The 144,179-nt window shown below is 41.5% G+C and overlaps 1 protein-coding gene across 1 annotated transcript; it reads left to right on the top strand.

The window, feature by feature from the left end:
- The first annotated feature begins 80,957 nt into the window (after positions 1 to 80,957).
- NEURL1B (neuralized E3 ubiquitin protein ligase 1B) lies at positions 80,958 to 143,151 on the top strand. The gene is made up of 5 exons (XM_063447361.1): positions 80,958 to 81,201; positions 130,649 to 131,209; positions 137,985 to 138,689; positions 141,044 to 141,163; positions 141,939 to 143,151. The coding sequence occupies exons 1-5, from the start codon at positions 81,171 to 81,173 to the stop codon at positions 142,181 to 142,183; spliced, it is 1,662 nt and encodes a 553-aa protein (XP_063303431.1). The 5' UTR covers positions 80,958 to 81,170; the 3' UTR covers positions 142,184 to 143,151.
- The last annotated feature ends 1,028 nt before the right edge of the window (positions 143,152 to 144,179 follow it).

The raw sequence follows: 144,179 nt of genomic DNA, 5'->3' as shown, positions 1-144,179 counted from the left end.
CTGCTAGCGCAATAGATTGTTCTTGTCACTACTATTTTATTAGAAGAGGGTGGATGGCTCATGCAGGTGACAGACCACAGATCCTCTCTGAAATCTCCTGTGCTTGTCATCCTCTGTTTCATGCGGAAAGCATGTCCTAGATAGCTTGTGAAGGGCTGCCAACATTATGATTTCTAGGAGACTAGTTTACCCAAGAACAGGAGGGAGAGAATGGGTGAAAATGTGCTTTGAAAGTTAGGTGTGGACAGTAAGGGAATAAACATGTCTAGGGCACCTTTTCTGTACAGTGTCTTTAGTGACCTTTTCATTGAACCTCTACTTCGAAATGCCATTGTGTAGAGCATTTTGAGGGCATGATCATATGTTAAAATATTTGCTGTAAGAGGCAGTTTTCAAAATTGATTTTTATTTAGACATATTTATATAGTATGGTGATTCTAAACCCCATGGGTCAGAGCCCAAACTCGGTACCAATGTCATTTTATTAGATCCAAAATGGTTAGAAAAAGTACAGGCAAAAGGCAGCTACCTGCAATAAATCTTTAAAGGGATATTCTAAGCACCACAACAAGTTTCATAAAGTTGTTTTGGTGTATAGATCATGTCCTTCTAGTCTCGCTGTTCAATTATATTCTAAATTACTTAGTTGGCACACTTGCTCTAGCTGTATCTCACTCACACAGCCTCCATAACAAAAGGTTTCTACAGCACAGTGTGTTTACTTTAGAAGTTATCTTCTGCTGTGTTAATTGAACTTTTATTACACACAGGAGGCTGGTGTATGCTCTGGAAGCCAATTAACAAGAGCAGGAGATACGAAATTCTAAATTAAACACACTGTGCAATAAATGAAGTTAAATGAGCACTCCATTGCCCAAATACAAAACGATACTGCCCCAGCAATGAAAATATTCATGCATTTAATTGTGCATTTTTTCAGTGGGGGCATATTTAGTAGCACCTGTCATGTCTGCAGCCTTTACAAGCCTCCCCTTCTAACCCAGCCCAGAATTTCTGTGTATGTCCAATCACAGACTTCCCAAATACAGCTCAACGAGAAGTTTTTACAAGGCAGGTGCAATTGTTTGAGGCTCCGTTTAGCTAAACAGCCAGGAAGTAACAGAACCGGTTCTCTGGTTTACAGCCAGGGAAATGTAACAAGGTTAATTTTTGAAAAGTGGCAATTTTCACACATAAAGGACATGCTTTTCACACATAAAGCACTTTAGCTAGCTGAAGTGATGGAGTATCACTTGAACAAAACCGAGCTCTTTTCAGAAATTGTGCAGGGAGGTTCTATGATTCAGAACCAGGTGAGGTGTGGTTAGGGCTGCATAAAAAAAGTGATTTAACTCCTAAATGGCAGAGCACCGAGCAGTGTGGCTGCATGGGCATGATGATCTCTACACCCAAATCACTTAATTTAGTTAAAGGTGTTTTGGTACATCTAGAGTCACTTTAAGATGGCAGCGTCACCGTCTGGGGTCTGGCAAAATTTGGAAAGTACCCCAATGGTAAAATCGACTGTAGCGATGGGGGAGGAGGAGGCAGCAGAGGTATACTTACCTGAACCTATCCCTCGCAGGCGCCGCCATCATAATCTTTCCACTCCTCCTCAGTCAGTAATATACTCTTGCACATGCACAAGTGTACAACATTGAGCTCTATGAAGAATCCCGCGTCATAAAGATAGCTTGCTTCCCTACAGCCATTACTAATGGCAGCTTGGGACTTGACAACCTTGGCCAAGTGTAGGAATAACACTGACACAAAGTAGACTCTACTTTGTCTCCATATATATTTTGACTGGGTTAAAATTTCAGTTAATTCCAACACAGTCAATGTGAGTATTTTATAAAAAAAAACCTTATCTTTATGAAATACCCATTTTGGATATTGGGTGACAAAGCCACTTTACATATAGCAACAATACCTTCCCGAGGACAATGCAGACATCCCATGGACACTGTAAAGGGCCCTTTGAAGCTGCTTTTTAGAAGTAATGTTACTGCATAGCATATTACAGTAGTAAATATGGTCACTGATCCAATTGTATAATTGAAGAATGGGTCACAAATCCAATCCTATGTACATTATAGGAGCTCCTATAAAAAAGGTTAAGAACCATTAGGAGATACATGTTGTTGCTGCTCACTTGCATATGGAATTGTAAAGTTTGGTTTAGAGCAGCATGCAGTGGGTTCAGTGTCTTATTTACAGGCCAAAGCACCTGACCTCATAAATCTCCAAAATCCTGGGGACCCCTGACCTATTGCAGCTGGCTAAAAATGCCCACCCCAGTTCAAATCCTGCAGGCCTAGACTTCCTATACAAGTAAAGCCAGTCATTATTCATTAAGTACAGACTTGAAACCGACCTCTGACATTGAGCTGAGCCAGCTCTTCGCACGGTGGTTTACAGTCACATATTCTGCGATACCCCTTTCATAAACAACGCAACAAAGTCCTCTGACAGCAGTATGCTGCCTGCCATTAGTCATATCGTTATAAACTGAATACATAGAATAAAGATATAAATAAAGAAATATAATAAATAATAAAATGAGCTGAAGTCCAAACCAAATGACCGATACATGGCTACAATCATCGGCTGAGAGCATTCGGCTTAAGCTTTCATCAAATGATTTCTGTCCACTAAATGGTCCTTTGGCTTCTCCTGCCTGAGATAACCAGTACAGCAGGCTTTATTGGTTATGGTGCTTGGAGTGTCCCTTTATTGTTGTGTAGATAAACTACAGATAGTAACTCAATACTAAATACAACACATAGTATGGAACAAAGGTAAACTATATCTAAATATCCAGCAAATAATTGAACTATGCTACCCTAAAACAAATCATGCTGTGCAGAAGAAGCTAATATTGTTTATAGAATTACAGAAAAAATCCCATGGGCTGAAGTTTCCTAATTCTCACAAGCAAAATGTTATTTTCTGCTCTCAAAACCATCATCTGAGTATAACTTTAATTATTAAAGTTTCAGAAGACATTTCATGGCAATTGCAAACATGTTCAGTTCTAAGGTGACATTTTCAATTGGAAATGTGAATTATATTTGCATGTATTACACTTTAATGGCATGCAATATGTACTTATTGTGAATCTATCATGTTGGAATTTACTTTCCGTGCCATTCAGCCCAAGATGTCTTCTGATATTCCTGATAAAATAATGAGGTTATTACCTAATGTGCTAGATATCTAGACGAGAATGGGAGCTATGTGTAATACTGAGAAAAGTGCCACAATTATGACTCTATTGTCTGTTTATGTATTAAAAGACTCCTGCCAGGAATACATACATGTGCGTGTGCTTTGGTAACATAAAACAGTGATCCAGCTATTATTTCATTACTTAGTTGCTGATTATGTATAAAAATAGGCGCAACCATGTTCCTTTGTTAGAACATTTTACTGAAATACAGTTGTCCGCTGCTCTGTATTTTCCGTTATCTACTCTAAGGAAATTCCCAAATCTGAGAATAAACAGTCACAAATCTTTGAATAGAATGATTTGAATGTGCCCTATTTGTTCTCAAACACATTCAGGAATGGTTAAACCCCTTTACGTAAGAGAGTGTCCGGGGGCCTCCTGGCACAATAACAACATAATGTAAATGAAGTTGTTATGGAGACCAGAGTGTTCCTTTAAATTCAAAGTTATATATAAAGAAAACTAGGGATTACTTTTCTTTATGTAAAACTAGCAGGTTGACAAAAATGTAAGATGACTTTAGTCAAACTCCATTGCCTTTGTCAACTTTGTCACGTGACCCTGATTCGAGTACTCTCCTCTTTCCAGCTCTGTGTCATGTCCTGATATCGTGTTCGGTGAACTGGGCATGCACAAGATTTGATGCACATTCCAAGCTATGGACAATGAATGAAATATCTGGGCACCACCCTCTTAGAAAATTAAAGATGGTGGCGCCAAGGAAGAAGCCCAGGAGGGACTGGAGATGTAGAGAGTGGAGATGCTTAGCATAGGTGCTGCACACAGTGCACCTCTGAGATAGGAAGCACCTGAAGTGGTCGTCTGAGTGAGTGCCACTAGAGGTGTTACTAGGCATTAAGTTAAACACTGCCTTTTTTTACATTAAGCTGTTGTGGTTCTGATGACTATGGTGTCCCTTTAAGATCTCATGGAAAATTGCAGGTTGTGTTAGTCAATGCCAGGGGAGGTGTGGCTAGGGTTGCATGAACAGAAACAAAAGTGCTTAACCCCTTAAGGACACATGACATATGTGACATGTCATGATTCTCTTTTATTCCAGAAGTTTGGTCCTTAAGGGGTTAATTAAGCTAAAGTTGTTTTGATGCCCGTTGTTTTGATGCCCTTTAAACTTGTATATATAAAAAGACGTAATCTTGCTAAAATCAGAGGGAATCTTTCTAAAATCAAACCAGTACATTTTCTAAATCCTCCTCAACACTTAAAATTATAAAGCATGTGTTACCCTGGCGACTGTTAGAAGTAATTAATCAACTCTACATGATTATTATTTAACCAGGATCCAATTACCTAACTTACTAGGCAGTTCAGTTTGTTCCTGCATGGTTCTGTACCTTAAGGCTCTATAGAGTACTGCAGCCAAAATCTATTTTTCTTAAAATTCCCTCCTTCGTGCCATCTGCCTTGTCACCTCTAATGTAATCATGTAGGGAATCTTTGTTTAATACATGAATTGTAAAAAATAATAGTTCTTAGTATTTAGATTATCAATACTTTCACCGAGACACAAGGTCATTTTATAATTCTGGACATTTACATTATTCCTAATTGAAGAGTCTGTGATTTAAATTGTGATAAACATTGATCCGCATGCTTTTTGGTTTCTGAGTAGAGCATCTTACAGAAATACTGCCACGTCACTTGTTCCACAGCTACTTCTGACTAATCAATGCATTCACACAGTTTACCTCTTCAGTGGAGACTTGTCCGTAGGGGCACTTGGGGAAGCACACCACCAATTTTTATGATGGAAAAAAAAAAATTTTCAATAGTTTAGAAACACTAAGATTCTTTTTCCGGAGGGAAGCGTGGTAAGACAATAAAAAATAGGAAAAAAAAATAGTCTCTTTAATTCTGTAATAGGTTTAATGTTGTGCAGAACCCCTTCCCCGTCATTGCTAGTTGCTTGTAGATGCTTTCTTTTTTTTTTTAAATTCTTTATTTTTATTGCGCAGGTGTGTACAGTATCATTGACAAACGCCACAACAGCGTACATTTGCATACAAAATAGGTTTTACAGTGGCATTGATGAGAGCGCTTTTTTTAAATTATAAATGAATACAGGCTTAATTAAAGAGTGGGGTTACAACGTTTAGAGGTACAGGTAAATAAGCTATGTGCCTCAGGATTGAAGTAAGTAGCAATGCTATAGTTATGCCTATATTTCAACATACCAGTAATAATAAGGTACATGCTGGAGTGAGGTATGTTGCTTCTATAAGAACAATAAAGCAGTGTGAGGCTTTCGCTTATATGCATATTATGCATCATAATAGTGGAAGGAAAACGTGTGATTATCACCCTGGTGGATCGGGGCACCCCGAACTGCCTCCGTGGGAGAGGGTCGGTATCTCAGTGAGTCCAAGACTATTCATAGAGGTGCAGTCCTGTTTTACCCTGATACCTGCTCTGTGGTGTCTGTGTAGTGGGAAGCAAGCGTCTTGTAGAGCAGGGGTAGTCAGAGTGTAAGTCTGATCCTGTCAAAGGCTGAGTAGTAAGCGGGTACAGGGTTGGTCCACTTCCAGAGGTGTCTTGCTGGGTGGATGGTCGACGCTGGATAACCGGTCTCCTCGGTGTCGCTGCTGTCACCCGCACCTTCCATGCGCCAGTTGCTTGTGTTGGTGGTTTGTGTGGTAGCGGGGATTAGCCCGGGCATTGCTGCTTCTCCTTGTGGCGGTATATGCTAACAAGAGCTGTGTCGTGGGTAGTGGACGCCAGGAGGGAGGTTTGCCCTGCATGCATTCGGCGCACGTGGCGCCCGCCATCTTGGAGGCGGCGATCAGGATCCTCGGCCCCAGATGTGGAATCTCGCTTGTGGCCACCGGGTGTGGACCGGGATCACCCCCCCGGTCCATAGGGGGGGGAACAGAGCCAGGTCCGCGCCGATCAGAGCTTTTGGCCGGGCTCTGTGGTGCAGGATAGCGAGGCAGCGGCCGTCTGCCTCGCTCACCGCTGGAGAAGGCCCGGGTTAGGGCACCGCGTCCCTCTCCCCTGGGGGACTGTAGCTCAGCGAGCCAGCCTCTCCCCAGGTCCAGTTGTGCCTCGGCACTGGGCATCTGAGCTGTCGGTTCGTATTTGATGCAAAAATACCGGTTTTGAGCGTGTTTGCAATGATATGTTGCCGGAGCCGCTCTGACTTGCGACCGACCAGCACGGCGGCCCGGCCCCGCCCCCCCGTAGATGCTTTCTTGAGTGCAATTAGGTATGTCAAAAAATAGGTCAGGTTAAAAAAATGCCCTGTTTCAGCAGGTTTTACACATGCTCAGTCTCTTTTAAGAAAGAATGAGTGCCATTCGGGCAGCAGAGCCAAGTGCCTATGAGTGGAGGCACGCTATTGGCCTCTCTGTTCAGGGGCTGTCATTGGTTCATGGCACCAGGGGGTGGGGTTACAGTTCCCACAGGTGAGAGAAGCAAGAAGCCATCTTAAAAGAAACACAGGGAGAATATAGCAGCAGCAGCAGATCCCGGCCCCTGCCAATTTTAAGTATATAATATTGTATTTTTCTCTCCCTATGTAACCAATCACAGGGATCCTGGCTGTGTGTGATTGTTCTGGGTATCTCCTTATTGTGCCCAGCTCTGTTGTATATCTGTATTTTACTCAGCTCAACCTGTTGCATGAATATCTCTGTAGTCTACCCAGCCCTGTCTACTGTATAGGCATATTTGTATTGTGTCTAGCTCTGTGTATTATATCTCTATTTTTGCTCTGTTTGTGGTATGGCTATTTCTGTATTGTACTCAGCTCAAGTTGTGTCCAGCTTGTTTTATTGTATGAGCATTTCTGTAATATACTCACCTTTCTGTATAGTAAGAGTATCTCTGTACTATATAGGAAGGAGTAAAATTCTTGGGGAGGAGTCTGGCGACACACCATCCTAAAACTTAACCAGCCATCACTGTATCTTTTATTACAGTGATTAACAGCATGCTTAACCCTATAGCACATGGTACATGACCAGCTAGAGTGGCAATGTTAAAGAAAGGGGCCATAGAACATATATACCAGGGCTTGAGAAATTTGCTTGAAATCTAGGAGCCACTAAAAAATGTTAGGAACCAGGTATTTTTAACTAACAAAGCTTAATTTTCAGCGACAAAAATAAAATTCTTAAAGGGAAAATATAGTCACCAGAACCTATAATGTAGTGGTTCTAGTGTCTATAGCCTGTCATTGCAAGCTTTTTTTTTTTTGAATTCTTTATTTTTGGGTGCATGAAAGTACAAGACAGCTTACCCTGCCACAATAGCGTACGTAAGCATAAACATAACATAACAGTAATAATACAATGATGGCATTTTGAGCAGTGCACATTTTTGTATATCAAAAAGAAAAAACAATAAAAGCTGCGCCTAACAACAGTCAAAAAATTATAGTCCAAATAAAATAGATGGATAAAAGGGAGAAAGTCTTATCTAAGAGTGTCCCGTGCAGTCGTCTAGTACGGCAGTATTCAGTCTGCAATAGATGTCCTTGTTTGATTCTTCCTTGTAGATCCACTCAAATATAGGAGACAAAAGGGTATATACAGGAAGCCGGATAGTGTAGTAAGTTAAAATATAAGTGAATAGACTTCCGGTGTAGATGGCGGCGTTCTGCTAGAGCTCCGCACAACCTGGTCCTACAAAAGCGAATATTAGCAGCAATTGCAGCCAAAGCCACCCAAAAAAACTCACCCCTAAACCTGCCATCGACGGTGTACCCGGCAATATGGGCGGCGGACGTAAATCCAAGCAGGGGTCGGCAGTGGCCCCGATATTCAAAACCCGCAGGCCGGAGGAGGAACAAAAGGCCGGAGACCCAAAGGAGTATGACTCCGACTCGACGGCAAGCGATATTAGCCACCACCAAAACACTAACCCTATCACAAGAGAAGACCTCCGTGGATTACTGCACGATATCAAGGCTAATATGGCCGCAGAATTCTCTAAGCACCTGGCGCCCATAAGAGCAGGCCTCACCGACCTCACCAGCTCACTAGAAGATAAAATGGCCGCCACCACCACCAGGGCAGATACGCAAGATCAGGCCATAAAAGAACTAAGGGAACAAATGAAGCAACTCGAGGATGCCCAGGAAGACCTCAATAACAGGTCACGCCGAAATAATATAAGAATTAGAGGCATACCCGAAACGATCGACATGGAATCCCTCGCATCTACCATCAGGGAGACATTTTGCAGCCTGCTCCCAGAGGCACCTCCGGCCGAGCTCCTTCTGGATCGTGCCCACAGAGCCCTGCGAGCCCCTACACCAGGCATGGCCCGACCGCGGGATGTGATAGTCAGGCTCCACTACTTTCACATAAAAGAGGCCATAATGAGAGCAGCCAGAGACAACCCCCTCCAAATAGAAGGCCACCCGGTGATGTTTTTCCAGGATCTGGCCCCCAGTACTTTGAGGAAACGAAGAGAATTAAAACCACTCACCCTGGAACTAACGCGACGACGAATCCGGTACGCCTGGGGGCACCCCTTTAAACTCACGGTACGCCGGAATAACCACACGTACACCCTGCACGACATCGCAGATGCGGCCAACTTCGCGGAACGACTGGGCCTACCTCACCCTGAGACCAACCATGGAGAGGGATCCGACCTAGCCCAGACACCATCCACCCGAAGGGAAAGAGATTCTCACCACCAACGCCGGCTACCTCCTGATAACCTGAACCCCAGCGCTCAGAACTGAACACCGCAAACTGACATGAAGACCCCGATCAACACATTGCCACAGACTGTTTGCTCCCACACCCAGAGACTCCAACGCTTGACATACTGAAGTTCACCCAGAGACGATATACCGACAGCCTCAGACGCCACCGCCACCAGCAAGATAACCGGACGATGATCCCTCATTACGGACACTTAAGTATTCCTTGCTTATGCATGACATGATAATAACCAAATGTATACCCATAGCTGAGACATATACACGCTTCCACCCACTTGCACACTCATAACACCCCCAACCATATGGGCTTATCCCACCCAGCTTCCAATCTTAAGGAATAGCCATAACTATAACATACGTGGGTTCAAAGGGGACACGAAACACCTAAGCAATATGGTGCACATACCCTGACCCAGGTATCACCGCACCTGAGAGACCAACATCTCAACATTAACTCTATAAGAACAGATTGTGCTTATATACTCCATGGTATAATTGAATATATCCCCCAGGCTAAATTAGCTGCAGGCGACCCTATGAGGACAGGGTCTAGAATTACTATCCGCCTTATCACTGCTAAAATGTACATACGGTACCAATCTATACGCTCATATGCCAATTCATAAGGTATGTGGTAATTGAGGTCGCCATGGGAGGCATATTCTACACAATGCGCCAACCGCTACCACCTTTTTTGTCTTACTTAGCATGAAAGAGACACGCTGCCTATGGGAGGCTATCCAGAGCGGACAGCATAGATATAGTGATATGACAAACGAAACCTGCAGCATGACTCCCAGCCACTTACTAATAATCCCTGATATGCACATCCTCACACACAAAAAAAAAAAAAAAATTAATAAAAAAAAAAGGGACAAACAAACACCACAGTCCTTTAATAAAGTGAGTAATCTAGGGGGGAAAAATTTAGATCAAATGACCATGATATCAGGCTACACACTACCTCTAGAATGAACAAAGTGCAATGGACGCACCACAACACCCACATAACAGCACCTGAGTAAAGCTACCATACATAGATTCCGCTATGGAAAAGACGATACTCAGGGACACCAGAGAACCGAACTACTCACAACAGAAACATAGATACTTAGCCACACCGAAGCAGCCAGGACAGACCAAATGGCCTAATACCATGCACGAAAGAAATACCATAGATTGTATAGTATTTGGACAACTAGCAGTCTATAACATAAAGGCAGCTCAGTCCCTGCTCCTCCGCAACATGTAAACCACTAAATCTACTTCACCTAAGGGGAGAGCATGTAGAGGTAACACAACTAAAACAAGATGGGAATGAGGTGAAATTACAATACTGATAGGAATGGGTATGTTATAAGAATGCGAAGAGAATGTACTAGCACTTATATAACCATAACTGTATTAATATAAAGCGATGATGTTCAAATGTTTATTACTTTATCTTGCTCAGGAACGCTAATGTATAACCAGTGGCCCCCTACCATGGCACCCTACACACCAGTGATGACTGCAACAATAGAAGACGACCACACTGAGACGCATCGCCCTATGGGAAAGACCCACATCCCTCAAATGACGACTGACTCTGGGTACAGTACACAAACCTACCACTCGCCCCTTGGCGACACACACACGCGGCCTTTCCCCACCCCCCCCGGCTGCCCCGCCCTATGGGGGGGCGGCTGGGGGGGGGGGTGATGCCGCGGACACCGACTTGTGGCACACACAACTACGTGCTAATAAGATAATTGCAATGACTTGACCAAAGGACCAGACCGCGACTCTGGCTACCCGCCACCGTAGACCACTACTCTATCCACTACCACCTTTGACCCTTAAGGAGCCGTCAGGCGACCCACCCCACCACCTATTGGCAACGTATAAGACCAATAGACAGGCCCCCTAGGGCCCTTATAGGGAGAACCCCACCTTTAGTCTACTTTTATCCCCACCCCACCCACCCCTCGCCTCTATTCCTCAACCTCCCTCCTCGCCCTATACCCAAGGCACGGGACCCCGGCCCACCTCTGGGCGCGACCACCGCCCCGGCCACTGACCACAGATACTCTACACGCCCAGGCGAATAGTAGAACCATATTGGACATTTAACCGCCATAATGCCCCTCCTACTGAAATGTGTCTCCATCAATGCCAGGGGTCTTAACGCACCCACCAAAAGACATAGCCTCCTACGATGGGCCCACAGACAAAACATAGATATACTACTCCTACAGGAAACGCACTTCACAACCAAAAGGTCATTCCCCCTTACCAATCGATACTATAATCGGAGTTACATGGCCCACTCCCCGACCACAAAAACAAAAGGCGTAGCGATACTACTAAAAACCACTTGCCCCCTGACAGACGTCAGGTGCACCGCAGACCCACAAGGCCGATATGTCACGATAGAAGGCAAACTAGGCGCAACCCCCTACGTCGCAAGCTCGGTTTATGCCCCTTCTGGGCCAGATAGCACGTTCTGGAACCACTACGCATCCCACATACAAGCCTACACAGGCAAGAGAATAATAATAGGTGGAGACTGCAACGCCACGCATATCCCAGCCATAGACAGGTCGACCCGCGGGGTGCCTACATCTCAACCATCAAGAAATGACGCATACTTTGCACAATTCCTAGCCACACAAACACTAGTAGATATATGGAGAGCACAACATCCATCCGACCGCGACTATACCTTCTACTCGAATCCACACAATACATACTCACGCATAGACCACTTCCTTATCTCTCCGAACCTGACAACCCAGATAACCCACACATCCATAGGTAATATCTCGTGGTCAGACCACGCAGATATAACTATCACCATCCGCATACCAGACCTGAAAAGGCCATGGACTTGGAGGTTAAACCCGATACTCCTCCATGACACCCAAATAAGACTATCACTCGCTCAATCCATAAAAGAATACTTCGACACCAACGCAACCTCGGTAACCTCTCCAATAACATTATGGGCTGCACACAAGCCAGTGATCAGGGGAACCCTAATTAGCATTGCCTCTGCGCATAAAAAGAGAAAAATGCAACAGATAACGGACACGCTAACTGAATTACGAAGATTAGAAATGAACCACAAACACAACCCACACCCACAAACTTTGCGCGATCTAACCGCCACTAGAGACCTCCTTAAACAACTCACCCTTACAGACACAACTAAAGCAATGATGTGGCTTAAACAAAAATACTACGAAAAGGGCAACAAAGCCGACACCATGCTAGCCCGACGACTCAAAAAACGCATAGAAGCCAAGAAAATATCCTCTATACGCACAAAAACGGGCACACTTACCGATCTGCCTGACCAGATAGGCGACACATTCCAACAATACTTCAAATCACTATATAACCACTCCCCACACCTTAACCAAGAGACAGCAACATACCAAGAAATAATAGATAAATACCTACAGCGCTTAAAACTACCCACCCTGCCCCAAAATGCTAAACATGCCATAGGGGCTGAAGCGACGGTGGAAGAGATGGCAGCGGCATTGGGGGCCTGCAAACCTAACAAAAGCCCTGGCCCTGATGGATATACCGCCCTCTACTATAAAGAATTTAGCCCATTGCTCCTCAAACACCTCTGCGCAGTATTTAACGCTACCCTGAAGGGAGACCATCTCCCACCGGACATGACGACAGCGAACATATGCTTGCTCCCCAAACCTAACAAAGACCTCACAGAGCCGGATCACTATAGACCTATCTCTCTACTTAACGTAGATCTCAAAATCATGAGCAAGATGATGGCCACAAGACTTAATCCATACCTAGACAAGCTAATACACCCAGATCAGGTGGGCTTTATACCCAACAGGCAAGCGTTAGATAACACACGAAGAAACATTGATCTCATCTGGCTAGCCAAACACCGCAAAATCCCCACCGCAGTGATCTCCTTGGATGCCGAAAAGGCATTTGACCGCCTACTATGGCCCTTCCTCTATCGCACATTAGAACACATGAATTTCCCGAACCCCTTTCTAGCATTCCTACGGGCAACATACCACTCCCCACAGGGAGCCCTTCTGCTCCCCAACATTTCCCCACCTAGATTCCCGATCCTAAACGGCACGAGACAAGGCTGTCCTCTCTCACCCCTCATGTTCGCATTGTCACTAGAACCTCTCCTCCACGCTATCCGCACCAATCCTAGCATAGAGGGAATAACCATCAGGGGCGAAACGTACACGGTATCCGCCTACGCAGATGATATACTCCTCACACTCACTAACCCAGATCACTCCATAGACTCCTTATTGGACACCATAAACGAATACGCTGAAGTGGCAGGGTACAAACTAAACATCGCAAAATCGGAAATACTACCAATACAAATCTCGGAAACACAACTGACTGACCTCAAACACAAACACCCATTCCGAATAAGCCCGGCAGTCATAACATACCTAGGAATTCAGCTCCCCGCTGACCTACACACCCTATACGAAAACAACTATACACCACTATTACGCCAAGCACATGCCGATCTCCAAAAATGGGAGACCTTGGGAATATCATGGCTTGGTCGAGTTACTTCCGTAAAAATGAACCTACTTCCCAGGCTACTATATCTTTTCCAAACACTACCCATACCCCTCAACACAACAGACTTCAAAACGCTACAAAAGGCGGTCGACAAATTCATCTGGAACGGCCGCAAACCCCGGGTCCGCAGAACCACCCTCTATATCCCAAAAAAGCAAGGAGGCCTAGGACTACCTAACTTCTCACACTATCATGCAGCTGCTCAACTGGCCCAAATCCAACATTGGCACGCACCCCCGCAAACCAAAAGATGGGTAGATATCGAACATACCATATTTGGAAGAGACCTTCCATCCTTCTACATGTGGGTCCCAAGACCCCACCGACCCCTGCCCCCCCCAACTGCCCCAGCCATTACCCACTCTCTAGACCTATGGGATAAATTACAGAATAAATTCGATCTATCCTCATTCCTTTCTCCAATGACCCCGATATGGAGAAACAAGCTATTCCCACCAGGGCTCACTCCAACTCAATTTGCCAGTTTCGATCAAAGGGACATAGACAGACTCCAACACCTATATCTAAATAACAAGGTGATTCAATACACGGAAATCAAAGACGCCGACACACTGACGACGTTCGATCACTTTAGGTACATCCAGTTACGAAGCTTCGCCTCAAACCCGACAATCCAGCAAGCAGGCACAGCAACTCTCTCCCGATTCGAAAAGGAGTGCATGAAATGCCCGACCAGACAAGGACAAATATCCGACCTATACACGACTTTAGCAACCCATCCCACCCAGGTCACCCTCCCATACATCGCGGCGTGGGAGAGGGACCTGGGACCTCCAGGAGACAACACAGACTGGGCAGATATCTGGGACGCTACGGCGACCATTTCCATCTGTGTAACACATACAGAACAAGCATATAAGATGCTATTCCGATGGTACCTCACACCCAAACGGCTAGCAATCATACACAAAACACCCGACACATGCTGGAAACAATGCGGCGAACAAGGGACATTCCTCCACTGTTGGTGGACTTGCCCCAAGATCAAACCTCTATGGACAAAGGTCACAAACCTACTAACTAAAATACTGCACAAACCATACCCACTAGACCCATGGGCGTTACTATTATCAAAACCACTGGAAGAACTCACAAGAGCAGAAAACAAACTTAGCGCCCGCATAGCTCTTGCAGCTAGAAGAGCAATAGCGGAACTGTGGTCGACCCCCCGAATCCCATACCCGACAACTATCACAAAAAAAATATTAGATCACATACAAATGGACAAACTCACATCCTTGCTCCACGACACACCTAAACGCTACCACAAAATTTGGGACCCTTGGATCGAGGGAGACACATCCCTACCTTGGTAACTATAATATAGGAAACAAAAGACTCGAAACAATAGGAACCCCCCACTGCGCAAGAACAGGGAGTAACCCTAAAACCAAAAGAACACCCAGAGCATATCTGACCCCTCCGGACCGGGGCCCCGTGCCTTACCGTACCCCATATAACAGCAGAAAGAGACCCCCATGAGAATGAACTACCTTGAGACCAACCCTCCACTCATGACCCCATCGACTTACCTTTGTACGATAAACGTATTCCCCGACAAATCCGCATCACATGATACGCAAACTCGGACACACCTTGACATAAGCTTGCTCACCGACTCGGCCACAGACAAATATGCCGACCATGAATACATAAGAACACATATCTATACGGGGAAACAAACCGAACGGTAAAACAGGTCAGATAGGGGACCCGACACCCCCCTTCAACCCTATACAACCCCTCACCTGTTCTACCACCTATACCTCTCAAGGTACACAACCCGACACACATATCAAATTACGGAAAATATTGAACTAGAACGTAAACGAACTAGATAGGGCACCCGTACCCCCTCCCTCTATTACTTTTGTACCCTCTCCCCCCCCCTCTTAGATTCAGAACAATCTTAAAGGTTACACACAAAGTATTGGTACCCGGATACACAGCAATTAATGTAACCAAAGACGAATTGTACCTAACATGCTTATACAGTATGACTGTTAATGCCAACAATGTTACGCTTGGCACTGTTTGAACCACCTCCCTGTTGCCTCATCCTCCCCTGTACCCTCTACCAACGACAATGAAAATAACCTTTCTTAAACACAACGATGTTTAAAAACTAAAAATAAGCAAACAGGGTACCCGTACCCCCTCCCCCTTTTATTTTTGTACCCCTCCCTAACCCTTAGAATCAGCGCAGCAACAAATGTTGCATGGATAGCACAAAAGTACCAACATACGTGTGATATTGCAACCAATGAAAGACCTTACCTTGCAAGTATATTATGTATGATTGTCATCACAATGGTAAATAAGCTTTCTGACCTCTGTAACAATAATTTTATTCCCTTGTTCTTTTCTGTACCCCCACCCCAATGACACTGAAAATATTATAAAATATGACAAAAATAAAGAATTTAAAAAAAAAATATAAGTGAATAAAATATATAAAACTTGTGAATGTAAACTCACATTTGAGAGAGCTAAAACCAGCTCAGGTGGAAAGGGCGTTCAGCGGTATAATCCCCGCTTATGGGATATACAGTGGGTATCCTCCGTCTGTGGGAAATTTCCTCCGTTCTTGATACAATAGGCACTCGGGTAGAAAGAAACAACCAATAGTGCACACTGGATAAAAAGCTGATTGTAAAATAAAGAAATAAAATGGGTACTCACAAGGGGGGAGCAGAACAGCTGCTCTCTTTTGATAGCGCTGGTGGTATTATCCCCACCTAGGATTACTTGGAGTCCAGAGTGATGATTAAAATGCCAGGTAAAAAGTGGATAAATATGTATTAAAAAAATACAATTAAAAGTAACAAATTATACTTTAATATTTAAAATACATAATATTATAACCATAAACGCGTTTCGCCAATACGGCGTTATCAATATGGGAAAAAAGAACCTGATACCTAGCAGAAAGAGCATTAAATAACAAGTACAATACTTTAAAATTGGCGCCAAAAATTAGGCAACCAATCACAGAGAGAGTAAGAACTAATGTCAAAAATCATAATAAAAACAGTTAGAATCAGTTATGAGGTGGTTACAATTTATAATTGCAGCAACAGTGTGCCAATACATGTATAAAACGAACTCTTTAACAAAAGAAAATCTAAACCATGTATGAAATATAGCTCGGTCACATGACCGGCATAAACAACCAGGGGGGTATTGGGAAATGTAGTCGGACACCGGCAAGCACTGCGCAGCTGCCGGCGTCCTAATAGGGAATCGGCTGGGAAGGGGGCGCGGTCTGAATCACGTCAGCACGCACTCTTACATGCGGCTGACGTGAAGGGGAAGGACGACGGCTCGCACAAGGCTGCGGCCGTCGACATGGGAGGGAGAAAATTGTAACCACCTCATAACTGATTCTAACTGTTTTTATTATGATTTTTGACATTAGTTCTTACTCTCTCTGTGATTGGTTGCCTAATTTTTGGCGCCAATTTTAAAGTATTGTACTTGTTATTTAATGCTCTTTCTGCTAGGTATCAGGTTCTTTTTTCCCATATTGATAACGCCGTATTGGCGAAACGCGTTTATGGTTATAATATTATGTATTTTAAATATTAAAGTATAATTTGTTACTTTTAATTGTATTTTTTTAATACATATTTATCCACTTTTTACCTGGCATTTTAATCATCACTCTGGACTCCAAGTAATCCTAGGTGGGGATAATACCACCAGCGCTATCAAAAGAGAGCAGCTGTTCTGCTCCCCCCTTGTGAGTACCCATTTTATTTCTTTATTTTACAATCAGCTTTTTATCCAGTGTGCACTATTGGTTGTTTCTTTCTACCCGAGTGCCTATTGTATCAAGAACGGAGGAAATTTCCCACAGACGGAGGATACCCACTGTATATCCCATAAGCGGGGATTATACCGCTGAACGCCCTTTCCACCTGAGCTGGTTTTAGCTCTCTCAAATGTGAGTTTACATTCACAAGTTTTATATATTTTATTCACTTATATTTTAACTTACTACACTATCCGGCTTCCTGTATATACCCTGTTGTCTCCTATATTTGAGTGGATCTACAAGGAAGAATCAAACAAGGACATCTATTGCAGACTGAATACTGCCGTACTAGACGACTGCACGGGACACTCTTAGATAAGACTTTCTCCCTTTTATCCATCTATTTTATTTGGACTATAATTTTTTGACTGTTGTTAGGCGCAGCTTTTATTGTTTTTTCTTTTTGTTATATCTCCCTTAAGGGTTTTAGAGGGATTCCCTTATCAAGTTGCTGCCTACTGTGTTATCCAGCGCTCACTCATTGTTTTGTCTTTTACATTTTTGTATATGGTTATAGAAACGAAACTTGAGTCAACATTGCTTGCTCGTTACAGTTAAAGTTCCTAGCGAGAACTGCTGAGAATTTAGCTTGGCTAAATAATAAGATCTGTTAACATAGTGTGAGGAAAAAGGAAAGATGAAGGGAACAGTCATCAGTGTTCATCAGTGCTAGGCTAGATAAATTAGTGACGTTAAAACAATTGTAATGTGGTATTGCGCTGCGCTGTGTGGTCATAGGTGGCCTGTGTGCGTGGATTATACAGGGGTTGGTACTCTTGTGTGGGCTATTTGAGAACTACGCATTTTACTGTGGTTGAGACCCGTTATACACAATTTTGATGCCGGTGACACCTGCAGATTGTTCAGCATGTGTAAGCTAGTACTAACTCAGTAGTACCAGGCCACATTTAAGCTTTGATCCGTATAGGTATAGCATTTAGTGCTGGGTGAAGTTGTATTACTACGACTATTATCTAATCCTTGGGGTAGTAAGTGAATCAAGGAGTGTAGGTGGCGCTTGCATGAGATACTATCCATGCTTAACTGTTAAGAGAGGTGGAGGACATGACAGACATGTAGCAGCAGTCTCACGGCTGCACGTTATATTATTAAAGCAAGTGATAGCAGGTTCAAAGATTGTGAGGCAGCGGTGTCTACAGTTAGACAAGCTAAGTAGGTAGCGAGTTACACACGTGGTAGGGATAGTAATAACACTGTCTATACATTCTTAAGCTAGGTACCCTATGAATACTCGTATAGCCGGCATATGTACCTTTCACGTTCCCTTCAGGATAAGTGCTGTACCGTACGTATGTGAAATATGTCAGTAGGTAGGTAAGGGTATTGTGGTGCGTACAGGGGTCAAGTCCTGGGGAAAAAAGTGTGGGAACTCACCCAAGATTCCCGCCCCCTTAAAAGATAAAAAAAATAAAAATTACACTCCTATGCATATAGTGCAGTGCATGTATAATGAATGTAGTGTGTTTGTAGTGAATGCAGAGTATGAATAATGAATGTAGTGTATCTGTAGTGAGTGCAGTGTGTATAATAAATGTAGTGTGTTTGTAGTGAGTGCAGAGTGTGTATAATGAATGAAGTGTGTTTGAAGTGAGTACAGTGTGTATAATAAATGTAGTGTGTTTGTAGTGAGTGCAGAATGTGTATAATGAATGTAGTGAGTGCAGTGTGTATAATGAATGTAGTGTGTTTGTAGTGAGTACAAAGTGTGTATAGTGAATGTAGTGTGTCTGTAGTAAGTGTAGAGTGTGTATAGCGAATGTAATGTGTTTGTAGTGAGTGCAGAGTGTGTATAATGAATGTCGTGTGTTTGTAGTGAGTGCAGAGGGTGTATAATGAATGTCATGTGTTTGTAGTGAATGCAGTGTGTATAATTAATGTAGTGTGTTTGTAGTGAGTGCAAAGTGTGTATAATGAATGTAGTGTGTTTGTAGTGAGTGCAGAGTGTGTATAATGAATGTAGTGTGTTTGTAGTGAGTGCAGAGTGTGTATAATGAATGTAGTGTGTTTGTAGTGAGTGCAGAGTGTGTATAATGAATGTTGTGTGTTTGTAGTGAGTGCAGTGTGTATAATGAATGTAGTGTTTGTAGTGAGTACAGTGTGTCTAGTGAATGTAGTGTGTTTGTAGTGAGTGCAGAGAGTGTACGAGTGCAGAGTGTGTATAATGAATGCAGGGTGTGTATAGTGAATGCAGGGTGTGTATAGCGAATGCAGGGTGTGTATAGTGAATGTAGCGTGTGTAGTGAGTACAGTGTGTATAGTGAATGTAGTGTGTAGTGAGTGCAATGTGTATAATGGATGCAGTGTGTGTAGTGAATGTAGTGTGTTTGTGGTGAGTGCAGAGTGTGTATAATGAATGCAGAGTGTGTATAGTGAATGTAGCGTGTGTAGTGAGTACAGTGTGTATAGTGAATGTAGTGTGTAGTGAGTTCAATGTGTGTATAATGGATGCAGTGTGTGTAGTGAATGTAGTGTGTTTGTAGTGAGTGCAGAGTGTGTATAATGAATGCAGAGTGTGTATGTAATGAGTGCAGAGTGTGTATAATGAGTGCAGAGTGTGTATAATGAATGTAGTGTGTGTAGTGAGTACAGTGTGTATCGTGAATGTAGTATGTTTGTAGTGAGTGCAATGTGTGTATAATGGATGCAGTGTGTGTAGTGAATGTAGTGTGTTTGTAATGAGTGCAGAGTGTGTATAGTGAATGCAGAGTGTGTATAGTGAATCTAGTGTGTGTAGTGAGTACAATGTGTATAGTGAATGTAGTGTGTTTGTAGTGAGTGCAATGTGTGTATAATGGATGCAGTGTGTGTAGTGAATGTAGTGTGTTTGTAGTGAGTACAGTGTGTATAATGAATGCAGAGTGTGTTTGTAATGAGTGCAGAGTGTGTATAATGAATGTAGTGTGTTTGTAGTAAGTGCAGATTGTGTATAATGAATGCAGTGTGTGTGTGTGTGTGTTTGTGTTGGATGGTGTGTGTGTGTTGGATGGTGTGTGTGTGTTGGATTGTGTGTGTGTGTGTGTGTGTTGGATTGTGTGTGTTTGATGATGTGTCTCAACTCTGCCAACCTTTGCAAAGCAGAATGAAAGCAATGCCAAAACACGCATGGGAATGTGTGGCATTTCTCTGCAGATGCCCAAGCAAGCATAAATGTTCATGGGGCAATCAACACAAAAGTGCTGCAGAGGTGTGTACATACTCTATTCTGTACACCCCACTGTAAAGTACTACAGTAACATTTAAAAGAGCAAGAAGATATAAAAAGTACTTTCCTTTAATGAACATGTAAGCCACCACTGCAATGGAAAGCAGTATTGCGATGTTATTAACAAACAATCCACAGTAAAAAGTAATCAACCATTTAATAGATATACCCCAACACACTCATTGAATTTTTTTTTCGGGGTGGAGGGGCGCGGGGGGGGGGGGGGGGGGTTAGATTCCATTTTACAGCTACTGTATGCTCTACACTTTTTATCCGACACAGACATTCCCATCTGTGCTGGACATTGTCCATATAGAGGATTCTGATTTAAAAATCCTTTGGAAAACCATGCATTCACACCTGACCAATCATACATTTCCGAATAAACTGTATTACAAGTGTATGAATGGAAGCACCAAGATCATCTCAGACCACCACGTCCGATATAAACTATAGTCTAAAGGGAGTGGGGCAGTAAACCTCGGTCAGCTGTCTGACTGACATCTGGGATGGTGTAAAAAAATGTGTTTTATAAAAGTGAAGATTTCCCTTTACCTCAACTCTTAAAAAAAAAAAAAAAATAGTAATAATAATTTTTAAATCCTCCAAATACAAGGGAAGCAAGCGAGTTGTAGTGCTTTAAGAGCTTGGAGTGTTGGCTCATTTTAGGAGGTTTCTGTAAATCATCAAATCTGTTCTACCTGTTTATATCTAAATTGCATACTTTGTTCTAATAAGCTATATTTTTACCATGCATTATATGATTGTTAATCAAAATATTTATATAAATTACTTAGCCTACACTGCATACACACATAAACTAGCAGACATACACACACATACATACACTAACAGACATACACACACACACATACACATACACTAACAGAAATAAACACATACATACATATATACAAATTATTAAAATGAACATTTCCCACCCACCCAGCCTCCCTACCTTTTAGGAAAGCTGGCATGGATGGGTCCCTGGGGTCCAGTGGGGCTGCAGTGAAGCGGGCTGCTCTCTTCCTGTCACACGCGGCGAGGGAGCTGTGTCCTCTCTGCTCCCTCTCGCCGCGTGGGTTGTCTACTGATGCAGGGAGCCGGAATATGACGTCATATTCCGTCTCCCTGCATCAGAAAACGTCGTGCGTCGAGAGGGAGCAGAGAGGACACAGCTCCCTCGCCGCGTGTGACAGGGAGAGAGCCGCCCGCCGGGGGGGGGGGGAATCAGGTGGGCCCCCCCATGACAGGGGGAACACAGGGAATTTGGGGGCGGCATTTTTTGCCGCCCCCTGAGTGCCTGCAGGGGGAACGGCGTTCCTCCTGTGAAAAAAGTGCAGGAACACCGTTCCCACGCATTCCTGCAGGACTCGAGCCCTGGGTGCGTAAAGCAAAGTGGTACCCCCGTTAAGATACAAGGAAGAAGAAAAAATGCATACTCCAATCTGAACCTACGTGTATGTGTCACCTATTAGTGAAGTGCTCGCAGAAAAGTTAGGCAGTGCCTTATTCGAAAGGCATGCATTGTGGAGCTAGAAAAAAGGGGGGAAATTAAACAGAAAAAACAATACGAAACCAGCATGAACAATGTGTTGTGTTTAAGCCGCTTGCTCTGGAGCCTACATCATATCGGACAATCAGGGGAGGCCCTTAATCCTTCGGAAGGTTGGGGGTTTCTTATAACCGGGTGGGCCCATCTAGTGGACGGTCAACCCACGTCCAGTCTAGGTTAGAGTCCAGGAGGGCCGTGTAGGCCGAGTTCTTTTTGTTCTCAGGTGAGAGTGAAGGTGTTGGGGCCTGTCGTTCCTGAGGCCCGTGCATCTGATATCTCAATTGGGTAGGATCATGCACTGGGTAGGGTCGGAAGGTAAGTCCGTAGGGTAGAGTTGCCTGGAGAAGCAATTTTTCATGTTGAGGGGCAGAAGTTGTCTGTTTCTCGGTGGGTTCTAGGTCTTCATAGAGAACATGTGTAGCGTAGCGGTCTGGTGCGGGTAGGCTCTGGCATCTCTGCGGCTGGAAAGCATGTCCCATGTCTCTGGTTAGGTGGTGACAGAGGCATAAGTGATCGGTGTGATGTTCCTCGGTATAAACGGGCAATGCTCGCTGGGTCCCAGCCTCGGGCCGGGGAAGTGAGAGTTTGGGGTCCCGATTGGGGGAGTGAGTCCTGAGGCACGCCTAAGGTGTGTAGAAGATCCGCAGCGTCCTGCATGCCCCGGAGTTGGTGTGTTTTGCCTTCGTGTTGCACAAGTAGCGTGAGGGAGGGCCCCCAGCGGTATGGTATATTGTGTTGCCGGAGAGTGGAGGTGAGTGGTCGGAGTGATCTGCGCCACGCTAGAGTTCCGCTGGACAGGTCTGCAAAGAAGGTTAATTCTGTGTTTTCAAACCGTATGGGTGTTTTACCCCAGAGGGCAGTGAGGATTGTCTCTTTGTCTGACCCATTTCTGAAGGTAAGTACCGTGTCCCTTGTGGCCGTGGCTGGGGCCGTAGCGGGTTTCGGGATCCGGAAGATGCCTGTAGGTGTGATGGCCTTGTTTTGGCCTGGGGGCTGTACAGTGGTTAGCATACGCTTAATCGTTTGTGGCAGCTCTATCTGGTAGCCCCTCTGGGATCCCCCTAACCTTAAATTGAGTCTCCGTCTCGTGTCCTCCTGGACCACGAACCGCCGTTCAAACAGCAGGTTTTGTTGGCGCAGTTCCTGTATTTCCCGCTGCAGCGAAGCTGTATGCTGCTGTTGGTCTTGATAGATATCCTCCAGCTTTGTTATGTGGCCCGACAGGCCTTTTAGTTCTCCCCTGAGTGCTGTGACATCTGAGAGGATGTTTGTCTGGAGTTCTGCTAGCAGTTTCTTTAACACTCCGGTAGTTACCAGATCGGCGTCGGGGTGCACATCTCTGCACCATTCATTGTTGGCAGGAGGCATGAAGGTAGATCCTATCACAGTCGTTTCAGACCAGAAGGTCATCCTCATGTCTTGGAGCAAGCTGATAATTACTGCGGCTGAACACAACCGTACAGCCATGGTGATTGAAATAGATTTAAAGGCTATATGCAGCATTAAATTTGAGCGCTGCATACAGCTACCAGTCACTCTGGGTCCACTAAATATGGCCCCCATCTGACAGAGGGGAGCTGCAGGTATCGATTAAAAACGGGGTCTCCATGGTGGGAGCAAGCATTTACCCCTGCTCACACTACAGGGCAAGAATGTTACATGCTGTTGTTATGGAGTTAAGCCACAATTATTTTGTGCAGCCGCGGCATGAATAGGATCTGTATTTCATTCATTCGAAAGAAATTTCCGCCGGAAAAAAAAGGTACCGAATTGCGTCCCAACACAAATAGACATACTGGAGAGGACTGATCTCCTCCTCTGGGTCAAAGCTGGTCAAGCGTAGAAAAAATACATGAGAAAAAATAGTCCATACTTTGTTTTAAAGGAAACTAGATTAGATAGGAAAAAAGGAAGAATATATCCTGAGAGAGGAAGAGAAGAGGATGTGATTGGGGAAAGGTAAGTTCTGCAGCTTTAATTCTCTATTTTTAATGTTTGGTGAAGAAATTCCCAGATTTTACTAGTAACATGACGTAAAGTCATGATTTTATTAAAGACACGGAGGCGAGTATTATGCATAACTCTTTCTTTATTTCCTCAGCAGCAAAGATAGAGGAATATAAATATTGTCAAAATGAAAGAAAAAAACAGTGTAGGCATAACAGGCAGCCGATCACATGGTAGAGGAAGTAGCTATATAAGTCCTGTGTCTCCCACAATCCCCCTCTTTCTTGCGAAAACCGAAGACCAGGTAAGAAGAACGATGTCCCACTTGATCAACACAGGAAACAGGAACAATGCGATAACTTCAAGCTAAAAAAGACAGAGAAATATGGTAATTTCCAAACTCAAAACTGTAGACTTACCAAACATCACTGTGAGGAGTCACAAACAACAAACTGGATTCTGAAATATAAAATATAAATAATTAGTAACCATAATAAGACGTACAAAACCACCCAATCATATAAATAAATACATACCTAATTGAACAACAAACCCGTAGAGTCTCAAGCATCTCGTATCCCAAATCCACACCGGGAGGTTGGGAGGGAATAATACTCGCCTCCGTGTCTTTAATAAAATCATGACTTTACGTCATGTTACTAGAAAAATCTGGGAATTTTATTAAAGACACGGAGGCTCATATTATGCAAGTTCAAAGCTGTGCTACCACTCGAGATGCGATGTGTTCAATAGGTCTGAAATAGAAGTCTCTAAAGGTCGATTCTCGGGACCAATCTGCCGCCCGCATAATATCTTCCAGACGACATCCGACTGAGGAGGCTTTTGAAGCCATCGTGCCTCGTACAGAATGAGGCGTAAATATAGAGGTGTCTATACCCGCAGAGGATAACAGCCCACGCACCCAACGTGCCAGGGTAGGTGTCGAAACCGGCCGATGAGGCGACTTAAAAGATATGAACAAATCGTGTAGATCGACAGAGCGAAGGGAACGCGTAACATCCAGGTAAACTCTGATGCAATCCACTGGACAGAGCGCCGGACAACCAGAAAACCTGGGATATGAAAATGACTTGGATGCAGATTTAGTCCTCCTGGATATGTCAAAAGTAACACCCTCCGGGGTGAATGCAATGGCGTCCCAATACAGGGCCCTGACGTCAGAGACCCTCTTGCAAGAGATCAAACAGAGTAACATTACCAACTTGGATGACAATCGTTTCAAAGTCAGCTCTTGGTTAGGGTACCATGAGGAGAGGAACTGCAACATCACGTTAACGTCCCAAAAGGCAGAGAAGCGAGGCCGAGGAGGACGAGCAAGGCGAATACCCTTGAGAAGACGACATACAAAAGGATGCCTGCCGACAGGGGAACCATCCAAACCCCTGTGTCCGGCCGAAATAGCCGAGCGGGAGAGGTTAATTGTGCGGTATGCCTTGCCTGAGTCAAACAGGAACGTGAGGAATTCCAGGATCAAAGGTAGAGGGGCAGATACGGGATCCACTGCCCGTTCCATGCACCAACCAGACCACGATCTCCATTAAGTTCGATAGGCAGTACGTGTGCCTGGGGCCCAGGCGTTATCGAGGAGCAGGAGAGTTGTCTGCGGAACGTCTGGGACAATCCAAGGTCCCCTGAAAGGAACCACGCTATCAGGGGCAGCTGGTGTTGCAACACTAGCCCGTGTGAGTTCCCATCCGGGTCCAGAAGGAGGTCCTGGAAGACTGGTATCAACCGAGGATAATCGATCGACAACTCCATCAAGCGAGGGAACCATGGTCGAGATCTCCAAAGCGGGGTGATCAGCGCTATACGACAGTCGTGGCGAACCAGTTTCGAGATCGTGCGCGCTATCATGTTGAATGGGGGGAAAGCGTATAGGAGACCCTGTGGCCATTCTTGAAGGAAGGCATCTGTCGCCACCGCTGCCGGATCCGGCCTCCAACTGAAGAACTTCGGCAGTTGAGTGTTCAGTCGCGATGCAAACAGATCCATCTGGAATCTTCCCCACAACATATCCAGGCTCTGGAACACCGAAGCGTGTAGACGCCAATCTCCAGAGTCTCTTAAGTGTCTGGAATTCCAATCCGCTCCCGAATTGTCCAGGCCCGGAATGTGTTCCGCTGTTACCGAGACGTTGTTGAAGAGGCAGAACTGCCAGAAGTCCTTCGCTAGAATTGCCAACATCTTGGACTTCGTACCCCCCAGGTGATTTATGTAACGGACCGCTGACACGTTGTCCATCTTGAGGAGAACGCAGCAATTCGCCCGTCCTGGGGTAAGGCTGCGGATCGCGAAAGCCCCAGCCAGGAGTTCTAAGCAGTTGATGTGCAACGACTTCTCCACGTCGGACCATCTGCCTCCTGTGGAAACGTCGCCACAACGAGCACCCCAGCCGTGCAAGCTGGCATCGGATTCGATCACTACGTCCGGGATGGAGCCGAAGATGGCTCTTCCGTTCCACGCCTCCATGTGTGCCAACCACCACACCAACTCGTCTCTGGACTCTGCGTCCAAACGTATCCGAGACTCGTAGGAGTGACCTGACCGAAGGTGTGACCCTTTGAGTCGTTGTAGGGCCCGGTAGTGTAGCGGGCCCGGGAAGATCGCCTGAATAGAGGCCGCGTGAAGGCCAATTATTCTCGCCAGCTGTCTGATGGACAAGTGTGAATGGCTCTCACCTTGGAACTCGGTAGAAACAAAAACTGCTGGACGGAGTCCACTCTGAATCCCAGGAACTCTATGGACTGGGCGGGATCTAGGACCGATTTGTCCCAGTTGATCAGAAAGCCCAACTTCTGTAGCAGGGTGGTAGTCCATTCTAGGTGTAGGAGGAGATTCTCCTTCGATTGGGACAAAATCAGAATGTCGTCCAGGTAAATAATGAGGCGAACCCCTCGGGTTCGGAGGAACGCCACCACAGGCTTCATAAGCTTGGTGAAGCACCAGGGAGCCGAAGAGAGACCGAAAGGCAGGCAGGTGAAGCGCCAACGTCGCCCGTGCCATGTGAAATGGAGATAATCTCTGAATTCCAAAGCAATGGGGACCGTGAAATAAGCGTCCTTCAGGTCTAGTTTGGCTAGCCAGTCCGACTGGCGTAGAAGGTCTCTGAGGCAGTGTATGCCTTCCATCTGGAAGTGTTGGTAACGTAGGAAGGCGTTGAGGGGACGAAGATTTATTACAGGGCGAACTCCGCCTCCTTTCTTGGGCACCAGGAACAGATTGCTCGTAAAGCCCTTGGCGGCGAATGGCAGTTCCTCTATAGCGCCCTTGGAGAACATCTCCACAACCTCCGCGGAGATCATCTCGTCCTGAACCTGTGGAAGGGACAGTTCTCTGGGGGAATAAAACTGGACAGGTACTGAAACAAAATCTAGGCGATACCCCTGTACACACTGCAGAACCCAAGCATCCGAGGTGATATTTGTCCACTCTCGGTAAAATAAAGCCAGCCTCCCCGCTACTTGAACGGGAGGGAAAGAAAGGGTACTCACCGTAAGGACGTCTGCTGGGGGTACCACCGCGGGGGTATCTGGAGCCCCAAGCCCGACCTCTGGCTGGGAAGAAGGGAGGGGTTCTCTGGTCCTGAAATCCCCGGGAGGGAAAAAAGGAACCTGTTACGCCCGGCCCCTCCGAAAACCTTAGGCGCGAACACGCGTTTCATGCTCGCCTGCGCCTTGTCAATTGCCGTGAAGGTCTTGACATACGACCCCATGTCTTTAACAAAGGAGGTGCCAAACAGTAAACCCTCCTCTGTCGGGTCAGGCTCCGCCACAGTCATAGTGGCCAGTTTAGGGTCGATTTTCAATAATATTGCCTTACGCCTTTCCGCAGACATTGCCGTATTGGCGTTCCCCAGTAAGCATATGGCTCGTTGGACCCAACCTATGGCCACGTCCACGTCTAAAACTGAATCCCAAGTTTTAGCAGCATCTAGAAGCTCATAGAGTTTCGAGAGGGGTCCCAGTGTATCCAGGATCTTGTCCTGGCATCCCTTCAGGGAATGGTCAAGAGGGACAAAACTTTTTTTAGATACATAAATGAGAAAAGAAAAGTAAAACAAGGATTAGTTAGATTAAAAACAAAAGAAGGAAGGTATGTAGATGAGGATAAAGGTCTAGCTGACTGCCTCAATGAATATTTTTGTTCTGTATTTACAGCTGAAAATGAAGGAAAGGGACCTCTGTTAAAAAAAAGGATAAATGAGTCATTTATTACACGTGAGTTTACAGAGGAAGAGGTTCTATTTCAACTGTCAAAAGTAAAGACAAATAAGTCAATGGGACCTGATGGAATACACCCAAAGCTATTAAAAGAGCTTAGTGGTGTACTAGCAAAACCATTAACAGATTTATTTAACCAATCCTTGTTAACAGGAGTAGTCCCAGAAGATTGGAAGTTAGCGAATGTTGTGCCCATTCACAAGAAAGGTAATAGGGAGGAGTCGGGCAACTATAGGCCAGTAAGCCTTACTTCAGTAGTGGGGAAAGTGATGGAAACCATGTTAAAGGATAGGATTGTTGAACATCTAAAAACACATGGATTTCAAGATCAGAGACAACATGGGTTTACTTCAAGGAGATCATGCCAAACTAATCTTATTGATTTTTTTGATTGGGTACCTAAAATTATAGATCAGGGTGGTGCAGTAGACATTGCTTACCTAGATTTCAGTAAGGCTTTTGACACTGTTGCACATAGAAGGCTTATCAATAAACTGCAATCTTTGAGTTTGGATTCCAATATTGTTGAATGGGTAAGGCAGTGGCTGAGTGACAGGCAACAGAGGGTTGTAGTCAATGGAGTATATTCGAAGCTTGGGCTTGTCACCAGCAGGGCCGGCGCTACCTGTAAGGCGGACTAGGCAGCCGCCTAGGGCGCCCCTTGGGAAGGGGCGCCGCCAGGAGCGCCGGCCCCCCTAATGCTGCAGCCGCCCGAGCGCTCTGTAGAGAGCCTCAGGCGGCTGCAGCTTTGCCCGGGCTGGTGCGTCCATGAGGGCGCACCGCCCGGGCACAGCATGAGGAGAGGGAGGGAGCTGACAGGAGGGAAGCGCTCAGCGCTCCCCCCTGTCACTCCCTCTCTGTAGCGTGACCGAGCGCAGTATAGTCCGCCAGTACAGGGAGCATCTGTCTCCTGTACTCGGACGGACTAACAGGAAGTGAACACTGGTGTTCACTTCCTGTTAGTCCGCCGGGTACAGGAAACAAAAGCTCCCTGTACCCGCGGACCATGATACAGAGCTCGGCCACGCTACTATAGAGGTAGGGGAGGGTGGGGGGAATAAATAGAGAGGGGGGGGGGGGGAGATAAATACATGGAGAGGGAGGGGAGGAGGAGAAATCAATGAAGAGGGAGGGGGGGGAGAAATAAATGGAGAGGGGGGGGAGGAGAAATAAATGGAGAGGGAGGGGAGGAGGAGAAATCAATGAAGGGGGGGAGAAATAAATGGACAGGGAGGGGAGGAGGAGAAATCAATGAAGAGGGAGGGGGGGGAGAAATAAATGGACAGGGAGGGGGGAGAAATAAATGGACAGGGAGGGGGGGGATAAATGGACAGGGAGGGGGGGAAATAAATGGACAGGGGGGGATAAATGGACAGGGAGGGGGGAGGACAGGGAGGGGGGAATAAATGGACAGGCAGGGTGGGGGGAATAAATGGACAGACAGGGAGGGGGGAATAAATGGACAGACAGGGAAGGGGGAATAAATGGACAGGGGGGGGATAAATGGACAGGGGGGGGAAATAAATGGACAGGGAGGGGGGGAAATAAATGGACAGGGAGGGGGTAAATAAATGGACAGGGAGGGGGAGGGAATAAATGGACAGGAGGGGGAGGGAATAAATGGACAGGGAGGGGGGGGATAAATGGACGGGGGGGGATAAATGGACAGGGAGGGGGGGGAAATGGACAGGCAGGGTGGGGGAATAAATGGACAGGCAGGGTGGGGGGAATAAATTGAAAGGGGGGGGATAAATTGACAGGGAGGGGAATTGACGGGATTAGGAGGGGAATGAGAGTGGGGAGGGGAGAAGAGAGTGACAACGGGGGAGACGAGAGTGACAAGGGAGGGGGAGAAGAGAGGGACACGCAGGGGAGAAGAGAGTGACAAGAGGGGGGAGAAGAGAGGGACATGGGGGGGAGAAGAGAGGGACAAGGGGGGTTGAGAAGAGAGTGACGAGGGAGGGAGAGGGGGAGAAGAGAGTGACAAGGGAGGGGGGAGAGATTGACATCCATCACACACACACAATGCACCCCTTGCACACAGAAAAACACACAATGCATTACACACAGACACACACACACAAGCAATTCAACCCTTACACACAATGCATCCCTTACACACACAGAAACACACAATGCATTCCTTACACACACTCAATGCACCCCTTACAGACGCACACACTGCATCCCGTACATACACAGAAACACTCATTGCAGCCCTTACACATACAAACACAGATTCACACAATGCATTCCTTACACACATATCAGGACATCCCCTACTCCTGTGAACAAACTAATTGGTGGAACATGAAGGTGGACCCTGGGGCCCAGACCTTGAGCTGTGCAAAGGGCCTTAAAAAAAATGGAGCCTTCTTCCTGTTCTCCCAGAACACAAACAGCCTCCAGAGAGCCTGTTCTACACCAGACCAGTGGAGCCAGACTGCAGGTAGAGCCCATCACCATCCTCATCTGATTGTAAGTAGGCAATCTAGTATATTATTCGTGGCACTTATCTCTAATTTACCTCACATTAAAGGGACACTTTAGTCCCCAGAACCACTGCAGCTTAATGTAGTGGTTCTGGTGTCTATAGCCTGTCCCTGCAGGCCTTTTAATGTAAACACGGTGGCACTGCAGCACTTGCGTTAGTTAACATGGGGCATTGTGATGTCATATCGGGGGGGGGATGGGGGGCGGCAAACTTTACTTTTGCCTAGGGCGGCAAAAATCCTTGCACCGGCCCTGGTCACCAGTGGGGTACCTCAGGGATCTGTACTTGGACTCATTCTCTTTAATATTTTTATTAGTGATATTGCAGAAGGTCTTGATGGTAAGGTGTGTCTTTTTGCGGATGATACTAAGATATGTGACAGGGTTGATGTTCCAGGAAGGATAAGCCAAATGGCAAATGATTTAGGTAAACTAGAAAAATGGTCAGAGTTGTGGCAACTGACATTTAATGTGGATAAGTGCAAGATAATGCATCTTGGACGTAAAAACCCAAGGGCAGAGTACAGAATATTTGATAGAGTCCTAACCTCAACATCTGAGGAAAGGGATTTAGGGGTGATTATTTCTGAGGACTTAAAGGTAGGCAGACAATGTAATAGAGCAGCAGGAAATGCTAGCAGAATGCTTGGTTGTATAGGGAGAGGTATTAGCAGTAGAAAGAGGGAAGTGCTCATGCCATTGTACAGAACACTGGTGAGACCTCACTTGGAGTACTGTACACAGTACTGGAGACCATATCTTCAGAAGGATATTGATACCTTAGAGAGAGTTCAAAGAAGGGCTACTAAACTGGTTCATGGATTGCAGGATAAAACTTACCAGGAAAGGTTAAAGGATCTTAACATGTATAGCTTGGTGGAAATAAATAGCTAAATGACACTAAAATGAATAAAGGAGAGCAAAGGGTTGATTAACCCACAGAAAGCGATACACACAGACCGTCTAGCGTTCCCAGGGGACCCGGCAAACTAAGGTGACCGCACGGCAGCACAGGGAATGGATCGAGGTCCGCCCAAGATGGCCGCCGCACGTGAGGGAAGGCGCACGCGACCAGGCACCTGGCGGGGGAAGGGGCTCGTGCACCCGACCCGCCGAGCCCGCCCGCGAGCGGGGAGAAAATGCGTGCGCAGCCGCGGCCGAAAGATAGAGCGGTCCCGGCAAAAATACAGAGTCGGGACCCGTGCGGAAAGCACGAGGAGGAGGGGAGGGCAGGGAATAGGAATCCCCGGGCAGGGAGTAGAGCCCTAAGGAGTTCCAGGGGGAACGCTAGCGGTAACAGGTTAAAACAGCACAAGCTATAAGCCAGTATACAACGAAAAATCAATACAAGTAAATGAATATCAAAATTGAGTAAGAGAGAAGCAAAACACTTATCTGTCTGAGGAAGCAGCAAAGAAAGAGGCGGATTGTGGGAGACACAGGACTTATATAGCTACTTCCTCTACCATGTGATCGGCTGCCTGTTATGCCTATACAGTTTTTTTCTTTCATTTTGACAATATTTATATTCCTCTATCTTTGCTGCTGAGGAAATAAAGAAAGAGTTATGCATAATATGAGCCTCCGTGTCTTTAATAAAATCCCTTGATTTTGCAATTGTAATGAAGCCATACACTGTAAAGCAAGAAATTAAACTTATAAATTCGAGAATAACAAGGCTTTTTGGATGTCTCTTTGAAATGTCTCAATATGATCCTTTAATCATTTCCTCAACCTGATTATGTTAATGTGTTTGTACTTGTAATTATTTTGATTTCTTATGGTTCTATTTGTCACTGGCAGAGCATCTCGTACATGTTTTCTAAGTTATTTCTATTTCAATACATTCTAAAAAAAAATGCTTCATGTGCTTTCAAAATGTTAGTAATTCTCTTATTTGGCATAATTCTATTAACGAGACCCCATGCCAAAATCCTACAATTAAGTATTTAGAATGGAGGAGTTTGATAATTCCTGTATAAAACATAACTAGTATTTAGGCCAGTGCTGTTCAATGTTTTTTTCAAGCATGAGCTGTAGATCTGATGGTTGGTTGGATCCTTTGTTTACAATAATGAAACACAGTGATTGTGTTGGGATCTCAGACAAACTGTGGGATTTAGAAAATAGCTTATAGTACTCCAGGTACTAATACATAGCCCAAATCCTGGAGGGCACTGCTGGATTTTGAGACAAAGTCCACATGAATACAAAGAAACATATCCATACACGTTTAGGTATAAAACTCCTGCTATGACATTGATTCCCATGCCCCTAATCCTGTGTGACAAATCAATTATAGGGTTGCTATAATCCATTTTTGGCAGGGGGACCTTTCCTGTGTAAACGGCCCTATTGGGCACTTTGGAGAGGGTCCCGTCACTGACTTTAACGCCCACTCTGGACATCACAGGGGCCTCACGTGACAAGGGGTCCTACCCATGGGCATCCACAGGAGGGTGCCCCCTGGATTTTACAGCTTGTGCCAGTATTTTTCTTTTGAGATGAGAATACACTGCAATACCGGCACTAGCGAGTGTGTGTGGAGAGAGGAAGGGATAGGAAGCTGCATCTTATCCCTGCTTCTCTCTCCTGACTGAACCCGCAGGGGAGCAGCTATAGACAGCCAGCAACTCCCAGACTGCAGAGACTGCCTACAGATCAGGTAGGTGAGGGATGGGGGGGGGGGGGGGGAGGTGGAGGACAGCCTACAGGTCAGGTAATTTGTTTTGAGCAGAGCTCGTCTTTCCCAGTGGAAAGACGGGCTCTGCTCAAAACAAAAATCTCAATCCAATAACACATTGACTTAACTATCTGAAAATCGTCACCTTCAGGTTTATAGAAAATATTAATTCAGGACTTCATGTATGAAGTCATAGTAGGAGGATGTAGTCCCTAAAAGTAAAAAAAAAAAACCCCAAAAAATAAGTTCCATCTCTGCTGATGTCCCATGTAGAAAGATTCACTATTACCACATATGTGGACTATGATACATTAGAGAAAATGGAAATGGCAACAGTCATGAAAGAGTTAACCAGGTGCATTACTTCTCCCCATAGTGTGTTTGGGGCAACACAAAGCACACAAAATACACTGGGAAATGGCAGTATACCCTTTCCTAATGTCTAAAATGTCAGAAACCTGTTGTCTTGCTCCTAGACTGCAGTCGTGAGAAGCCTGTAGTCTTTCTAGAAGGTCCAATCTAACTTCTCTCTTATGGGATCCATATCCAGCCTTTGAGAAATGTCATATTACATCTTTTGCGGGGACTGGATACTTGGTGTTGCCAAGGAATGAGGGAGAGCTGCTTGCTGTGTGTGTTTGTGTATTCAGAAGTGTGTGTGTACGTATTCATCAGTCTCTGCGTGTATTCAGCAGTCTGTGTGTGTATTCAACTTTGAGTGTGTGCATTCAGATTCGGGTTTGTGCAGATAAAGGCACATTGAGGAAGAGTTCTGCCAGATCCATGCATCGGATCAAGAGAGCAGCTCCTAAAATACATAGCAGCAAACAGATATTTTAAGCTGCTGGTGCCTCTGGAGTCCCACGGACATCAAAGTGTAGAGTCCTCCAGAGTCTTGCAACTGTGCATAAACCTTCTATTCGGCCACCACTAACCAATGCTCACAAGCAGAAACGGCTGCATTGGGCAGAAAAATACATGGACTAATTTTCAAGCAGTCCAGTTCACTGATGAGGGCCGTGCAACCCTGTATGGTCCAGATGGATGAAGTAGTGGATGGCTGGTGGACGGCCACCCTGTTCCAACAAGGCTGCGACGTCAGCAAGGCGGTGGTGGAGTCATGTTTTGGGCCAGAATCATGGGAAGAGAGCTGGTCGGCCCCTTTAGGGTCCCCGAAGGTGTAAAGATGACCTCTGCAAAGTATGTGGAGTTTCTGACTGGTACAGAAGGAAGAATTATGCTTTCCGTAATAAAATCATCTTCATGCATGACAATGTACCATCTCATGCTGGAAAGAATACCTCTGCATCAATGGCTGCTATGGGGATAAAAGGAGAGAAAGTCATGGTGTGGCCTCCATCCTCCCCTGACCTCAATCCTATTGAGAACCTTTGGAACATCCTCAAGCAAAAGATCTATAAGGGTGGGAGCAGTGGTGTATCCTGGTTTTGTGCTGCCCTAGGCATGCCAAAACTCTGGCGCCCCCCCTCCCCCCGCGCCACCCCCAATTCCCCGCCTTCTAAATACACGCACACACATTCACTGACAGACACGCATACACTAGCTAACAGACATACACTCTCACTAACAGACACACACAAACTAACAGACACACACATAGTAACACACTCCCTAACAGACACACTCCCTGACATACACTCAGACTAACAGACACACACACACACTCACTAACAGACATACACACACTCACTAACAGACACACACACACACTCACTAACAGACACACACACTAACAGACACACTCACTAACAGACACACACTAACAGACTCACACTCACTCCCACATTAACACATTCGCTTTTTCTTTTAAAAATTCGACCCCCTTTCCCTGGGGCTGCTGGTTGGTCGGCCAGGCGGTGCTGGCGAGGGAGCACTTTCCCCTGAGCGCTCTGCTCAGCTCCCTCGCGCGCCGCAGGGTGATACCAGGAGCCGGAATATGACGAGGAGCTGAGCAGAGCACTCAGGGTCAAGTGCTCCCTCGCCAGCACCGCCTGGCCGACCGACCGGCAGCCCCAGGGAAAGGGGGTTGAATTTTTAAAAGAAAAAGTGAGTGTGTTAATGTGTGAGTGAGTGTGAGTCTGTTAGTGTGTGTGTGTCTGTTAGTGAGTGTGTCTGTTAGTGTGTGTGTGTGTCTGTTAGTGAGTGTGTGTGTGTGTGTCAGTGAGTGTGTGTGTGTCTGTTAGTCTGAGTGTATGTCAGGGAGTGTGTCTGTTAGGGAGTGTGTTACTATGTGTGTGTCTGTTAGTTTGTGTGTGTCTGTTAGTGAGAGTGTATGTGTGTCTGCTAGTGACTGTATGTGTCTCCCTCGCCAGCGCCACCCGACCGCCCGCCTGGCGTGTCAGTTAGCCGCAAGGCTAACAAGACATTTGCCCTGGGCATTTGGGGGCGGCTTTTTTTGCCGTCCCCTGGAAAATGCCGCCCAAGGCAAATGTCTTGTTTGCCTCGCGGCTAATAAGTTATTGGGTGGGAGTTTACATCCAAACAGCAGCTCTGGGAGGCTATTCTGACATCTTGCAAACAAATTCAAGCAGAAACTGTCCAAAAAGTCACAATGTCAATGGATGCAAGACTTGTGAAGCTGCTATCAAATAAGGAGTCCTATGTTAAAATGTAAAGTGACCTGTTAAAATGTTTAAAAAGTTAAAATGTTGTTATAAGTTTGATTGAAATAGCTTCTGATTTCAGTAAATATGCTGCAAACACAACAAATTACAATTTTCAGTTCTTTACAACCTATAAAGTGTTTTGAAACTTACCATGCGTAATAATTTGGAACAGTGCATTGTAAGTTTTTTATGTTTAAAAAAAAATACTGTTATCATTAGGAGGGTTGTTCAATAAAATTTGAATTGTAATAGTTGATAACATGAGAATTATGCTGACTACATCAATTATTTAGGTAAATGAGAAAAATATAATTTGCATAATAATTTGGAACAGGGTGTAGTGATTCGGTTTTCATTTTAATACAAAGCTTTAGCTGGTCCTGCTTCTCCAGTGATAAGGAAAGCTATTGCTGAAATGCCTTAGGAGCTTGTGTAAACATTGCACATGTGTCATATAGCTGTTAGGTCCGCTGCTTGCATGCTCAATGAATGCATGGTCACTCTGTATACATAATATACCTTCTCAGTGTGCATTCATATATCCCATTATGACCCAAATTACAGTCCCATTGTTAGATTGTTCTACTCGGGGTTTATAACTAGCTGGAAGGCATGGGACATGATCATGTGTAAAAAATGTATGTAACTGAATATACAGATCAGCAAATATATGAAGGTTAATGGGCAATGTATTAACTGGTTAATATTTGGATATAATTATGGACACATTAATAAATCTTGTATTTAATATGACATATATGTTTAATGGTTAATTTAATTTTGTACCGTATTTGTTTTTTGTTTATTTGTTTTTTTACTGTTGTGTTTGTTATTCTGACTAGAATAGGCAGCAGAGGAACAGACATTACATGTTTTGGGAATATTATATTCCCTTAGAGATCTCAGAAAATTGCTCTGCGGATTCCATTTATTTATCGAGAGTCCCAGCTTAATATGCTATTTATGCTATTTCTGTTCATAATATACACTGAATATATTGTCTTTTCATACACTGACTGCAACGGTAAGACGGAAATCTAGCTAGGAATTTAAGACGACTGTCCCTTCTTAGTATTTCATAAACATATACCGTAATCTTTTTGAGATACTAATGCTGACTGCTTTGGAATTTCAATGAAACTTCTACGAAATCTAAAGATTTTAGAAGACAAAGTAGGGACTACTTTGTCTTATGGATAAGCCTGAGGTTTACAAGAGTTTACAAATGGCAGGGATCTGCTTTCAATTTTTGTCCAATCCTAGTGACACTGGTGACGGCTGTGGGATTTAGGCATCAGCTCGTTCATTACAAGACATGATTTAGGGAGGCTTCCACAGTCTAACAGTGTTGTACTCTTGCGCATGCACGAAAGTGCAGCACTTATGCAGTTGTTGGCATCTCAAACTCCAGGAGCTGAAGAGGGTCCCCAGGATGAAGATGGTGATGGCCACAAGGAAAAGCTTCAGGTAAGTAAAGCCTACTTTTGACTACACCTCATGGCCACGAGACCCTAACTGGAGATGACAAAATATGAAAGTTCAGCTTTAAAAACACGTTAGCCACCTCAGACTATGCCAAGGCTGATTATCTTATATGTAGCATTGTTCTGTGACTAACCTGTGTCCGCCATATCTGAACACTGTTTCTTTATAAATTAGTGAAGTATCAAATGGATTCTGTCACCAAAAAGACATGTAGAGCTATCAGTAGAGAGCTAATCCTGTTTCATGTTAGGCAACATACACTGAACACAATTATAAATGCAACACTTTTGTTTTTGCCCTCATTTTTTATGAGCTGAACTCAAAGATCTAAGACTTTTTCTATGTACACAAAAGGTCTATTTCTCTCAAATATTGTTCACAAATCTGTCTAAATCTGTGTTAATGAGCTCTTCTTCTTTGCCGAGATAGTCCATCCACCTCACAGGTGTGGCATATCAAGATGCTGCATGCTTATTGCACAGGTGTTCCTTAGGCTGGCCACAATAAAAGGTCCCTCTAAAATGTGCAGTTTTATCACACAGCACAATGCCACAGATGTCGCAAGTTTTGAGGGAATGTGTAATTGGCATGCTGACTGTAGGAATGCCCACCTGTAGCGGTACTTACCTTTTCCAGGGGCCGGCCGGGGTCCTCTGTTCAAGCCGCGCGCGGTCCTGCTGCTGCATGAGCCGCGCGGCTCATCCGACGGCTGCAACAGGAAGGTGGGCAGTGACCGCGAGAGGCGGTCACGTGTCCCGCCTGACTCCAAGTCTCGGGCGCGCTCTTAAAGGGACAGTGGGAGCCTAAATTGGCAAAGGCCTCCCATTGGTCCCTGTCATGCCACACTCCCCATACACTTACCTTTTGGGGGCGTGGATGTGACAGGGGCCAATCAAAATAGATGTTAAGGTATTTATACTCACCTTTTTCCCTTAGTTCCTTGCCCTATCGTGGTTTCTGTTACAGTTCCCTTTAGCGCTTGTTGTGTTCAGTTGTGTTCCTTCGTACTTGACCTTGGCTTTGTTTCTGACTACGTTTTCTCTTTATCCTTATCTGTTATGTTTGCCGGCTTGCTGTTTACTGTGTACCACACCCCGGCTAGTCCTAGTTTACGCTGTCTCTTTGTACCCTTGACCTCGGATCGCTCCTGACTCTGTACTCCTCTCATATATGTCGAGTCCGGCCATTCTAAGGTCCAGTAGACGTATCTCCCCTCTGTTGTCTTCTGTTGAGTTGAATCCTGCGTGTTGGGGTATATTTTCATTACATTACGATAGGGCCATGGTTCCCGCAGATTTAGCTCAGCAGATGGCTTCTCATGAGGCTAGATTTGTAGAGCAGGATCACCGTATGGATCAGATAGCCCAGGCTCTAAAGACGCTCTTATCTACAACTATTCCAGCAACCACAGCTAACCCTCCTACACCTCTTCTTCCTCAAGTATCTACTTTGCCTAATACTTCGACCCATTTAACACCTCCTCCTAGGTATGGAGGGGACTCTAAGACATGCAGAGGTTTCATTAATTAAATAGAATTCCACTTTGAGATGTATCCACGTTCCTTTCCCACAGATAGGTCTAAAGTGGGGTTCCTTATGCACCAACTTACCGATAAAGCACTCGAGTGGGCAAATCCTATTTGGGAGGCTAATGGACCTATGGTGCATAATTTCAATAGTTTCCTTACAGCTTTTCGTAGAACTTTTGACACAACTAAAAGGTCAAAGAATGCCGCCAGAACAATGAGAATTAAACAGGGTTCTAGGTCTGTTGCAGACTATGCCATTCAGTTTCGTACTCTTGCTTCACAGGTAGATTGGACCAATAATGGGTTAACTACTGCATTCATGGAAGGTTTATCTGACACTATAGTGGATGAGGTAGCAGCTAAGGAGCTTCCTATTGCATTAGAGGACCTTATTGACTACCTTATTGATATAGATAATAGGATTCGTGACAGGCTCTATACTAAAAACAGGAATAGACGTTTTGTTACACCTATTAACCCCAGAGTTGATAAACCTGAGAGTGTTAAAGTATCTGAGGAGGAACCCATGCAATTAGGGGTTGCCAAACTCTCTGATAGTGAAAAATTACATAGGAGAAGGGACGGACTCTGCCTATACTGTGGTAGGAGAGACCATATGGTAAAAGAATGTCCCTTGCTTCCGGAAAACTCTTGCACCTTAGACCTTATAGGGGACTGGCCTTGGGTGTGATATCTAGGTCTCCTAAATTGCCTCCTAACCGTTTGCTTCTCCCTGTTTCTTTGCATGTGGGAGAGAGTTGCATAGCTGAGCACATACAAGCCCTGGTTGACTCTGGGGCAGCTGAAAATTTCATAGACTCTGGTTTTGTTAAGAAAAACAACATTGCCATCAGAGAGAAGGAGATACAATTGGCTGTTGAGGCCATAGATGGTAGACCATTAAGTTCTCCAGTTGTTACTCATGAAACTGTACCGTTACACATGTATACAGGGGTTTTACACTTTGAAACCATTCGGTTCCAGGTCATCACCTCTCCCTCTTCTCACGTCGTGTTAGGGTACCCATGGTTACGTACTCACAATCCCATTTTCGACTGGGAGTCAGGACAAATAAAATCATGGAGCGAAGCCTGCCATGAGTCTTGTACTATTGAAGTCACCCCTTTAAATTCGATTAATGTTCCTACTACTCCTCCTTTGTCTACTGTTATACCCCCTCAGTACTTATTTCTCAAGACTGTCTTCGATAAAAGGGAGGCTGAAAAATTACCGCCTCACAGACCCTACGATTGTGCTATCGATTTATTGCCTGGCACTATACCTCCAAAGGGCAGGGTGTACCCTTTATCTGTTCAAGTAAACCGTGTCATGGAGGAGTATATTAAGGAATCACTAGAAAAGGGGTTTATTAGGAGATCCTCTTCTCCGGCTGGAGCGGGGTTCTTCTTTGTATCGAAAAAAGAAGGTGATTTAAGACTGTGTATCGATTATAGAGGTCTAAATAAAATCACCATCAAAAATGCATACCCTATACCTTTAATCACGGAATTATTTGACAGGCTCAAACATGCTACTGTATTCACTAAATTGGATCTTAGAGGTGCATACAATTTAATATGTATTAAGAAAGACCACGAATGGAAGACGGCATTCAACACTAGATCTGGCCATTACGAGTATACTGTTATGCCATTTGGTCTATGTAATGCCCCAGCAGTATTTCAAGAATTTATTAATTACATCTTAAGAGACTTTATTCACACATTTGTAATTGTGTACTTGGACGACATATTAATATACTCTACAGATTTACACACTCATCACAGACATGTTACAACAGTTCTGAAGACCTTTCTTGCTAATGGTCTTTATTGTAAACTGGAAAAATGTCTATTTCACCAATCCGAAGTCCAGTTTTTGGGGTATTTGATTTCCGCTAAAGGTTTTCGTATGGATCCCCAGAAGCTTTCTGCTGTCATAGAATGGCCTCTACCACAAGGTTTGAAAGCCATTCAGCGTTTTCTTGGTTTCTCTATCTATTATAGACGCTTTATTAAAAGGTTTTTCCTCTATTGTAGCGCCTATCACCCGTATGACAAAAAAGGATGGCAGTACTCGTGTCTGGTCCCGAGGCACTTCAGGCTTTTGAATTTCTGCACCTATTTTACAGCATCCTGTCCCCTCACTGCCCTATATTCTTGAAGTTGATGCTTCCGATATCGGGGTAGGTGCTGTCTTATCACAAAGAGAGTCGCCTGAAAAGCCATTGCATCCTTGTGGCTTATTTTCCAAACAAATGTCCAAAGCAGAAAATAATTATGATGTGGGTAATTGCGAACTCCTTGCTATTATTTTAGCACTTAACCCCTTAAGGACCAAGCTTCTGGAATAAAAGGGAATCATGACGTGTCTCACACGTCATGTGTCCTTAAGGGGTTAAAGAATTGAGACATTTGTTAGAAGGAACTAAGGATCCCATCCTCATATTTACGGATCACAAGAACCTATCCTACCTTAGTGAGGCTAAAAGATTGTCTTCTAGGCAGGCTAGGTGGTCACTGTTTTTGTCTCATTTCAATTATATTATCACCTATAGGCCAGGTGATCGCTAAAGCAGACGCTCTGTCCAGACAGTTCGAAACTGCTGACAAACAGGAGATTGATGTTACTCCTGTCATTCCCCCAGACAGGATAATAGCTACTACTATTTTATCTATTTCCTCGTCCCTCTTGCAGGCCATACAAGCGAAACAAAGCATGGCACCTAGCGAGAGGCCAACTGATAAACTATTCGTTGATGTTCCCGAGAGACGGGATATTCTGTCGTTGTATCATGACACTAAAACTGCTGGACATCCTGGTATTTCCAAAACGGTGTCAGCTGTATCTCGGTATTTTTGGTGTGATTCCTTGTGGGCTTCTGCATCCGTCACCCGTTCCCGAGAGACCTTGGTCTAACCTATCCATGGATTTTATTGTTAAATTACCCCCTTCGAATGGTAACGCAGTTATCCTAATGATAGTAGATCGGTTTTCCAAGATGGCTCACTTTGTGTCTCTTCGCAAGCTGCACACGTCTAGGGAACTGGCACTTATCTTCGCTAGAGAGGTGTTTTGGTTGCATGGCATTCCAGTATCTATTGTGTCCGATAGGGGTAGCCAATTTATTTCCAGGTTCTGGAAAGCCTTTTGTTCGGAAATGGGTATACCTCTCTCATTTTCTTCTGCTTACCACCCCCAGTCTAATGGAGCTGCTGAACGTGCCAATCAATCTCTGGAGCAGTACCTTTGTTGTTTCGTATCCCACCATCAGAACAATTGGGCTGACCTTCTTCCTTGGGCTGAGTTTGCTCGGAATAACGCTACTCATGATTCTTCTGGAAAAAAATCCTTTTTACGTTGTCTATGGCCAGCATCCCGTTGTTCTTCCGGCTGCTTTCTCTTCACAGGGCATGCCAGTTCTGGATGAGCATTTGGCTGGTTTGCATAATACTTGGGAGCAGGTTCAGCGTTCTTTGGTGGATTCCGCTGCTTGCCAGAAGGTGCAGGCTGACAAGCATCGCAGGGCGGCTCCTTCTTATGTCGTGGGGAACAGGGTTTTGCTTTCCATGCAAAATATTCGCCTCCGGGTGCCTTCTATGAAATTGGCTCCCCGCTTTATTGGTCCTTATCGTATTTTGCATAAAGTTAATCCTGTTTTGTATGCCTTGGGTCTTCCTAAGAATCTGCCTATTCCTAATGTCTTTCACACTTCGCTGTTGAAGCCTTACGTACGCAACCGCTATACCTGTCTCTGTGGAGGGTCATGAGGAGTTTGAAGTTTCTGCCGTTCTTGACTCTCGTTTCCTTAGAGGTCAATTTCAGTACCTGGTGCATTGGAAGGGCTATGGGCCTGAGGAGCACAGTTGGATTTCCGCTGACGCTGTTCACGCTCCTCGCCTTGTGCGTTCTTTCCATTCTCGTTTTCCTGACAGGCCTGGCCCTCTCTGCCCGGAGGGCATGTCTTCGGGGGGGGGGGGGGTACTGTAGCGGTACTTACCTTTTCCAGGGGCCGGCCGGGGTCCTCTGTTCAAGCCGCGCGCGGTCCTGCTGCTGCACGAGCCGCGTGCGGCTCATCCGACGGCTGCAACAGGAAGGCGGGCAGTGACCGCGAGAGGCGGTCACGTGTCCCACCTGACTCTAAGAGCACGCCGCGGGTCTCGGGCGCGCTCTTAAAGGGACAGTGGGAGCCTAAATTGTCAAAGGCCTCCCATTGGTCCCTGTCATGCCACACTCCCCATACACTTACCTTTTGGGGGCGTGGATGTGACAGGGGCCAATCAAAATAGATGTTAAGGTATTTATACTCACCTTTTTCCCTTAGTTCCTTGCCCTATCGTGGTTTCTGTTACAGTTCCCTTTAGCGCTTGTTGTGTTCAGTTGTGTTCCTTCGTACTTGACCTTGGCTTTGTTTCTGACTACGTTTTCTCTTTATCCTAATCTGTTCTGTTTGCCTTTTTGGTTTTTTCCCATGTACCAGACCCCGGCTAGTCCTAGTTTACACTGTCTCTTTGTGCCCTTGACCTCGGATCGCTCCTGACTCTGTACTCCTCTCATATACGTCGAGTCCGGCCATTCTTATGTCCGGTAGACGTATCTCCCCTCTGTTGTCTTCTGTTGAGTTGAATCCTGCGTGTTGGGGTATATTTTCGTTACACCACTAGAGCTGTTACCCGTGAATTGAATGTTCATTTCTCTACCATAAGCCGTCTCTAAAGGCGTTTCAGAGAATTTGGCAGTACATCCAACCGATGAGAATTTGGCGCTACATAACAAGATTACATCTCAATTCTAAAGGGGGCAAAGGATCATGGGAGATAATTGTCAACACAAAATTTCAACGGATACAAACATTTTACCTTCTCTGTCTCACTGGGGAAGATTTATCAAAGTGTTGTGATCAGAAAAATAGTGTAAAGTTCTAAAAATGTGTCAGTCACTTTGGAAACCAATGATTTAGTAGGTACAGTGAGGGACAAAAGTATTTGATCCCCTGCTTATTTTGAACATTTGTCCACTGACAAAGAAATGATCAGTCTATAATTTTAATGTTAGGTGTATTTTAACAGTGAGAGACAGAATAACAAAAAAAAATAAAAAAATCCACAAAAATGTATGTCAAAAACTTTATAAATTGATTTGCATGTTAATGAGTGAAATACGTATTTGATCCCCTATCAATCAGCAAGATTTCTGGCTCCCAGGTGCCTTTTATACAGGTAGTACAGAAGAGACAGAGTAAGCCGCACCCGAAGTATAAGTACAAACAATTACATGTATATAGGTAACCAGATATGTGGTACACTGGACCTCAAAAAGAAACACAAAAAAATAATTGTGCAATATAGTAAATATAAAGTATATGTGGTGGGTAGTTAAGTGTCGCTACCACTCACATTTGTATGAGTCAACACAGAGCTCTGCTGTTTTTTTCGCATGAATGGAACAATCCCCGTCTAAGGATATATGTTGTTATGGTCATCACCGGTCCTTCGGATAAAGTGCAATGTGCAGGGCATATGTGAAGGCAAATACAGAGAAACAGACTCCAATGGTGAAGTAAGTACAATTATGTGAATATATGTATATATTAAATAGTGTTTGTACTCACATTTGCTAGAGCAGAACTTACTCTAGTATAACCAGCATGGGTGTTATAATTCCCACCTGAGGATGTGTTGGTACCAGGATTCAGTTGATTGATGCAAAAAAAAGTAATAATATAAAATATACTTTCATTTGACAAGAAATAGTAAGAACAATATATAGTTAATAAAAGGAGTCCCACTTAACGCGTCTCACCGCTCAAAGGGCTTCTTCAGAAGTGTGGTATAGTCCTCACAACATCCTGATTAGATTGGTATTCTTAAATGCAAATTGCTTCCTGGTGTTGCTGATTTCCGGTTTCCTGTCACCATTTTGGAATGCACGTGTCACACCGGAAGTGACGAGGGGGGTTCCCTGTATGGTATTGGTAAGTTGACTTCATGCGTTCCACGGTGGAATGCGTACGTCGCCAAGATGGCGGCATTGTGTTCCTGTTCAAGTAAACATATATCTTCATCCATAGTGGCATAATAAGTATGTACAGTACAAGCTATTTAAGTCCTACCTCTTGAGAGAGGTAACAATGGTAGTCCAAGTCGTTACAAAGAGAGCGTCACGGAAGAAGTGACGCAATACGAGGGTTTCAGATTTGATTCTTGACTCAGAAGTGACTGGGCAGCCATATTGCAATAGGGCAAGAGAAGGGAAAACAATATGTGTTAGAGATAGAAATACATATTTGTATAAGTCTATGTAGATAGAGAATATGGATTACAACAAGATAGGCAATGTACAATAGAGAGTATAGTAGTTAATGCCAATGAGTATAAATAAGTATATAAATGAGTATCAGTGAAAACTGATTAATACATAGCAAAAAAAAGGAATCTATATAAATAATAAAAGGTACTTCCCTCAGAATCTTTTGCTGATGAGATATATCCCCTCCAAAAAAAAGGAGATCATCAATATACCTTGAATAGGATACCAAGTTTTTTGTTCACTATTTACAGATGAAAATGAAGGAAAGGGGCCTCCGTTAGGGCAAAAAAGGACAAATTAGTCATTTGTTACATGTGAGTTTACAGAGGAAGAGGTTATATTTCAACTGTCAAAAGTAAAGACAAATAAGTCAATGGGACCTGATGTAATACACCCAAAGTTATTAAAATAGCTTAGTGGTGTACTTGCAAAACCATTAACAGATTTATTTAACCAATCATTGTTAACAGGAGTAGTCCCAGAAGATTGGAAGTTAGCGAATGTTGTGCCCATTCACAAGAAAGGTAGTAGGGAGGAGTCAGGCAACTATAGGCCAGTAAGCCTTACTTAAGTAGCATGGAAAGTAATGGAAACCATGTTAAAGGATAGGATTGTTGAACATCTAAAATAACATGGATTTCAAGATCAGAGACAACATGGGTTTACTTCAGGGAGATCATGCCAAACTAATCTTATAGATTTTTTTGATTGGGTAACTAAAATTATAGATCAGGGTGGTGCAGTAGACATTGCTTACCTAGATTTCAATAACGCTTTTGACACTGTTGCACATAGAAGGCTTATCAATAAACTGCAATCTTTAAGTTTGGATTCCAATATTGTTGAATGGTAAGGCAGTGGCTGAGTGACAGGCAACAGAGGGTTGTAGTCAATGGAGTATATTTGAAGCTTGGGCTTGTCACCAGTGGGGTACCTCAGGGATCTGTACTTGGACCCATTCCCATATATATTGCAGAAGGTCTTGACGGTAAGGTATGTATTTTTGCTGATGATACTAAGATATGTAACAGGGTTGAAGTTCCAGGAGGGATAATCCAAATGGCAAATGATTTAGGTAAACTAGAAAAATGGTCACAGTTGTGGCAACTGACATTTAATGTCGATAAGTTCAAGATAATGCATCTTGGATGTAAAAACCCAAGGGCAGAGTACAGAATGTTTGATAGAGTCCTAACCTCAACATCTGAGGAAAGGGATTTAGGGGTAATTATCTCTGATGACTTAAAGGTATGGATACAATTTTATAGAGCAGCAGGAAATGCTAGCAGAATGCTTGGTTGTATAGGGAAAGGTATTAGCAGTAGAAAGACTGAAGTGCTCATGCCATTGTACACAACACTGGTGAGACCTCACTTGGAGTATTGTACACAGTACTGGAAACCGTATCTCCAGAAGCAGGGCCGTCTTTAACATTGATTGGACCCTGGGCATGCATTTGCTTGGGCCCCCTGGATCCTGCCCTCCTGCCCCCCCCCGCCGCCCCCTGCCACCCCCCCTTTCCTGCCCCCCCACCCCCCCCCCGCCACCCCCTCTCCCCCGGAATGTATTTGTGTGCAATGTTAGATGGGATGTATGCATTTCCACACGCATATACACACAAACACTGACACAAACACAGTGAGATACACACACCCACAGTGAGATACACACCCCCACACACACACACACAGTGAGACACACACACACAGTGAGATACACACACACACACAGTCAGACACACAAACAGTCAGACACACACATACACACACAGTCAGATACACACACACAGTGAGATACACACACAAACACTGAGATACATACACACACATAGTTAGATACACACACACACACACACACAGATATACACACATACAGTCAGACACACACATTTAGACACACACATACAGTCAAATATACACACATACAGTCAAATATACACACATACAGTCAAATATACACACACACAGTCAGATATACAAACATACAGTCAGATACACACACACACAGTCACACACACACAGTCAGATATACACACACAGTCAGATATACACATATACAGTCAGATACTCACACACACACATACAGTCAGATACTCACACACACACATACAGTCAGATACTCACACACACACATACAGTCAGATACACACACACAGTCAGATACACACACACACACACACACACACACAGTCAGATACACACACACATACAGTCAGATACACACACACACACACACACATATCAATTTACATAGTTTAGCCACCCTCCTTACCTTTACAGAAGTGTGGCTTCCCTGTAGTCCAGTGGGAGCTGGATGGCTGAGATTGATGGGAGTCTTCTTCTTCTTGGTCTGTACCTTCTCTCTTGGTCACCTTCTCTCCCTGTATGCCTCCTCCTCCCCAGCGGCACTCAGTTAATTGGGAGGAAGTGACCTCACAACACTTCCTCCCAGCAGGCAGGAAGACAGAGGCCCGGTCTGGAGCTCTCTTAAAGGGCCGGGGGCCCTTGATTACCTCACCTGCAGCAGCCCACCGGAATATTTCTTAGTATCCCGTGGGCTGTTCAGACCTGGCTGCGGGCAGGGGGCCCACAGGGCAGCTGCTTTGGGCCCCCCAGGAGCAACAGGGCCCGGGGCAGCTGCCCAGTTTGCCCCTTGTTAAAGACGGCCCTGTCCAGAAGGATATTGATACTTTAGACAGAGTTTAGAGAAGGGCTACTAAACTGGTTCATGGATTGTAGGATAAAACTTACAAGGAAAGGTTGAAGGAACGTAACATGTATAGCTTGGAGGAAAGACGAGACGGGGGGATATGATATAAACATTTAAATACATAAAGGGAATCAACACAGTAAAGGAGGAGACTATAATTAAAAGAAGAAAAACTACCACAACAAGAGGTCATAGTCTTAAATTAGAGGGGTGAAGGTTTAAAGTATTACTTTACTGAGAGGGTAGTGGATGCATGGAATAGCCTTCCAGCTGAAGTGGTAGAGGTTAACACAGTAAAGGAGTTTAAGCATGCGTGGGATACACATAAGGCTATCCTAACTTTAAGATAAGGCCAGGGACTAATAAAAGTATTTAGAAAATTAGGCAGACTAGATGGGCCGAATGGTTCTTCTTATCTCCCGTCACATTCTATGTTTCTATGTATGCTGGTTATACTAAAGCAAGTTTTGCTCTAGCAAATGTGAGTACAAAACCCTATTTAATATATATATATTAACATACTTGTACTTACTTCACCATTGGAGTCTGTTTCTTTTTTTTTTATTATTTATTCTTTATTGGGTTTTTATCAAAACATAGATGCAAAAGATCCACTAACAAGGCACACAATACATACAATATTGCTTATTAAACATATTAAGCCTGTTTTCATAATTATTAGTGTTACAATTGACCAAAAAATACATATATATATATATATATATATATATATATATACATTATCTTCTCTTTTTACCCCTTACCTTCTCTTTTTACCCCCCTTTCTTTATATATAATCTTTCTTTATTGTTTTCTGTTCCTCTTATTCAGGAATTGATTATATCTGAAAATATTTATATCTACATTAACCACTGTTAACACGTTTCATCATCAGCAAATCCATAATGACCTTCATAAGAGGAATATTAATGACTTGCATATAAATAATTATTACACAATACAATATACATATTAAACAAAAATACAAGACTTTACATTTAAGATAAAATCAATCCGCTGTCGAGGAGGAGCGTCCCAGGGAGTTGTGATTAGAACCAGTATATTCTTAAAGGATCACTATAGTGTCAAGAAAACAAAGCAGTTTTCATGACACTATAGTACCCTGAGGGTGCCCCAATCCTCAGGGTCCCCCTCCCGTGGCGCTGAATGGGTTAAAACCCCTTCAGCAGCTTACCTTAACCCAGCGCCACTCTCCCTCGGTTATCTGAAACTGCTATGTATACATGTGAAGGGTTGAAACCTTAGGGGCCTGGCACACAGACCACTTTATTAAATTGAAGTGTAGTGATGTGCCGAACTGTTCACTGGCGAATAGTTCCCAGCGAACATAGCGTGTTCGCGTTCGCCACGGCGGGCGAACATATGCGCGGTTTGATCCGCCCCCTATTCGTCATCATTGACTAAACTTTGACCCTGTGCCTCACAGTCAGCAGACACATTCCAGCCAATCAGCAGCAGACCCTCCCACCTTAAAATTAACCTTAGATCGGGGGGATCGCGGCGATCGCGGGGCTAACAGTGCTCCGGTCTGCCTCTGTATTAGATGCAGACCGGGAGCACCCGTTCGGGCTGCCCTAGCAGCAGTGCTCGCTCTGACAGCACATGTGCTGCATATACTCACCTTCCGCCTCCCTGCACTTCCTGGTTCTGTGTGAAGTGCAGGGAGATGGATCAGTGCTGATCCTGCCCCCTGTGTAAAAAAAAATAAAGTTTTAATAAAATCCCACCCCCCTTTACCCATTTTAATAAAAAAATAAATCCTTCCCTGCCAATTGATCACTGACTACAGTGATCAATTGGCAGGGATTACATTTTACTATGATCTGTTTTAGTTTTTTTTAAATGAATTTAACCCCTGAGGGTTAAATAAAAAAAAGAATTAACCCTCAGGGGTTAAATTTATTTTATTAATTGCAGATATAAGTTTCAGCGCTTAGTGGATAATCCCCTTATGAGTAATACGGGTGCATTTATATGCAGAAAATAAGGGGATTATCCACTAAGCGCTGAAACTTATATCTGCATCTTTATATAGGAATTGAGAAAATTCTTTTGTTTTAGCTGCTAACATTTTCAGAACACCTGGAGTATTACTCTCATTGCTTCATTTAGACTATATATTGGTTATTACGCAAGTCTTTTATTTATTCAGTACATGTGCTCTCTTTTACATCTTGTATATTATTTTATTAATTAATTTAAGTATTTTTAAATTATATATTTAGCTAGCTGGGGTGGGTGGAAGTTAGTGGGGAATTGGGGGATTTGGTGTTAGGCTTTGTTAACATTACAAAAAGTTTTAAAATAAGCTTTAAAAAGTTAAAAATTACGTTAAAGTTTTAATAACGTTTAAGTAAAAAAAAAAAAAAAATAACACCCCCCTTTACCCAGTCCAAATAAAAATGAACCCCTTCCCTGCAAGTCGATCACTGCCTACAGTGATCAAAACACAGATCACAGTATTAAACTGTGATCTATTTTTTTTTAACCCCTGACAATTAACTTTTATTTATTTTTTAACCCTCAAGGGTTCAATTTATTTAATTAACTAATTCAAATATTTTATAATTAAATATTTTTTTCTAGCTGGGATGGGTGGGAGTTATGGGAAAATGGGGAATTTACTGTTAGTGCTGCTTACTGCTAGTTAGGGGTTAGCGGTAAAAAAAAAGCTTAGAAAAATGTTAAATCTGTAAAAAAAGTTTGAAGAAAGTTTAGGAAAGTTTAAAAAATTAATAAGCAAAACAAACGTTTAAAAACTAGTTTTAAAAAGTAAAAAAAGTTTTAAAAAGTTAAAAAATACATTTAAAAACGCTCATTTCCACTACACCTGGAACAAACCAGAGAAAAAAACTATCCCACGCTAAGGTTCAAAATATGCCTTTTGAATTACCCCAGGGTGTATTCTTTAATGAATAGTATGTGTTTATGGGGAAGTTTCAATAACCACCATCTAAACTACTCCAAATTGCAACATGGACACAGCGTAAAACTTCAACGTTAGAAAAAAACTGAATGGCTGCGTCTCAAATGTGCCCCTTCAACATCCACATATACCTGGCAAAAAGGCAGATAAAACGCTTGTTACCACTACACCTGGTAAAAGGTAGCGGAAAAATGATCCCACGGTAAGGTTCAAAATATACCTTTTGAAATACCCTGGGGTGTCTACTTTAAGAAATGGTAGGCCTTTGTGGGGTAGTTTGAATTTAAAACCTGCGAAGATGCTTGGAAATTGCACATAGACCCAGCGTCAAAATTCAAAGTTCTGTAAAAAGTGATATGGTCTCCTATATGGCACTGTAGCTTCACGAAATAGTGTAAATAGTGTAAAGGAACACTCCAAGAACCATAACTGCTAAAGCATGCAGTAGTGCCTATGGTGCCAGGAGTACACTGGTGTACTCCTAGTGTAAGTAGTCAAAACATTTGAAAAAAAAACAGAAAGACAACTTACCTGGGTCCCACTGGACTCCCACCACTGCCTCCACTGCTGTCAGAACCTCCTGCCAGTGAGCTAGGTTTTGCCATGCAAGGCAGCAGTCATTGGCAGAAAGTGCCCAGCTGATGCACGCATATAATAAATGCAGTAGTGCATGATCCTACTTACCTCAGTGGAGCTTACTAGAAGCTAGTTTTCGGTGGGTAAGGAGGAGCAGTAACAATAAAGGACTAATCACCAGAGTAAAATGTAAGTAAATGCAGTCAAATGTAAGTAAATGCAGTATCGTGATCCCAATGATGCCTGGAGAGTGATCCAGTGAGAATGTGCACCATGGAATGAATACATTTGTGCCTGCATCATGGGAATATGGCAGCACCAGCACTTAAAAGTAATTGCAGAAAAAAAGTGACAGTTTCACTTTAAAACAGAGAGAGAAGAATGCAGTATTTTCTCCTTGTAACATATGCTAGCATGTAAGTATGAATACTAGCTTGGTAACATACCTGGTTACCCATTTTGTGTTGCAGAACAGGAAAGTCTTGTTCTACTTGAGAATAACTAGAAGTAAAATTGTTTTCTTTTGTGTCACTAGACACAAAAATGTCAGTAATTAATATTATTTTTTTTTCTCTTTAATAACATGCTGAGGCAAATTATAATATGCGGGGTTGACTTATTAACCCTCTGCCTGAGATATTTTCATTCACACAGATATTTCTCTTTGAGCAGGTTAAAGTAAAATACATAGACACTGGCCTTGAGATGTGCTCAGTGTAATGTAATTAACATTGGGTGCCAGACTGGTTAATATATCTACAGGAGTAATACATCAGGCAGGAATTATAGAGGGCTTTTACCAGCCTGGCCATGTGTGGATTGTGCATGGGCTGGTGGCTTGTGCTCTCAATGCTTTCCAGGCCTGTTCCAGCCAACTGGGATATTTCTGGTGGACTGCAGTATCTATTGCTAACCAGGCTGCCAGTCTACAGTGGGTCTATATGATGTTCCTGGGGGTGATTATCAGTGACTACAGGATGAAATGAGACATTGAACATGACATTCATAACATGCTTGTCTCATAGGCACACCCAGATCTCTGTGAACACTTCTTCCTACTGTGCAGGTAATACTGATCAAGTTTGAAGAGATATATGAGGTAACACCTCACAACTTTGGCAGCCTCTATCTCTTAAATCTGCACATACTGCATACTTTATATGAGGAACACCATCAACAAAGACCTGTGAGTTTCCATGCGCAAGAAATACATTTATTTCTACTTGCCCTTCAGTCTAATGGGTGCCAGCCTTGTGCCAGGAGTTCATAAAACTTTTAGTTTTAGTTAGTAAGCTCTTCAAACGATAGATGTATTTGCAGATGCTCCATCACTTCATTAATATCTGATCATGATACTCAGACAGTTTGTCACAGCTAGACAACAGGGCCATCTTTATCATTAGTACGGCCCTGGCAAGACAATTTTGTAAGTCCCCTACTCCTCCACAAAACCATATACATGATTACATACATATATAACTAGCCAGTCACATATATGCTCTGCCGAACATCTAGGGTGGGAGCCACTCCATCATGACACTCACAACCAGCATTTCCTGAGGCTGTTGCCTCTCATGCCTCACCCAAACGCCAGGGTGTCCCATTTGACCCATTTTCTTAGCTTTCTGTTGCCGTACCTCACTGGTCTCTGATAAGTGAATGCTTCTTTTCAGCACCCCAGGGCAGAATCACAGATTCAACATTTTAACTGAAGCCTCAATTTAATATTGTTGGATAAGCTTTACAAATTATTTAATATTTTTGGATAAGCTGTTAATAATATTTTTGTAAGATATTTAAAAATATTTTTGTAACATATAAAAATATCAAAACATTACACATTAAAAATATTTAGCATATTATAAAATCATTTTAAATATTTATCCAAAAATATTAAATCATTTCAAAAGCATATCCAACAATATTAAACTGAGGCCTAAAGACCTAAATAATATGACTGAGCTTTGGGCACTATCAACCAAGATCGCACCTTCAAAGTGACCTTCTTTGAGACCCATAACATTGAGTCCCATTTTACTTTTTTTGGTTTCATCCTCAAAAAATAGCCTTAAAATGCAAATGCAAATAAACGTGTCATAGTTTATGAATTTGCAAACTAACACGGAAAAAACAGAAATACGTCATCAAAGAGGGACGTACAACCTTCGCTGACCCAGAAACAGTTCCCACGGAAGTGACGTATCCTGATACGTGAAGATACACGGAAGTGAGAAGAAAACACGTCTTTTTTTAAACATATAAAGACTGTGAGTTTATCATAACAAGTAGCACTTTGATAAAGACATTCAGTTGAAACGCGTTAGCGCTATTGTCAGGGCCGGATTAAGAGCACAGTGGGCCTGGTGCTGACAATTATGATGGGCCTAATTACGGAATCTTATCGACCAAAAACACTAAAACAGTCATACCTCCCAAGCGTCATGTATCCGATGGAGATGTTGCTGAAGGGAAACTCATAGGATGCGGCTATAAGAAAACACATACTCTATGCTAATCTCGCTCTAATTTATGCTTTCATCTTTCAAGTAAATCCATAACCCCTAACAGCAGTGTCCAGTGAAGCAGGAAGTCAATGGGCGGGGTAAAAGGGTGGGCCATTGGTGCGAATCACGTGACCAGACCTGCTAAAAGGGGAGAACATGCCCAAAAAGGGGGCATGTCTGTCCAAAGAATTTGAAGGACAGCCTGGCATGAATGCATGTCAGGCTGCCCTCCAATCCTGCAGGCTGTCCAACTAAGGGAATACTATGCAGGCAGCACCCTGAGCTTGACATAAATGTGTCTAATGATGCGTTCACTCCATGCTTTCTAAGGACTGTCCCCTAGCACTCACATGTCCACTTGTCTCCTTACTTTCTTACTAGCAGGCAGAAGTTCCTGGTATATAGTCTGGGACAGAGAAAAGGTGTATGTAGTGAGTGTAGAAGAAAGGGGACATGCCACAGTGTTAAAAGAGACAAGCGTCTGCATTACCTAAACTAATTTTATTGTCAGCCAGTCCATACAAGTTTTGTTCCCATACATCCCTCTTAAGCTTCCAAACTTAAAGGGACACTATAGTCACCATAACAACTACAGCTTATTGTATTTGTTCTGGTAAGTAGAATCATTCCATTCAGGCCTTTTGCAGTAAACACTGTCTTTTCAGAGAAAATAACTCCACTGGCCACTCCTTAGATGGCTGCTAGAGGTGCTTCCTGGGACAGTACTGCCTAGTGTGCAGCACTGTCATTCAGTGTCTCCACCCTCTGCATGCAGACACTGAACTTTCCTCATACAGATGCATTGATTCATTTTATCTTTATGAGGAGATGCTGATTGGCCAGGGCTTGTGCTGGCTCTGCCCCTGATCTGCCTAGTTGACAGTCTCAGCCAATCCTATGGGGAAGTATTGTAATTTGCTCAGTCTGATGTCAGCAGACAGTCAGTTCAGCGGCAGAGCCAGCAGCTGCAGACTTGAATACAAGTTATATTTTACTATACTTAGGGAGGCAAGAAGGGGCCAGGGTGGTGGTTTTAACATAATAGGGTCAGAAATACATGATTGTGTTCCTGACCCTATAGTGCTCCTTTAAGCAAGAGCATGTGAAGAGTAGTTAGGGTTGACACCTTTCTTGGAAAAAAAATACCAGCCTTAATCATTTGTATAATCACAAGGAGTGACATCAGAGAAAATTCTGTAAAATCACCAACAAACTACTCACAGTTTGATTCTGCTGTATAGATGGATTGCTCCCAGTGTCTGTCTCGCAAGTCACCCAGTGTCTCAGTGTCCCTATGTATCACAGTGTCAGTGTCCCCATGTCGCCCAGTCCCCTAGTCTCCCAGTGTCTCAGTGTCCCCATTTCTCCCAGTGTCCCAATGTCTCAGTGTGTCCCCATGTCACTAGGATACTGGGGACACAGTGAGACATGGGGACACTGAGAGACATGGGGACACTGAGAGACCCAGGGACACTGAGAGACCGGGGGACACAGAGACATGGGGACACTGAAATATTTAGGGAAACTGGGAGAAATGGGGACACTGAGACACTAGGGACATAGACACTGGGAGATATGGGGACACTAAGACACTAGGGACACAGAGACATGGGAACACAGACACTGGTAGACTAGGGGACACTGGGAGACTAGGGGACACTGGGGGCACTGGCTGGGAGACAGACACTTGGGGACACTGGGAGACATGGGGACAGTTGTGGACATAGACATGTGCCCCCATAGACACTGGGACATATAGGGACACTGGGAGACATGGGGACACTAGGCACACTGAGACACTAGGAACACAGACACTGGGAGACATGGGGACACTGAAACATTTGGGGACACTAAGACACTAGGGACACAGAGACATGGGGACACTGGGAGACTAGGGGACACTGGCAGACTAGGGGACACTGGCTGGGAGACAGACACTTGGGGACACTGGGAGACATGGGGACATTTGTGGACATAGACATGGGGACACTGGGACATATAAGGACACTGGGACACATGGGGGCACAAGGCACACTAAGAGACATGGGACACAGACACTGGGAGACTTGGGGACACTGAGACACTAGCAAAACTGGATGGGGGACATGGGGACACTGGGAGAAATGGGGACATAGTGTCTCTGTGTCCCAATGTCTCATTGTCTCCCAATGTCCCTATGTCTCACAGCATCCCCATGTGTGTCAGCATCCCCATGTGTCTCAGCATCCCCATGTGTCTCAGCATCCCCATGTGTCCCAGTGTCCCCTAGTGTCTCAGTGTCCCCATGTTTTCCAGTGTCCCCAAGTGTCTCGGTGTTTCCAGGTCTCCCAGTGTCTGTGTCCCCATGTGTCCTAGTGTCTCTGTGTCCCCATTTGTCCCCTAGTGTCTGTGTCCCCTAGTGTCTCAGTGTCCCCATATGTCACCTAGTGTCTCAGTGTCCCCTAGTGTCTCAGTGTCCACATGTGTCCCCTAGTGTCTCAGTGTCCCCATGTGTCCCTGCTGCCTTTCCCCCCATCCCTCTCTTACCTGAGCTGTAGAGCTGCTGTCTGGACTCTGTGCTGTGTTGCTGCTCCCCCACGGATCAGTAAGTAGTAGAGAGAGGCAGGGATATGCTGTAACTTCCTATCCCTGCCTCTCTCCACACACAGTGACCCCTACTGGCCGGTGCTGGTATTGAAGAGTAATCTCCATTTATTCTGAGAAAAATACCTGCATTTGTATTGCCGGTATTACTGCAATACTGGCACGGCCAGGCAGCCTCAAATATCAGTCTGGTGGCAAACCAGTAAAATACCAGTCAGGTGGCAAACCTAAGAGTAGTGTGTAAAAAAAAAAAAAAAAAAAAATTTTTTTTTTTTTTTTTTTTTTTTTAAATGGGCCTATTCCATGGGCCTGGGCCTGGAGCTGCAGCTCCATCAGCCCCTATGTTAATCCGGCCCTGGCTATTGTATTTATATGTTGCTGTTTTAATCACATTTATTAAAAGTTTTGTTCCTGAGACCACCAATAAATTTGGTGTTTGACTTATACAACCTAAGGCAAGTGGCGTAAACCTAGGGAACATCCATATACCAGTTTCCAGTATTTGATCTTGGCAAGCATTTGCATATTGAAAAGGCGCAAATAGTCTGAGCCACTTTTTAAACGGCTCAGCACCACGTGAGTGGGACATTTTCTTCCTAATTTACATTTTGTTACCTATACAGGCTATACTATGATCTACTATTCTTTGTGTTTTTAGGCTGTATTCAACTATATGGTAACTTGCATGTTTTTTTTTATTATACACTGTATTTCGCACCAATTTGTATGCTCTCACCAACTGTTTTATTTCACTTTATTTGAGACACTCCTAATGTCCCACACTGGACATCCTAATAATTGAAGATATGAGTCAATTGTTGGGGATAATAGCTGGTGCCTAATCAGATATGTTGGAGGACTTGCTGTCTTGCTGTTGTCTGTAGTCTCTATGGTGCTGGAGAGGAAGTATTTTATGTTCCTGACTTTCTTCACTTCCTCTTTCTTGCTATGCAGCCATTTTGCCCTTGAGATGTAACAAAGTTTTGTTTCTTGTTTTTCTAAATCAGCCTGCTTCTGTTTAAGCAAAACCACTGACTGAAGATTCTTAATTACTTAGCTTTATACGTGTGTTTTGCTCTGACTTCTACAGGTGATACTCGAAAAATTTGAATATCGTGCAAAAGTTCATTTATTTCAGTAATGCAACGTAAAAGGGGAAACTAATAAATGAGATAGACGCATTACATGCAATGCAAGATAGTTCAAGCCATGATTTGACATAAGTGTGATGATTAAGGCTTACAGCCCATGAAAACCCCTGTGATAATAATATTTCATATTAATTAAGTATGATTGATTGATCACTATTGAGCAACTCAGACATTTATAGATAGTTAAGATGGCACCGGTAAGCATATAAGCACACATAGCACATATTACTAGATGCAGGCTTGAAGGCCACAATTACTTAGATAAGCGATAATTAACCGCACAAGACTTGGCATAAGTTCTGGTGGTCCTGAACAGTCTGGCCAACTGCCAGGTACATCCAGCTGCTTGTATCAAGGTCTTTTGCTGGGCTGCACTGATAAGGAACTACTGTCTGTCCTTGAAGACAGGTATATAAGACTAAGGGAATCTTGCGCTCACTTGGAGAACTACCCACCTGTAATGCGGACGCGTGTTACTGGTTTCTGCTGTTCCCAGAAGAGAGGGTCTCTCCGAATGACTGCCTGAGTTCTCCCCAGTCATGTGTGGCAAGGAGACAACCAAGCTTCTCTAATGGTAATGTATACTTAAGCTGATATATCTAGATACTAAGCTGTTTGAAGTAAATGCATGCAACTACTTAAATGAGAGTAAAACGTACTTTGCTTAGATCCCTTTGTGGATAATAAAGTGTAGTGTGAATTCTTATATTCAACTTGGTCTCTGTGTGATTTTTCTTTCCTATAACTCAATGTACTCTATCCGAACTGGGTTGTGTGCCCGCCAATATCACTATAAACCTTATTAGGTATTGATTATTACTTTTTGGATATTGGTGCTTCATGAATTTAATGATTAGGCACAACAACCCCAAATCCACAATCTCAGTAAATTAGAATATTACATGCAAATAATTAAACAAGGAGTGTACATAGAACAATATCGGACCTCTGAAAAGTATAAGCATGCATATGGACTCAGTACTTTGTTTGGGCCCCTTTTGCAGCAATTACTGCCTCAATGCGGCGTGAAATTGAAGCTATCAGCCTGTGGCACTGCTGAGGTGTTATGGAAGACCAGGATGCTTTAATAGCAGCCTTCGGCTCTTCTGCATTGTTCTGTCTCGTGTCTCTCATCTTCCTCTTGGCAATGCCCCATAGATTCTCTATGGGGTTCAGGTCAGGCGAGTTTGCTGGCCAATCAAGCACACTAATCCCACGGTCATTGAACCAGGCTTTGGTGCTTTTGGCAGTGTGTGCAGGTCAGCATCCCCATAAAGCTCGTCTGCGGAAGGAAGCATGAAGTGCTCCAAAATCTCATAGTATACGGCTGCGTTAACCCTGGACTTAATGAAGCACAGTGGACCAACACCAGCAGATGACATGGTTCCCCAAATCAACACAGACTGTGGAAACTTCACTCTGGACTTCAAGCATCTTGCAGTGGATGCCTCTCCATTCTTCCTCCAGACTTTGGGTCCTTGGTTTCCAAATGAGATGCAAAAGTTGCTCTCATCAGAAAAGAGGTCTTTGGACCACTAAGCAACAGACCAGGTCTGTATTTCTTTAGCCTAGGTAAGACACTTCTGACGTTGTTTGTTGTTCAGGAGCGGCTTGACAAGAGGAATACGACATCTGAAGCTCATGTCCAGGATCCGTATGTGTGTGGTGGCTCTTGATGCACTGACTCCAGCCTCAGTCCACTCCTTGTGAAAGTCCACAACACTTTTGAATGGCCTTTTCCTGACAATCCTCTCCAGGCTGCGGTCATCCCTGCTGCTTGTGCACCTTTTTCTTCCACACTTTTCCCTTCCACATAACTTTCTATTAATGTGCTTTGATACAGCACTTTGGGAACATCCAACTTCCTTCGCAATTACCTTTTGAGGCTTTCCCTCCTTATGGAGGGTGTCAATGATGGTTTTCTGCACAACTGTCAGGTGAGCTGTCTTCTCCATGATTGTAAGTCCGACTGAACCAGACTGAGAGACCATTTAAAGGCTCAGATACCCTTTGCAGGTGTTATGGCTTACTTAGCTGATTCGAGTGGGACACTGTGAGCCTAGAATATTGCACCTTTTCACAATATTCTAATTTACTGAGATTGTGGATTTGGGGTTTTCATGAGCTGTTAGCCATAATCATCGCACTTATGACAAATCACGGCTTGAACTATCTTGCTTTGCATGTAATGTGTCTATCTCAGATATAAGTTTCCCCTTTTACATTGCATTACTGAAATAAATGAACGTTTGCATGATATTTTTTAATATCTAATTTTTCGAGTATCACTGGTACATGCTGTTGCTGTGGTAATACTAACAGGCTGAATGTCAGTATCCCTCACTGCCTAGATGCCTAATCTCTTGAACATTTTGAGGCATATTTTATTGTAGACTCTCTTCAGACAGACTAGTAGTTATTCACTTAAATTGGTATTCCTATAGCACCGATCTTAACCCCATAACCCCTTAATGACGAGTGACGGACAAGGTCCGTCACTCAGGGGAAACCCTTAACGACGAATGACGGACCTCGTCCGTCAAGCGGTAAAATTAACCCCAGATCGCCGTAATCGCGGCGATCGCAGGGTAAATGGTGCTCCGGTCTGCCTCTGTATTAGAGGCAGACTGGGAACACTGGATCAGGCTGTCCCAGCACATGTGCCCACTCTGACAGCATGTCAGAGCGAGCACATGTGCTGTGTATACTCACCTTCCGCCTCCCTGCACTTCCGGTTCACTGTGAAGTGCAGGGAGACGAACCTTCACTGATCCTGCCCCCTGTGTAAAAAAAAAATAAAGTTTACTTAAAATATCACCCCCCTTTACCATTTTAAAAACCCCTTCCCTGCCAATTGATCACTGACTACAGTGATCAATTGGCAGGGATTGCATTTTAATATGATCTGATTTGATTTTTTTTTAGCCCCTGAGGGTTAATTCTTTTTTTTTTTTTTAACCCTCAGGGGTTACATTTATTTTATTAATTAATTTAAGTATTTTAAAATTAGATATTTAGCTAGCTGGGGAGGGTGGAAGTTAGTGGGGAATTGGGGGATTTGGTGTTAGGCTAACTAGGGGTTAACGTTAAAAAAAAGTTTTAAAATAAGCTTTAAAAAGTTACAAATTAAGTTAAAAAAAGTTTTAATAAAGTTTTAATAAGTAAAAAAAAAAAAACATCCCCCTTTACCCAGTCCAAATAAAAATTAACCCCTTCCCTGCCAGTCGATCACTGCCTACAGTGATCAAAACACAGATCACAGTATTATTCTGTGATCTAATATTTTTTAACCCCTGACGATTAACTTTTATTTATTTTGTAATCCTCCGGGTTCAATTTATTTAATTAACTAATTTGAATATTGTATAATTAAATATTTTTTTCTAGCTGGGGTGGGTGGGAGTTATGGGAAAATGGGGAATTTACGGTTAGTGCTGCTTACTGTTAGGGGTTAACGGTAAAAAAAAAGCTTAGAAAAATGTTAAATCTGTAAAAAAAGTTTTAAGAAAGTTTAGGAAAGTTTAAAGAAAATTAATAAGCAAAACAAAAGTTTAATAAATAGTTTTAAAAAGTAAAAAAGTAAAAAAATACATTTAAAAACGCTCATTACCACTACACCTAGAACAAACTAGAGAAAAAATGATCCCACGCTAAGGTTCAAAATATGCCTTTTGAATTACCCCAGGGTGTATTCTTTAATAAATAGTATGTGTTTGTGGGGAAGTTTCAATAACCAACCATCTAAACTACTCCAAATTGGAACATGGATACAGCGTAAAACTTCAAAGTTAGAAAAAATCTGAATGGCCGCATCTCAAATGTGCCCCTTCAACATCCACATATACCTGGTAAAGGTACATACGGGGGTATTGCTGTACTCAGACCACATAGCTGAGCAACATATGAAGTATTATACAGTCGTAGCACACATAATGTTTGCAAAATATACTGTGCAAACTCACTTTGTATGTCAAAAAGGCAGAAAAAACGCTTATTACCACTACACCTGGTACAAGCTAGCGGAAAAATTATCCCACGCTAAGGTTCAAAATATGCCTTTTGAAATACCCTGGGATGTCTTCTTTAAGAAATGGTATGGCTTTATGTGGTATTTGGATCATGTAGCCTGGTAAAATACTCTAAAATGGGACATGGGCACAGCGTAAAAATTTTAAGTTTGAAAAAACACTGGAATGGCTGTGTCCCAAATGTGCCCCTCCGATGTTCACATATACCTGGCAAAGGTACATACGGGGGTATTTTTGTACTCAGCTGACATAGCTGAGCAACATATGAAGTATTATACAGTGGTAGTACACATAAGGTTTGCAAAATATACTGTGCAAACTCACTTTGTGTGTCAAAAAGGCAGAGAAAATGCTTATTACCACTACACTTGGTACAAGCTAGTGGAAAAATGATCCCATGCTAAGGTTCAAAATATGCCTTTTGAAATACCCTGGGGTGTCTACTTTGAGAAATGGTAGGCCTTTGTGGGGTAGTTTGAATTTAAAACCTGCGAAGATGCTTAGAAATTGCACATAGGCCCAGCGTCAAAATTCAAAGTTCTGTAAAAACTGATATGGCTTGGTCTCCTATATGGCACTGTAGCTTCACAAAATAGTGCCAAAGACATTCATTGGGGATGTTTTTTTTACTCAGAAGACTTAGCTGAGCATAATATGAGGGTTTTGAACTTAGTGGCACATATGACATGTACAAAATGCCCAGCAAAAATGCAATCCGTATGCAAAAAAGTGCCCCAAATTATTTTTTACCACATACTTTGGCATATATTGGTGAAAAAAATGGGGGCATGCTAAGGCACAATATGCACCTTATGATATACCCTGGAGTGTCTACTTTTACAAATGGTAGGCCTTTGTGGGGATTTTTTGAACAGTCAAACTGTTATAATACCCCAAATGGAAGCATAGGCTCATTAAATCCGTCTCTCAAAATTCTACTGTGAATACTGAAAAGGACAGGTCTCCTGTATGGCACTGTAGCTTTACGAAATAGTGCCAAAGTCATACAATGGGGGTGTCCTTTTACTCAGACGACTTAGCTGAGCATAATTTGGGGGGTTTGAACTTAGTGGCACATATGAAATATACAAAATGTCCAGCAAAAATTTAATCCGTATGTAAAAATTGCACAAAATTATTTTTTACCACATACTTTGGCATATATTAGTAAAGTAATGGGGGCATGTTAAGGCACAATATGCACCTTGTGAGATACCCTGGAGTGTCTACTTTTACACATGGTAGGCCTTTGTGGGGTTTTTTTTTGAACAGTCAAACTACTATCATACCCCAAATGGAAGCAAAGGCTCATTAAATCCGTTTCTCAAAATTCGACTGTGAGTACTGAAAAGGACAGGTCTCCTGTATGGCACTGTAGCATCACAAAATAGTGCCAAAGACATACAATGGGGGTGTCATTTTACTCAGCAGATGTAACTGAACACAAAATAAAACTTTGTACAGGAATAGCACTCACCAACTTTACAAAATACACATGAGAAATTCTTTATTATAAGTTTGTGTGCCAAAACCACCCAAAAACACAATTTTACTCCAATATTTAGCAGAGATTGGTGGTGAAATGGCTACGTAGAAAGTATCAAAACAACCTTAGGTAAATAGCCTGTGGTGTCTACTTTATTAATGGGTTAAGCCTTCCCCCTAATCCTCTAGTGGCTGTCTCCTGAGTGAGAGATCACCCAATGGGTAAAGCAATATTGCTTTAGTTCAATCCTGTTTTCATCTTTCACTTTATTTTTGGCTTATCTTTATCTTTTTGGAAGTTACCACTTGTGAGATTTTTTTTTTCTTTACATAAATAATGCCATTGTTCATTCATAACTATTAAGTGTGCTATTTGTGTTGCTGTGTTTGTATGTTTGTTATGTTGTTGTAAACACACATATATCCAGGAAAACACTAGAACAATACAATTCACCTTTTCAATAAAAACAATGTATTGGAGGAAATTATATATACCAAATACTTAAATGACGTTGAAAACATTTACCAAGCCCTATTGCAAGTCAGTATGTTTAAGGGAACACTATATTCACCAGAACAACTACAGCTTAATGTAGATGTTCTGGTGTGTATAGTATTTTCCTGCAGGCATTTTAATGTAAACACTGCCTTTTCCGAGAAAGGCAGTGATTACATTGCTGCCTAGGCACACCTGGGCATGTCTTCATCGGAATACCAGCCCCTTTCAGCAGTGTTTGCGTAGGTCCCAGCCTTGAAATTCGCCAGATTGGTTACGTTGCCTTTGAGAAGAATGAAAATTACCCCCATGATGGCATACTATTTGCAATAGTGTGTGGCAATTTTGTTTTCTTTTATGGCTATTAAGCTTACAAGACAAACATACCAAATTCTAAAATAGCTCCACATTAAAAGTTTATTTTACTCCTTGAGCTTTGTGACCTGTAACTACCAAAAAAAAAACTTAAAATCCCAGACACATTATATATTCTGTAAATCAGAACAACTAAATACATTTATTTTTAATTACTTTCCTTAACCTGCACTAATTGTGCACACATTATTATTGCAAAAACTGTAAAAAAACACATTTTTCATTTTTTTTGCATTTTTCTGTATTCTTTTTATAAGAAATAAGCATGTATATATATATATATATATGTTACATCAAATTAAAGCCCTTTCTGTCCTTTAAAAAACAGTATATATAATATGCGTCGGTGCAATAAATTAGTCAAATGCAAATTGCAGTTGAACGCAAACAGCAAAAAATGCCGTTGTCATTAAGTGCAAGACAAGCTTCCGAAGCTCTGTCCTCAAGGGGTTAAGGACTGAGCCAAATGTACATGTTTTGATCAAAATAAAACGTAAACAAAACTTTGCATTTGACTATATATCTGTTCAACTGTAATTCACCTTTTTCATTTTAAGAGGTGAATTCATATTATATATCATTTTATTCAGGAGAAACAGGGCTTCCATTTAACATCAAATATTTTGCTATGAAACATAATTTAATATGAATAATATATAAAAAAAAAAGGAAATTAAGAATTGTTTTATTTTTTGTTTTAGTTTTGCATGACATTTTAACTGTGAATGTCATAATACTGTTAGCTTTTACAGCAATAAAATACACATATTTGTATTCAGCGATGTCTCACGTGTAAAACAGTACCCCCTCTGTACAGGTTTTATGGTGTTTTGCGAGGTCACATTTTTCTGTTTTTTCACATTGAAATTCGCCAGATTGGTTACGTTGCCTTTGAGAAGAATGAAAATGACCCCCATGATGGCATACCATTTGCAATAGTGACATACCTTTTTTCAATGTGAAAAAACTGAAACACAAGCTTTGTATTTGACTATGTAACCTTTGAAACCACCAGAAAACCTGTACATGGGGGGTACTGTTATACTCAGGAGACTTCGCTGAACACAAATATTAGTGTTTCAAAACCGTAAAACATATCATAACAATTATATCACTGGCGTAAGTGCCGTTTGTGCGTAAAAAATGCAAAAAAACGCCATTTTTACTGATGATATCATTCTTTCAATACATTTTACAGTTTTGAAACACTAATATTTGTTTTCTGCAAAGTCTCCAGAGTAAACCAGTACCCCCCATGTACAGGTTTTAGGGTGTCTTGGAAAATTACAGGGTTAAATATAGTGCTATCAAATTCAATTCTCTGGACTTTCTGCCTGGGTTATCAGGCAGGTCCCGCAAATTGTAATTAATAAAATTATTTAATTATGTAAAAATATTACATAAATATATACATAGAATTAATATATATATATATATATATATATATATATATATATATATATATATATATATATATGTATATACAGGTAGTTCCCGACTTTACGAACTAATTGGTTCCAAAGCCTAGTTCATAAAGTGAGAGTTCTCAAAGTGAGAACTAATTTCCCATAGACACAATGCAATAAACACGGATTCTGTTCCTGACCAACAAATGTTACCATTGACAACCTAAATTATTAAGTACAAATACAAAATGAAAGCATAGCAAATACATGTATGTTGTAGGACCATTAAAGGCATACATACCATATTGAAATCTTCATCAAATTATCAGCAATCCTCATAATATTCAATGAAGAGACATGCTGCACTTGTTGAATGGGGGCACCTCTCTTAGCCCTCATACTTATTCACTTTCTTCATTATCAGCTTCCCCCTCTCCTTTATCACCTTTCTTTTGCTCCTTTTATTTTTACAGCTCTCAAACTCTCCTCCTTCTCCTCTCTTACTTTCAAACGTGCACTTTTCTGTTATTCGTTTTATTTTTACAGATTTCAAACTTTCTTCCTTTTCCCATTTTTCAGCCCTCCTCCTGCTCCTTACTATTGCTGCCTGCCAAAACAAAAAAATCTATGCCAGCCCCATAAGTCATTGCGCCATATATTGTCGCATGTAATATGTAAGGCTATGTCTTGCCACCCCAGATGATTGAGTATATATGTATATATATATATATATATATATATATATTATTATATTATATTATATTCAGTGCTCTGTGTCATTTTACAAGCGTGGGAAAGTTCTTTGGAATTTTCCCACGCTTGTAAAATGACACAGAGCACTGTGATTGGATGACTTGAAATCCATCCAATCACAGTGCTCTGTGTCATTTTCCAAGCGTGGGATAATTCCAAAGAACTTTCCCACGCTTGTAAAATGACACAGAGCACTGTATATAATATAATATAATATAATAATATATATATATATATACTCAATCATCTGGGGTGGCAAGACATAGCCTTACATATTACATGCAACAATATATGGCGCAATGACTTATGGGGCTGGCATAGATTTTTTTTTTCCAGGGCTGCTTTGTATCCCCAGTCCGGCCCTGAGCACAATGCGAGTCCACCGGCACTGACTCTGCTCCCTGCACCACCTCCTTGGCTGAGATAATCAGAGCTGATGATCTCAGCCAATCCAATGCTTTCCCACAGGAAAAACGCTGCTCTGCTCCAATAAGCATCTCCTCATAGAGAGGCATATACTCAATGCATCTCTATAAGGAATGTTAAGTGCCTCCATGCAGAGTGTGGAGATGATGAGTGTCAGTGCTGTACACCCTTGAAGCACCTCTAGTGGCCATCCGAGTGACTGCCACAAGAGGTGTGCCTAGGCAGCAATGTAATCACTGCCTTTCCCGGAAAAGGCAGTGTTTACATTAAAATGCCTGCAGGAAAATACTATACACACCAGAACATCTACATTAAGTTGTAGTTGTTCTGGTGAATATAGTGTTCCCTTAAACATACTGACTTGCAATAGGGCTTGGTAAATGTTTTCAACGTCATCTAAGTATTTGGTATATATTATTTCCTCCAATAAAAATGTTTTATTGAAAAGGTGAATTGTATTGTTCTAGTGTTTTCCTGGATATATGTGTGTTTACAACAACATAACAAACATACAAACACAGCAACACAAATAGCACACTTAATAGTTATGAATGAACAATGGCATTATTTATGTCAAGAAAAAAAAATCTCACAAGTGGTAACTTCCAAAAAAGATAAAGATAAGCCAAAAATAAAGTGTAAGATGAAAACAGGATTGAACTAAAGCAATATTGCTTTACCTATTGGGTGATCGCTCACTCAGGAGATTCTGTCTTAGAATTTCTCACGTGTACCATTGCAGAGGAAACATTTACCATTAGCATACCACCAATAAGCACAGCCTATAGATTCCGCTCTTCTAAAATACGATATCCAGAAATTATTGTTTTGGACACTCAATGTTCTTAGTAGTTCCAGACGATACCTCTCTAGGGACAATGAGCATGGAATCAACATCATTCTAGACCAATAGCATAACAGATTGGCTCCATTCATAATAGCAGTACTGTACCTGTGCCAATTGAAAGTCCATTGTGTTCACCAGAGAAGGGTATGTAGGTTTAGGCAGCACTGCAAAATCTAATGCATATTCTAGAGAAGGGTTAGTGAAGATTTAAACCAGTTCTGTGTACCTCCCCTCCCCACCGACTAAGTGACATTCAAAATCACTAGCTTTGAGGTTAGTTAATAGCAAGGTTGCTGTGGGCGGAAGAAGTGAGTTAAAGGAATGACAGAGGCATTTGGGATCATGAGATCATAAAAATATTCTTGCTTTGCAAGGGAAAGGGAAGAAGTACAGGAAAGTAGCATGAATTTGTAAAGTAGGACGTCAGGTGTGGTGCAAGACTTTCTCCAGCAATGTTCTGCAGTACAAGAGCACCATAGACATCAGTGTTGTATTCTTGGGCCTTCACCAGAGTACAGCACTGAATTGGGCTACCGGCTGATGAAGCAACAGAAGCTAAAAAGGGATCGAAGATGAACATGGATGCAGCCAATTTTAGGTAAGTAAAACTTAACATTCTCTGGATATTTTGCTGTGCAGAAGGTCACAAAGCCACTTTAACGTAGTGGGACGCTAGATTCCACTCCCCACTTAACCTCATGTACTGATCCTTGATCCTGTGAGATTATACCCTCTACAACAACATAAACTTATGGAAACATTTATTCAATAAATGCAAAACACACTAAGTATATGTGAAAAAAATCGTAAACATTAATCTTTCAATTATAAAAACATACAGGTAAAAAGGAAAGCAAGAGATGATAGTGGATGAAGAAAAACTGGTGAGACATTGCCCCACCAGCCTTTGTAGATTAGCCTCTACTGGCTTATCCCCCGAGAATTACTATTCCGTATCGACTCACACACTCTCTCATGTGTTATAGGAATGGAACCTATGCCGAGTGCAAAATAAATAAATCCAATCTAAATGTAATTAGCGCTTTCTGTTTTCAGGAAAACAAATAATAATTAGCATTTCCTCAAACTTCAAAATCTATTCACAGTTTCCTGCAATACACTATATCGCAAACATTTGTTTTACTATACCTCCATCATTTAGCTCTCCCACAGGACCTAATTTCTAAATTTGAGGACTCGGCACAATGTTATGGAAGCAGAACATATTTCTCTTTACATTAAGAAGGATTATTATACATTCGATTATGGGATTGGACGTTATTTACAGTTAACTGGTCTGATTGTACACTTTTTCATAGACCCAAATAATGAAACAAAACACTTTCTCATTAATACTAAAATAAAATCTTACCGGTCATCATCGCTGGTTAAAGCATAGTCGTGTCAGGCCTTCTTCCTTCAGAAGTACCAATAAAGGAACACTGCACTGCCCATACAAAAAAAAAAACACAACTAAATGCTATTTAGTAGATATACCCTCAATGAAAACATGCATACATTTAATTATACATCTTTTCATTAGGGGTATATATATAAAAAAAAAAAAGCTTGAAGAAGCTGCAGAGCCCTTGTCTTTATCCTTTCAAACCCTCCCCTTCCTCAAGTCCAGGCTTTCTGTAGCTGTCCAATCAAAGACTTCCCAGTGCAGCTCAATGAGACGTTTCTGCAAAGCAGATGCTCTGGACAATAGATGCCTCTTAAGTTTAACTCCACTGAGCTAACTAAACCAGGAACTAACAGGACCAGTTGATTGATAGCCAGGGTGGTGTAATAAAGTTAGTTTATAAAAGTGCCTTTTCTATACTATACACTATAGGCACCACAACAACTTAATGAAGAGGTTTTGGTGTATAGATCATGCCCCTGCAGTCTCACTGTTCAATTCTCTGATTCAGCCCTAGTTACACTTCCATGCATGTGACTAACACAGCCTTCCTAAAAATTTCCTGAAAAGGAACCTAGATATTCAGTCTTTTTCAAGCATGCTGTGTCAGTCAAAGCCAGGGGAGGCGTGGCTAAGTCTGCATTAACAGAAATAAAAGTGATATAACTCCTAAACAGCAGACAATTGAGACTGCAGAGGCATGATCTATGCACCAAAACTACTTTATTAAGCTAAAGTTGTTTTCATGCCTATTGTATCCCTTTAATCTAAATTGCTTGGCAGAGTATTCACTAAAGTGGGAAATCAAAGTGAATTTTAAATTGAACGCTATAATAACCAAAATGGAAGCATTGCAGACTTAGAGAATCCTTCACGTTTGGCTATTTCGACCCATCTGAATTCCTATTATTATATTAGATTATTAACATCTAGAACTTAGAACATTCTTGAAATATGCATTTTTGTGCTTGAATACGTTGATACTATTATTATTGTTATTATGGGAATTGAATAAAATTTAAAGACAAAGGCTAGAAAAATATGTATATTAAATTCAAGTATTTCTGTTTCTAAAATAGGAGGCTAGAATGGAGAATATGGAATTATTCCAATTAAAGAACTATTGGATAGAAAAATGTTTTTAAAAAGTATCTCTTATATTATCAAATAACTTAAATAGGGCCAGTCTACCCTATGAAAGAATTTCTCTACATCCACCAACATATTAATGCCAAAGTTCTAATTTTGGCTTTGATTTAATCTTTTACGATAAGCTTTTCAAACGATGTGATATTTTTAAATAACGTTAAAAATTATTTAATATTTAGAAAATATTTTGAAATATTTATTTATGATATCTTTTGATATTTTTATATTTTGAAGCCATCATTTTGAAAGTTATTTAAAAATATCAAATAATTTGAAAAGCTTATCTGAAAATATTAAATCTAAGTCATCTGGTACTTGGTCTGCATCAATAAGCATAGGTAAGATGGAATTAAGTCTTGAGGTCTTTGTTTTTCAATATAATTAAGATATAGGACACACAATACGCAGTGAATGCCCATAATAGCTGCTGGCAGCATTTCCAGGGTACGGTCTGTGTCAGTCTTAAACACATGAAGTTCTTACTGAAGTAGTGAGATGTGGTAATAAAATGTCATTGAATGTCTTGTAATATATCCCATAAAGAACATGTTGGAGATATTTTTTGTTCTTTGAAGCCAGATGTGGCTATAGATATTTCAGTATACAAGAATAGTTTTTTTTTTTTTTTTTTATTCTTAAATGGAATAGAATGGCATGGGCCAAGAAAATACATTTGGTTTGTCTGTACATAGGAAAACATAGATGTAGCTGACATATTTAACAATCTGACAAATATATGAGTCAAAGCACATTTCTCCATTATAAAAAAAAAAAACAGGTGAGGTTACAAACCCGGGGTAAGCAGGAGTGAGCTGTGTGAAAGGGTATCAACCATGTTCTCTATGTGCCCAGAATACTCCAGGCTAGAATTACAAGAATTGCTTTAAGGGAGAAAAGCCAGTCGTATGGCAAAAAAGGGGAGTAGGAAAAATTAAAGGAATACATTTAGTGTTAGGAATACTAATGTGTATTCCTAATGCTATAGTACTCTAGTCACTAGTGATGTCGCGAACATAAAATTTTCCGTTCGCGAACAGCGAACGCGAACTTCCGCAAATGTTCGCGAACGGGCGAACTGGGTGAACCGCCATAGACTTCACTAGGCAGGCAAATTTTAAAACCCACAGGGACTTTTTCTGGCCACAATAGTGATGGAAAAGTTGTTTCAAGGGGACTAACACCTGGACTGTGGCATGCCCGAGGGTGATCCATGGCAAAACTCCAATGGAAAATTACATAGTTGATGCAGAGTCTGGTTTTAATCCATAAAGGGCACAAATCACCTAACATTCCTAAATTGTTTTGAATAACGTGCTTTAAAACATCAGGTATGATGTTGTATCGATCAGGTAGTGTAAGGGTTACGCCCGCTTCACAGTGACAGACCAAACTCCCCGTTTAACGCACCCTAAACAACCTCAAACAGTCCATTTGCACAACCGCAAACTCCCCATTTGCACAAGGTTGGATACCAAGCTAGCCATGTCCCGTTCCTTGTCCTCACTGATGTCATTAAAGGTCTCTTCCTCCACCCAGCCACGTACAACACCAAGGGTCCCCGAAAGGTGACAACAAGCCCCCTGTATTTTTTTGTTAAATGTACACTACTGTTACACCAGATATGAGTTGCACTGGTGTGACACTGTGCCCTGGCAGGCCCTGAAACGCACACATGTGAAGGAAACTGGTTGCTATTATATTACAGTCAAAAAAGTTTTGTTTTTTTAAATAGGAAAACAGAGAACAAAAAGTTCAGTGTGCAGTGTACAAGTTTCTGATATAGATGCACTGGATACTCTAGTGGATCTCCTTGTATGCAATGATGAGTCTATACAAAAACAACCCCCTTTCACACATCTGAAAAAGAAGAGCCGGTTCACTCCACATATGGCTGATTTTAAATATATAGACTTATTCGTGGAGCTAACATGCAAAGAAATCGATAAGATCAATCCGAAAGAACTCCCTAGTCAACCTAATAGCAATATTTCCCCACAAGAAAACATCGCATTGGGTAGACTAAGGGAAATGGATGAGGTGATCTTTAAACCTTCCGATAAGGGAGGCAACACTGTCATCCTAAATAAATCTGATTACATATCCATGGTATATAGATTAATCGATGACAGCGAGACATATGAGGTATTGACATGTGACCCTACACAGAAGTATCTAACCGAATTAAAAACAATCTTGGATTCGGCACTGTCACTATCACTCATATCTAAGGACGAATACAACTTTATGTTTGTTAAAAGGCCGGTTACTGCCACTTTTTACGCACTCCCGAAGGTACATAAGCAACAACCAATATTAAAGGGACGACCCATTGTCTCTGGCAGAGGTAATCTGACCCAGAATATAAGTTTATATGTGGATCAGATATTAAGAAAAGTAGTGTTTGAACTCCCCTCACATCTAAGGGACACCAAGCATACTTTAAATACCATCGAAGGAATTAAGATCAATGGCCACGCTATTTTGTGTAGTCTCGATGTGGAGAGCCTCTACAGCTCAATACCACACGAGGTGGGTCTAAGACATCTTAGAGCAATACTTGATAGCAAACCTCCTGTCTCACTTAGACATAATGAACTGGTCCAAGACTTGATGTCCTTCATTCTGACACATAACTATTTTATCTTCCAGGGTAAACACTACCACCAGGTGAGAGGCACTGCTATGGGGACGGCTTGTGCCCCCTCATATGCTAACCTCCACCTGGGGTGGTGGGAGAGCACAATGGTATTTAATGAACACATGACAAAATACACTAAGTGTATAAAAATATGGAAACGCTACATCGACGATGTGTTGATCATATGGACAGACACCTCTGACCTCTTTCTAGAATTTGTAAACATTCTGAACTCTAACTCCATCAATCTGAGACTGACAAGTGAGTTAGGTGGTAACCAAATCAATTTTCTTGATTTAACTATCTGTCTGTCAGACAAGGGGGTACTCACATCTACCCTCTTCCGGAAACCCACGTCAACCAACAGCTTATTGGAGTGGACAAGTCACCATCCACCCTCCCTTAAAAAAGGTATCCCAATAGGGCAGTATTTGCGTTTAAGACGCAACTGCACCACTATAGAAGATTTTAAATTGAAGGCAAAAACCTTACAGCTTCAATTTAAACAAAAAGGATACCCAAACAGATGCCTTAAATCCGCATATAAACGTGCACTGTTGGTAGACCGTAAAGACCTCCTAACTGATAAAAACGTCCAGTCTAATCAAGAAACCATAAGATGCATAGGGAATTATGATGCAGGCTGGCATCAAATTATGAGTATCCTGGATAGATACTGGCCCCTATTGCACCAAGACCCACACCTACAGAAGGTGATCACAACTAAGGCGTCTGTAACAGCACGCAGAGGACGAAACATTAGGGACATCCTAGTCCCAAGTCACCTGAAATCGAACACCCAGAAAATTTCTTGGTTAAAGTCTCCAGTCCTAGGCACATATCAATGTGGAAAGTGTAAGGCGTGCAAATTCATACGCCGTCCTTCGAAAACCTTTCCAGACTCCCTAGGGACACAAGAATTTAAAGTTCGCCACTTTTTCAATTGCCAATCTAAAGGTTTTGTATACCTACTCTCATGCTCATGCAACAAATTATACGTGGGAAAAACTTCCCGTATGTTTAAACTGAGGATAAGGGAGCACGTGACCTCTATTAACCCAAAAAGATTAATTGACACCCCAGTTTCAAAACATTTGAAACTCCATCATGGGGGGTCTTCTGAGGGGATAAGATTTTGCGGAATTGAAAGTGTCACCCTGGGTCCAAGAAGGGGAGATTTAGACAAAAAACTACTCCAAAGGGAGAGTTTTTGGATTTATAAACTTAAAACATTGTCACCATCTGGACTCAACGAGGGTTTTTCATACACACCCTTCATCGAAGATTGAGTGCAACAGACTGGATACTATGTCCCCACACCCCCATTGATCTCTGACATATTTGCAATTTATATCTAATTAAGCTTATTTTTGCCTGATACACTTGTACATTTTGTAATATAGCGTGTAGTGTTTAGTGTAGATTTGTATATATTTCTTTACTTATTTATTTTTTATTTTTTACTCTGTCATGTTTTTCATCTTTATTATTAATTTTTTGTCATGAATACCTTACATAGGACCATAGGGATGCAGAATTGACTGTACCAGGTCCGGATATATCGGAACATTCATTTTCTGCATTTCTGCAGTGTTTTACATCCAGGGTTTGTGAGTTTTTAGAGCTGTCACAGTATATATGGGGTTAAATGGGGGTTTGGCCGGCCCATCTCATCTCACGACCCGCCCACTAACTTCAGATGGATAGGGTCTGACACGTCGGACCATGTGACCGGCATCAAGCCCCGCCCCCAATAACATCTCATGTTACCCTGGAGATTAGAGTGAATATAGTACAGCTGATATCACACTCCCCCTGCTCCTATTGGTCAAAGGTACTCATGCCTCCTGGCACATCACATATAAAAGAGACTCATTAACAGTCTAATGTTAGCCCCTGACGAAGGTGCTCCTTTTTAGCACCGAAACGTACGTTGGGCAATTTGTTTTTTCCTCATATCACGGATATGAGCACTGGGCACTGGTGGTTTTAGCACCATGTTAATCACTTAATGTATATTTGATTTACTCTTTCTTTTCTATGCCTGTCTAGCTAGATTAACAGGGAGAGAGGCTTTATAAATTAAACCAGCAGTCCGAATTTGACTGTTATTATGACTGTCTACCGTCCTCAATCTCCCTTTACCTCTGTACTAGCTCCAATTGGAGCCTCTGTCTACTCTGTATCTATCATTAGTATTTTTTTGTAAGAGGTATTTATGGTTGTGATTTGGGGACCTATAATCCTTTTTGTACAGGATTTACAGGGAGAGAGGTTGTTTAAATTTAAAACTAGCAGTCCGAATTTGACTGCTATTAACACTGCATACCCTCCTCAATCTCCCTTCACCCCTGTACTAGCCTCATTTGGAGCCTCTGTTTACCCTGCATCTACTACTATCTCTATAGGAGGTATTTATGGTTGGGACTTGGGGATTTTTCTCATCTCCTTATAGTGCACTATATTAAAGCTGATAATTAGGGGTGAGTTGCTGTTGCCATTTGGCTCATTATATCCCTACCTATACATATCCTTCTATTGACAGGCGTGGAATCCTAGTACCACTGTATATACTTTATTTATTATTTTTTGCATTTAGCAGTAACTTTTTGTATATACTTCATTTTGGTATTTAGTAGCATTTTTTCTGCTCATGGGTCTATAGTGACACCCTTAGCGGTTCACAGCTACACCTGTTACATATCATTAGTATTTTTTTGTAAGAGGTATTTATGGTTGTGATTTGGGGACCTATAATCCTTTTTGTACAGGATTTACAGGGAGAGAGGTTGTTTAAATTTAAAACTAGCAGTCCGAATTTGACTGCTATTAACACTGCATACCCTCCTCAATCTCCCTTCACCCCTGTACTAGCCTCATTTGGAGCCTCTGTTTACCCTGTATCTACTACTATCTCTATAGGAGGTATTTATGGTTGGGACTTGGGGATTTTTCTCATCTCCTTATAGTGCACTATATTAAAGCTGATAATTAGGGGTGAGTTGCTGTTGCCATTTGGCTCATTATATCCCTACCTATACATATCCTTCTATTGACAGGCGTGGAATCCTAGTACCACTGTATATACTTTATTTATTTTTTGCATTTAGCAGTAACTTTTTGTATATACTTCATTTTGGTATTTAATAGCATTTTTTCTGCTCATGGGTCTATAGTGACACCCTTAGCGGTTCACAGCTACACCTGTTACCGACAGCCAGCATTATAATCCTAGACACTGCCGCTATAGTTATTTCCAGAGATGCGGTTAGTTTCATTTGATTTCTTGAATCTGACCACATCTGTCCTTTTTGTTGTTTGATTTTGTTTTTTTAAATGCAAGCTATTGTGACACCAGATATGAGTGGTGGCACTCGGCAAGTGGGCACAGTATACGCTGTGAGCCTGACACACATGCTGGCAGGCAGGCAACTGCAATTAGATTACACAGAAAAAAAAAGCAGACTGATGTTCTAGCCCTAAAAAGGGCTTTTTGGGGTGCTGTCCTTACAGCAGACATCAGATGAGTCCTTCAGGACTGTAGTGGACACTGAATACACTAGCCTAGCTATTGATTTCCCTATTAAATCAGCAGCAGCTACACTGTCCCTCCTCTCACTAAGAATGCAGCTTCCGGGGGGCGGGGCCTAGCTGTCATGGAGGAAAGACGCACTTCGTATGAGCTCCCTTAATATCTCACTTTAAGCAGCTATCAACAAGTAAATTTCACCCCTGAAGGGGATGACCCAGCAATGTTGCTCCTACCTGACCGACCCGACATGCTTAATAGTGGTCAGCAACTCGACAGAGTCTTACTTACCTCCGCGTGGCAAGTGTGGCCTGGTGCTCACCGGGCGGGAGAGGCGGCCGATCTCCCGATCCTGGGATGCCCAGGAGCAGCTACTTCCCGGCAGGAGCTCCGTTACCCCCGGTGGGGGTTATCCGGTCCACCCCTGAGAGGCTGTCTGGAGCTAATGGACGCACAGAGCACAGCCGCCCAGGCTGACATACTCATCTGCGACTCTCCTAATATGGCGGCAGCCGCGTGTCCTCCTGGTACCAGCAAAGCATGGCAGGATATTGAGTCTAAGCTGGACAGACTCTTTAATCAATTTTGGAAGCAAATGACAAGCAGGAAGCCCCAACAAGCTCCACCACAGCCCCAACAAGCTCCACCACAACTCCATGTCCCCATTAAAATCCACCAACGCAAAAGGCGTCGAAGACGGGACCGGAGGCACAAACAGAAATGCAGAGCCTGCCCCACGTCAAGCACTCGCCTCCACCTTAAAGGACCACTCTAGTGCCAGGAAAGCATACTCGTTTTCCTGGCACTAGAGTGCCCTGAGGGCGCCCCCACCCTCAGGGACCCCCTCCCGCCCGGCTCTGGAAAGGGGAAAGGGGTAAAAACTTACCTTTTTCCAGCGCTGGGCGGGGAGCTCTCCTCCTTCTCTCCGCCTCCGTTCCTCCCCGTCGGCAGAATGCGCACGCGCGGCAAGAGCTGCGCGCGCATTCAGCCGGTCGCATAGGAAAGCATTCATAATGCTTTCCTATGGACGCTTGCGTGCTCTCACTGTGATTTTCACAGTGAGAATCACGCAAGCGCCTCTAGTGGCTGTCAGTGAGACAGCCACTAGAGGAAAAAGGGGAAGGCTTAACTAATTGATAAACATAGCAGTTTCTCTGAAACTGCTATGTTTATAAAAAAATTAGTTAACCCTAGCTGGACCTGGCACCCATACCACTTCATTAAGCTGAAGTGGTCTGGGTGCCTAGAGTGGTCCTTTAAGCCACCACAATCCCGCAACGGACGTGAAGCGCCACCGGGACAGATCCGACCACCCAACAAAACAAGCTTCCACCACCTCAAGCCGCAAACCCGGCACTCAGCCAGAGACTTGCCTTTGTTGTTCCAGGTATCAGGGACTCCCAGGGTCTGCACGTGACCTGGCACCCAGAAGGGATCGGATGAGCACAAGCAGTAAACATCCTCCACACCATGCCTTTGATCACATGAACTGCTCTCTGCACATTAACTAATCGTAAAGTAACAAGCGTTTAAACATGTCATTATTTCACCTCCTAAAGAGTTCATTGTCGTAGTTCCTTACATGCCTTTACCTTAACCGTTCATGTATTATGTTATTCACTAGTCTCATCCAGGGCCGGCCTTAGGCATTTAGACGCCCTGTGCGAAAAATCTTCACAGCGCCCCCCCCCCCCCCCCGTCATCCATGTATGCTGTTATGTTTGTGTTGTCTGTGTATGTAATAGTACGTGTGATGACTGTGTGTGATATGTAGGCTATGTGTGATAATTGTAATGGGTATATTAACAGTGTGTGATATGCGTGTATTGGTTGTATGTGACACACACACACACAGACACACACACAGAGTCAGACGGCCATACACACACAGGAAGACATCCACACACACACAAGCAGACAGTCATACACACACACACAGACACACACAGGCAGGCAGTCACACACACACACAGACACACACAGGCAGACAGTCAGTCATACACACAGACACACACAGACAGTAATACACACAGACACACACAGAGGCAGACAGTCATATACACACACACACACGCAGACAGTCATACACACAGACACACACAGGCAGACAGTCATACACACAGACACACACAGGCAGACAGTCATACACACAGAGGCAGACAGTCATACACACAGAGGCAGTCATACACAGTCACACACACAGAGGCAGACAGTAATACACACAGACAAACACACAGATGCAGACAGTAACACACACAGACACACAGTGGCAGACAGTCATATACACACACACACACACACGCAGACAGTCATACACACAGACACACAGAGGCAGACAGTCATACACACAGACACACAGAGGCAGACAGTCATACACACAGACACACAGAGGCAGACAGTCATACACACAGAGGCAGACAGTCATACACACAGAGGCAGACAGTCATACACACAGAGGCAGTCATGCACAGTCACACACACAGAGGGCAGACAGTAATACACACAGACAAACACACAGAGGCAGACAGTAATACACACAGACACACAGTGGCAGACAGTCATATACACACACACACACACACAGACACACAGAGGCAGACAGTCATACACACAGACACACACACAGAGGCAGACAGTAATACACACAGACACAGTGGCAGACAGTCATATACACACACATACAGTCATACACACACACACACAGGCAGACAGTCATACATACACACACACACACAGAGACACACACAGGCAGACAGTCATACACACAGACATACAGAGGCAGACAGTCATATACACACACACACACACACACACACATAGGCAGACAGTCATACACACAGGCAGAGAGTTACACTCACCTGACAATCACACAGTTACCTGTGGAGTTCATTGTTGAGGCAGTGCAGCTCCTGGTGACTGTTTGGTGGGGAAGCAGGGACTCCTTCCTGCTTCCCCTGCAGCCGTTTTCCGGCGCTTTTAGTTCCGCCCCCGCCGCACGGTAAGCTCCGCCCCCGCTGCAAATTTAAAAAAAAAAAAAAAATTTTTTTTTTTTTTTTTTTTTTTTAATCGGCTGTGCGGCCGCACGGCGCCCCCTGCTCCATGGCGCCCTGTGCGGCCGCACAGCTCGCACACCCCTAAGGCCGGCCCTGGTCTCATCTCATGGGGCGACTCACACTTGATTTATAACTAGTGGTGGAGCTGCTGATATAAATACACAGTTGATAATGTCCCACTCCCTAGTGGCCCCACTCCCTAGTGGCCCAGTGAGGCAGTGACTCCATAGTGAGACAGTGCTCATGGTTCTGCTACCTGATGGGGCATAGGATATTGGCCCGATTCCTGGTGGCCCAGTGCGGCTGTGATTCCATTCCTTGGTGGTCTGGTAGGAGAAGCTCGTGGTCTGCATCTCCTGTGCAGTGCAGACCACTGTAAAAGCTCCTTCTGGACTTGGATCGCGAGGAAGCTCTTAAAATTATCCTTTCCCATCAGAGGTGAAGAGCACAGCTCAGAAAAGGCTGTGCCATCCTGTGTTGGCCATTCACACTCAGGGCAGCACATGTGCAGAGCACCGTTTAAAGCAACCCTTCAGCTTTTGTAATGTTCTTTGAATATTAGTGATTATACTCCACCTCTGACACTTCCCTTAGTTTATATTTAATTTGTCTTCCTAATGATACAGTTGGGCAGCACTTGATGTGGTAAATTCCTTGGTGTCCCATATGGAAACAAACCTGGGATGGCAGAAGAGGATGGTGAAACCGAGACTGCCCCATGAAACTCTGGACTCTTGGGAGGCATGAAATTACAGTTGAATAAGCATTAATTAAATGTTTTGGTTTCGTATTTATACACTTGCCTTCAGGCTTAATGATTTATCTGTCACAACAATGCCTTTGGCAACAACTGTATCATCCTAGTTACCTGTATTGCAGTTTCATACATGCATTGAGTATCATTTGCTACAAGATTATTTAAAGAGGCAACCCAAGCACCATAATCACTACAGCTCATGAAAACGTTGTTATTGACCCTAAAAGGATTGATCACAGATAGCCTTTTATTTATTTTTAAAAGTAGAGCTGATAAAATTCTTAGGTAATATGTATTTATTTGTCTCTTCTATACACTCAATGTGTGCCTTGGCTGTGCCAGGACTGAGATGGATTGCAAATTTGCAGTTCCACTTGCTAAATCTTTCATCAGAATTCAAAAGAAAACAGGGAATCCCTACAAAAAAAAAAAAAAAAAAGTTAACACAAGTCATAGGTGATTTTTAGTGTTTTATTTAATGGTGTTATTCCCAGAGAGGTTATGGCTACTTTTTTACACCCAGCATGGCTAGTGACAGCCCTGTGATTTTAGTCCTATATAGCCCTGATTGGCACAGAGATTGCTCCCCCTTCCCTGAGCCTCAGGGGGTGACTGGGTGTGGGCGTGTTTCATGCTGTTAGTAGTGGGCGTGTCCCCGCTGTAAGTGACGGGCGTGCTGTGGCTCCGCCCCCCGGTGTTGCCCCGGCTCCGGCAGTGCTAGCAGTCAGTCAGTGAGCTCGGGCTGTCTGCGCTGAGAGCTGTGTACCCGGATACCCGGCCGGGGGGAAACCACGCACTGCGAGCGGAGCCTGCACACCCCAGGGGGAATACAAAGGGTTAAATGGACCTTCAGTGCCCGGCTCAGGGTTGTGTGACACCTACCCCCTGCCCCTGGGGCTCCCGCACCCTCCAACCATGGGCAACACGGCACACAAAACCCTGCCAGGTGAGAGAGAGCACGGGGCTCCAGTCCTGGCATATAGCATGGCATGGGCGGTCTATCCGATCAATGAGAGCTGGGCATCAGCTGGCATTAGTCTGCACTGTGGGGTGCTGCCAGTCCTGGTACATGGCATGGGGGAGCTTTCCTGGCAGGATCTGGGCATCAGATGGCATGAACCTGCCCTGGGGGATGCTGCCAAGGCAGACAGCGGTTTGGCAATGAGAGAATTGAGATATACCCACGCTTGTTGTCAGTGGGCATGCAGGTTCAATCAGCTGGGTGCCCTCCCTGGTATTAACCCTTCCAGTGATTAAAAAAAAAAAGAAAATTAGGGAGGGCGTGTTTTAGGATGGTTGGTGATTTTTGCCATGCATGCATGCAGGTAGGGGGATCCTCATCAAACTAAGGATATTGATTTTTGGTGTTGACAAGGAAACGCATTGTTCAGAATGACTTGAGCAGATGATTAATACTACCTGTGGCTTGAACCGCCTTGATTTGTGTTTCCTCTGACAATCACCAGTCATTTGGTTGGCTGAGCATCATGGGAATCGTAGTGCACAAAAATTGGAGTGCCTAATGGTCTGTCATGATCACTCGACCTTCTAAGTATTTGCTACAAAAAACAAACACTAAACAGCCCATAGAACGCCGTGTTGCTTCTTGTGTCCATGGATACAGAGTTGCTCTGATTTGGGGGCAAATGGGCTTCGATTAACCCTTACACTGCGAGGCTGTCTTCAGCGTTCCATTGAAGGCGTGTTGGGGTTGGCAGCAATGATAGCTGTGGTTCTCTTTGGAAGGCTCGTATTGTTTAGGCGAGTTCTTTCAATCAGGTTATTGTCAAAGGAAGTAGTAAGACGAATCAGGTTTGGCGAGGAAAGTGGGCTGTGCCCATGTTTATAAAATGCTGCATTATTTAAACTTATTTTTTTTTTTTTTTAAACGGTTGTTAACATGTCTCATAGTTTTGGGCAGATTTAATTTTAGTTGATCTGTTATGTCACATGTTGGTGTAACTGTTAACCCTTGCCAGTCATTGTGTGTCTCTAGCCCTGGCACATAATTTATTGATGCCAGTCTTGAGAAAGCCCAGTTGGTTATAGCATTTAATTCCCTGTTCCCTAATTGCTTCTTATTGATGTTGAGGATATCTTTGGATCTCTCTTGGAAGACACATGGGGCAGGTTGACTTGTTCAGAAAAATCCTATATGATGGTACATAATGTTCTTAACCTACCAAGACTGTGTTCCTTTCTCTCATTAAGCATTTGTTCTAGACGTACAGTTTTATTCGTTTATTTTTCTTTAGCAGTATCTGCCTAGTTATCTTTCTGATCTGATCTTTGAATGTTGGGGATACAATGTTGGAATGGATAATATAAATCTAAATGGACCTATAGCTATTTTGTATTTAACATAAGCTATTAAACTCAAGCATAATCAGCCTTGGCTACACCTACAGTAAAAAAATAAAATAAAATTGTAAAATATAACTATCCCTGTCTCTATTTCAATTTAAAAAAAAAAAATTAAAAAAAATTGTTTGCAGAATAGGTTTATTTTTGACACAGTATACATGCCATCACCCTCGGCCAATCTTTGATTAAGAGCAATCAAAAAAATTATGCCCACAACAGGTGGTTCATGATCTAAACTGCCAAATTGCCAGAGAAATTGGGAAGTTATGGTTTTCCAATGTGTTGTTTATCTGAGGACTTCAGTGCTATACTGTTAAGGGTGCAATGTGCAAGCTTGTAAAAGGCAAAATAATGTATATGTTAATCTGGTATATTGGCAGGTATATGAGTAGAGGGAGATAAAAATTAGCTTTACATATGACAGCCGTAGTTCTCCTCACAACCATATATCATGCAAATGAGTAATTTTCATATGAGATCTAACTGATAAGATGCTGGTATATTGGCGTGGAATTTTTAGCACTTATACAAGCTATGGATATAGATTTGTTTGTAATGAGCAAACACCTGGCCAAAATTCTGATTGCAAGCTCCTATGATCTGTTTGTACCTCTATTATTCAACACCTTGTTTAGGGTGTGAATAATAATAATCCCTGCTAGTTTATTGTTCCACAGATATATACAGAATAATATATAGTATCATTTGTACATCAATATATATATATTTTTTTGGATCCTTCTAGTCTTCTGTACAGTTTTTCCTCTTGCATTGAATAATACCAAATTTTGTCTTGCTTTCCTTCTGCGATTGTTTTTTTTCCTATTCTGTGGTTGTGAAATTATGGTTTTCTCCTGCAATAAAATAAGCTATATTTCATTCATGGTTATATGGAGCTAGGGATTAAAAAAGATTAGCGGTTTCAAATAACAGGATTATGTTTGTCTATTTGTAAATCTGTGCCAGCTATTGGAGTTAACCTTTTGATAGCCAGAGTTGCATGCAAACTATTTTTTCCAGTGAACTGTAAGCTGTTCGAGCGAGCAGGGTCCTCGTCAAGCTATTTTTCATGTAACATTTTGTAATTGTCTCATTTAATGTTAAATTTCACCCTTTATGATATTGTAAAGCGCTGCGGAATAAGTTGGCGCTACATAAATACCAATAATAATGATATTACTGTACATCCTCTTCATTGCACAACATGTTAAAATGGTTTTAAACGATTACGGACAAGAAGTGAAGGGGGCATTACTATGTTCTAATCACTCAAGAATTGGGTTGAATTGTTTGGTTGTGTGGGAGAAAATGAAGATGGATGTTGTACATGTCCCCAGCCACTTTGTCTAGGGGAAAAACACGAGAAATTAGTCAATGATAATACTGGAGGAGGAAGTTGGGGGTGTTATAATAACATGTCCCAAGAACAAGAATCTATCTTGCTTTTAAACAACACTCATGGTAGGAACCATTTAAAATGATACGCAAGATCGAGAAAATTTGCTTCTATTGTGCTTCTAAGAAGCTGGACCAAATGTTGTGATGGCTGTGAGAATAGATATTGTTTCCCATGGGTTTGTGCAAGGATTTGGGGGACAAAGTAGCTACTCTGTAATGTATAGTCTCAGCAATATGTTCATATGGCACGATTTTACAATGAATGGGATGGCAGAAAGAAAATGTGCATTTTTAGTGTTCTTTAGCCCCCTATAAAATATCTTGGTGCATCTGCTGTGCGGCCAACATTCTAACCTCACAGCTAGGATTTGCCGTGTGGCTTGAGAGGACAGATGCTTGATCAGCACTGCGTGCCTTTGTTTCACACTTGGTACACAAGTGTACAAAGGAAGCAGCTGAGATGCCTAAATTGGATCAGGGCACACGCTTCTAGCTTCCAAGCACTGTACATGTTCCAGGCATAGTTCACTCCAGGCTCTTTGATAAGATGTTTGAATGATTGCAAATGTTATTAGAAACATTTCCTTAACAGCAAAGTCAAACACTACCTGACTATTCATCAGCCTGGTTTGGTTGCCTTAGAGATTGTACATTGTGACTTGCATTTGAAGGGACTTATTGTCTAAAGTACATTCTGTATTCCACAAGACATCTCTGCATTTAGGTTTGTTGTCTGCCTCTCAGTTAGCATAATTCCCATTTGATGGCTCTTGTTGACATCATCACGTCCTGGGGAGATATTCAAATTAATAACCCAGTGCTCATGTCACATGAGAGTACAGTAGACTTATTTGTTGTTGCTGCTCCTGATTAGTGACCTTATGTATCTTTCAGCTATGCTGCTATTAACCCCTTCACAACAAGTAAAATTCCATGATGTAATGACATTGCTCTTTCCCACACCAATCATGACACTAATTGTTGGTATTTGATTAGATCAAAGTAATTCCCTAAGTAAGTCATTTTGTGTTTAAAGTCTGCTAATAAATTGGTCTGTGTAAAATCTTTGTTCCATTTCATTAAGAATAAATTTAAACAAAGACAAATATTTTCATCAATTCTTGCTTAATAGTCACCAGGAAAGTGTCCGGATCTGGTCATTGGATATAAATATGGGGAATATTAAGTAAATATAACCACTCCTGAATTTTACTTATTTCTCAAGGGAGATTTTGATAGTGGGGGGAAGGGGGGGGGGGGGGGGGCTGGGGAAGGCGTTCAAGATTGTCCTCTTTAACATTTTGGCTTTGACCACTTAACTCATGTCTCCCTGTGTGTTGTGATATTATGAAGTAATCCTCACATAGCTCAGTTCCTATATTCAGACGGTATAAAATGGGTTTTACTTGAAATCAAGAGGCAAGTTCCAGCTTTTGAACTCCTCAATGCAGAAGCACAATAGGTGCCCCAGGCAGATAGTCTGTGTGTACTGATCATGTGAGCTGTCAGCTGGCCCACTAGCTCACTCTGTGGTGATATATTTGAAAATGTTCCTGCTTTTAGAATAGTATGAGGCCCCGGCCTATCAAGTCGGGGGCAGTTGTTGGAAAAGATTTTAGCAGCAATCTTCCTTGGGTTTTGTTTTTAATGTACTATAATTATTTATTCAAATCTGGCATCGAGTTTTGTTTGGTTTCCATTCCAAAATGTATCTAAATCAAAATTGTCAGAATGTTAGGTACTGTTTCCCGCTAATGTTTGTGATCAGCCAACAGCCAAGTGCAATGTTTAAATTGCAGAGTTGAGACCTCCTCTAGGTCCTGTTAGTATGACAGACCAAATAAATTTCAGTCACATGACTCGGAAACCCATAGGAAAGCACTGACTTAATGCTTTCCTATGGGAACGTTTGAATGCGTGCATGGCGGTTGCTGTACATGTGCATTGTGACCAGTGCTCTTCTATGAGGAACATTGGAATCGCACACCCCCAGTGTTAATACTCAAACGGTTTGCTAATGGTTTGACCTCTACTTGCAGTCCACTAGGTGCTAGTCTCTATAAATATTTGACAGTAACCCAAGTAGTAAGTCAGAGACTAGATAAAATAGACCTGGTTTTGAGGGGGGGAAAACATAGAAACATAGAATGTGACGGCAGATAAGAACCAATCGGCCCATCTAGTCTGCCCAATTTTCTGAATACTTTCATTAGTCCATGGCCTTATCTTATAGTTAGGATAGCCTTATGCCTATCCCACGCATGCTTAAACTCCTTTACTGTGTTAACCTCTACCACTTCAGCTGGAAGCCTATTCCATGCATGCACTACCCTCTCAGTAAAGTAATACTTCCGGATATTATTTTTAAACCTTTGCCCCTCTAATTTAAGACTCTGTACTCTTGTTGTGTTTTTTCTTCTTTTAAATATAGTCTCCTCCTTTACTGTGTTGATTCCCTTTATGTATTTAAATGTTTCTATCATATCCCCCCTGTCTCGTCTTTCCTCCAAACTATAGGTGTTAAGATCATTTAACCTTTCCTTGTAAAAATAAAAAAAAATAAAATAAAAAAGCAGTGGTGCCAATTGAGGTCACAAGTAAATTATTAAAATATGTAGTATTTAAAATATTACCATAAAATATCCAACCGCATATAATGACCATATTGTAGGTCCATAGGCTACATATTACTAAGCATCTAAAACCACTTAAGGGCTAGATTAAAATAGCCTGCCTCTAGGGTAGCAGGTGCATGTCATTATCATTGAGGATTTAGGTGATCACTGCTGATTTTATCCAGAAATTGGGTAATCAGTTTACAGGCTAACATAGTTCTGTGGCTCTTAATCTGTTTTTGCACTGATCATAATTCTGTATATGGCATTAGCTTGGCTACTAATTGTTCAATAGCCCTGTGACCTATTCTTGACTGGTAATATAATAAATATTAAAGCTCATTTGCAAAACACATTAAAATATACCTTAAACTTCAGTATCCTAGTTTTCCACTCCCCTGAGGAAAGCCTTGCCACTGCACTAATATACTTATTAAAGGTAGTAGCTTTGAAATTGTTGAATATGAGATGGATGTTTATACCCAGTGGACCCACTAAATATACACAGGGAAGCATTTTTGGGTCCTGACCCAACGGTTAAGAACCAATGTCCTAGTTGCAAGCTAACTAGGAAATAGATTAGCAACACTAGAATAGTTGGCTAGTGGTAAGGAACTAATGTTGTCTCCCCTAAATTGTTTGTTACAAATCATACATTTAATTATATAGTTTGATTACTAGGTACTGTTTCAGTACAGGGGAAGACCAAAGGTAAACCCCACAGCTCAGGGTCTACCTTTTGGCCACCAACCCTGTCAATAACAATGCATGACTCATAATTAAAGAGTATGTTTAGGGGTATGCAATTTTAAACACTACTATGGGAAACACAACAGTGTTAGAAATGCAACTTGTGTACCTAACCCTGGGATGTATTGTTGCCTACCCTAGATGAATCCCCTTTGTGAGGCTTTGAAAGGTGATTATTACTTACCATTCAGCTCCTTGCCCCATCGTTCTAGCTGCCGGTCCTACCTCTTTGGCTGAGATCATCAATCCAATGCTCCCTTATAGGCTAGTGTGCATGCACGGCAAAACGCTAAACTGTGCCAATCAAATGCTGCTGTGTGGACAGAATTTTACTGGTTATAGTAGAGGAAGCTCCTCTAGTGGCTGTTAGGAAGAGGCACATTAAACCTACAATGATACATATGCCTTTCCACAAGAGCGCCAGTTTTAATTTGTAGGCTTAAATGGACAGGGGAACTGCACCAAGACCTTTTCATTGAGCTGAAGTGGCCCGGGTGCCTTTAGCGTCCTTCAAAGTACCAAACGTCTTGTCATTATACCATTAATTGAGGAATCCCAAATACGAAGGTAACTGCTCTGTACTACCTTCCATATAACATAACAGAATGATTGCATAACGTGCCTGGGGTTGTTCTTTCCATTACATTTTTTGACAGTTTGACAGTTGTTTTCAATATGCTTTGGAAACCGGATTGTCATACATTGAGTTTCCCTTTTACCTCTTTTGGTAATTCTCAAAAATGTATAAGGTTTCCACTTAACACTGGAAAGACGGTGTACTATGACGGTTCTGCAAGGCTGCGTAGATTAGTTTTCTGGTTAGTTTGCTTTTTTTTTTTAACAGATTTGTCAAACTGGTTTAAGAGTGACCTTGGAGTGTATGCAGCAGGTATTTTCTCTGTGTGTTGTAAGCGTATACCATTTCTGCTAAATATTGCATTTTAAATTATTTGTTTGGAGACCATTTCAAATGGCCATTAACATTTCAAATGGTATATTTTTCAGTTTTCTTGAAAACTGTAGCGTGGGTAATTTTAAGTACTTTATAATTTATTTCTCTTTTTTTACAGTTGTCATTGTACAGGCTGTATCGTTTCCCCCATCCTCCTCTTTTTTTTGTTTATATTGGCTTATAGCTGGAATGACGTGCGATGGAGTGAGAAGCTATTATCAATTATAGAGTGTTGTTTTGTTTTTTATTTTTCCCCCGAAAAACAATCCAAGGATGTTTCTCTGGCATGTCAAGCTGAATCTGGAATTTGGATAATTATACAATGTAGCATCTATGGTGTCATTCCATGGGCAGGTGGAAAATCTATTTAAAAAAAATCCGTGTGGAGTTCCCTTCTAATTATTATTGTATTCAACAACTTTATCTTGAACAAGAAAGTCATAAAACAATGATGCTATATTTTATTGTCCGATTTTCATAACTGTACTAACATTTATGTGGCTGCATAACGTGATTTCAAAGAATACTGGCAAGCTACTAAATAATAAATAGATACATAAAACTTTATTAACATGAAATGCATTATTGCACTTAGGGGCCGGTCTCCTCAGACATCAACCGATGGGGGAAACCTTGTGTGCGTGCTGCACGCACATTAGGCTTTTCCCATAGGAAATCATTGACTTAATAGTTTCCTATGGGGATTTAGAAGACTCTGTGCGTCCTCATGAAAGGACATTCAGTGTCGTTTCACGGAGTTAAACTCTGTGTAAATGTAGGGAGCAATTCTAGTGTCTGCCACTAGAGGCAGTCTTAACCCTGCAATATAAACATTGCAGTTTCTCTGAGGGGACAGGGTCACCGCATCCAGACCACTTTAATGACTTGTCTGGGTGCCTGTAATGTCCCTTTAATGACAGTGATTCGTGCATGAGTTGCCAGAGATTTGAACTTTAAATTAGGGTTAATAATAACCCCAATGAAACAATGGGGCCATTAATGTAGTAACCGATAAGGTGAAAAGAAAAAGGTCTATTGTTCAGTGAAAGATCTGGCCTTTAAAATCTACACTGATCAGCCACAACATTAAAACCACTGACAAGGGAAGTCAATAACATTGATTACATAATTACAATGGCACCTGCCAAGTGAACAGTCCGTTCTTGAATTTCATGTGTTCGAAGTAGGAAAAATGGTCAAGCGAAAATACTGACTTGGACAATGGCCAAATAGTGATTGCTAGATGACTGGATCAAGGCATCGCCAAAACAGCAAGTCTTGTGGGGTGTTCCCAGTATGCAGAAGTTAGTATTTGGCAAAAGTGGAGCAATGAAGGACAACCAGTGTCAGGGTCATTTGGGGGTCCAAGGCTCATTGATGCACTTGGGGAGTGAAGGCTAGCCTGTCTGTTCCGATCACACAAAAATTGCTGAAAAACTTAATACTGGCCATGATAGAAAGGTGTCAGAACACAATGTGCATTGCAGTTTGCTGCATATGGTGCTGTGTAGACCCAGACGAGTCAGAGTGCCCGTGACGACACCTCTCCACCCTAACGCTCTTCAATGGGGACATGAGCATCATAACTTGACCATGGAACAATGGAAAAGGTTACCTGGTCTGATGAATTATGTTTTCTTTTGGATCAGGTGGATGGCTGGGTGCATGCGCATCATTTACCTTTGAAAGAGATGGAAGCAGGATGCATTATGGGAAGAAGGCAGGCTGGTTGAGGCAGTGTTATGTTCTGGGCAATATTCTACTGGATGTTCATGTGGATGTTACTTTGACATGTACCATGTACACACCTGGCAATGTGATTAAGCATGTGTGGCCCTGGAACAACAAACTTAATCTATGGAGGCCCCACCTCGCAACTTAAAAGATCTGCTGCTAATGTCTTGGTGCCTGATGCCACAGGACAAATTCAGAGGTCTTGTGGGGTCCATGCCTCGACGCATCGGATATTTTAGCAATACGAGTGGAATCTACACAATATTAGGCAGGTGGCTTTAATGTTGTGGCTAATCAGTGTATTCTATAGCTTTAAGAATTCAAAATTCTGTGTGGATATTATCTCGGTGTTAAAGCAAAACTCCAAGCACCATAACCACATCAGTGCGTTCTATGCGACATTTCTTCATTGAAACAGATGCTCTTTTTACCCTTACACTGAAAGTATCACATGTATTGGCTTTCTCATCACGTTATCAAAACTAAACAGAGAGGTCACAGGACAGTGAGGATAAATATGGAGATATGCCAGTTCAGGCTTGTAAAGTTGATGTATTCATCTCTAAACATTTTAGACCTAATTAGCTGACATAATCTCCTAAAGATAGATAGATAGCAACATGTCTCATTTGGGTGCCAAGGAACAAATCAATTTCAGATAAGATAGACATTGAGATGATGATGCGATGTAAACAAGCCCAGTAAGGGTCACTGTGAATTGTAGGAAATTCTAAATAATTTTAGTGAAACTAAAAATATAGCCGATATGGGTAACTTTTCCAGTTTGGACCAAATCAGAAATTCTGTTTGAATTCTTGGCAATTCAAACTTAAGTGAATAACATCGTGTGCGTGATTTTTTTTTTTTTGTCATTACTAAAACATGCCTGGAGTATTTATTATTTTCAAGTTGGGCATAGAGCTTATAGCCTCATCCTCTAAAAGGTACAACATACACAAATAATATCTCCTCTTGCTATATCATACACAGCTACATAGGTTCCATTGTTTATCAAAAGCATTGGTAAAAGGCACATTCTCAACCAAGCAGAATAACCTGAGATGTGCCCTTCACTGTACGCATCACAAAACAATGGCCAGGAGGCCTCTGCAAGACTTCTTTTGTGATATTCTAGAACAGTAATTCCCAACCCAGTCCTCGTGTACCCCCAAACAGTCCAGGATTTAAGGATTACCCTGTTGTATCTAAGGTGCTTTTAGAAAAAAACAAAAACACTTTAGACACAACAGGGTAATCCCTAAATCCTGGACTGGTACGGGGTACTTGAGGACTGGGTTGGCAATTACTGTTCTAGATGATAACAATAAAGACAGCTTGTCGTTGTTATTGAAAGGTGGCACACCTAACGGGACTGGCGCCATTGTGGATCATTCATATGAATTAATACATGAGTTTGAATCTGTAAAATATATCCAGCACTCTGTGCCAAATACAGGTTGGTTTTATCAGTTGGGTGTGAATTATTAGGACATTGAGGGGGAGACTTTCAAATCCTGTTGTATATTTCAATTAACAATTTCGCTTCTCCAGTGGGAATATTTTTCATTTTATGATTTTTAATTCAGGGTTTCTTTTTGTGATTTTAATTATTTATTTTTCAATAAACGTGTTCAACATTGGGGCTATTCACTAAAGTGTAACTTCAACGCTAATTAAAATTTTAGTTCAAAGTAGGCAAATTGGAATCATAGCTTACTTGATTTTTTGGTTAGTTAGCAATTTGACTAGAAATTTTAAACTTAGTGCACTTTAGTGAATGATGTGGTGTGGGTGTATAATATATGGCTAAGCAGGGCAGTCTAACAAGTCTGTTATGACAACAAAGAAAGCTGTAATAATAGACGAGATGATTTAAGACGAATGGAAAAGCCACTCTGCAGAAGCGAGATCCATGTCACTGTTCATTGAGGACCATCGGTGTCTGGAGTGGACCCAGGCAAGAGGGCAACCTGTTGCAAAATGGTTTGCCCCATTACCAGGGGAACAGGGCCAGTGTACTCCGCATATCATAACTGCTACAATGGGCTGTAATGATTATTATCCTTGAAGTCACCCTTTAGGTAAGTGTAGTAGGTCTGTATGTGTGCAAAAGCATCAGCAAACAATGTTGCTGTCTGTTAGATTCTAGCCACAAAGAGTTTTTATTTTATTTATTTTACTTTTTTTATTTAAAATATATAGGCGGAGTCTGAAGTTGTAGGAGAGGTTACCTGGCTATTTAAACTCAGGGCCGGGTTCATCCCTCCCACCTCTCCCCTTATACCATATTACTATTACCAGCTGGGCCCTCTTTTATTACAGGCCTACCCGATACGTCGGTTTCGGCACACCACAACCAACTTGCTCATATATCCAACTTGTCATAAATACGGCTTTGGTCCCCGACTACAAATATATTTCAGTGCAGTATGATGAAGACCTCCACAGCCAATACCATTAGTCATCTGGCCTTTAACTATCTGGTTTATATTGTACTGTAATTCACAAATAAAGCTCAACTTTAATGGTAACTTAACTGTTGGGCTCTATTTAACAGGCCTCTGGAGGATTAGACGTTGGTATGGTAAGATCTTATTATATTTGGTGTTCTTTTATATAGAAACGAGGTATTAAACAGAAAATTAGATCCTAAAAAAGAGAAATGTGATACAACCTAACCTTTAAAGGACAAGAATTTGTATAGGCCCAGTAAAGGCACCCTAAATTACATTTGCACTCCTCAATCCAAACATTCATCAATCAAGAAGGATTTTGTGTGCTCATGTCAATGTTTTTATAAATAAAGCCTAGTTCTCGGTAATTCAGACTCGTTCTGTAATGTAATCTTTGACTATGCTCAAACAATGCCATTTGTCACATTTTCTTCATTGCTTGCTTAATTTAGCCATGTTAGGTGACAGCTGTAAACTCAATTGAAAGGCTCCATTGAAGGAAAGCATTGTATTTCTACCTTATGAAATGCTTCTCAGTCTGTCATCTGCCCTTGCTTTGAAATCAAAACATTTGTTTGCCATGACACAGTTATAAATAGAAAGTCAAGACTAATTGACTTCTGAACAGCAAACAGCAGGTCTCTTGCTCCATAAACGGCCAGTTCTGAGGTTTAGTAATATTTCAGGCACTCTTGGTGGCTAGTATAGAAATAAGTTTGCAGGGTAGCCATTGCTGTCATACACTCATTGGGATGGTCTGTTCCTCTTTATGGAAAGACTGGACAATTGAATAATATTGTGCTGCCGAAAGTAGAAGCTTGAATTGGGTGAAATCATCAATCAACTTTATTCATCTTCGTAGAGTGTAAAAACAACATAAATCTGTACACACACAAAAAACACAATGTGTAGACGGCGTGCTTCTGATCTGAATCACGCCTGCTGGTACATGGGATCAGGCATTGTTTGTTTGTTGTTTTTTTTTGTCTGAAAAGACCTACAGGGATGAGTAAAGCAGATTAGTGATTTTACCCATTTGGATTAAAGCTTTTGCTTTTGACAGCATATTATTTAAAGGGTTAAATTACCCCTTCAGCACGCTGTGGTTATAATGCCAGAGTACCCTTACCCAGGTCACTAGTAATGGGACAATCCATTTAGCAATAATTTGCTCCATTACCTAGGTCCCCACCGAGCTCTAATGCTCCCTGGTGATCCAGTGACATAGTTCTGTGGAGGCCTGTTAGTCACGTACGTCACCATTCATTGGCTAAGAGCGTCAGCTGACCCCTCTGACATTCTGTGCAATGAAAGTTGCACAGAATTGACATTAGCCAGCCCTGGTCTCTAGTTCTAGTGACCTCTCCCGCAGCAGAGGAGTTAAACTCCATATGTGCAGGGTGCAGCGTTTCATAGCAAAACACTGTACATACAGGCTCTGACTATTTCAAATCACTGAAGTGGTTATGGAGTAACCCTTTATTTTTCTTAATTGTGGTTATGTCTGGACTATTCCTTTAATATACATATGTATATGTGTGTGTGTGTGTTATGTAAAAATGAGTGGATGGCGCCAGTCCAATTCTACCCCAAATTAAAGCACTAATATTAGCATGCCATTTATTCTAAACTACTGTTTTATCCATTGGTTTGAAAAACAAACATCCCAGCACTCGATTGTGTTTGATATTTGTTCTGTAATACCGCAGCAGTGAAGTTAATTTAGAGTAGGAGATGGAGAGCAAACATTGTGGTCCAGAACGGTCAACATTGTAACTAATAGCAGCAAATGATTATTCTTGTTCACTCATTAATAGAGTTCTCATTTGTAGTTCACAGTGGATGTTGCTTAAAGAATAGCTGGAATCGGCCCATTATTTTATTTAAATAATTGTATAATTAATTTTTAAGTTCAGAAAAGGTAAATTAAAGAAGGATTCTCATTTCACGGAAACCAAAAGTCCCTACATTTGCTGCAAACCTTCAGACTTTGCAGCTTTTGCTGTGGACTCTAACCAAACCCCAGGTAGTTGTTACACTATTTGTGATTCTTGCTCAACTTTTTATAGAATGACTGCACTTATTGCTTCAAGATTATTATTTTTTTTTAGTGTTGTGTAATAACTTGTAATATCCAATTTTTTTTTCTTTACAAAAAAATTAGCATATTAATCAGCATCTCCTCTGTTGGGATTTTCAAGCAATGTGAGTTGATCTCCTCCTTGCTCATTAGAATAAATATGTAGGCCGTCTTGGGTTTTAAAATAAATATAAATGAGCGCGCATAACATGTCTTTTGTGTAACGCTGCAGGGGCAAGGTGTGTGCATGTTTGTCTTTTACGAAAGGCTTTGATCACTCACTATTGTGAATGCCAGGGTGGTTTGCCTTGCGAAAGTGTGTGATGTGGAATGAGTGCTTTCTGCTTTCAGACCAAACACAAAACAAATTTCTGGAGTAGTTTGTCGGGGAGATAAATATATAAATATATATAAAAAAAAAAAGTTGTTGTTTTTTTTTGTTTTTTTTTTTTTAAAGTGAACATTTCACTTCTGGTTCAACTTTGGCTACATCCGCTCCCAAGGCACTAACTGTTTATTATAGGTATAATAAATTATATATTTCAACACTTTGGGCTTTTTACTCTCCAGCTGCCCCATCTCCAGCGCTGCTATTCTCAGAGATCCGTAGGTGTTACACTTTTCTAACACCCACCTTCCACTGCTGCCCCTCTCTGTAGTGATTAGCCCTGCTTAGGGACACTTCCGATAGCCGTCCTCACTAATGAGGCCGAAATGTTGACTTCATTGCCAGCACATCCGCATCAGAGCATCCTACACTCACCTTGCAAGCATGATAATGCGTGCAGAAGAGGGGTGGGGGAGGGCACAGTGACAGGGAGCAAAAGAATTGCCTTGAGGATGTTCTCGTGCTCGATCTATTGCTCAGTTTTCTGCTTAGACCTGTATGCCACCGGCATACAGGTGTAATTCTCAAGATTGATTGACAGGAGGGGCGCTAAATAGAAGGGGGGGAAAAAACTTAATTTGAAGCATTTCTGCTTGAACAATGTATAGATTAAATGTAATGCTTTTAAATTTTAATCCAAGTTGTTCTTGGGCATGACTAGTACACTTCATCCTCGATCCTCGATTGCTATTAATATATTTTAAGATCTCATATTATTTTTGATGAGTTATTAAAACCTTTCTAAAACTATAGGATGATACTGTAGCAAGAAAAAAAATATTTTTGTTGCATCAAACTGCCTAATTTTAACCTGTGAGTTTTGCATTCAGATTATACAGTTCTACAAATCTACAAAAAAAGAAGAAAAAAAAAAGTTTTGTTTTTTGTTTGTTTTTTTAAATTACTCTAATCCTAATGTTTTTACTGATTGTGAATAACAACCATCAATATGGGCAGGTGATCTAACCTCTCAATGTGGAATAGATTTTTGTTTTATTATATCTGAGTTTAACTGTATATGACAACATAACCATTAAAACATCTATTAATGAATTCCAGGAGTATAAAATGAACTGTAAAATCATCTAGAGTAGAGGTTATCAGCAGAGATCACAGTCTATGATTGATATATACTGCCAATATTCTGTTGACTCAAAAGCTCATTAAGTCCCTATGATAGAAGAGCATTGTAAATGTTTATTAGTGGGATGTTCTAATTACCCCGATATTATGTCAGTAGAGGGGTACTTGCCTGGTTCCCTTTTATCCTCTTTTACAAACATTTTGTCCTGGCATCATTGTTAGTGCTTGGAATGACATCATCCATAGACCAACATGGATGCCTTCATTCGGGTTAATTTTAAAATAATATTTTCCTTTTTATCAATTCTTTATATTTAGCTAGTAGATCAAGACTCCAGCCGTTTGCTGACGAGATGGAATATGCACCAACTACAGGGCAGTACATATAGTGTGCTCCTACAAAGGTTTTAGCAATTATAGGAACCTTCTGAATGCAGACAATCTAGTTCTGCACATTCCTGTTCTAATAGCGCACATTTGTATAAATTACACATTATTGTTGGTGATTAACCCAAGAATGTGGTAATCGCCTTTTTTTTTTTATGACTGTTTTGCAATCGCTTACAGGTAAACAGAATGTAGGGAGTAAATTAACATTTTGACATTTGTGGCATTTGATTTGAAATGTCTCAGAAAGCTTATTGTTCTAGGTCAGTGGTAGGCAACCTTCCACACTGCAGCTGTTGTGGACTAAATCTCCCATAATGCTCTTGCAGCCACAATCCTTGTAAAGCATCAGGGGAGATTTAGTCCACAACATCCAGAGTGTCGAAGGTTGCCTACCCCTGTTCTAGGTGGTTCAGTATGCTGTAGATTAAGTGTGACCTCAAAGTTACACCCATCAGTCTAGGATACATGGGATTAGATCAAAGTATATCAGTAGTATGATTACTGATGAGTACCAAACATATATAGATAACTATGGTGAGTAGTGCTTTTTACATAGCGGGTCTAATTGGATTTTCTCCTGAAAGACAGGCTGGCTCTGAGTTCCACCATTGGAGAGGTTGGGGGTGGATAACTTTGTAGCTGAAAGAAATGTGGTGGGTTGACTAGAATGCTTTCAAAATCAGGTTAGTCTTCTACAATTCTGCTAATAATTCCTCGATATTCTTATGAGGTACACATGTGGAAATATTCCCCTTCCTGTTATCTCCAAGGACACATCTCTTGGCTGAGTACTTCAGTTGTAATCTAGCAAATGCTGCCTAGTTGGCTTAGAGAAGAGTCATCTTCCCTGGCAAGAAAATCAGGATTGTGAACCGGTTTACGATTGCGATGTGAAGGGTTCCCAGAGTGAGTAATTGATAGGGTGAGTGTAATCACATGGAATTGTCCTGTGTGACTCCTTCAGACACACAAAGTGGTAATACAGGATCCGTTCCCACGTCAACTATTGATAAGAGAAGTAGCTTGACCTAGCCATTAGGTAACTGTTATGCAGGAACATTTTTAAAGAAAAAGAATGTCTATGAAACACATTGTTCCCCAGCTTTTTTTTTTTCCTCTCTAAAAAAAAAATAAAGAAACAATGTGACACTTGACCATTAAATTGAGACAGGGTAGGCCCATCAACTGCCCTGAATTCAGAGGGACACTACTGATTTCATGCTCTAGTAATGCCATCACGGTTTATTTCCTGGTGTCCCTTCCCGCATCTTATTTTATTCACCTCCTATGTTGCAGGTCAAACTTTCATCATTTTGGAGATCCATTCTGCCTTATGAATAATCATACAAAAATAGTAATTGTGTGTATACAAATACACTTTGACAATTAACATTAATTAAATCCTGGTGTTGCTGGACACAGGGTTAGGACAAGACCAAGGTGTCAAAAACTAGGAGCTACCAGTGGAAGATCAGGTGGTTGGCAGATACTATGTCTGGGTCTGTGAGGTGACAAGTGGTAAACGGTACCTACCTTTTTTATAACTAGGGAGCTACTGATTGGCTTAGTGTCAGCCGACTGCTCTAGCCAATCAGTGGTGCTTCTGCTCGGGGGCACTCATCTCTTCCTGAAACTAGATTTTCAGAAGCTGGATGAGGCCTGAGGAAACTCAGATCTGGTAGTGGAGGGTTACACCATTCAAGAACGGTTTAACCCCTTAAGGTTAGAAAATGCTGGGGGAGTCTTGATACCATAACTACCTCATTTTGTTGACGTTGTTATGGTGACAGGAGTGTTTCTTAATGACAGAATAACAACATTTGGGATTTTAAAGATAGACCTGCTTGCCGCCTGATTCATTCAGGTCTACCTAGCATTACTGTACAGGTTTTCCTTCACAGATTCTAGATTATGTGAATCTAGAACCAAGTTGCTTTGGTCAAGTAACAATTGGTTCTAGCTCATTACTGCATTAATTGTTTGGGTAGAGTGACCGCTCTGTATTCTACAGCTCAACTTTTGTCGTTTTTTTTTTTGTTTGTTTTTTTTAAATTATAGCCTCTAATACTGCAATGGGAACTCCTGGTAAAAAAATATCAAAAACTGGCAATAGTGATCTAGAAAAAGAGAAAAATAAGTAACAATAACTCCATGCAGCCTGTATCCAGCATAAAACACTCGTGTTGCCACTGCTTGCTTGGTCCTGCTAAATAAAGCCTTCCTGGCACATGGAGAAGCCAGGGGAGTTGAGAATGAAGAATTGGATGGATACATAAGGGCACGCCACTGTTAGATGATAGAGGGGCCACCCTGCGAGTGTTATACTGTAAGGAAGCTTCTGGCAGAATACCTTTTGTTCAGTGTTTGGGCAAGGCCATCCAGTAAATGTCTTTGGGATTCCTGCCATCGGATTTTCTCTCTCTCAGTACATAAAGTTTGTTTCAACCTTGGGGCCCTATTTATATCTTTGTCTTCTTCTGCCATATATTCTCTTTGCCAGTCTCTGTTGCAGGGACAGGGTTAAAAACAAAGTAGTTTGTGTCTGTTTTGGTTACCGAATGAAATAGAACTTTGCTGGCTTCTATTGCAGGGACATAATTAACCCCTTCATTACAAGGTGATGGACAAATCACTTTCTTATCATGACAATCCTTAAGAGTCTTCTGTCATGAAGGGGTTAAGTAGAACTTTATAGGCCCATGTTGCGGTGACAGGCTTAACCCCTTATTTTATGCCATAACAGTGCTGGTTAGTCATGTATACTAAGGGGGTTAAATTGGATTTTGCAGTGTACACAGGTGTTAAACTCCTGCCCAGCTATTGATGGACCAAAACTCCCCAAATTCTATGTATGCAGTTAAGGTCAAAATAATGGGATTCCAATAACATCTGGGGAGATGGAATTTGACGACCCAGTCTGCTTCAATGAGAGGATTAAACAAAAATGTACTGGCCCATGTCGCAGTAGCAGTAATAAATTGAGCTGTTCCGGCCCACGTTCTAAGGGCAGGATTAAGTACATAGTAAATGTCCACTACTACAGAGACAGGATTAAATAAATATAAATGTATTGGTCCTCTGGTGCATTGAGGTACAAGTTAAGAAATAGAAATGTACTGCTCGCTGTTCCAGTGACCGGACTAAAGGGGCATGCTAAAAATGTCAGCCACAACCGCTCACTGTGATGGTTACGCTGCCCAGAGTCCCCTGACTATGTCCCTTGGTTTAGCATCAAGCTGTTTAAGAATGGGACCACATCGGTCTGGCAGCATGAAACATATTAAATTAACCCTTTCACATTATCAGCGTCGGCTTTGTCCAACATGTATGTTATTGTAAGGAGCTGATAAAGTAGGATTGTTACTCTATATTTCATATTCTATCCCTAACGGCTGAGCTGCAGTAGTACAGTGTGTATCCCTAGGTAATGCTAGGCATTAGATAGATACGGTGCTGTAATGTGGTTGTCTGGATGTGAGACGGTTTTATAGTTTTAGGCTGCTTTAAGTCAAACCTAAAGCAGATCAGATATTTAAGTACAGTAGATTGTGGTCGATCACTATTTCCCCGGTATTAACGTAATCAAATTTCATTCAAATACTTGGCAAGGATGTGATATATTATGTGACTTAATAATCCAAGTGCTTCTTGGCATCTGTGTATACTACAATTTTTTGGATCATGGTTGCTATCGACAGACCTTTTGTATACACTTCCCAGTGCCTTGAAATGCTTCCCTCTTAGTGATTCATCCCTGGTATGCAGTGTACATACACAGTGGGACATGATAGTGTTCAAAAATAAATTCTAAATTATACATTTCAAACTCCTCTCTAAATATATCCATCTACAGCAAATTGCGTGCACAAATGTACTGAAAGCGTAAACCGCCATTTAGAAGGAAAAAATAATAAAACATTTACAACCTTTTTGAGCTATTTTCTTAAAGGAACACTGTAGCGTTTAAAAATAAAACAAAAAAAAACTTTTTCTAACACTAAAGTTATCCCTGTCTCCGCTACACTCCCCTCCCCCAACAATTAAAGGGTTAAATAATCCTTAAACCACGTACCTGATTCCAGCGCCGGTCCCTCTCTGCATGCACTGCGTCTGTCTCCTCCTCTGACATCAGCCGATTAGGAGGGTGCCGCGCATGCGTTAGGCCTTCCATTCAATGCTTTCCTATGGTTATGTAGAAGACACTGGATGTCCTCATTCAACGTGTGAGGATGTCCTGCATCATTTCACAGAGTTAAACTCTGTGAAACAGCAGGAAAACTGTGCATAACCCTGGAACTGCAATGCTTTACATTGAAGGGTTAAGGGAACAGGGACACTGCACCCAGACCATTCCAATGAGATTAACTGGTCTGGGTGCCTACAGTATCCCTTTAAAGTTCACTACTTCAGTTTTGTATTTGATATATATTCTGTAAGGTGTGTACATTGGATGAGCTCTTTTACACATATAAAACATAGACATTTTCCAGATGCTCCCTTTTTAGTTACAACACAAGATATTTATTTTAAGCGGAAATTTCTCTATGGGCATTGCATAGTTTGAATTTCAATATTTATCTTTAAGGAAGTGTAAAAAGGTACAGAATGTTTATAGAAAAAGGAGTTAATTAATTTAATTTAATTTTATATAAGTACTGACTTATAGGGACATTTCATGTATCTGCAATCTGTAGGCTAGCATCAATTACTCATTCTGTAGTGTTTTTTTTAATTATTAACACTTAGGTTGTTGTTTTGTTTCTTTGCCTTTTTTTTTTTAATGTTCACTATTGTATTAAAACCATAGAATATTACAGAGATAGTATAGTCACCAAAACCACTGCCGCTTTTCAGAGAAAAGGTAACTTACATGGTTTACATTTCTGCCTAAGTCCACCTCTAGTGGCTGTCACTCAGACAGCCACTAGAGGGATTTCCTGGACAAGGTCCTGCAGTCTTTGCAAGACCTACGATCAGCATCTCCACGTTCAGAATGGAGATGCTGAATGCTCCCCATAGAGAATTATTGATTTCCAAACGAGAAATCACTGATTGGCTGAGATAATCAAGATTGATGCAGGGACTGGGAGCATAAAAACCTGCACGCCCTGTGGAAATAAGGTAATTATATATGTTTTACTTACACTTCCATAACTGGGAAGGGGTGCAATTCTAAATAGTGAGTATAACACTTTTAGCGTTTTAGTTTTTATTTATTGTATTTGCATATAAATGTTGATGCAAAAACTTACATAATGAACTACAACTCCTAACATATTGAGCCAGCATTTTGTGGTGAAGGGCTACTGTTACCCAAACTCAAACTGGTCATTTAACTTATTATGACATACCCTACCAGAGTTATTCATTAAAATTATGCTGGCAATTGGATTTAAATTTGAAATTTGCTTTAACATAGCCAGTCTGAAAGCGACTTGGAGAATTTTCCCAGTTGGCTATTCTGGCCTTAATAATTTAAATTCAGTTTGATTTCCCGACAAATCCTATTCTGTGTTGTTGTTTTTTTGTTTAGTTTTTTTTTATTAAATTAGAAAATGCATGAAAGAACTTGGCAACCAATCATAAAGCATCACAGTGCATGCTGGTACACCTTTCTATTCAAAGGGAGAGATACATGATATATGTGCAAGCAAGTATTTTATTGAGATATGTTAACAGATTGCACTAATTATATTACTATAGTCACTGTGTTAGCATTTACAGGTTTTTGCTGACAGCATCCTTTGCACATGTTTCAAGGGACGCATTACATGCAGTTTAAGCCTAGACTTGTATTCGTCATGCTAATGAGTTAGCAGAGAGGGGTGATGAATGGAGCTAGACCATGTGATGTACAGATAGGCGATTGGCCAATGAGCAAACTCTGGGAAGGAAAAAAAATAGCTTGCTTGGCTGAAAGATTAAAACCGTTGCTAGGTAATGCTTGCTGCCTTTCCAAACGTACAATGCAGTTTTAAAAAAATGCATCGATTTAAAAAGAAACAATCTCTCCACTGCAACAGGTTAAAATCAGACTCTTGTCTGTACTCTAGAACGCCAGACTAGCTGACAGTGCGGTGAATACAAACTAACAAATGGGTTGTCAGAAATAGAAATAACTTAAGAAAAGATCTGGGGCTTTTATTAAATTTGATTACATATAATGGGGAAAAGAGAAAAATTATATATCATTTTATGGCAAAACCTTTTTTTAATATATATATTTTTTATTTATTTTTTAATTCTTTATTTTTGTTTGTGCATGAAACAACAATAGAGTATGCAGCCACAACAGCGTCTGCTAGCATTTTGTCAGCATTTCAACATGTGGCAGTTTATACGGCACAATATTTTAGTTTTAAAACATGGAAGTAACAAGACAAAAAAGTAACAATTCATTTCTGTGAGATTCAATACATATAACAAAGTGGTATATAATGTGGTATATAATGTATGGTGTCCGTGGCTATTTGGTATTGTTTTTTAATGCTTGTGTGGTAGGTTACTACAATCAGTGAAAGAGTTGATGCGTCTTAGTGAGATTTATGTTGTGAAGGCTTGCCAGCCGTGTGTAATACGTTGAAAATGTGTTGCGATGTCTAACTTCGAGGCGCAAAGTCTCGCATGACTTCGTCGTCTGAGGGCGTATATGTCGTTTTTGGGGCCCTTATAAGCGGTCGTAGGCTCAAAAGGGGTGGCTCAGTGTCTCCATTACGTGAGGGTGGTGGCAGTGCTACGGCTCAGAGCCTCTTAAGACATATATTACAGCAAGTACAAATAAAATACAAATTAAAAAAAAACCTGTAAGCTCTTTCAGTACCTATGTGGTTATATAACATATTATCTACAGGCATAGACCGCAGATGATGAACAGGTGCAGTATTTGTCAGGCGATGTATGTTTTCTGGCCAAGTAGGTTCATAGTTAAGATTGCGTGCAGGTGACATCCTGTTCCCTAGTTGTGTGATGCGTGCTTTAGGTATGTACACTAATGGCTTGTTTAAGCAAAAGTGATATCAGGCTCAACGTTTTAGGCAGATAAGCTAGTGTAAACAGTAATGTCTTGAAGGGTATTACAGGGCTTTTGTGTGTATCTGACAGTATTTAAGAGTTAATCAAGAGCGTAACTTTAGCCCTAGTGTAATATCAGTGTGACCGACACAACATGCCTACAGTAAACTTTACATCAAGCTGTCTGTAATCCAAACTTAGCAACAGGCTTAACTAGCGCCAACATTAGAACGAAACGGATGTAAAATGCATAGGACATTTCCTGACTAACGATTTTATACCCCCAAACCCTTCACACCATCATTTGGTGTGGTGTCGGATCCAGCCGTATCTGTCATCAGCAGCGGAAATTCTCTGCTGCAGGTCACCAACACAGTTCGAACGGGGGACCTCCCTAGACTGGTTCTGCTGTCCAAACTCGCTGTGCATGTCAGAGAGGTAAGAGCAGACTATGTCCCTTCCAGTCACATGACTCAGGAGGTAGTCTGTCACAGCTGGGTTCTTTCCGAAGTCAGTCTATTCGCCTTAAGGAGGCGTGTGATCAGCCGAGAGTTCCGCTTCAGGTCTATGTGGCCACAGTTGGTCTGGAGCAACAAAGTCACCTGTAGTTTCTCTGTGGCCGCATTTGACCGATATGCCTCTATCAATATCAATTGCGGGCAAAACATCCAGGGCAGTGGCCATCACTTGGAAGTGGCTAGGCAATAAATTTGAGAGTACCTTCTTCACATCGTTGGGGTCTTATATGACCGGTATGCCAAAAGGGCTATTGGGCAACTTGCACTTCTGTCCCTTCAGTCGAGAAGCCTTAAGTGGTGATTGCTGCGTAGGAGTTCGGCGTGGAGCCGGGCGGTATGAATTGGGTGACCCTCGTCGGGTCCCAGGTGTGGGTTGGGGAAGTGTTGTTAGGTGGCCCCTCTTGGGGGAGAGGGTCGTGCGACAGGCCCAAAGATCGCAGTATGGCTGGGGCGTCTTGGATATCTTGGACGATGTGCGTGTTGGTCCCCTCCATTACTATCAGGGTTCGGGAGGACCGCCAGCGGTATGTAATCTTGTGCTGTTGTAGCATGGTGGTGAGAGGGCGCAGCGAGTGTGAGGTTCCCTCCAGCTTCGAGATGCGGCCTGTCAGGCCTTTCAGGTCCGCGCGTAGCGCCATAACATCCTCGTGGATGTGCTTTTGTAGGTCTGCTAACATCGCCTTTAGGGCTGCCGTGGTTACCGGCTCCGAGCCCGCTCCCGTGCCGCTTTGTTTCGCCCTCCGTACCGGGGTGGGAGGCGGCCGGTCCTCCTCCTCCAAGTCTTCAGATATGTCTTCTGAAAAGTCTGAGCAGCCGCCATGCAGCGCCGCCATGTTGGCTTCACTGGCGCCTCGTGCATCTCCCCGAACGTGAGCCCCGAGGCAGGCTTGTTTGGTGTTGTTTTTTTCCCCTTTCGCCCCATGTATCGTTAATATACACTGCAGTCATTTTGAAGGGGTGGTAGGGTAGGGTAGTATTCGTTTTTTCTCCGTTTGTTGCTCGGAGCGACCTCTTAATATTTTAATTAAACTTTCCCCTCAAACTTAGACACTATAGTCAACAAAACAACTTTAGATTAATGAAGTTATTTTTTGCCTATAGATCATGCCTCTGAAATTCACTGCTCAATTCATTGCCATTAGGGAGTAAAATCCCTTTTGTTTCTTTTTATGCAGCCCTAGCCACACCTCCCCTGGCAATGATTAAAATAACCTGCATGAAATCAAAATGGTTTCATTTTCAATCACGTGCTAATTTATTTTAAAAGTTTTTATCTCCTGCTCCTGTAATTTAAACTTTAATTTCATATAGTAGGCTCCTGTAGGGTTTAGCAAGCTATTAACAGAGCAGGAGATAAGAAATTCTAAAGTAAACAGAATTGGCAATAAAAGAAATGTAAACATTAGATGACTTTTTACAGGAAGTGTTTAGGAATGCTGTGTAGGTCACATGCAGGAAGGTGTGACTAGGCATAAACAAAGTGATTTAACTCCTAAATTGCAGAGAATTGAGTAGTGAGACTGCAGGGGCATGATCTATACACCCACACTGCTTCATTAAGCTAAAGATGATTTGGTGTCTATAGTGTCCCTTTAAGCACAAACCACTTTCATTTATGGTTTTTTTTTTATTTTTAATCTGGAGTTGTTTGCGCATATGTACAACTCATAGAGGAAGTCACCTTATAAACCGGTTTTAAACAAACCACACAATATGTATTTTGTTATTCTGAATGTATGGCTCTTTCATTCTGTTCCGTTTTAAGATCTTTTGTAAGCACCATTACCACAACTCATTGTAGTGATCGTGGTATTTTAAGTGTATGCGTACCACTGTTCTGCTTTTTGTGAAATTGATTTTAATTTGCTTAAAAAAAGTGGAGCACTTCCAAATCAAAGCCCCTTGCATGACCTGATTTTATCTGTCCAACTCTGGATGGCAATGATTGAGTGGTTTACTTGCTCACCCCCCACCCCATTGTTTGAGCATGATCTTTAACTCCCTCTGTTTCTGTGCATCTTGTTACAAATATTTGTCTGTTTGTCCACCCATTGTACAGCGTTGCAGAGTTTGTTGTTGTTTTATAAATAATATGTGGTTATTTAGCTCCATGGCTTTCACTCCATTGCACGTTATTTATTTTTAAACTTACCCTTTTGGCAACCTATGACTGCCAGGGCTAAGAGGGGAAGCAGGGACCCCCAGGAGCTGTTTGATGTGCTCATTCCTCTCTGAAAATGGACCTAAACCTATAATATGTTTAATTTATAGCCACTCCACCAATCCTACCAGTCCATGAGTGTGACTGTTATCTTGTGAACATAAAACAAACTGTTCTTGAATGCATGACAGAAGTAACAACTTTACTACCAGATGGTAGGTTTCTGAGACCGATACAGAACATCAAAACCGGGCATTTGTTGGTATTTCATGGATTTTAAAGATGCAGTAGCTAGTTTTGGGATGTAATTCTGCTATGTGGAATCTGGGTCTTCTTATCATTACAGCTTGCTGTGATAGGCTGAATGCAGCTGCTGACACTAGCCTCCTATTGCAACTACATTTTAGAAAATGTATGTACATTGACTCTCAATAGACAGCGGATGCTCTCAAGCTGTCACTGCCTCCCACTGGTGCAGGAGAACATGCTTCCATATTAGCAGGAGCACCAGAGAAAAGGCAAGTGTAATGGTTACCTGGGGACACATTCGAAAATGGTTTAACACTAGCAGGTAAGACTGCACCAGAATACACCAAGCACCGTAACCACGTTGTTGAAATTTACCAACTTAAGTTGTTATGGTGCCTGGAGTGTTCCTTTAAGATTTGTTTTTAAACTCATCACTAACTGCTATCGCTGGAATGGTCATAGTATTAGGCAAGGTAGAGCATAATACTGCTTTAGCCATCCAGTCAGAATGGGCTGGGCTTTGGGATCCTGCGACTCTAATTCACTGTAAAACCATTTGGAGTTAATGAGGTGGTACTTAGAGTGCCCCTTTAATGATCGAACAAACTATCTAAGGAGAATTGTGACTTGATTATTCACCAAACTCAGAATTATGGTGATTTTTTTAAAATCAGAATGGCAAAATTTTTAAGAGAATCTCTCCAACTAGCCTGTATTTCTAAATTGTCTCTTAGCCTCGGGTTTGCAATTTGCAGTTTGGTGGTTTTAATAAATACCTGTCACTCCCTATGTGCACATGGAATTAGAAATTCATCACAAGTTACAAGGCATGTACCTGCTCTGTGTTTTGTGATAGGACATGTTTTCCCAAGACCCGTACAGAGTTATTTCTGAAAGTGAGAATTGTGAAGAATGAAAGTGAATTTCAAATTAGCTAAATTGGAAAAAAGTAATTAATGCTTAGCCTTAAATTTGAAATTCACTTTAATTTTCTCACAATATATCCCCAATATTGGGATGCCAGTAAGACTGGGATCGGGGGGCGGGCCAGTGACGCGATCACATCACCAGCTCTGTCCAAGACTGCGTAGCTGTCTGGATAGAACGTGCGTCTGGCCGAATTACTGTCAGATCAGCCGGACATTAATGCCCACTAGGTTGTCTGACAATCAAGCAGGCAAGGTCACTGAAGGCAGACCCTTCTAGGAGTATTGTTCCAGTGATGCCTGCAGGGTCCTAGCGCCCAGAGTAAAACACGAGCACTTTTAATGGTGCGCTTGTGCTAAACTTTATGGGGACAGTTTCCTGAGTTCCCCAAAAGCGGGACACCATGGAAGAAAGTCAGGATAGGAGCTGAAAATCAGGAATGTCCCACTGAAACTGGGGCCATTTTGGGACATTCCATGTTCTTTCTTTTGGGCTGCTGTGATAATGACATAAAGAAGTATTGTAAATAGACAAATGCCTTACCAGCATTCAAGCCATCGGGATGTAGGGTAAAAGGTAGGTTAATATCCCACTTAAAAAAAAAAAAAAAAAAAAAAAAATAATTAAATTAATTTTAGGAATGTTATGTTTTTGTTTTTGCATAGTGTATAGTCACATTTCAGTTTGTTTTGTGTAGATTGCATGAGGAATGGATAATTTACACATACAAAGGGTACTTATCATTCATGTGGTATTTTATTTGTAAACCGCATGTGGGTGGATTAAGAATTGTGTAGCTTGGGCGTGTTGTCATTTGACAGGTATGCTTGTCATATTCAGCATTGTCCTGTACAATTATGTAGAAGAGACAACATGGAACAATAACATCTGATGCATCTTGTGTGTAGACATTCGATGAATTAGGAGCTATGTTTATTGAAGTGGTATTAATTAGATATTGTAATAATATAAGTTAACTCTTTAAATTAATTATAGATGACAAACCTCTTTAAATTAATCAAACTGTTCAAATGTTAATTTTCAGAGGAATCGCAGATTTTCCAAGGCCTGCTAGTGGTCAGTTGTAACATCACTTTATAAAAAACAGTCAGATTATCATTGCAATAATCTGTAACATAAAAGGTCTTGAAGGGATATTATAGGCACCAGAGCAACTTTAGCTTAATGAAGCAGGTTTGGTGTATACATCATGCCACTGAAGTCTCACTGCTCAATTTTCTGCCATTTAGGAGTTAAATCACTTTTTTTTTTTTAATGCAGCCCTAGCCACACCTCCCTTTAATGTAACGCACACAGCCGGCTTGAGAAATTGGTTTCATTTTAAACTAGATCTTGAACTTAGTTTTCAAGTTTTTACCTCCTGTTCTATAATCAGAAACTTTATCACACACTGGAGGGTCCTGTAGGCTCTAGAACAGGCTTCCCCAAACTCCGGCCCTCCAGATGTTGCTGAACTACAACTCCCATGATTCTCAGCCTATCTATTTCATTCATAAAATCATGGGGGTTGTAGTTCAGCAACATCTGGAGGGCCGGAGTTTGGGGAAGCCTGGTCTAGAAGACTACTATGTGAGCAGGAGATAATGTCTAGCTTAAACAGACTGTGCAATAAAGGAACCTAGAGTAAGGTTTCATTTCCAATCAGATGTTAAGGCGCCCCTGTCATGCCTAAAACAACTTGCCAAAATAGCACAAATTATGAGGTCTCTTGCACTTGCTTATAGTGCAGATAAGCAGCTTTAATGAGCGTGGATGTGTCAACAATCTTACAAGGTCTTTTGTTGCATCTACAATATATTAGAGATTTTGTGTTTTTCTTAATATGTTTTAGAAACGGAACCGAAATATCTCATTGTTAATGACATCACTGTTCAAGTTTCACGTGAATCACAGCTAATTTCTCAGACATATCTCAGCCCACATAGTGTGTCAGTGTGATATAACAAGTCTTTTTTTTTTTTTAGCTCGATCTCTGTCTAAAAGAGACTCCTGCAGTGTAGTCTTGACAACCATTCAAAGTCCAATTTCAAAGCAACAACGAAAACGAGGAATAGACACACAAAACTACTGGCTACGCCATATCAGTTTAGATGAGTTCGCACGCCAACTGACCGAAACCTAAACACCTGAGACGCTGCCGTGAACACCCGGAACACACGGCGGGCAGGGGCGATGACCCACCCTTCTTTCACCCCCCTTTTTTTTTCTCTCTCTCTCTCTCTCTCTCTCCTCCTCTCTCCTCCTCTTCCTCCTCTTTCTCTCTTTCTCTCTTCCTCACTCCCCCCTGCCCACTGAACAGAATCCCCCACACAAGCACCCCACTCGAACATCGTGAGACAATCCTGATCCCACATGACAAAAACCATACACTACCAACAACACGCACCGCCGATGGGCCCAGACGGGCTGCGACACCACATGAACCCCGCACCTCCGGTAGTTCACTCTTACCAGGAGAAAATAACTGACAGAGCCACACCCAAGAAACGAGAGGGAAGGCAACCTAAACACACCCAGCTACTCGCCCGGCCTAACTCCCGCACGCCAGAAATATTTACTGAGAAAGCTCTGGAACCCAAATACCCGACCCAGCACAGATGTACACACTTCATGCCATAACACGATGATTAACCTTTTATTTCTTATTTTCTATCCGTTATCTATTCATGAGTTCAGAATTATATGGCTATACAGCCTACAAACCTGGTTAGCTGCAGTCTCTAGCCAGAGCTCACATGAAAGCTACCCAGTTAATACGTTTTTGCATTACCTGTTCTATAAGTAACTCCTACTTTAATATCAGGGTACACCTTTGTCACTCGGGATTGCATGTCACGTCCCTTTCTTGAAAGCAACTCTGATATTGCATCCCCACTGCACACAGATATATGATATTGCAGAGTTATGCCTTCTTTAGCCCCTGCGTAGGCTCATATACACTTACCCTAGCGGCACAAACGGAGCCTCTATGCAGACAACAGTGCATTAACTGTTTAAACCGATTTTAAGATTCACATCAGTACCTGTAACCAAGTTATCAGCCAGAAACATGCCACTAATTGCCTCATATTAAATGCGTGAATACAACGCCAGAACATTGCAATCTCACGTTCGTTTTGCGTGGTAACAGATTGTTCGCAGTTGTTAAATTAAGAATCGTAATCCACTCCACCACGCTAAACGACTGTCAAGCATAAGCCTGCATGTTACGCTTTCCATTGCCTTTGGTATATATAATCTCGCAGTCTATGCAAATCCATTTTATATCATTGCTAGCTCACCTTGATATGTATGCCTCTGCGCAGGCAACCCTATGTTTTTTCTATAAATTTGCAATATGTTTGCATTTACTTTACCATCAAAATAAGAAACCATTTAACACAATTTCAAAGCAAAACATATCCCAGTGTGCTTAATTTGTTTAAGAACCAGACTTTCTTAATCTGGAGTTGTCAATAGTCTTCTTCTGAATCAGTTAAAGGTATTTGTAATTGATTATACGTTGTTATTTTTACCTGATGCATTCTATATTTGTACTTTCAGAGTACTCCAAAATTTAACCTCCATAGACTAATTGTGTGCATAGTTGAGATAATTGTTATAATGCTTCTCCCCCACAATTTATTACATCAGATAATCTGTCTCAAACTAAACTAGTTTGGCTCTATACATGTTTAATCACAATTTGCCCCCTGAAAGCCTCAAATGGACCAATTGCTAATCACAAAACCAAATGTGTGGTGTTGGAATAACAATCAACATCTTAACTAAACACTGAAATCTAGACATATTATTTATTCTATCTTTCACACTTTTCCTTCTTCCTTTTTCAGGTGGAATGTATCCTGCTTCCAATCTTTGTATGCTGTTTTTGTGTGTCCCCCTCAACGCTTCCACCTTGTGTCTGTGTGCCTCTCTCAATGCCCAACTTGTGAGTGCACTCTGTACTCCATGCCCTCCTTGAGTGTGCGCCCTCTTCTCAATGCCAAACTTGTGTATGTGCCCTTTATCCACTCCCACTTTGTCACTCCCTCTACACCCTCCTTGTGGGAGTGCCCCACCCATCTCCATGTCCACTTTGTGGTCTGCTTCCTTTTGTATCTTTCAACCAGTCGTGTATCTTTCACAGTTTCCCCATATCTGGGACTGAGTCCATCCTATCCCTGCGCTATCTGTTGCTTGACAGCCTTTAACAATTGCACCTGGACAGAGTGGGGACATAAATTATATTGCTCAGTGGTGTCTCTGCGGGTTGAGGGAAGGAGCTCTGTTGTTAAGTCTGTGGCTGCATCTCCTCTCACTTCCACGTTCTCCACAATCTGGCATTGCTCCTTTAGCTGTGCCCAATTATCACACTAGGGGCTGACAGTGCTTACATTAAGACTATTTTCTGCAGTTTTGTTCTTATTTGATAACGCTTAAAAAGGTAGGAATACTATAAAACTTGTTAGGGTTTTTCCAATTCTGAATTACTCTGTGTGGGTGTATGTATATATGTGTGTGGGTGTATGTATATGTATATATATGTATATGTGTGTATGTATGTAACTGTCGGATCTAGTGACAGAGTAACAGAGCAGGACACACAGGTCCTGATTGCAGACATGCACACCGTATGTAGACACATAGTCTCAACTTGAACAATAGTTTCCATATATGTTTTCACGATTTTAATCTTTACACCGTTATCTCCATTGGGTGTACACCAATCCATATGGTATTAGGCACCCACCCAACAGAGTGGGTAGGCAAAGGTCCCGTTATAAACTGGTCAAAGATTTGAGTTAGTAGACCTGGCGTAGATGGGTTGTGTATCGGGTGCGGCGTGCCCCTGGCCCCGGTGAGGGAGGGGTGCCTCCGTGTAAATGTTATTATCCACTGATGGGGACATGTTACCTGGTAAGAAGCCATGTGTAAAAAAGGAAATAATAGAAAATGGATTGTGATTAAAGTTACTATTGACCTTTTGTGAGTTGCTCATGGTTTGTACTAGAATTCATTGGAAAATTTTCATTAGTTACTGCAAAAGTGACAGACCCTTTTGCCAGATTCTAATGCTTTGCACCTGTAAGCACTCAATCTTTTTCCAATCTTTAGCCGATAAGGCTTTTAAGCTGTTGTCTAATAACTCTCAGAGAGAGGTCCTGCGGTGATAGATCAGGAATCCACGGGATGCGCTTAAGAAATCCCACGTGAGATGAACTTATTGCCCATCTAACACTTGGCAAGTTTGTCAGAGAATAAGAAGCTGTTTGGGAAAAAAAAGCAGCCGTATAGGTTCACAGTCCTTTGGATTTCAATTTGTGTATTTTATTTGCCTTTACATCTTAGCAAAAATAGACCATCATCACTGCTTGTTATATAAAGTGCAATTAATTGACCTCCTCAGCAATAATGACACTCTGTTCTTACATACTGTACATCTGCACAATTAAATATACTGTTAGCCATGGCCCTGAAATAAACACACACATAAATTAGTGTTTTGTTTGCATTAATTAGTTTAGTAACAATTATTGACATCATCACATCTATGCAAATCTCCACTTTTATTAAAGCAAAGTAGAACTAACATTTATTTATCCATACTTTTTATTGGGTGGGGAAAGCAAGTCACTGAGAATTAGTTTGTGCACATATAAGAGAATTCTGATTCTCAAAGGATAACTTGTTTCTGTGCAACTGAAGAATTACAATGTTTAATTTGTTTATACTAAATATTAGTGCAATGTTCATTTATCACAGAGACCAAATTCAGTGCTTTGATTGGACAATCATTATATACGATGTCCTCTATAAAGTTGTTTCTCATTGGATGAGAATCAATATGTGCAAACTAGAGTATTTATATTGGAGTCTTGTCTGTATGTTGAATTTAGAAGCCACACAACCTATTAAGGAGTCCATCATTTAAAAAAAAAAATGTATTTAAATAGCTAAGAAAGAGAAATATGAAATGCCAAGTTAGATGTCAATATAATATTTTAAAGGGACACTATAGTCACCAGAACAACTACAGCTTATTGACTTTGTTTTGGTGAGTAGAATCATTACCTTCAGGCTTTTTGCTGTAAACAATGTATTTTCAGAGAAAATGCAGTGTTTACATTACAGCCTAGTGATGACTTCACTGGCCACTCCTCAGATAGCTGTTAGAGATCCTTCCTGGGTCATGGCTGCCTAGAATGCATCCAAACATTCAGTGTCTCCTCCCTCTGCATGCAGACACTGAACTTTCCTAATATAGATTCATTGATTCCATTCATCTCTATGATGAGATGCTGATTGGCCAGGGCTGTTTGAATTCTGCTGACTCTGCCCCTGATCTGCCTCCTTGTCAGTCTCAGCCAATCCTATGGGGAAGCACTGTCATTGGATCAGGCTACCACTTCTGATGATGTCAGCAGACAGCTTGTTTTTCTGAGGGAAATAGCATGCAGATCTACAGCTTCAGGCTTGAATACAGTAAGATTTTGCTATATTTATGGAGGCATGAGGGGCCCAGGGGGGCTAGATGGTGGTGTTAACACTATAGGGTCAAGAATACATGTTTGTGTTCCTGACCCTATAGTGATCATTTAAGGAGCCTGCTAATTCTCAAGCTTTGCTTTAAAATGCCTAAAGTTATGCATACAGTACATTTTAAGCTAAATGTAACGAACTTCATTTTTGTTTTCCACTGCCGGACCAATTCTTTTTACTCTTTATTTATGTTATTATTTTCTAGAGCAGTGATGTCAAGCCTAATCTTGCAGGGCCATACTCCTGCTATGGTTTCAGGACATCTCGATCATGTAGTTAAACAATTAGCATTCTGTATTTTAGAACAATATAGAAAGTATCACCTTTTAATATCAGGGTTCTGCAATCCTACAGGACTGGAGTACAGACTCTGCGCTAGTAAACAGGTCATCAATCTGTGTGATGTGAAATCTAAACTTCCCTTTCTGGATCCTCAGATTATAATAATTGGATCTTACATGACAGGTGTTTGCTTTCATCAACTTTTTTTTTTTTTTTTTTTTTTACACAAAGTACTAGAAAAACAACTAGTTTTCACTCTGGAAATAGTCATGTGAAAGTAGCTATGGCTTATAACAAAAAGTGGAAAATATAGTTTTTTTTCCTTTTGGACTTTTTAAAATATAATTAAAAATCGTCCTTATAGTAATGGCTCTGCCCAAAATTCTTAAGTCGGGGGAGCAGAGCCTGATCTAAAACCTGGACAGACGCCATATTCAACAGCTCCTGAGTTTTCTCGATTACAATCCAGGGTAACTTACCTATCCACTGTTAGCACTATCCACTGTTAGCACTACATTTGACTACTGCAGTTCTCAGCTTTCCCTCAATGCCCTTCTTTTACTGCTGAACCTCCAAAACTCATGCAAAGAGGCAAGATCTCCCACTGAGGACTTTACCGATTGCACAGAATTGCATGGCCAGTCCACATGGGTCGCTGCTCTCTGAAGCTGGCTATAGGCACAGGCAGCAATACTAAAACTTTAGGAGCACTACTCCAGCACCCTGTACAGCCTAATACCTGAGCCAGAGTCCTCTTCTCCATTACAGGAGGATAGCTTCAGGGACAGTTTAGCCGCCATCAGCCTAACCTCCTTCTACAGTCTTTGTAGATTAGAGTAGGTGATGCACTGACCACTAAAAGCAATCTACAAAACCTTCTCTCTACCATTAGCAGCCTAATTAAGGCAGATCTCTCAGTGGTGAAGTCAGACATGTAGTGATCGATTGGGTCAAAGCATCCAGATCTTTGTCAAAGTAGGCTGTTAGTCCATGAAACGATTACCCAAACTCAATCCTAACAACAAGACATAGTTTGATATTTTGTATCTCCCTGGCCTGGATCGCAAGTTCAATGTTTTGGCTCCAGATATTACCAGTCCTCTGTAACTTTTCTAAATTTAAAAATTGGGTGATTCTCGAGTAAGAATATCGTAATACCTGAATATAAAAAAAGCACTTGCTAAATATGTTTCTTTTGTGTTGTCGCACCCTGCATAAAAAGTCCACTACTTTCCCATTCTGAAATGTAAAGCTTTTTTCCTGCGATATTCCTGATCAGGTGACTGGGGGGAAAAAGACTATTTCAGTTAAGGAAATACAATTTCAAAAGGTCATGTCCTTGAAGGTGTAAAAAATAAAAATCGATTTACACTGAATCAGTTAGTTTTGTTATGTCTTTCTTTATGCAAGTGGACGTTTTGTTGACGATGGTAGTTTGCACTTGCAAATGTGCAAAATTGACAATTGCATCTCCAAATGCCAGAAAGTAGATAATGCTGGAAATTTAAAGTTTCTGTAGAGTAAGGAATTCATCTTCATTTTGATTTTTTTTACGCATTATATAGGTAATTTATACATTTTCACATTTGTGTTTATGAAGTCAATGTTTGGGGTTTTGTTTGCGAATGCAGTGAGCTCTCCATCACCTGAATTTTTTTTTTTTTTTTTTTTTACATATCCACTCCTGGCACTTTCATTATGTTCATTCAGGGGCCTGAGAAGAACCCATATATTATTATTATTACTATTATTATTATTGCCATTTAGATAGCGCCAACAGATTCCGTAGGGCTTTACAATATTATGAGAGGGGGATTTAACTATAAATAGGACAATTACAAATAAACTTACGGGAACAATAGGTTGAAGAGGACCCTGCTCAAACGAGCTTACATTCTATAGGAGGTGGGGTGTAAAACACATTAGGACATAAATACCTGCCAATGACACGTACAATGTATTATTTTTTATCGCAGCAGATTTGAGCATCTTTGTATTCAGACTTTCTCTGGGATGTCAGACTATGAAGATGATACCAGTAGAATGAAAGGCAAGGGATATTCTAATAGGTTCAAAAAAACTAAGAAAACTGGAAACTAAGATACAGAGGATCCCTGTGATTAAATAGGTTGTGGTAAGTAAAAACGGAAAACTATGGATTGTGCAGTTTCAATTACTTTTGAGTCTGGTGTGCACAATACTTGTCTTTCTGTCATGATATAGTGAAGTGTTAAATAGGTTGGGGTGAGATCAAGCATGATAAACCTCCCTACATGTTTATGCAACTTCAACACTTACTGACGTGCATCATCTTCATATCTCCTTAGGAAATGTCCTCCTGTGTGAATGGCAATTCTGAGAAATTGAATTACTGCAGTGCTCCCAGGATTCCTGGGTTGACATGCAAATGAACCCAGACAGGGATCAAGATTAAATCCTACATTTCTGCAGGCACCCTTAACAAGAGAGTATTGTTTTATACACAACTTTTTAAGCCAAAGCTGAAATGGTATCTGAAATGATAAATGACCAGAAGTCAACTATGAACTGTACAGTCTGACATTTCCTATAGGTAACAAACGTGTTTAAGGTGTAAAAAAAATAATTAAATGTTGAAATCAGCACCACTCTTTTCTAAGTGTCACTCTTTGGCTCTCTGTCTATCATTGTAATTAGGTCTACCGTTTTCTAACGGGCTGGTATGACATTGACTGGCAGGCCCCTAGCCTTCAGGGCCATGCAGGGAGCGCTGCTGAAGTACTCTCGCTATTCTGCCTGGGGACAGTTTCCTGGTGTCCCCAGATGAAGGACACCAGGAACTAAAGCAGGACGGCATAACAAGATTCCAAAATTAGGATTGTCCAGCTTAAAACAGGAACGTTGGAAGGCAAGATGGTGTAGTTACCAGACAAATTACCATTTCATTTTAAATTAGTTTTTAACGGTAGTGTTGGGGCTTGGACATGCACATTTTGTGATCTTCTTACATCACCAGAGATGCTCAGCCTCTGATCAGATTCACCTTTATTTATGTAAGGACCCACAAACCCTGCGCTGTAGTGGTATTTTGAATTTGTCTGGGCTAGTTGTTAACAGTAACCCAGAAAGCAAAAGGTTTACTTCATACTTCTGATTTTGCATCCTGACTTCCTCAAACAATACCACGCTTTGTATGTCTGTCTTTAGGGGCTTTGGCTGATTAGTTGGGATTGACCACAAAAATTTCACTTACTCATTCTTCTTGAGTTCCCGTATCTCCACCCTGACCCTGGGAGGCCTCTTGGGGTCCACGACCAGATTCTGCATTCTGAGAAGATGATTGTAATTTAATATGAAAAAGGTGCTAATTTATAAACATGCATTTTATTTGCAATCACAATACCATTCTTAAATGCAAGTAAGTGCTTGAGAATTTTAGTAGCTAACCAAATATATACAAACATGTGCTATATGAGTAACATATGGATGGATTCATGCATATTTGTCATTTTCCTACAATGCATTTATTGTAGTAATATGAAATTAATACCCAGATGTTTTTGTGCTTATGATTTCAAACCTGGAAACATTTGTATGCATGCTTAAATACATTTTCATTAAAATAAAATCACTATGTTTAATTATATAGCGCTATAAATGAGAATCTGAATCTGAAGCTATAAATCTGAATCTGAGAAATTATTAAAACCACAACGGTTCTAAACTATAAATGTGTATGTGATCGTTATACAGTTGGTGCTTGTGTGTTTTCTGACTTCATATACACTCACGTAGGCATATACCTCATATACACTCACGTAGGCATATACCTCATATACACACGCCTTTTTTGTAAGTGAAGTATAAGGTTATGCAATTTCGGCTGACCAGCTGCTTTTGGACTAAATGTCCCATAGTTTTCTTCTACCCAACAACTAGAGAGCTAATGTTGGCCACCCACTCCCCATACATGCTCCCAATCATACCTATTTAATATTATTATTATTATTATTGATATTTATAAAGTGCCAATTCTATTCTGCAATGCTTTACAATATTATGGAAAGGGGGAATTTAACAGTAAAGGAGATGATTACAAAATGTTACAGGAACAATAGGTAGATGAGGACCCTGTTCAGATGAGCTTACAGTCTAGGGGAATGGAGTATAAGGACACAATAGGGAGGGCATCGAGGGGGACAATGAATAAACAAGCGGGGAAAATAACAGAACTGGAGGCGAGAGTGTGGCTCTTTAGGAGAGAGGCAGAGACATATTTATGTCATAGAAGTTACTCTGTGTGGGGCCATACACTCCAGGTTTCCCTGAGAAGCTTTGTGTTTGTCGTCTGTTCATTTGCTGAACACAGGATAATGTCATTATTTGTGGATAAAACAGTAGTGTTTAGACCACCTCCTCTTACTATTTTCCTCTTTTCCCAGTGCACGATACATCCTAACTTTATTAATGTACCACTGTTCCTGTATGCATTTGTGCATGGGCCAATTTCAGTTTTCATAAGTCATATGCATTAAACATATTGGTGTACAGAATCTGAAGAAGCACGTTTGAATATATTTTTATTTCTATGATTTTGTGAGTCCCAGAGAGAGAATCTACAGTAAACATGATATCCCCTGGAAATTTAAGGGGGTCCTTAGAAACCATTTATAGTCCTATCACCAATCACGACCCCACCCTGTGGGTAATGCATATCGTGTGCATGGGTCTTCCTTTTGACTTTCCCCTGCTTGGCAAACCGCTGGCTGTATATGCAGTCGATGGTTGCTGCTGACCGTTGTTTGTGGATTTTGCCATTCAATTTAATACATGGGATACATTTTGTAGACCGAACCAACTATATGTATCAAGTCAAAGCTGGATCAATACTGGGCTCAGTAGTAAATTAGGAAAAGTCTGCAAATCTTAACAATGGCATACTATTCTAGAGCTGTTATAGAATTGCAAAAGCACTCTGAAATGGTTAACAAACGTAACCATTTCAGGATCTGAAGGTTTAACTCGACATAGGAAATGCATATGTGTCTTGCTTTTCTGGCTGTTGTGGCTTACATTTAAGAGAATGTAACTGAAAACTGAGATATCCAGATTTGTGTTTCTCATGCTGCAGATGAGTTGCCTGCAATATCTTTCCCTTTACAAAACCTCTGCTGTCCTGTTTATGACGATGAGATAAGCTATGTTTCTTTACACCTCCCCATCAATCAAACACGTTACACCTGGGGACACTTGGTGTCTCTGTATTGAGCTGGGACTTTACATTACAACGTCACCTTCCGCATGACTATAGAACTATAAAAAAAAAATATTGCCACGTATGGATTTATGTATTCACTTAATCGGAGGTGTGCCCTTTATTTTTAGGTAATTGAATAATAGGTCATGCATACATTATAGAATGATAGCTAGTGTAAGTGTTCCTGGGGTGGATAAGCTACATTAATATGTATTTCAACACAGGTCATGGGGACAGAGTGTGCTGACATTTCTCTAGGATAATGTACAGCAAGCATGTCAAACTCGCGACCCACAAGGACCATCTTTGCGGCCCAGCGAGCCGCGAGTGCATGCTCAGTGTTATAGCAAAGTAGGCACCTGCTTTCCCTATATTGCAGGTGCCTACTCTATCATGTCCCCCGCCGGGGAGGAGGACTGCGAGGGAGCTCAGTGTTCCAGCTCCTCACTGCTCCCTCGCGCGCTGTCTGAAGTGAAGCCGGGCACCGGAATATGATGTCATATTCCAGCACCCACCATCACTAAAGTGCGAGCGGGAGCAGTGAGGAGCTGGAAGGACTCCAGGGAGATACCCCCATCGGCTCCATAAGGTAAGGAGATATAATTAAAAGTGTGTGTATGTGTGTGTCTGTCAGTGTGTATGTGTGTCAGCAAGTATGTGCGTGTGTGTGTGTGTGTGTGTCTGTCTGTCAGTGTGTGTGTGCGGCCCACTTAAACTTAAACCTTGTTTATGTGGCCCGTGCCACACTTTGAGTTTGACATGCTTGATGTACAGGAACTGCGGTACAAGTGGGACTCGACAATTGTTATAACCACTAGAGTGCGCTGTAGTGTTTATGGTGCCTGGCGTGTCCTCGTACCCCACCCTCAGTGTAAGTAGTCAAACCGTTTTCAAATGCTTTGTGTACCAGCAGGCTCCACTCCCCGTCTCTTCTTTTCCACTCTTGAATGCCTGAAGCTGCTGTGTCTGTCAGCCCTGCACTTCCTCGCTTAGTTTGAGCAGAGAGCTTCTTGCACTCAGACCAAGAGAGAAAGGAAAGTGAGTGGTGCCTGATGGAATACAGTCAAGAAGTGGGGTTTGGCTGTAGTGATTATGGTGCTTTAAGTGTTTTATGTAAGCGATCATTACTTCTCCATTCATATGTATCAGGACCCAACATGACATAACTCTTCAATTTAACTTGACCAGTCTAGTGTCTTATAAACTGGGAACAGTGGAGTCCATTGAAGCTTTATTAGTAGAGTTATGAGCACTTTGAAGTGAAAAAGGGCTTATCTTGGGTCACATGAGTTGCGCAGTAAAATGCTACGGAGAATATTGAATTTACAAGAGGCTTACAGCCAAATACAACTTGGTAGTAGCTAAAACTTAAAGGTTCTAACAGGAATTGTGGATATTTGATTATGAAGTTGCCAAAATAACTGAACACGAACATTTGTTCAACACAGTAAAACAAATTTCAGCTCCGATATTTGGGCTAAAATGTGCAATTCATGTGTCACCTAATTTAGTGTATAAACCACTCTGTGTTTAGAGACAATTTATCTCCATCTATTGGATTAGAACCTCTAAACGGTTTCCATATAATTCTTGTAGTCAGCTACAGGTTAAGACGATCAGTTTTGTACAAATCTTGAGAATAGATTTGTATTTTTTTTTTTTTTATTCTTTATTTTTGTAGTGCAGGTGAGTACAAAATATGAACTTACGCCACAACAGCGTTCATTAATATGAGAACATAAATATGTTGAACAGTGGTCTGGATAAACATGCACAGTTTTAGTTTTTGTTGATTAGAAATTCAAGAGTAAACGTAAACGTAGACAGGCGTAACATATTATCAGGTACATTCAGGTTATACAAGCTATGTAGCACAATGTTGCCCAAGATCCCAACATTATATTTATTCATGTGTTGCAGGCATTCTGCTTATGTCCAAATGCATATCTACTTGTGGGTAAACTTGCAGGGAGCCCTGTATGTGGGAGACAAACCAGTGAGCCCGGGTTAAGCTGACAGGTCTGTATTCTATGCAGGTGCTGTATGTTTTAAGTTCAGCTTTACGGTCCCCCAGCCTGTATACAACAAAATATCATAGTAATATCACCATAATGTTGGAACGGTCCCTGGGCTTGTGTTTAACCGTGGGATATGATATTGGCAGGCTATCACCTTCTGATGTACCTACCCAGGGGGGGAGGAAATGCCCTCCCCGGGGAGATACCGCATCAGCTATACCTGTCTGTTGGATTGGTATGGGGGGGGGGGGGGGGGGAGTCCCAGGGGGGGGGGAGTCCCAGTGGTGCTAGTGTGCTCTTCTCTACGAAGAGTGGAAGAAAAAATTAGTCTAACTGGTATAAAGGTGACGAGGAGAGCAATTCTAAACATGCAACATAAAAATAAAGAAAAGAAAGTTAGTTTTCGGTTAGGGTGAAACATCGGTCCTCTCCAGCGCATTCGTGGTCGTAGTGATTAAGGACTCTGTCTCTGAGGTTGTACGCTCGAGTGTTTGATAAAATATGAGAACAACACCCTTAAAGTGGATGTGATTCCGTTGTCTCGGGTTTAGGGCGGCGGGCACTGTGGGATTCAAAGTGGTGGAGGAGTCCCTGGGCAGTGTGAGCCCCTCAGGTTGAGTTGCCTGCTAGCGTGACTTGACGGGATGACCTGGGTATGAATTATTTGGCATTGGTGGGGTCCAGCCTGGTGGCGGTGGTCGCGGATGCCATATGCAGGGTTTTCAGGCCCAATTGGCCCAAGTAAGTGTCTAAGTCCTGAGGGTTTTTCACCCGGTAGGTAGTACCCTTGGCAGTGAATGTGATTAGTCGCGGTGTGCCCCAGCGATATTGGATGTTATGGGCTCTCAGTATTTGTAAGCTAGGTTGCAGTGCTTTTCTCCAACTTAATGTGCTTCTTGTGAGGTCAGGGAAGAAAGCAATTTGGGAGTCCTCAAATGGTAAAGGGGTTTTCTGTCGGCTCGCTGCCAGGACGGTGGCTTTGTCTTGGTGCGTCTGAAATTTTACAATTACATCGGCTGTGGCAGTCGGGGGTGCATTTGGTGGTTTATTCAAGCGGAACATTCAGTCAATTTTCACTAATTTAGCCTGCTTGGGCTGCAAGAGGGTCGCCACCAGGCGCCTCACATAGTGTGGGAGGTCAGTAGGCCCAATATTGTCAGATATCCCTCTAACCTTAATGTTGTTTCTACGCCTTTGTTCCTCCAGGATCTCCACTTTCTCTTCTGTGCCCTGTTGTTGTTTGCATAGGTCTGCAATTTTCAGTTCCAGGTCGTGGAAGCGTGTATCATGGGACCTTGTTTTGGCCTCTAGCTGGGTGAGCCTTGTGGCGGCCCCCTCTATGGCCTCTTTAAAGTATGCCCGGTCTGCTGCAAGGTCCTGCCTGAGCTCAGCAAACATTTTGGTCAGCAGGGCTGCCGTTACCGGTTCTCCTGCCGCTGGGGGTGTTTTAGCCTGAGGCATCAAGGGCTGACTCAGCGGAGCCCCTTCTCCCTGGTCCGGGTAGAAGTCTCCAGAGGAATCAGAGAACTCGTCCTCCCCCAGCGCCATTTTCTCCCATGCGGCCCTTTGGGAGTTCCGGAGGAGCTCGCCGATATCTCGGCTGAAAGGGGCTTTGTCCGACTTTAATTTTTTGTTTTTCTTTCCCATCGTTTTCCCCTCAGTCGGTGGGTGAAGTTTGGGAAAGGTAGGTGCCCCGGTTCGCCTGTTTTATGCGTTTTTCCTAGTTAGTCGGTGCAGAGCTGTGCACCATGCGTCTTTGCCGGTCCGTGGCTAGATTTGTATTTTTATGATAAATGGGATAAATAGAAAATAATATACAAAGATTAGCAAAGTTTTTTTTGAAAAAAAGAATCTACCTAATATGAATTTAACACACAGCTCATTATTAATAGATTTATATTCTATGTAAAATAACACTGTTGTATACCTTCCATCATTGGTCGGTATGCAGATCAGGGCTGATAGTGGCATTGCCAGTGGCATAACTTGTTACGGATGATGCCCATATCAACGCAGTCTGCCACCCCCCCCAAAAAAAGGGCAGGGTCCTAGTGCCTGTGCACAACATGAGTACATCTAATTATACGCTCTAGAATTGGGAACTAAATTGGGATGGCAGGACAGGACCCCAAAATCAGACTTTATGATTGGACTATGTCTATGTATATAGATAGCTGCAGTAGGAAGTACTTGTATTTAAACCCACGTGCAATGAATTGTAAGCCCTGGGATATCTAGCAAAGTACTTGGTATAAAATGGATATAAATGTGATCTCTACGCACGGCAGACTCCTATGTTTTTTTGGTACTTGTCTGTGTACTCTGTACTGTCTGCATTCCCACAGTTGTACAGTGCTGTAGAATATTTCGGCTCTTTATAAATACCATTAATAATTAATTAATACCCATAATGTTGTAGATGTAATTGTCCATATTGTAGTAATCTCATTGATTGTATTGTCCAAATCTGATTACAGATACCTAGATCCCGGAGCCATAATGTACAGTGTTGTAAGAGCTGCTGTTCCGTAGCTGTGCAATCCTTCATTTGAGAAATGGGAAGTCCCCCTGAACAGCAGGGGGTTATTTGACATTTTCCATTAAGCATTTGTTTTCCTTATAGAGATGCTATGTACAGAGCTCATGATGTCTTGCTGTCTGTAAATCATATGCCTCTGGCTCATGTTCTTGTCGTTTCGCTTTGCTGTAGTACGTGATGCAGTTAATTTGGCTTGAGTACAGCACTGTGTGAGTTCTTTTCAGCCAAATGCTTTAAAATAATTTTTTGCAAAATTCAGATGGGGAAAAAAAGAACAGAAAACATTTTTAAAATGTATTTATACGGAATTTTCTGTAGCTTGATACAGGTTTCCTTCATTCCATACTGTGCTGTATTGGTAAGCATGGCTGAAACTTGTGTACAGTTTTAAGAACAATCTGAATCACCTGGTTATAAGGTAGGACAGGCATGTCCAGGACCAATTATGAGGAAGTCAAACTTTTAAGATCTTGTATGGCACATCTACTTCTACAATAACTTGAGTTTGTATGCTAGTTTGGTTCATGTATTTTCATTAGTGAATCTACTTTAGACTGCTAAACTACATATCCCATCAACTCATGTATTTAGGATAAGCCCATCACTCGAAGCCAAGAGCTCTGAGCCAATGAGCGGTCCAGGGATGGCTGATACTTTTTGGTCCTTGTAAAAGCTGCAATATTCGCTTACATTGTAGTGTCCCAATACAGCTGTATTCCTAACACTATAGTGCCCTCCTCATGGCAATCAAAGGGTTAATAACCTTTAAAAGACATACCCAATTTCAGCTCTAAGGTCCCCCAGTGCTGGCTCTGGCATCATTGCGTGGGGGAACCTAAATCTGTCGAATCAATGGTTTGCTATGGGGTTTTGGAAGGTGCTGGATGTCCACATATATTATTTAATTTTGCGAAACATCAGGAAGCTCTTGTGGTGGCTTTCTGAGCCACAAGAGGCAGTCCTAACATTCGTTTCTCTAAAACTGCAATGTTTTCAGGTTAAGGGGACAGGGACAGTGCACCCAAACCACTACAATGAAATCCAGGTCCAGGTTTCTTTAGTATCCCTTTAATTAATGTGTGTGTGTGTGTGTGTGTATTCCATTCCTGCTAATTTGTTTAGATATTTTACACATCACTCAATCTTTTTGTGTCACTTACTTTTATAGCTTTTATAATTTCCCACACACTGTATATCTTTATACTTTGTATCCTGTATAGGGAGTGCCATAAACACCTGCCTCCTTATCTTATCACTTCAGCAATACTAATTCAGGGCAAGTAACTGACTGATAATGTGAACAAGTACCAGCTTGTTTTACTCTCTTGATTTATATTCCGCAACTGTGGAGGGGGTGAAATAATAAATGCTCTCGGTTTCCTCCTTAGAGTGTAATATTAAATGTCTATTCCTTTTTATAGAAAGATTATTGACTCTAAAACTATACTTGTGTCTAAGTCTAAGACATTAATGCATTGATCTCCTAAAGTTTAAAATAACTTACATGGTAGTTTGGTTATTCAATGGTATTGTCTATTGATCGTTGATTCAAAGAATGAAGTGATTATGGTTCCAGGAGGGCCCTGACCCCCTCCCAGGATAGTTTGTTGAATAGTACGGTATAAGTACGGCACCTGAGCAAAAGAGTCTGGATGCCCTCATAGAGTTAAAGCACATCTAATACAGAGTGGTGCTCATTGGCTGAGTTAAAGAGTTCAGCTCTGCACTACTACCCAGCCCGGCTCAGTGGAGCGAACAGGATTTACCTGCAAGGAAAATCTGAGTCTGAAAGCAAAGGTGCATGTCCCTGGAAGAAACCACTGGTGTTGGGTGCAGTGGTTATGGTGTTTAGAGTATTCCTTTAAGAAAGTCTAAGAAATTGATAAAACCTTTTAGCCAATCATAGCCCTCCGACTGTGTTCAATGAGAGGACTGAGCCGGTTCCTTAATACCAAGCTATGTAGGGGCTTGTGGGATATGTAGTTCAGCACTTACAGCCTGTAGCTGACTAACATTTGGAAAATATTGGCACCAAGTTCGTTTTTTTTATTTAAAGAAAATATTTACATTTAATTTACTCCAGTTATTCTGAAACAAATAATGTTCAAAAGTTGAACATGTTGTTACCCGGCATTCTGAAGGACAACACTTTCAGATTTTATTGACAGCAGTAATAGTTTCAGTTCTTTCACAGGCTTATCAGAGAACACATAGAGTAATTTCTCTAGATGGAGAAATATGGCCTAATCTAATGCTTCATTGTTGTCCTTATCAATAGTACAGCAACCTGCCAGGCAACTGGATAAAGTGAATAAAGATGTACCTCTATTTGCGTCCGTGTTGACATTTTACACAATCTTTTCTAATAACCACACATTCTATATTGTAATCTGCTGATTGTTTTCTTTGTTTTTTTTGTTCAACTCTACATGAAAGTAAAGAAAACCACAATGGTTTTTTTTTTCTTTTTGTATTTAAATAGAATAATAGTTGTATCGATAGTATAATTAAATAAATGTCCTTTTTATTGTTAATCTCTCATTTTCTTGTGCTCATAATGTGTTTCTCTCTCCTCTTAACCTCTTAAGGGTCAATGACGTAAATGTCACAACAAACGACCTTTAAAGATCATATCTCAAAATGGAATTTCTAGCTCGTTTAATGAATGCAGGACTGAATACAGCTGCAAATGCAAAATAAGCAGGACACTCCGTACTAGCACCAGTATAAAAAAAATAAATAATAATACACTCACCTTTAACGTTTGTGCTGTTTATGCATTTACAAAGACATGCAACAGAGAGCCCTTCCCAGATGACGAAGAGACTCCACCAATCAGTGAGAACCCCTCATTTATACCTATGGAAATTGAAACTGTTCAAAGGACAATTTACATCTAATATATAGGATAATGGTGATCTTCTAATCAATTGTGAAATATGATACAACATGATTAACAGGGTGAAATACAATTAAAAATGATTTTAAAAATGGTGTAAAAAATTCAAAGAGAGAAAACAAAACTGCATATTGTGTAATACAGTTTTACACTGGTATCAAGGGAGGATAAGACTGGAAGGAGAGCACTCGCAAGATGGCAATGATATTGAGGCTTGTCTCCACTACAGGGGTATAACTCCAAAGAGTATATCTTCACTCTGTAGATATCTTTTAATATGCACACACAAAAAAGAGAAAATGCAAATAGTGCAATATTGTACAAAACAAATCATTTTAATGGACAAATGCACTTACAAGAAAATTAATAGGGCTTGTCTCCTCTTCAAGTGGACTACAAGCGGGAACCAATCCAAGTTAGATGGCAATACATCAAACAAAACTGGAATGAAACGCAGGATAAAAACTAGAAAATAAAATGTCAAGTAAAATAATATACAAAGTTGAGCAGTATCCAATAATCCAATGCATTTCGGCAGGGTTGGAACTTCCTCAGGGATCACTTTGTCTTTATATTGCTGTTGCATTGCTATTTTTCTTTTAATCTATTTACCCTTCAAGTAAATCATTCACTGTTATAGAATTTTTATTCTTGTATTTCCGTTCAACGAATACTTATTGGTATTACCAAAATATAACATTATATTCAATTCAGTTTTAAGACTTCTAAAATTATACAAATTTTCTCCGTAAACGTCTATTGAACACAAATATAATTATTTTTTTGAGGAAAGGACGATTTTAATCCTTTTGGAGTACAGCATTTAAGTCCTGAACCCAGCGTTTGTGATGTATTATTGTGTTAGGAATACGTGTTTGCATTTTTAACACTATAGTGTTCCTTTAAGGGCAGAGTACCAGAAATGAAAACATAGCTAATTTATAGAATTCTTACAGTTATGCTATTTTGACCTTAATTTTTTTTTATTTGCTTTGAATTCTCACTTTAGTAAATAACATTGTCTATTAATAGATGAGTTTTTATTGTGTGATGGAGATATTTTTATTTTTTTTCTACGCTAAAGTGAATCATTTTGAGTTTTTCAGTCAGTTTTCCAAGTAAACCCACCATGCCACTGACCTCTTGTAGATGTGAGTTGAGCTAAATATATCCCGGCCAAATGACCGTATGACTGTAAAGCCGTATGAGGTTTCACTAACTGTAAGATCCTATGCACTAAAATAAGAGTGCTTTTGACATCAGATAACAACCCGTCGTGTTGATCATGCTGCTTAGCAACACACTGCACGAAGAGGGGGCTATTGGCTTGTTCAAGAATAGTCTAGTGAGAAATGTATATGCATTGAAAGAATGCTGCATTTGTTCTATTATAAGGACACCTTCATCTCACCGTGGCAATGAATAAATAGTATACTGTAACAGTATTTGTGTGCATGCTTTGCAGGGGAAGTAATATCAAGAGCTAAGACTAAGAGGGACAACGGTGTGCTCCATTTTTTTTCTAAGTGCAGTTCGGCTACATTTGTGTACTTGGCTGCATTCCCACAATCACCTCTTCTGTCAACCTAGCTTAGATGTTTTACTATAATAGGTGTCACATTAATTTTTAACATATGCTACTGGTCTCTAAGGCATAATTTTGCGCTGTGCCTAGTGAGGTAGAAGGATTACAATTACTATATTGTAATGTAAATATGCTGTGTTTTTTTTCTTCTTCTGTTTTTACCCCCTTAAGGGGACACTAGTCACCAGAACAACCACAGCTTAATGTAGTTGTGTTGGTGAGTATAATCATTACTTGCAGCGTTTACTTTGCCCCCTAGGGACACCTCCAAGTGGCCACTCCTCAGATGGCCACTGGAGGTGCTTCCTGGGGCAGTGCTGCACAGTAGGGAGCACTGCCATTCAGCGTCTCCACGCTCTACATGGGGCGCTGAATTTTCCTCATAGAGATGCATTGATTAAGGATCGGGGCAGTGCCAGCATTGGCGGACCCGCACGGCACTGGAAATAAGGTGAGTTTTCACCTTTTCTAATAGGGCTAAGGGGGAGCAAGCCACCTAAATGGTCAACAAAACACTATAGGGTCAGGAATACATGTTTGTGTTCCTGACCCTATAGTGTTCTGTTAAAGTTTTCTAGATGTCCTGAAAATGCTCTTCATTGACGCCATCTAGTGGTGAAAATGTGCAAGTTTGCTTGCTAACAGAAATTTATAAATGTGTTAGGACATGCCAATAGTCAGATAATTTTTACCTGTTGTGTTTTCTAATAACTCTTGATTTTAATTTTTTTTTGCTGTTGACAAGCTCTCCTGATTTCTTTCAGTTGACCTGATCTCAGAAATTAGGGAAACGCTGAATGCACACACGGGGCGAGTTTTACTCCATCCATGTGCAAGGTACAGACATAAATCCACTAATCCTGTGCTTCAAGGGGAAACCCTTCCGTCAGGCATTCAGTTACAAAACTATTACAGCTTCTGTGCTAAACCGTCTATTACTGGAAATGGCGATAAGGCGTTCTGGGATTCCATAATTAGTTTCTGGCAAATCATAAACTATAATTATTAATTTCTTATTTTTTTCATTTTGATTGTCTTGACACATGGTTTAAAACGGTTAATATCAAGATTTTAGAGGGAAATTGCTTTGTGTAGTGCTTCCGAACCCATTGTTATAGTGTCATTTGATCTGAAAACAGAGCTGTGACTTAAGCGGTAAAAGGGGTTAAATATTTCCAATGCTGAGGCCCCAGAGGAAGGAAGGAAAAGCATGGGGGGGACAGCACGTAACTCCAATTGGGACTCATTTACACTACCTGTCTTCTTTTACATTTCAGCCAAACTTACCATCCTGTGAATGGAAACAAAGCTGTAATGTATTGTAGGAAACGCTCTGTGCAAATTTCCACTAACAAAATAGATTTTCCGGCGGCAAATGCACAGAGAAGTAAACTCCCGCTTTCCTTTAACCAGTTCAGTGTGTGTTTGTATGTCTGTGTGTCTACAGAGAACAATGATTGGGTTGGCGACTCACCCCTCTGATCTGCTGGGGAGAGGGATTTATCTTCCACTGTAATCAACTATTGGGAAGGTATATGGAAAACAGATGTATATGGTGTTAGCAGTATAACTGTACTGTTGGGTATTTCAGTTGCTGTTATTGGATACAGCCCGGCAGTTTGTTCTGAAACAGGAGTGATTGTACATTTTGTATGATCTTGCGTATTTAATTTGAGGGCCATGTATCCTTTAGAAAAATACTAAAAATTATTAGTTGGTAAACGAGGCTATTAAATGCCAAACTGGGCTTCAGAAGCCACATTGCTGCTTCTGTCGTAGATCCCCATTCGTTGACCAATGCCATGCTCCCATTATTTGTACACTTTGAGCTATTGTCAGAATTGCAAACATTGCCTAAACCATGAACATTGTAACTGTTCTCCATTTATATTTGCAACAATGTCTTGCTAGGTGAATCTACAGTATTGGATATTCTGTAAAAACTATTTTTATATATATTTGAATTCATTTCTCAATTTAACCCTAGTTACACTAGTCAATTCCCATAGAATGTATTTAAAATTAGATAATCAACTGGCTCTTGGAACACGAAGTAAATTCTACAACAAATGTCCATGCAACTGTTTAAATGCCACAAGAAGATCATGCTTAAAGTGGAGGGAGGATATTATTATTATTTTTTTTAATATGTAATGCAGATAATTTTGGATTTCATTTATTATGAGTTAACTTTGTTTTTGTTTTTTTTTATATACAGACATAAACCATCACAGCCGTCCCGTAGCCAGTAGACCTTGCTACACGTTTCTTCACTGTGGCCAGGAGAGGAGGCTTGTCTTGTCCCGTACAGAGTCTCCACGCTTCCACTGCCAAGCCAAAGGCAAAAATATCCGTCTAGACACTCATGGAAGGAAAGCCATTCGGCGTAATAGCTTTTGCAATGGGATTACATTTACCAGTCGACCCATACACCTCTATGAAAAAGTACGGCTGAAGCTGGTATCGGTTCACCATGGATGGAGCGGGGCGTTGCGTTTTGGATTTACCATTCATGATCCAGCACAGATGAAGCCAGAAGACATACCCAAATATGCATGCCCAGATTTGGTTACCCGACCTGGGTATTGGGCTAAAGCTTTGCCAGAGAGATTTGCACAGAGGGACAATATATTGGCATTTTGGGTTGACCGACATGGGAGAGTCTTCTACAGTGTCAATGAAGAAGAACCCATACTATTTCATTGTGGAGTAAAAGTTTCTAGCCCACTGTGGGCACTGATTGATGTGTATGGTATTACCCAGGAAGTCCAGATATTAGGTATGTAACCAGTAGCCTGCTACAATTTATACTGTGCATGGGAATAGTTGTCTGTTAGTCTTTAAATTCCTGTTGGTGCTCATTATGAGCCTCCAACTGCTTTTAGATTGTTGATCCAGCTAAACTCTTCTCAGTTAAAGGAACAATATAGGGTCAGGAACACAAACATGTATTCCTGACCCTATAGTCCCCCTTATACCCTAAATATAGTATAATCTTACCTTTATTCAAGTCTGCTGCTGCCGGCTCTGACCCTGATCTGCCTGCTTGGATGGTATCATCAGAAGTGGTGATGCTTTACCATACAAAAACATTGGATTGGTTGAGAAGGAAGCAGATCAGGGGCAGAGCCAACACAAACAAACAAACACAGCCCATACCAATCAGCATCTCCTCATAGAGATGCATCTCTATGGGGAAATTCAGTGTCTCCATGCACCTCTAGTAGCTATCTGAGGAGTGACCACTGGAGGTATCCCTAGGCTGTAATGTAAACCCTGCCTTTTCTCTAAAAAAAAAAGGTGTTTACTGCAAAAAAGCCTGCAGGGACTGACTAGACTCACCAAAACAAATACATTAAGCTGTAGTTGTTCTGTTGACTATAGTGTCCCTTTAAGTAGACAAATGCATTTTGAAATTACAATATTTAAGAAAAGGAAACCTTTTTAAGAATACAAAAATGGTGGAAGACTGAGCGGTAATGTACAGATTACTTTACTTCCCCCTCTGGAAGATTATTTCAAATAAACCATAAAGAGATTATCAGAAAAAAATATTCATACAAAATAAGATAAATTCGTCTGAGATGTTAGTGGATCAATTTCAGTGGCTCCCTAAGCATTGTAACCATTAGAACACAGCACTACAGAATTTTCTGGCGCTTTATAAATAATAATAACATTGTATTTGTTATGGCGCAATGCAATATATGTCAGGTTAAATAAATATTTTCGACAGCTAGTCATTGTCATATATGTAACTGTAGATGTGTGTGCGGATGCAATTGGAGCCAAAAGAAATAATCATTTATTTAGCAATCACCAGAATTTCCAGCCCACCTCTGTCCATTCTTCTCTGGTTAATCTAGTTAAAGGACCACTCTAGGCACCCAGACCACTTCAGCTTAAATGGACACTATAGTCACCTGAACAACTTTAGCTTAATGAAGCAGTTTTGGTGTATAGAACATGCCCCTGCAGCCTCACTGCTCAATCCTCTGCCATTTAGGCATGTGACTTGCACAGCCTTCCATAAACACTTCCTGTAAAGAGAGCCCTATTTAGGCTTTATTTATTGCAAGTTCTGTTTAATTAAGATTTTCTTATCCCCTGCTATGTTAATAGCTTGCTAGACCCTGCAAGAGCCTCCTGTATGTGATTAAAGTTCAATTTAGAGAAAGATATACAATTATTTAAGGTAAATTACATCTGTTTGAAAGTGAAACCAGTTTTTTTTTTTCATGCAGGCTCTGTCAATCATAGCCAGGGGAGGTGTGGCTAGGACTGCATAAACAGAAACAAAGTGATTTAACTCCTAAATGACAGTGAATTGAGCAGTGAAATTGCAGGGGAATGATCTATACACTAAAACTGCTTTATTTAGCTAAAGTAATTTAGGTGACTATAGTGTTCCTTTAATGAAGTGGTCTGGGTGCCAGGTCCCTCTAGGATTAACCCTTTTTATTATAAACATAGAAGTTTCAGAGAAACTGCTATGTTTATAATAGGGTTAATCCAGCCTCCAAATCCTCTAGTGGCTGTCTAAATGCTTTCCTATGAGACCGGCTGAATGCGCGCGCAGCTCTTGCCGCGCATTCAGCCGAAATGAAGGATCGGAGGCGGAGAGGAGGAGGAGAGCTCCCCGCCCGGCGTTGGAGATAGGTAATTGTTTAACCCTTTACTCTCCCTAGAGCCCGGCGGGAGGGCGTCCCTGAGGGTGGGGGCACCCTCAGGGCACTATAGTGCCAGGAAAACGAGTGTTTTCCTGGCACTATAGTGGTCCTTTAATCAAAATGGTTTACATGCGCCCATCAGTTCCTTCCTAATCATAACTTTTGTACACTGTTAATGTTTGTTTGTTGTGACATTTAAGCAGCTGCTTATTACATTTGTTGAGGTGTTACGTAGAATCTTTGATGTGGCTGTGAATGGGTTAATCATATTTTAGTGGATTTCATGGCCGACTCATTTTTCCTAGTTCCCAGGTATGGCTATATCACAGCAGACAGATGGCAAATATCTGTGCCCGTCCATTAACTGCTTTCATTGAGTGGCTTCTTTTTTTTTTAAGATTTCTATTTATATTGCTGAAAGGACAATTTAAAACAAATTAAGCGCCTTGTAATCTGATGTAACATTCCAATGGTTGGTTCCACTATGATCCCTCTGCCCCCGCCACACTCATACACACAGTGCCTAACTGCTAGTCATCATTACTGCTGTACTACTTTATATCTTGTTTCTCTCATAAGAGACTCTTTAGGGCCTCTTGCCTTGCATTCCTCTGTTATCGGACAGAGTTTTTAGAAAGTCCAGCACTTGACCCTCCAGAGAAACTCCAGCTTCCCATCTTATCACTGAATGTAGGAGTGATCCAATTCACTTTTTAACAATCTTGGAAACTTACAGCCATAAAAAAAAAAAAATCAACAAATTGGCTCATTCAGACAAGAGACTGAATCCTGTGTGCTTTAATTTAGTTATGATGCCAGCTTAAGGTAATGTAAAAATGTATGTACCGGCAACCCTTTCTCAACAGATAAACCCTTATGGTTTTGACTTTGCGGTAAACTGTGTATAGAACAGGATTTGTTTATCAGTTACTCTGAAAGATGTTTACAGCATCATTCCTAGAATGCTTTGCAAAATAAACATTTTCAGGGATATGATTGATTTTTTGCGCATGCAACATCATCAAGGATCTGGCTGAGCAATTCCAGCCAATCTTTTTTTGTATTTTTGTATTTTTTTTATTATTTTATCTTCTTTTTTTTTTTTTTTTGTAGAAGGCAATTTAAGGGTTTATTTACCCTCTATTTAACGTCGTGATTTCTTTAGGTAAAAATAATTCTCTAGTGTAAATGACTGTTAAATTCACAAGTTCATCAAGCCCACCTCTGAGAGAGATAGATGTATGAGGCAAAAATATGGTTCTTTGTTGAGCTCATTTGCATAAGTCTATCCAGAATCCCTTGCAGTAGTGAGAGCACTGTTGAAGTGAGATTTCTGTGGGAAAAGAAAGTCTTATGGCTTGACTGGTGTGTGTATTTGTGTTTAGCAATGTATTAACTATATATCTCAATATATAGATATATAGACATCTACATATGTATGTAAAAATTCCTGATCATTTTTAATATTTTCAGAAATCCTGACATTCACTATATTACATTTTATTTAAATATTTTCTTCTTGCCATATACATGTAGTGTAAAGGTCACAGTTTAATATAAATTCATTGAACACTTCTCAAAGCTCAGCATGCCACGTTGACCTGGAGACATTTGGACATCATTGAGTCCAAGCTATTACCCCAGGATAGTTTTTAGTAGACAAATGTCACAAATAACCCACTGCTCCTAATAATAACTGTGACTTATTCAAAGATTGTTAAAGTTTAGCCCTCCACTTCTTTTGTTGGCTGGGACTGATGAGTTGAGTTGGTGTCTGGCTGTATGGTGGCAGCAGGCCAGCACCGGCACAACGGAAGCTTTTACAGATTTTCTTATCCTTTTTTTTTTTTTTTTTATCCTTTTGAAAATTCTCTGTCACTTGAAACTCCCTTTCTGAGTAATGAGACTGTCCGTAAATAGGGATCGTAAAATTGTTGATGCTATATGTGTCTTTGCAGTTGACTATCATGAAGTCTTAAGAGGTCAGGTGAAAAGCCTTAATCCTACACCCACCATTAGTGTCATGTTTATCATGTCCGGAGTCTCTGCCCCTCCCGAAAGCATCTTGTGCTGTCATTCAGATTACAGAGAGTTTGAGACTCTCTTGTCCCTGCAATTTGTACATTAGCTCATAGGATTGCCTGTTATGGTATGGTCTAATGGCGTGTCATCACGTCAGTAAATTGACCTCTATAGGTACGACTAGGCCGAATCAGTAAGTCTTAATACAAATTAAATTACAGCAAGCTTTTGGGTTTCTTTCTCCTAAATCCGATTCCACATGGAATCAATGACCATATTTACTCAAAATAGGAACATTTTATCTGTTTGCGTGCTGTTGCTACCTTGACGACAATGAAATACTTGTTTGTGCAATTCCTCAAGATTTACGATTGCCGTAGTAAAAAAAAATAAATATATCCACTGGCAGCAGTAAAGCTTGGAGATGCACAGTTAATCGGATTTGAACTCATTAATAGAGTAGCTCTCATGCAAGCAGTGTTAATGTTGCCTTAAATGGAGTATTTTGTTTCTAAAGCCCTGTAAGCTCTATTTTTTTTCTGGCTAATCCTCCTTCAAAAGGGGCCATTGCTGGCACTATAACTGCTTTATCTCATTGATGTGATAGAACCTGGATGCCAGTGGGATGGGGCAGAGGGGGCAGGCCAGTGATCACAAACTGAGTGGACCTGCCCAGAAATGGGTGAGTCTACCCACTTTACTGGCTGGTCAGCTTGGCATGAACACACACCGGGCTGCCTGCCTTTCATGTTAGGTCAGCCCACTGAGTGAAGACCATACAGCAACCAAAAAACGGGAGGCCAGGGATGTTGGGCCATGACTCGAAATTCAGGACTGTTTTGCCAGATTGGAGACAGTTCGGCATATCGCAACTCCTGCTGTAAATCTAGGAGTCAACAGTCTGGATTAACGTGTATTAGGATAATTAGAAAATTAGGATTTGTTTTTTTTTTTCACCCTGGTGAAGGTGTAAGTGCCTCTTTAAAAAGTGAAGGTAAAAAAAATCTGAATCTGCCTATAAAGTAGCAAAATGCAGACTCTTTGTAAGTAGACTTTGAAAAAGAACAGAGCTATTGGAATGAAATTTCCCAGGATTTGGGCTCGTCACAAAATGTAAACCGTGCCTGAAAGAAACTACGACACCCCCTCTTCTTATAAGAGGGGGGGCCTTTTTGGCATATGATCTTCAAAACTTAAGCAGCACTAGGATTCCACTTTTTATTCAAGAACTTACATTTATCTAAACTATGCATTTATGTTTATTTTACAATATTGTGATATTGTTTTGGCATTTGTTTATGCAGTAGCAAAATATTTTAAGTAGAATTTTCCTGGCTTGCACTGTTTACACAAGTCAACCCTCTTTTTATAAATCAGGGTAAAACGTCTGGCCATAAAAGGCTGTTTGAAAAAAAATGGTGGGTCTTGTCACAGAGCGAATGCTTACGATTTCTCCATAGATAGGCACGCGCTTTATAGTGATTGAATAGTTTGTTGCACTTTCAACCTATCCTTCGCTTTATATGGGGGGGAGGAATAAATAAATAAATAAATAAAATATGGAGTAAAAACGTTGCTCAAATTGGAATCTGCTGCAACCCGTCCCTCTGGGTTGCAAACAATATTCTCCAGTTATGACTAACCTTTGGCACTGCAGCTGCTGTGGACTACTTTTCCCATGATGCTTCGTCAGCATGGGAAATATAATCTGAAAATATGATGTGCCAAAGGTTAGCTATCTCTTCTATTTTTAGTAGAAAGATGCTTATCTGTGAAATGTGGCTTTGTTTATTGAATTGACACAAAAATGATTTGCCTGCTTGGAGAATTTGTCTCCTTTCATGGTAAACAATGTTATAGATCACTCGGAAAAAAAGCACACTTTTTATTTAAGTTCACATTGTTCTGTAAGAGTTGTAGAAGTTAATCTATTAGAAATAAATAATGTTTTAAAGGACCACTGTAGTCACCCAGACCACTTGATCTCAATGAGTTGGTCTAGATGCAGAGGTCATCTTAACTCCGCACTGTAAAACCAGACAGCCACTAGAGGCACTTCTGCTATACCGACCAAGTAAAACTGTCACATGACACGTAAACTTGTAGGAACGCATTGGATCCATGCGAGCAGCACCGAGGTAGTCTCAGCACTGGGAAAAGGTTTTGAAAACCCTTTGTAATGTTGATGGTAAAAACATAAGGGGAAGCCGGGTTTGACTAGACACAGGTTCCTATCTTGGAACGAAGTACCGAACGCTATAGTGTTCCTTTAAAAGTGGTGTAATCCCCACAGAACCCAATGAAACTTCCTATTTGTTAGCTCCACTTCTAAAATGTTGTCTTCTTATACCTTCCCCTTGATTGCCCTTGTGTACCTATTTTAGTTTGTCCTCCTTTACTCATCTCAATTTGTTGTATCAATTTGGGAGTGAACCCACAATGATTATTTAATATCATTTACATGATCGAGTAAAACTAGGAAAAGATCTGTGGATTATTAGACGACGAGTTACTGGTTTCTGCAGTAAGTGCTCACACACCCTTAACTTCAGATCTAAATTATTAATTGTATTTCTTTTACATAAGCCTACTCAAGCCACTGGCCTAAAAGGAAAGGTTTGAAATACAGATCTGTGATATAAAGCAGCTGTCATGCTCCTGTCTGCTGTTCATTTATCACAGTACTATAAAAGGGATATTAAAATGAACACAATGCACACAATAATCTAATACACTGTCCTGTCAGTGCTTGTGAAACTTAACACATGATAAGTTACAATGTGTATTTTATTTTTATTTTTTTGGTTATTTGCTTCAGAATTTGAGTTCAAAAAGTCCTTATGTGTCTTAACTCTCTTACAGACAGTATGTTTGCCGAGACTATGCTCCCAGGTCGACTCAGCAGTCCACGACTTAGCACATGCCTGCCTCAAACCAGCCATGATTCAGCCAACTTCAACAACAATGAACTGGAGAACAACCAGGTGGTGGCCAAAATTGCCAACTTGAACTTGGGTCGCTTGCCATCTCAGACAGATAACCATGCCATCCCATGCTGCCCAAACAGACGGCAACGTACACAAGGAATGCCCACATTATTAGACATGGAGCTACATTTTCACTCCACTCGGGGCTCGGACATCACCCTCTCACCAGACCGAACAGTGGCATATACCAACTGGCAGGAAAGCCACAGGACTATTGTTTTCACAGAGCGGCCAGTGCACATCGGCGAGACTCTGTTTCTAGAGACAGGTCAGTTGCCATTGCCTTACTATGGCTCCCTCTCCTTTGGAATCACCTCTTGTGATCCTAGTACATTAAGGACCTATGACCTTCCATCCAACCCAGACTACCTTTTGGATAGGAAGGAGTATTGGGTGGTTCAACAAGGTTTATTCACGCTCAGTAATGGGGATATCCATAGTTTTTCATTTCTTCCCAGTGGTGAGGTTCATCATGGCATCAATGGCAACAGTCGAGGTATGCTGATGTGTGTGGACTCATCCCAGCCACTTTGGGTGTTTTTCTCTATCCATGGGATTGTCAACCAACTAAGGCTCATGGGTAGGTATACTGCATGCTTTTCTTATTATAGATGTACCATGGATATAATGTATATTTTAAATATGTATTTTATAAATATATTTTATATATTCTTTGTTGTAAACCTAAAAATGCTTAGAACTGTTGAGGAACCCTGTCAACATTCTAAAGTCGTGCCCATACTATTCAATATTTTACTCCCAGGTTGAAAATCTGGAGGACTTAGCTTGCACAGTTCCTATAACGCTTGCAGTGGCTGGAGTCTGGCTATTAATACATAGTCCAAAATAATGGTGGACTCACAACTGTACCAGTGTGGTGGAAATGTCCTTATTTGAAACCCCTTGCCCACCTTCCTAGATTTTTTTTTTCTTCACTCTCCAAAACAGTTACAGAAAATCTGAGAAAGAGCAAGTCAATGTGTTTGTGCAAAAGTACTTTAAACTCTGGTTTACCAGTAGAATTGGCCGTTAACTTGTCAAATATGCGTGCCAGATTGAAAGAGCCCATTTTCCAGTCACTGCATGTCACCACTGACTCGTATTCTGTCACTGGAACCATCCCTATTCATACCCTATTTCATACTTGCCACTGTTTAGAGCATGGGTCGTCAACCTGGTCCCTACCGCCCACTAGTGGGCGTTTCAGGATTCCAGGTGGGCGGTAGGGATTTCCAGGTTGATCGGGCGGGCGGGCGCGAGCCGGCGGTACCCGTGCGACTGGGTACCGCCGTGACCATTTGCGGCCCCGGCCCGCGCGGCAAACCGCCGGGGCCGCCTTCCAAAGTGTCCATCGGGTGGCCCATGCTGTCAGGGCCACCCGATGGATGCGGATTGTAAGGGGGCCCGGTCAGCGCTGGGCGCTTTAACAGCGCGACCGGGCCCCCTGTGATGACATCAGAGCTGGGAGGAAGTGATTCCCCGGTCACTCCTCCCAGCTAAAACTGAGAGCCGCGCGGGAGGAAGCAGAGGGAGTCAGAGTGGGAACTCTGACTCCCATCCAACTGAGCCACCACTGGACCCCAGCAAAAGTCACCCTCCTGCACCTTAAAGGTAGGAAACAGGAGGGTGACTTAAATATAATGTTTGTGTGTGTGTTTGTAGGTATGTCTTGTGTGTGTGTGTATGTCTTGTGTGTGTGTGTCTGTCTGTATGTGTCTTTGTATGTATGTCTTGTGTGTGCATGTGTCTGTATGTATGTATGTATGTGTGTCTTGTCTTTGTATGTATGTGTCTGTGTATGTGTAAGGAAATTTTTTCAACCAAAAAGATGCATTAGTGGGCGGTAGGTAAAAAAAGGTTGACTACCACTGGTTTAGAGCGACTATATCTAATGTATATCGTATGAGGTATAACTTGTGGGCCACCAGACTATTGCAGAGTTGCCCATGGTCTTCTATCGGAAGAGCTACATATAGATTGTTGCTGCATATTGGTTATTTGCCAAAAATATCCATGTATAGCAATGTTTATATAATGTAATCCAGCAACAGTAAGCAGAATCTAAATCCTATATATAGGTCACATGATGAATCATAAATCAATTATTGATGTGAAAATGTTCCTTGTGTTTTTTGTATTTAAGTAAATTCTTTCCTTCACGTGCAACAGTGTAAAATTAAGGCATCCTATAAATCTGCTTGTAGTATCTCATGTGTAATGACATTGCATGGTATGTTGCATGGAGAGAAGCAAATTTGCTGTGTTCCCGATGTGGGGGAGGCTTTTGTGGTTTTTTTAATTTCCTCTCGGCAATGAATATCATGAGACAAAGTGTGTTTCCCAAGACCTTAGGATAGATTGTGTGCCCTGTGTCTGAAACAGCTTCCCGACTCTTGAGAGAACGTCTTCTGTGTGGGATGTCACACAATGTGCTGGCTGCTTATTCACTTAAACAGATGGTCGTTGTTCAAAGCAAGCAGTTAGTGGGAGAACCAATGTGGGAGCTGATGTGGGGGTATGCAATGTGTGTCTATATGTGTAGACCTGGTGGTTTTTGGGTCATACCACTTATTACTCTCCGTCAGCTACTTCTGTATTCCAAGAATAGATGGGAAATATATCAAACCAAACAAACAAAGGTTCAAAGTGGTTAAAACATGCAGTTTGGCAATTTTCTAAATATATATCTGTAAAATAACACAAATCTACACATGGCAGTCATTTGTGCTCTTGCTCTGATTGTAGTCTAAAACCTTTGAGATAGTTAAAAATAATACAATTGGACCGCAAATACATAGGGTATATTATGACTTTGCATGGTGACTGATGTATCTGTAGTCTACAAATGACAATAATGGTTACTCCCTTAAAATGTATTTTTCAAAAAAAAAAAACATTTATTTATACAACTTGTTCTATTTTTTTTTCTTGCAGGTGTTGTACAGTCTAATGTTCTTTCACCTTCTGGTTCTCCAAGTGGATCTCAATATGACAGTGATTCGGATATGGTGTTTAGCGTAAACCGTTCCTCTTCAGCCTCTGAGTCCTCTCTTGGTACGTGTTAAGCACTGGAATTGACTAGTAAGGACAAAGTGGGAGGCTTATAAAAGTTTAAGTTGGCTAAATGTCTAAAAGTGGCACAATCACAATAGAATCTGGAATTCTGTGGACAAATTCCACTGCTTTCCAGGGTCTCACTATTTCAGATTATTCTTAATTTTCTATTGGCAACAATGTTCTTCACTTAAGAGCTAAAGTTGTCATGACAGGCTCCCTTTAAATGGATATGATGTCTGTCTCCCTACATTTGGGAATCTCAAACATGGTTCCCAATTAAAACATTTAATCCCCTAAAGTGCATCGGTTGCCAATTGAGGTTTTGCTGATGTCTTTAGAAACTGACTGGATATTTTATTTATATTTTTTCTTCAAAAAGTATAATCGTTGTTAGAGATGTTAGATTTAATCCAGGTACTTCAGCCAAACCAGTTAACCCAGCCAAACTGTGCTCTATGTGCCAATTCCAACAAAGGTCTTTATCCGCATGACCAAAATTCACCTCTCTGTCTTTTTCATTGTTCTAAAGATGCCAGGACATTTTATTTTCAGTTGATATGGTGGAATAAATGTATTTTGATGAACATTTCTTACTTTTAGTCAGCTGATAATAGGTACTGTCAGTGAGGAGAGGATTTAGGGAGGGCCATAGATTTAGGTTACCAGAAGGTTTGAAGTTCCTGCTAAGCGAGGTCTATCCACCTCTTCGGTAATGTTCAAGTTTTCTGTTTCTCCTCTTATTTTTCTAACCGTATTTTTTATTTTATTTTAGTGACTGCTCCAAGTTCTCCTTTGAGCCCTCCAGTGTCTCCAGTATTTGTTCCACCAGAACCCCAGGGAAACAAAGATGGAGAGTGTGCCGTGTGCTTTGACAATGAGGTTGAAACCGTGATCTACACCTGCGGACACATGTGCCTCTGCAGTAGCTGTGGAATGAAGCTGAAGAGGCAGGTCAATGCCTGCTGTCCTATCTGCCGGAGGGTCATCAAAGATGTTATCAAAACATACCGTCCGTAAAATGCTGGGAGTCAGAATAGTACATAGGAATATTTTTTTTTTTTTTCTTTCTTCAATGCTGACTTTTCTGAATTTTAAAAAGAAAAAGAATTTCAGGGAATTTTCCCTTTATGGAAATTGTGCTTTATAATGTTTGGCTCTGGGATTTACACTATGAAGACCATTATTAGTCATTGTCAGCGGAGGATAAGTCATTAAATCTGGTACAGGGTTGTAAAGCCATTTGTCACAATGTGTTGGGAACTGAAAGTAACAGTTGCAGAGATGCCTTTACTCAGGGGTGCAACTAGACCAAAATGTATCCCACTCTGCCCCTAAAAATTTAACAAACTTAACAATTTTGCTGCCAGTATATGCTGAAATCAGGTGGTAGTGCCTTCTCATGTTGCAAGCCAGGCACACACTGTATTTGGTATTGCCTCCTTCTACATAAAATCACTTTCCACATTAGTTAAAAGAGATGCTTTCTCTGCTGCTATGGCAACAAACCTACCTTCAATAGCATAGTAACCACCCATGTCCAGCTATTCGGAGTTCCTTTTCTAGTGCCCAGTATCTATAGGACCCAAAGGAAGAGCTTACTCTCAAATTGCACCACTAGTCACGTGACCTTTAAATTTGCATTTAGATGATAAACTAACTGGATGACCAACCCCAGATATTAGATTGAAATGGTTTATTAAACACTCCAATCTTGTGATTTCTTTCTTCAGTTATTCAGTGAAAGTGTGAATTTGTGCAAAATTTAACGTGATTTAAATAATTTACTGGGAAACGTAGCCATTCAAAACTAAAAGGGATGATGTTGCTATCTCTGTCTTTTGTTATAGACCCTTCCTTCATCTGAGTAGGTAAATCAATAACATTTACCACTACATATTCCACAGACCTTGAAATATTCTGACTGAAGAAGCCACATGTTTCTTATTAATAAAGATTTATTTAAAAAAAAAAAATAATAATAAGTTCTGTTTGGTTATCCTATACATGTTTTGAGATCATCAGAGACCTTGTTGAACTCTTATTTCCTGTGATCCTTGGATGGCAATATCAAAAAATATATAAATCTTAGTAGCCCTTGCACATGTATTTTTTTATGATGAATTCAGGATCATGGGAGGTTACAGTTCTTGACATTTACACGTGGTATCTTTTGTACGCAATGCTTGTAGTTACTTTAATTGTGTCATTTGTATACATTTAACTGTAAATTTCTGAGAGTAATGGCTGTAACTTACTAGTTCCATATTTGATTATAATACAGAATTAAAAGTGGTGACAGTACTGTTATAGGTTTAGAACTGATTCAATAATTTAAACAATATCAGATTTAATCGGCTATTTAATGTTGGTATTACCTGTAGTGCTTGCAAATCGTGCACCGTTTGACAACACAAGTGTAATTTGTGTACTGCAAAAAAACCAACCAGTTTTTTGTGTATAAATAAGATTTTGCACGAGTCTGTAACTTCAATGACTACTTTTGTTCAAACAGGTTTTTTTTTCTACCTTTCCTTTATACTAACTTACTCTGTGTGATCTAGATTCTGCCCATGACCAGCACATAGTCATTTTGTCCTCAAGTGACGTGTCTATTTATAAATAATCCTTCCTAGTAAAGGTAGCGGGAACCTTTCAATCAACAATTATTCCACATATGGAACAGTGTAATGTTAAGAAGAAAAAAAAAGATGCAATACATATTATGGGTCACCCAATTGTTTTATCTTACGGACGTACAGACTGAAGTTTGCAGTTATAGCATATATGCTATATTTTACAATGATAGAAACCTTTGTGCTTTAACCTGTAAGAGTCGTCACCATCACAATTCTAAAATTGGAACATTCTGTTTAGACTTAAATCGTTTTCTAAATTGAATGTTCCACTTCTCCCACTTTAACGCGTCTATTGGAACAAATGTACTTGGTGCTTTTACAATACTAAGAGGTTTTGCAAGATTCTGTATCGTTTCAGGTTTATATTGCTGTTCAAA

This window comes from Pelobates fuscus, chromosome 3 (genome assembly GCF_036172605.1).
Source record: "Pelobates fuscus isolate aPelFus1 chromosome 3, aPelFus1.pri, whole genome shotgun sequence".
NCBI lineage: Eukaryota > Metazoa > Chordata > Amphibia > Anura > Pelobatidae > Pelobates > Pelobates fuscus.
Note: the sequence above shows the minus strand (reverse complement) of the source record. Positions and strands in the feature narration are given on the sequence as shown.

What these genes read in the sequence shown, in the direction of transcription:
- NEURL1B (XM_063447361.1), top strand. Translation starts at nt 81,171, where the DNA reads ATGGGCAACACGGCACACAAAACCCTGCCAG. An exon ending in CCAGGAAGTCCAGATATTAG is followed by an intron (nt 131,210 to 137,984) that starts GTATGTAACCAG and finishes ACTCTCTTACAG; the next exon opens with ACAGTATGTTTGCCGAGACT. An exon ending in AGCCTCTGAGTCCTCTCTTG is followed by an intron (nt 141,164 to 141,938) that starts GTACGTGTTAAG and finishes ATTTTATTTTAG; the next exon opens with TGACTGCTCCAAGTTCTCCT.